Raw genomic sequence first — 144,179 nt, 5'->3', positions numbered from 1 at the left:
AAGAGGCGCTGACGGATGTAATCCGACCCTATCCCCGTAACAAAAGCGTCGTAACAAAAGCGTCTCTCATGAGCAAGTTCGAGTGTTCCGTGGCCGTGACGGCCTGACAGTCACAGTTTCTGACTAGGAGAATTAGAGCACGACAGAAATCTTCCACTGACAGACCAGCAAGTTGACTACAAGTGGAGAGGATGTGTCTGGCGTAGAGCGTGTTAGTCCGCTGAGCGTAGTTTTCCTTCAGTAGTGCCATGGCGTCTTCGTAGGTCGGCGCGTCCTGGATAAGTAGAAAGACGTTGGAGCTCAGCCGCGTGTAGAGGATCTGAATCTTCTGAGCTTCCGGGATTGGGTCTGGTGCTGACCTGATGTAAGCTTCGAAACAAGCTAGCCAATGTTCAAAGTCCTTTTTGACGTTGCCTGATTGCGGATCCAGCTGCAGGCGATCCGGCTTGATGCGGAGGTCCATCTTCTGAAAACTTTAGTGTATTAAATTGATGCACGATCAATTACACAAAGACGAGAGTTGGATGCAATCGAGGCTTTATTACACTAAGGTGTGGCCTCCTACAGCAGCTGGCGAAATGGCTGCTGTACGAGGAGCACGCATATTTATACTCCGCCTACTGGGCGGAGCAAGCAGGCAGGGAACTTCCCCCGCACCTCTAGTACAGGGCCTTAGCACAAAGCACTTAATATATACATTAGTGTTGCCTACCACAACCACATCCACTCAGCTCTCTTTGTCAAAGATGCTCAAAATCCCGTATGAAAACTGGTCTGTGGAGCTGGACATTTCCACGGCAGCTGTCTGTGTGAGCCTGAAGCTGTGACAAATCCTGGTCAGATTCCACCCTAAGTTTGGTTTAACAAAGTTTAACAGTTTAATATAACTTGTCTGTTGTTCAATTCTGTTCCTCTAGAAATTAACCCCGGAGAGTTTAGTTTGATTTTATTAATGGACTTAATAAACTGTGGCAGTTAATTTAATGAAATGTGTATCAGTACTCTTCAGTCCCATTTAGATTCTTAACTTTTAAAGGAGTGTGCGTTCTCCTTATCCCTAATAGCAATGGGCAGCACCTCACACTTATCTACATTGGCTTATCTAGGTCAACTGCAATCCGATATTTTAATTCTGTCTGATTTACACCCTCTGAAGAACCGTGAGGTATTTCCCGACGTTATATTAATGCAGGGTGTTCATGTTGTCTCTTGTTGACCAGAGTTCCTGGCAATGGATGGCTGTGAAACCAAAATTAAACTGGGTGAGGTAGAAATAGAATCAAGAAGTCAAGGTTTAATAACTTAAAAAGAATACCTTTGGGGAGTGGATGACAGTGGCTGTGTGCAGAGGGCGAGAAAAGACTGAGAATAAACGGAGTGAGAAGGAAATGAAAGGTAGCAACAACAACAACAAGTGAAATGCCGGAACACACCGCCTGAACGATGTTGGTACATTGTTGCTGTGATTGACTCTATCCGGTTAATAAATTCCCCAAATCATTGAATCTTATAATACAAAACAAGGGCCTTTGTGTCTGCGTGGGCCCATTGAAGAATGGAAAGGTAGATGTGCATTTCTATAGCACCTTTCATGGCCGCAGGATGTCCCAAAGCATTTTGCGGCCAATTAGTGGTTTTGCAGTTTGTAATGTAGGAGGCAGAGCAATCAATCTGCACACAGCATGTTTCCGCAACCAATAATGTGATAGTGACCAGATAGTCTGTTTAAGAACAAACAAAGAACAAAGTACAGCACAGGAACAGGCCATTCGGCCCTCCAAGCCTGTGCCGACCATACTGCCCGTCTAAACTAAAATCTTCTACATTTCCAGGGTCCGTATCCTTCTATTCTCATCCTATTCATGTATTTGTCAAGATGCCCCTTAAATGTCACTATCGTCCCTGCTTCCACCACCCCCTCCGGCAGCGAGTTCCAGGCACCCACTACCCTCTGTGTAAAAAACTTGCCTCGTACATCTACTCTAAACCTTGCCCCTCTCACCTTAAACCTATGCCCCCTAGTAATTGACCCCTCCACCCCGGGGAAAAGCCTCTGACTATCCACTCTGTCTATGCCCCTCATAATTTTGTAGACCTCTATCAGGTCGCCCCGCAACCTCCTTCGTTCCAGTGAGAACAAACCGAGTTTATTCAACCTTTAAGCGGTGTTGCTTGTGGGACTGACGTGAGCAGATCACCTTTACAATAGTGCCATGGGGATTTTAGGCATCCACCTGATCAGGCGTACGAGGCTTTGGTTTAAACTCTCAGCCGGGACTGTCTGTTCCCACTGGCAGCGCAACCCCCTGTTGTGTTTGGTCCCTTGTACTTTAAGATGAACTCACCAAACACTGCAATCTGTCCAAACCAAGAACCTTTTATTGAGTCTCGTGCGGTAGGACGACCAACTGATACGGAGCACGTTATCATGGAGTCTTGCTACTCCCCTGGAACGTACACCTTCTGCTGGTCTGTTGCACGTCCGCCTCATTACCCTTGTGTACCTGTGGAGATGGCCAGATGAGCCTCCCTTTATATAAGTCACAGGACCTTTATTGAGGCCGCATAGTGTGTCTGTACCGCCACCTGCTGGTTGGAGGACTCACACCATCCAATTATGATGTGGCCCATAGGCATATCACCACACCCGCCAACCGGTGGCACGGGCCGGCTTCAATGGGAAATCTCATTGACAAGCGACGGACGTAGCAAATCCCGCCGCCAGCAGATGGCGCGCCGCCGAGAAACACGCAGCCAACCCCTCATCTGAAAGAGTCGCTCCGACAGTGCAGCATTCCCTCTGTACGGAACTGGAGGGTCAGTCTACATTCTTTCTTTGATACTTAATTCCTGGAATGGAAATTGAACCCATAACCTCCTGGCCTGGAGGTGGGTGTGCTGCCTATTGTGTAATGGCTGGAGTGGCCAATTCCTGCAACTTATCCAATTCCTGTTTGGAAGTTGCCATTGAATCTGTTTCCGTCGCCCTTTCAGGCAGCGTGTCCTGGATCACAACAACTCGCTGCGTTCTCAAAACAAACGGTCCTCGCCTCCCACCTGGTTCTTTCGGGTTTGACCTTTGGTTCCCGACCTTCCTGCCAAGTGTAACAAGTTCACCTTATTTGTTCTGTGAAAACAGTTCTGATGAGGAGTTTCCAAAGTGAGCTGCAAAAACAGGGCATTTCTCTGAGTGGGAGGGTCTGCTACATCTACCCTTCAGCCAAGTATAACGGTCAAGTGGCTCGTTCTGACTTTCCTTATTACGGGGCAAGTCTATGCCGCTTGCACCAGCAGAGACAGCTTGCAGAGCTGGCAAAGTATAATAACACGGCGACGAAAACGTCAATGACAGCTAACTGTGTTTCTGTCCGGACTTCAGGTCCACTCTGTTTGATTACGAGCAGCGCACAACTTGTCACCCAGCACCTAAATAGTTAGGGACGATTACCATCAGAGCTGGTTGAAAGAGTGTGCTGTTGTCATTTCCACTTGAATACCCGCTGCTCTACCTCACAACCGTCACAGAATTCAGAGGACCGCCTTTTCTGAAAAATGGACACTTCCCCAGGGAAGGGCAGGGAATGTGAGCGGGGGGGGGGGTGTACATTAATCAGGAGGTGAGGAGGGGGCGTGGGGGGGGGGGTGGCAGGGGGTGTATATTCATCGGGAGGGGGTGCGGGGGTGGGGCAGGGGGTGTATATTCGTCGGGAGGGGGTGCGGGGGGTGGTATCTTCCTCAGGAGTGAGGAGGGGAGCTGGGGGTTGTATATTCCTCAGGAAGCGGGGAGCGGGTCCGGGGGTTGTACATTTCTCAGGAGGTGGGGAGAGGGAGTGGGGGGGTACAGTCTCCAGGAGGTGGGGAGAGGGAGTGGGGGGTGGGGTACAGCCCCCAGGAGGTGGGGAGAGGGAGTGGGGGGTACAGCCCCCAGGAGATGGGGAGAGGGTGTAGGGGAGGGTACAGTCCCCAGGAGATGGGGAGAGGTAGTGGGGGGGGGGTACAGTCCCCATTTGGTGGGGAGAGGGAGTGGGGGGGTACAGTCCCCAGGAGGTGGGGAGAGGTAGTGGGGGGGATACAGTCCCCAGGAGGTGGGGAGAGGGAGTGGGGGGGGGGGGAGGCAGTCCCCAGGAGGTGGGGAGGGGAGGGGGGAGGGGGGGGGACAGTCCCCAGGAGGTGGGGAGAGGGAGTGGGGGGGGGGGGGGTTACAGTCTCCAGGAGGTGGGGAGAGGGAGTGGGGGGGGGGTACAGTCTCCAGGAGGTGGGGAGAGGGAGTGGGGGGGTTGATGCACTAAGCGTCAAGAACCACAAAGACATGTGAGACTTTAACCAAGGCCTTAACACACTACATAGGAAGCTTACCCGACACAGGCGACCCCAGACAAAATGGGTCAGGTCTCAGAAGCTGGGTCTTATACCTAACTCCCGGGGGAGTGGCCAAGGCGGAGCTCTCCGTGGCCAGGTCAGGTTACATACAGGTGACTGAACCTCTACAGAGCTACAGTACAATGCACAGTACCATACACAGGATTACAGGGCCACGTTACACACAACTATTATATAACTATGTACAATGCTAGGGAAGTACAGTGGTGTGTCACCACAGGGGTACAGTCCCCAGGAGGTGGGGAGAGGGAGTGGGGGGTGGGGTACAGCCCCCAGGAGATGGGGAGAGGTAGTGGGGGGGGGGTACAGTCCCCATTTGGTGGGGAGAGGGAGTGGGGGGGTACAGACCCCAGGAGGGGGGAGAGGTAGTGGGGGGGTGTACTGTCCCCAGGAGGTGGGGAGAGGGAGTGGGGGGGGGGAGGCAGTCCCCAGGAGGTGGGGAGGGGAGGGGGGAGGGGGGGGGACAGTCCCCAGGAGGTGGGGAGAGGGAGTGGGGGGTGGGGTACAGCCCCCAGGAGATGGGGAGAGGTAGTGGGGGGGGGGGGGTACAGTCCCCATTTGGTGGGGAGAGGGAGTGGGGGGTTACAGTCCCCAGGAGGTGGGGAGAGGTAGTGGGGGGGTGGGGGGTGTACTGTCCCCAGGAGGTGGGGAGAGGGAGTGGGGGGGGGAGGCAGTCACCAGGAGGTGGGGAGGGGAGGGGGAGGGGGACAGACCCCAGGAGGTGGGGAGGGGGAGGGAGGGGGGGGAGTTTACTGTCCCCAGGAGGTGAGGATGTGGAGAAGAGATATACGTTCCTGGTGGAAACTAGCCACCGTATCTCTCAAAATGAAGCATGTGTGCTGCATCAAATCTCTTCTCTTTCATTGTCTTTTCAACTTTGTTTCATTCATCCATCAAGACCCCTGGTGCCAACCCTAGATATCTTTAAAATGTCACTTCTTAATTGCACAGAAGGAAAAATCATTGTGGCCTAAGTAGCTTCTCTTGTTCTATCCAGAAACAGTAGAAGTTGATTGCATTGAATATTGGCTAGATTGATGAAAGGACTGTGGGCGGGATTCTCCACTCCCGCGCCCAAGTGCCCACGCCGTCGTGAACGCCGTCGAGGTTCATGACGGCGCGAAACGGCCCCGATCCCGATCGATTCAGGCCCCGACAATGGGCTAGGATCGGGGCCGCGTCATCTACACGCGCCAGGCCTTGTCGCTGCGTAAAGGCGGCGCCGCATAGATGACGCGGCCGGCGCCGCATAACTGGCATCACCTGCGCATGCGCGGTTGCCGTCCTCTTTATGTCCGCCCCGCAAGAAGGTGGCGGACGGATCTTGCGGGGCCACGGAAGGAAGGAGGTCCTCCTTCAGAGAGGACGGCCCGACGATCGGTGGGCACCGATTGCGGGCCACCCCACATTTGAGGTACCCCCGGATCCCCCCTCGCCCCCCCACGCAGGATGCCCCCTCAGCGTTCACGCGCTGTTCCCGATGGCAGGGACCAGGTGTGGACGGCGCCGGGGGGAACCCGCCGTTTTGGCCTGGCCGCTCGGCCCATCCGGGCCTGAGAATAGCGGGGGTGCCGGAGAATCGCCATTTTGGGTGTCTCCGGCCTGCGGCCCGTGGAACTCGACCGGGCCGTTCCCGCTGCTTGGGAGAATTGCGGGAGGGTGTCGGACCGGCGTCCCGGGAAATTTTGGCGGCCCAGGTGATTCTCCCAACTGGCGCGGGAGTGGAGAATCGCGCCCACTTGAGTAGGGTCCAATATCTGATCCACACAGTCCTGCAATCAAAATGAAGCCAACGTTAACCTGTGTTCATTATTTCTTGGTTTGAGTAAAGAGAGCCTGGAAATTAGCTGAGTTAATCAATCATTGCCCTATTGCTGGACACACACACACGTGGCCTGTGAAGATGGAAGATTAGACCTTGTCCATTCCTTTCTTGATCAATTGAGTATTTTCTCTGTTTGTTAATGGTAGAGTGCGATCATTTACATTGAAAAGGGATTTTCAAAATGAGATTGAAGCAATTTAGCATTAATAATCAGCAATTGGTCCTTCCCTTGATGTGTGTTCATGATCACACGCGTGTCAGACACATGGGACTGGAATTCCTGGGCTCCGCAGTGTTGGATTTGGGGGTTACCCCATAGACGCGCTGGGAAACCCTTCTCAGACCGTCCCAGGAAAGCACTTGCATGGCAATTGTCCAGAAACACTAACTTCCCCTTGACAATTAGACAGGAAACCATCGAAGAAAGTGACTTAAATCGTTAACTTTGGATGGTTCTGCCAGTAATAGTTCCTCCGAAAAGGTTAGAAGAAATAAAACGTTTGTTAACTTTAGGGTAACTATTTTGAACAGCGAGACCGATCCCCACATAGGATTCCCCACACACCCCACCCCGCCCAAAGGATGCCCCCACCCCCTCCTACTAACCACTCCCAGATGGTATTCTCCAAAACTGGACCCTTGAGGGGTTTCCCCACCCCCTGACCACACACCTGCACCCACATGGGACTATTCCCCACACCCATGGGCTTGACTCTAATCCCGACCTGCCTCGACCCCTCTGACCCGGATGGCCCACCCCTCGCCAACCCATTCCGTCCCCCGACCTGAATGGACAATACACCTCCAATGTGACACAACCCAGCAACCCAGATGGATCACTCCCTGATAGCCATCGTGCCCCCCCCCACTTCCTCCAATTCCTCCCACCGACCTGACCCCCTCTGACCTGGCACGGCCACCCACACCCGCACCCGCGACCTGCCCCAACCCTCCCGACCTGACTGGATCACTCCCTGGCAGCCAACCCGCCCCACCCAATTCCCCCCCACCAATCTGGTACCCCCTGACGTGGCTCGACCACCCGTACCCCCACCCTGGCATGACCTAAACCCTCTCGACCTGGCTGGATCGCTACCCCGTTGCCCACCCCACCCTCCAAATCCCCTCCACCGACCTGACCCAGCTGCCCTACCTGGCTGGACCACCCAGACACCCATCCCCCGAGCTGATCCAACCCCCCCCCCCTTTCTCCTCCCTCCCCCATCCTGGCTGTACCGCCCCCCCCCCACCGGCCCGGAACCCCGACCTGGCTGGATCCCCCACCCCGTCAACCCAACCCCCTGACTCATCTGAATCCCCGCTCCCCAAACCTCACACCCACCTTCCCAATGTTCAATGTGGAATCTTGCAGCGTGCAAAATAGGCGGCTATATTTCCTACATTTCAACACATGACCCCACTTCAAAAGTACCTGATTGGTGGTAAAACAATTTGAGACAACCAAATTGTTGCGAAAGGAGCTTCAGAAATATGAATCTTTCTTACTTTAGTGAAAAAGCTTTGCGTGGCTGCTTAACAGCTGGCTACATGTTAAAATCCTATCTTTCTCCTTTAATCTCTCATAGACAGTGCATTGTGGATAATAATCCAATTTACTTATGTTGATCACAGTGTGCACAAATTGGATTTTAGCTGATTTTGTGGTCCTGGATTCGGATTATGCACATCCCATTTGTCGTTAAATTACAATCCAAGATTTTCCACCTTGTCTTCTGAACTTTAATGTTTTTAACATTCCTTGCTTGGGAATCCCTGGGTGTCGCAGTTAAGACATTGCTTTGTGGCGTTGTAATTGTGGCATTAGACTGCAATGCTGGCAGATAGTTTTACTCTGTGAGGCACAGATAAGGGTTACCAGGGATGAACAAACTCACTGGGTTTTAAACGTTCTGAACAGTCAGACTCCAAATGACAGAAACCTATTGAATATCGAAGATTAAAGAGGAGATAATAGAGGTGTATAAGATGATGAACGAATTTTTTTTTTTTTAAATTTTTATTCTCCTTTTTCACATTTTCTCCCACATTTACATCCATCAACAATAAACAATAATCAGCAAGATAGGTCAGTCCCCATAATAACAACGATCCCATCTACCCACCAACCCCCAAACCTCAACCCGCATGTTTACATAAACAAATGACAAAAAGGAATCAGGGATTACCCGTAGTCACCCTTAATCTTACACAGCTCCCCCCCCCCTCCCCCCCCCCCCCCTCCCCCAGGTCTCCAGCTCCTCCCGTCCACTGCCTCTTGTAAAACTCCTCCTCCCAACCTCGGTTCCTTCCCCCCCAACTTTCCACCCCGGCAAGACCACTCGGACCCTGTTCTGCCAGGCTCCGATGGCCGCAGCCCCTCCCCCCACCTCATTCCCGTTCACTGGCCGGCTTAAACCGGCCAGCATGGAGGCCCCCGCCCGGGTCCCTTTCCCACTTGCCCGGCCCTAGGAAAGCCCAAAGATCCCCTTTTAGCACACAAACCCCGCATATCCACCTACACCCCAAAGAACTCTCATTTCGAGTGAAAGTCCCGTCCCTTCCCTCGTCCAAATATATACCACATTGGCTCCTTTAATCTCTACACCCGCGCGCAGTGATGCAAAAAAGAAGAAAATACAGTCATGAGGTTACATCGGCACATGGTAATTTCTCAATTTGTCAGTTCTGCCACAGTCCTTCTACTTTTGCAAACTCCTCCGCTGCTTCCGCCGTTCCAAAATAAAATTCCCTGAGCTTGTAAGTCACCCTCAGCTTCGCTGGATATACAATGCCGCACCGCACCTTGCTAATGTACAGTGCCCTCTTCACCCGGTTGAAGGCAGCCCGCCTCCTTGCCAGCTCCACCGTAAAGTCCTGGTATACACGTATACCAGCTCCAGCCCACTGCACCACCCGCTTCTGTTTGGCCCAGCTCAGGACCTTCTCCTTCACCCTGTACCTACGGAAGCACAGAGTCACTGCCCTTGGCGGCTCACTCGCCTTTGGTACAGGCCTCCACGACCGATGAGCCCGATCCAGTTCATATCGGGAGGGATCCTCCCCCTCCCCCAATAGTTTTGCCAGCATCGCGGCAAAATACTCAGTCGGCTTCGGTCCTTCAACTCCTTCGGGCAGCCCCACAATCCTCAAATTCTGTCGCCTGGATCTGTTTTCCAGGTCTTCCATTTTCCCTCGCAGATCCTTGTTAGTATCCATCACCTTCCGCATCTCTTTCCCCATCGAGGCAAGTTGATCACCGTGCTGCAATAACGTCTCCTCCACTTCCTTCAGCGCCTCCCCTTGCTCTCGCACCTCCGCCACTGCGCCCGCCACCTCCGTCCTCACCGGGGAAACCGCCTCCTCCACCAGCACACTCAAAACCTCCCTCATCTCCTTCCTCACCGTCTCCATGCATTTCGCAATCTGCGCCAACTGCTTTTCAAATTCCGCAGCCATCACCTTAGTTATTTCTTCAGCCGTAAGCAGTGCGGCCTTCCCTGGTGCTCCAGCCTCCATTTTTCCTGGTGACCCCGCGGTGACCTTTCCACTCCCCGACGGACCTCCAGCTGTTTTTTTTCCGGCCGTTTTCTTGCTCACCCTCGACATTTTCTTTTTTTTCTCCTGTGTCTTCACTGTGCCTCCTTCGTGCCTTCTCCCTGCTTCTGCCGCCTCCGCGGACCCTGGGACCGGGCTTAAAGCCCCGAAAATGCCGTTGCCAAACGGGAGCCCTCCATTGTGCGATTAATCTATAATCGGGTTTTTATTAATCCCCAGTAATAAACGTCATTGAACCCGAGAAGGCAATCACCAGCTCACCCCAGTTACCCATCGTGAGATACTTTTTTTTATCATCGCCTAAGAATCTCCCCTCAGCGGCAAATGTAGTGACTGATATTTTCAAGGTATGCTGGTTCTCGCTCAGCACTTCCAAGGAGCTGATCCCCAAATTAGCCTAATCTTTCAGCACATCTCTCTGCTGATCTGTGACACAGGAGACCCCTGCACAGAGGTGGGCTGAGAAAACCTGAGGGAAAGATCAACTCTTTTGTCTAGAATCACACCTTGGCCAGTTAAATGAAGAACAGCAAGCGTCTAGAGCCATGAAAGAGTCCTCGATGTCCTTGTGCCTGAAAGTGAAGGGACCAGTGTAAATATCAGGGTTAAAGTTTGGGGGAAAGGCAACAACTTCAATAAAACATCGAAGCAGTTTCTATATGTTACTGGGACAATTGTTATTCAGATGTCAATCCCATGTCCACATGAACCCTTGTCCTCCAGGTTCCATGCCCCTAAGAAGGCATTGGCAATCATGGACTTCCATTGCATTGGTCCATTATTATGCTTGGCAAGAATTGCTTTGGTTTGCCTCAGAAACCCTACAGTGCAGAATCAGGCCATTTGGCCCATCGGGTCCCCACCGACCCTCCAAAAGACCACCCCAGCCATGCCCACTACTCCGCCCTATCCTTGTAACTCCGTAACCCCACCTAACCTAATCTTCGGACACCAGGGGGCAATTTAACATGGCCAATCCACGTAACCTGCATATCTTTGGACTGTGGGAGGAAACCGGAACACCCGAAGGAAACCCACACAGACAGCACGGTAGCATAGTGGTTAGCACAATTGCTTCACAGCTCCAGGGTCCCAGGTTCGATTCCCGGCTTGGGTCACTATCTGTGCGGAGTCTGCACATCCTCCCCGTGTGTCTGTGGGTTTCCTCCAGGTGCTCCGGTTTCCTCCCACAGTCCAAAGATGTGCAGGTTAGGTGGATTGGCCATGCTAAATTGCCCTTAGTGTCCAAAATGTCCCTTAGTGTTGGGTGGGGTTATGGGGATAGGGTGGAGGTGTGGGCTTGGGTAGGGTGCTCTTTCCAAGAGTCGGTGCAGACTCGATGGGCCGAATGGCCTCCTTCTGCACTGTAAGTTCTGTGATTCAGACCCGGGGAGAATGTTCAAACTCCACACAGTCACCCAAGGCCGGAATTGAATCCGGGTCCCTGGCTCTGTGAGGCAGCAGTGCTAACCACTGTGCCACCTTGCCACCATTTGCAATATGGCTGTCCCGGAAACTTGCCCACCTATCACCAAGCGTACTGGGATGAGTTACAGGCTGAGAAACAATACATTATGAACACCACCTCCTTGGCCACCAAGACCTGCAGAAGAGGGAATTGAGCCCAGAGATAGAGACGTTATCGCGGCCCACAAGACTTTTCTACCTGAATGGTGGCTTGTTTTTCACTTTGTCTGAGACCCTTTCCATACTATTGGGTCAGTCACAATCCAATTAATGACTGGAGTTTAACAAAATGCACGTTAATCTCCAAATGATATATGATTTAGTGTCCACCAAAATGACAAATGATTTGCAAACTTTGTTTACTCTTTCTGGCGTTAATGTCTTCTTTTTATTTTGAAGTGTGTCAGACGTTTTGATATTTTGTGTATTTCTGTTACACTGAAAAGCATTTTTAAAGTGTCTTGTTTTTCTGATTGTGAGTGTGGTGTGGACCAGTGTGCAGAGCTCAGCACTGGCTGGTAGGAACATGGAGTGCAGAGGACACCAGGGAGAAGTCTGACTGGAGATATCATCGCCAAGACTGAAACTGAATTTATTAAAATAGAAAGACAGGGACATACACACACATGCTGGGACATGTCACTCGGCAGTGGCTAACCACCAGACACCCAGTCTACAGAAACTGATCGAGAAAATGGCTTATCGGGTATGTGTGAATGGCTTACTAACTGCAGTCACCAAGATACAGAAACTACGCTATTGCTGACATGTCCTTGCCTTGTGCAGGAAATGGCCATGTGCAGGTGGTCTTTGAACGGCCAGGGTGGGATTGACAACCCAATCGAACGACTCGATTTTAAGACATTGACATACATGCCGATGGACCAAGATCAGAAAGAGTATAAAAGAAACCGCTCTTTCTGCAGCCAGGAAGCGGGACTTTCTCCATCACTGGAGGCTGCGCGGAGGAATTGGTTCAGTAGACTGCCCAGCTGGGAACGAGCTGCTGCACGCGGGCATTACTATGAATCCAGTGTTGTGAGTGTACCCTATTGTTAAGGGGGTTAATCAAGGTCCTCCATATGAAGAGGAAATTGTATCCAAAGTTGTTTTGTTTCATTGATATTTAGTACAGGGTCCAGACCTTGGAGGGTAGTAAGACCCCCTGTTTAAGAGTCTTGTAATTGCCAGATGTATCCATTACTGTTAAGAGGGCACAACCTCAGGTCATTTCAAAGTGCTTTTACAGCCAAGGAAGAACTTTTTGAAGTGCAGTTACTGTTATTCAATAGGAAATGTAACTGTTACTTTGCCCATAACAAGCTCCCAAAAACAGCACAAGATAATGACCTGATTTCTAAGTGATGTTTGTTGCAGGATAAATATTGCTCTTACCACAAAGGAGAACTTCCCTTCCCATTCTTCCAAAAGTACCATGGGCTCTTTTACATTTACCTGTGACTGGAAGCAGTGTCCATTACCACAGGAATCTTTGCTGTACCCCGTATGATTTGTCATTTATATAAATGACACAGGTGACTATGTGGGAGGTTGAATCAGTAAGTTTGCAGACAACACAAAGATTGGCCAGGTAGTTTACAGTGAGATTGAGTGTCTTGGGTTACAAGAAGATACAGACGGGATGGCATATGGGCAGAAAGGAGGACGGTGGAATTTCACCCTGAAAAGTGTGAGGTGATACTCTTTGGAAGGAGTAATGTGACAAGGAAGTGTTCAATAAACGGCATGACACTGGGAAGTTCCAAGGAACAAAGGGACCTTGGAGTGTTTGTCCACAGATCACTGAAGGCAGAAGAGCAGGTTAATCGGGTGGTGAAAAAGGCTCATGGGACACTTGCCTTTATTAATCGATGTGGAGATGCCGGCGTTGGACTGGGGTGAGCACAGTAAGTTTATCAATCGAGGCATAGATTACAAAACCGGGAGGGCATGTTGAAGTTGTATAGAACTTTGGAGAGGCTACAGCTGGAGTACTGTGTGTAATTCTGGTCGCCACATTATAGGAAAGATGTGATTGCACTGGAGGGGGTGCAGAGGCGATTCACCTGGATGTTGCCTGGGATGGAACATTTAACTTACGAAGAGAGGTTGGGTAGGCTTGGGTTGTTGTCTCTGGAGCAGAGAAGACAGAGGGGTGATCTGATTGAGGTGTGTAAGATTTTGAGGGGCATGGACAAAGTGGATAGGGAGCAGCTGTTCCCCTCAGCTGTAGGGTCAGTTTTGAAGGGACTCAAGGTGAGGGGCGGGAGGTTTGGGGGGGAGTTGGGGCAAAACATTTTTACCCAGAAGATGGTGACGGTCTGGAATGCACTGCCTGGGAGGGTGGTAGAGGCCGGTTGCCTCACATCCTTCAAAAAGTACCTGGATGAGTACTTGGCGCACCGTAACATTCAAGGCTCGGGGCCAAGTGCTGGCAAAAGGGTTTAGGTAGTAGGTCAGATGTCTTTCATGCACTGGTACAGACTTGATGAGCCGAAAGGTCTCTTCAGCATTGTATTATTCTGTGATTCTGTGAGGTGGTTTAACATCATCCGAAAGAAACAGCACCTCCATCAGTGTAGTATTCACTCAGCATCATATTGGCAGTGTCCACCTGGATTACATGTTTGCATCTCTGAAGAGGTGTTTGAACCAATAATCTTCTACCTCATAGACTGCTACCATGTGTCATAATATACACCAGTATATCATGGTGCAGACACACACACTGATGGGCACACAGTGGGACCAATCAACACACACAACACCGCAGCCAATCACCAGTTAGAGCACACGCACTATAAAGACAGGGGGCATCAGAGTTCCCGCTCATTCGAGCTGCAGCTTCCTAGTAGGACAGAGCTCACAGCCTGCAGCACAGACATTCACCATGTGCTGAGTGCATCGACTGGTTAGGACAAGGCAAAGGTCTTTATTTAAAGCTAATATCGTGTTAACCCACAGTGAGAGTATGTTAAGCAGTTAATGGCTCAATAAAATAGTGTTGCACTATTTCAAGTGTTGGTGACCTGTATGTGTTCCATGGATCCAGAGCGCCCAACACAACACCATAGATAATGCTAGGGGCCCGATTTTTATGTTGGAGGTGGGAATTGGGATTGGAATTAATTCCGCCGTCATAATCCTACCTCCAGAGCTGGCAGGTTTAAAGGCCCTCCTCCATTCCCAAGAAGCCTTGGCCTGGTTTTCTGAGGCAGCATTGGCTCCTCAGCCCCACCCCCTCCTCACCTCCTCCCCTCACCCCACCTTCCTCACCCTCCCTCACCCATTATCCACTCTATCAACAGAACTCATCAAAGTTGGAAGCCATTGAAAATTGCTGAGTTGACAAATAGAATCTTCAAAGCAGTGATCTAAAAATTTAAAGCTCTTGTAAAATGATTTTGTTAGCCAGGAGCCCATAAAACTCCCTGACTAAACACAGAGACTTCAGAACTCAACAGATGTCTAAAATCAAAGAGAAAAGATGATACATTTATTCTTGATTATCACACTACGCTATCCTTTCAACAGCATGAAATATATTCTACCTATTTTCATCCAGGAGATGAACTTTGTAAACTCATCTGAAGACCTTTCCACATTCGCAATGTCGATTTTTACTTGACAGCTTGCCAGTTGGCAGAAATTACCTTCTGGCAAACACAATCTTCCAGTCACAGCAATGTCATAATTCACTTTAGTGAAGACAGATATGACTCAGACTATAGCATTTAATGATGAATTCCATAAAGAATCGAATAATGATTTCCACTATCCTTTGTGTGCAGAAGTGCTTTCTGACATTAACCCTGAATGGTCTGGTTTTAATTTGAATGTTGTCCCCTTCAACACCTCTCCCCCAACCCCCCGTTCTGCACTCCCTTCACTCAAGGAAGCAGTTTCTTGCCTTCTGCTCGATCAGATTGTGGAATCATTTCAAACACCTCAATTATATAATCCCTTAATCTTCACTGCTTGGCAAAACATTTCCCGAGAGAGACGGATGACTAAATGGCGGAGGGAAAACATTCAGTGAGTCTTTCTTTTGCACATAACGTCTGTGGGGAGAGAGAAGGACCAGTGTGAACTAGGAGGGGGAGGAATGCTGAGGTCAGTTGAGAGAGCAAATGGAGGAAGGTGATGAAGAGAACTGGGGGCGAGAGCAAAGTTTCTCCATGTGCCTGTGACAACTGCGTAAACAATTTGAAAAGTAATCAACAATCCGTTTTCGCGACATGTCCATAAAATAACAGACAGAAATGAGGGCAAAACCCCTGCAATTTTTGACAGAATTTTGTACGGTGGGTCAGAAGGTATGTCTGCTACTTAAGTCAGGACAAGCCTTAGGTCCACTGCATTTACAATGTCGCTGTATTTCCTCGGCCTATTTTTAGGGTTGCTTATGAGACATCAGCTTTTTTTAAGCTCCTGGCCTCCTGTTTTCTATGCCGTTGAGCGTGCCCACAAGGGAATGAGGGAATGTGTAGCTCAAACAACCAGAACCCTACTTTCACTGTGACAGCAATTCAACTGTGTCTTTAAAATGGTCCCAGGATTTCTGACAGCCACTCCCCTACCCTGGAAGTCCATTCTGTACACCGGTTACCACTAGCAGAAGGGGAACATCAGTCCGAAATTCGCCTTTTGCTAATTTGAGTCGATGCTCCTTTATTCCACAGGTTGTAGTTGAATTTGAAGAGAACACTGGTTTGCGATACCTGCAAATATATGAGGGCAGCGATTTAAAATGCCAGCTTGGCTCCGGGCTATGCTCTTTGACGCGAGCACGTCTCAGTTACCTCCCTCAAAACTGGAGAAGTCCGAGCTTCTGCAACCATTCTGAGTTAAGCCAAAATGTTACCCTCAAGGGCTGAATTTAATTAGCTCAGCAGGGGCCAGGAGTCTTTTCTGGAAGTCAGTGGATGCGCAATTCCCGCCCACGCTTTTGAAAGACGTCCAATTTTCCAATTGACAGCCGTTTGGCGGGAATCCGACCAAGAGCTTCGAGAGATAGTGGGTGGGCGCATCCAAATTAGCAAATGAAGGCAAAATGTCCGGGCACAGGGAGGGCAGGCCATGACCTGGATGGAGGTAAAAGGACCCCGAGCATGGGACTGTATCAGGTGCACCAGGAAAAATAGATTTTGCAACTTAGAGTGTTGCATTCGTGAATCTGAATTTGTGCAAAGCATTGCAGAAGGTAAGTGATCATTTATAAATGAGTGTGACTGTTCTTATAGCTGGGAAGCATTCAGTACCTTTGCCAGGGAAGAAATAGCATTGGAATGCAGCTGAACCATCACCCCTGAGGAATAACAAGTGTTTCAGGAGATGTTTAGCAGCAGGCTGTTATCTCTCTGTGTCTCTCTGCAGATGGCCCGGAGAAGAGAGCCTGGAGATGGGGAGAATTAAAGGCTGAGCGCCGCCCCAGGCTTTGCCGTGGCACCCTCCGAGTCCTCCTCCAAAGTGATGGACAGATTGTCCTCATGCCTGCTGATGGGACGAGGAGTCCTCCCAACCTGTCAAAAGTAGCCTGGGAGGAGATCACAGCCTCGGGGTTGTCCAGCAATCCAGGGTCCAGTGCTTCAGCGACTTTATGAGATCTGCGAGGTTGACTGTGCCACCCAAAATGCCCCCAAACGGATTTGTGAATCTTTGGAATTGCCCACTCCAGAGGATTGGGGATGTTTCATCGTTGAATACTTTTGAGGCTGGGATAGAAAGATTTTTGGGGATCCCTTGAGGAATGAAATGATATGGGGAACAGGCAGGAAGTTGAAGCCCAGTATCAACCATGATGGTATTGAATTGAGGAGCAGGCTTGATGGGCCATGTGGTCTATTGTTGCTCCTGTTTCTTGTGTTCTGGAGATGGACATACATGGAAGGATGTGTCCTGGCTCTGTTATGATACTGTCTTGCATGTTGTCCAAGGGCGCAGATTCCACTCAGCTTGACATTGGGGGTTACAAATGGGTGGCGAGGGAGGGGGAATTGCCACACCAGTTAATTGGCAGGGAACATTGAGAAATGTGTACTGCCAATAGAGGTCATTTTGGATATATATGTGAAGGAATGATTGTGACACATAACAATGTCCCTCTTTACTTGCAGGAGAAGAGCTTGCACATTTCCAAAGATGAGAAACAACCGGAAGTAGCTCTCCAAACCTGGCCCACATTAACTCCCATCAGGGAAGAGGTGATGCAGTTAGCTGCCAATGAGGGGAGCCTGGCATTGGGCAAAGTGAAGTAAGAGGAAGGCCCCTTGGTGGTGGGGTTGTATGGGAGCATTTTTATATTATGAACAAGCATGCATTAAGAGGGCTAGGGAGGGGAGGGCGCAAGATGCTTGGAAGTTTGTCAGTAATGAATAATTGATGGTGAATGACTTTAAAGGATTTCACTCAATGGCGAGGAAGGTGTGCATGCATGGTCAAAGATGCAAAGTTCAAACACTGAGTCACATCTCACAGTGGATCCAGTAGTTTTAATGAGGAAGCATGTCTCAGTCCACTCACCCCGAAGGTTGAAGATGCCCCAACCCGCCTTACTTTTATTTCCTACACATGTGTAACACTTGTTGCTGCTGCTGTTAGCTCACAGGGTTCCACATTAACCTCTGAGGAGGAAGGGAATGACTGGTGGGCTCTGAAATATCTCACCTGCGCACCCGAGCCGATATGGGCTTTGGCTTCAGCTACCTTTATTTTCCCCAATCCAGGGTAAAAGACAGCAGGGTACTTTCCCAGTACCTCGCACAGGCCCCTGGATTGCATCTGGAAGACATGCTGCCAATTGAGACATAGGCGGCTCAACAAGCTGGGGCCATGTCCCTTAATCACAATTAGTGGGAGGCGCATCAACTGGTATCCTTAAACCGGCAATTTCCAACGGTTCGGCGGCATAAGTGGCCAATCGAGCCTCAGTGTCCCTTACCCCCTACTTTATGCAGTTGAAAGGTTTCTGTCCCTCAATGGAAACGGTAGTTCCATTATTAAGCTCCATAAGCAATAAAAGCCCGTTTACCTGCACCACAATTTTTATGGCAGAAATTCAAGGTGTCGGCACAAGATCTTGCGGCATGCAGTCGTCTTCCTCCAGTTCACCCAGACGGAAGATGTGGCCCGAGGCGAACACCTTTCTCTACTGGGACGACTGGATCTCCGGCTGACCTGCCGTTAGCACCCCCGCCGGGGCCTACAATCACATACCCCACTACGGCCAGGTACCCCCCTCTGTGGATTCCGGGGAGGTATCCCATCGGAATGTCCTAGTTTTCAACCAATGGGTCGGGCCTGCACAGCGCTTGTTCCAGGGTGGGGTACTGGACGTGGGAGGGGTCGCACCCCTGGATTTCCTGCACCCCGCGCTCAGCGCGTTCACAGGATAGCGAGATGTGAACCGCTTGCTGCAGGTTTAAGGACAATTCGACCCGCAGTCTTTTCTGGGTGGCCACATTATTGATGCCGCAGACCAAATGGCCGTGCAGAATTTTGGACAGGGAGATGTCATACTTGCAGAACTTTGCCAACTTCCCCAATCACGACAAAAACCCATTGATGGACTCACTCGGGGTCCTTTCTGCTGTATTAAAGCAACAACTCTGCACAATTACGGACGGAGGCGGGTTGAATTGTGGCCACAGCAGTGTCACTAGTTGTTTGAAAGTATGAGCGCCAGGAGCCGGTGGATATGTGAGACTGCGTTTCACACTGTAGGTATCTGCATCACAGGCTGTTAGCAAAATTACTACCTGCTGTTTATTATCCGTGATACTATTTGCCCGGAAAAAGTAGCACATTCTCTCCGCACCCTGAGTCCAATCTTCCACGCTGACGTCAAACACATCTAACTTTCCGAACAGAGGCACGGTTCAAATAAAAATAGAATTCCAAACTTTTCCCAGCAGGGTCAGGGAGGCGGCTTCAGCAACAGTGTCGCAGCATTGACAGCAGACAAGTTGAACCCTCGTCGCCAGTTTAGTGGACCGTGAAGCAGTCCACAGCAAGCAGTTTGAACTAAACAAAGTTTTATTCCAATGAACTATTATTTACACAACATGGAAGATCCCTGCTGGGTCTCTTCCCCAAACCAGATGACTATATACAGGATATAGTTACACATGGTTTAGAGTTCTCCGCACCCTTAACGGTGGAGCTCGAATTTGGCGAGGTTACCGGGGATTCGAATTGTTGCCACCCTGTAAGCCCCATGCTGGTTATAACAGTTCCTCTCTCTGAATGAATTGCGCAATACCCAGCAGATTCCCATCATGAAGGAGGGTTTGGCTGGTGCATATTGTAGAGATCTAGCTGATCTGTCGAGGCACCTGAATCTCACCTTGAGCAGACCAATGGCCTTCTCAGTGACAGGCCTGGCCATGAAGTGGCTCTCATTATATGGGCAGTCAGGCTTCATGCTCAGCCAAGAGCCATCAGCTGCTTCAATCACCGAGCAATCATCCATCCAATATGTCCGGGTCCATGAACACCCCTGTCACCGGGGAGTGCCTGAGGATATATGAGTGATGGTTGATCCCCAGGTATCTTGCACAAACCTGCTAGATCTGTGCCCATGGTTGCACACAATCTGTACATTGATGGAGTGGTGCTCCATTGTGGTTTACAAATGCCCCTGGGTGTCTTGCTGCTGCCTTGATGATGACGTGGGTACAATCAGTGACCCCATGAACCCTTGGGAATCCAACCATGGGCTGTTTTTTCCACATGACTTTTGTTGTCGGTGATGAAGGAAATGGATCGACGGGCATGGAGAAGACCGGCCGCGGTAAAAACATTTATGCGGTGACGAGCTGCAGGTTGACTGATCCCACCTGAAGTGGCCGTGAGGTGAAGACGTTCAGCATTACCGTGACTTTATGGCCACGGTCATAGGGTCGCTTCCCACACTACTGGACAAGCATGTCACCTTAAGAATGTGGAAGTGGCTCACAAAATCTGTGCGGACACTCACGCTGCAAAGGCTGAAGATATTTCATTTGCACCCTGTCAACACGTTTGGCTGGTATGGCCTCCGTCCATGTCTGAATGTCTGCTGCTGTCTCTGCTCTGCTGCCCCTCACTCCTCCACAGCTGAGCCACTTCCCTCCAAATCAGGTATCTCCTGCCCCTGAACAGCTGGCCTGCTCCCTCTCCTGCTCCCCATCCTCCTCACTGGAGGAGGTATCTCCCACACAGTACGCCATGCCCATGGTGAACACCCTCTCTCAGCACCAATGGCGCAGTGATGAAAGACGACAAGCTCAACAAGACATTGGACACTCCACTGAGGGATAACCCTGGTAATAATGAGAGATTTATGAGCAGCAGAGGCGTCCAAAAGAAATAACTGTCAGCAGTCTCTTCTGATAAAGTCATGCCTAGACTCCTCCTCCAGTCTTTGTATCTTCCCTTTCAGCAGAATATGAAAACAATTGAGCTTCCCACCAGCTGTGATTCAAGTGCACCCACCTCATTATCACTTTGGGAACATAGTATTGTAGTCAATTAGACTGCTAAGTATCTAAAACGGTCCTTAATCATAAATTTCAAAATAGCAGGCAGGCTGCGGATTTCGGAGCCTGCCTACCCACGGTATTATAGCGAATTATCGGGGCTCACCGTCATAACTCCAGATGTTATCTTCCTTGGGACTATGCGGCAGTCCTGGTTTCACTACAGAAAATTCACTTGCTTCGTCTCTGAGACTTGAGTACTTCAGTGACTGGAACATTACGTTCTGTTGTCTGTACATTTTCCGACATTTCGACCAGTTTATGAGCAAAATGTTTTACCCAGGTGCCTTTACTGATGAGACGAACAAAGGACAAAATAGGTTCACAGTTCAGCCCAAGTTTATTCACAATTCTCTCACTCACACAATATGCGACTCAGACTTACAGCTGAGCTCTAGGTATTTACACCCTTAGTGAAGGAGGCTGGCCAGGCTACGATCACTCGATGTGGTTATCTTCCCTCGGTTCAGAGCCTGGGGTGCCTTCTTCTTGCGATGGCTGCGCCTGGGAGACTCCCATGTCATTGCTGTTCCGCTGTGCCTTCTTTTATACCAATTCTGATAGCACCGAGATCTACACCCACATCTGGCCTGAGTTCTATTGTCCATCCAGACTCAAACTCATTAACAGAATAAACAGGATACCTCTGTTCAGCCATAGTGATTCAATCAAGATCCATTGTCCTCTGAAAAACTCTTGTCAGACCAGCAATAAGTCCATTACGGAGTTTGTCGTTTGTCCTGCTATAAAGTTGATCACCTATGTCTCCAAGTTACATATTCGTAACATGGTCTTGTTCCTTTGTGTGAATGTGAGTGGGTAATCACAACGTCCATGTAGCGATAATGAGCTTATGTGCTAACTTGAGTGCTCCTGCAGACGGCCAGTGTCGATTCCAGTCAGGGCCTCATTTGGCAGTTTCTGTTCCTGGCCTATGGCTCTTGTCAGCCTGTTCCCAGTACGACACCTGACACCCAAAGATCACCTCTGAGGATGTCCCAAAGCATGTCACAGCCAATGAAGTCCTTTCGTAACGTGGGGTGGTATTTTCCAGCTCCACCCACCACTGGGACCATCGGGTCCTGCCAAACATTGACGGGTTTCACCGGGCTGCATCCTGTCACGGCGAGGTCAGAAAATCTGTCCGTAGCCACTTTTTAAAGTCGGAAACACAGCTGCCAAATTGCGCACAGGACATTTCCAGAAACAGCAAAGAAATAATTGAACAAATAATCTTTTTTTTAAATCAATTTTGGTTAAGGGGCAAATGTTGGCCAGGACATTGGGGAAAATTCCCCAACGCTTCTTGTCAATAGTGACAGAAGATATTTATGTTCTGCTGAGAAAGGGTTTAGTGCCTCATCAGAAAGTGCAGCATTGCGGGAGTGCTGACAGTGCAGCACTCCCGCAATACGCTACCAAACCGGACATGAGAGAGAGAAAGTGGGGGAGAGGCTCAGGAAAGGTAATCTGAAATGTCTTCATGTGCCTAACTGAAAAGATAACTCTGGCTAAATATACAGGTACCAGATATATAACGGATAATAATGAATTAATTTCCACTGACGTGTCTCGAGATACAAGCCTATCTACTGCCTAAACAGCTGTTGCTACTGCTCGGAGCCTCAGGAGATGTGATTTTCAATAGAGGTTTGCTCTACGGCAAATAAATTATTCTGCCCTTTATTAAGCTCTGGCAATGTTACTTATTGAAGAGGGATGATTAATTACTGTATCAGTTTGCTGATCAATAAGACTGATGTGTATCGTTAACTGGCTTTGCAACATATCAGTATGCCCAGTGGCACTAGATTGATTATATATAATCTCACCAGTACATTGTGCTGGCACAGTCTCTCTGGAGGAGTTGCATTTCTTTGCAACTGTTTTTTTGTTACATCTGAAGTTGATGTCAGCGGAGGAAAGGAATTTCATTACCTGAGTTCTTATTTAAATTTTGATCGTTCTCCCTTGTCAAAGACAAATCCTTAAATTTCAACAGCGACAACTTGCATTTATAGAGCATCGTTAACAATGTAAAGCATCCCACAGTGATTCACAGACGTGATTCTCAGACAAAGGTTGACATCAAGCCACATAAGGAGATATTAGGGAGTCACGGTGGCACAGTGGTTAGCACTGCTGCCTCACAGCGGCAGCGGCCCGTGTTCAATTCCGGCCTTGGGTGACTATCTGTGTGGAGTCAGCATGTTCTCCCCTGGCAGCGTGGGTTTCCTCCGGGTACTCTGGTTTCCTCCCACAGTCCAAAAATGTGGGGCCGCGGTGATATGATGGGGAAGTGGGCCTAGGTGAGGTGCTCTTTCGGAGGATGGGTGCTGATTTGATGGGCCGAATGGCCGCCCTCTGCACTGTAGGGACTCTATGGATAAGATAGTATCGGTTTTGTGGCGTGTCTTAAAGGAGGAGGCCGAGTGGCCAAGGGGAGGAATCCAAGGACTTAGGGCTGACCAACTGCAGAGCGATTAAACCCAGGGATTGGCAAGGGGCCAGAATGGGAGGAGTGTAGATATCTCAGTGCCATGAATTTCGAGGTGGTCTATGAAGTTAATTGGGAAGTCCAACAGCTTTCATTATAACAGCTCACTCACTGAATTCCATTGTAAAAAGCGATGCCATTTTTAATACACTGCAATCTCCTCAGTCCGGAATGCTTGGGAATTCGGAATTTTCTGTACTGCAGAATGACTTTAGAATGCCTAACCACAAGTGAAGGAACTGGAAATCGCAATAGATACAAATATGTATCTGAAAATATATAACTAATAAAACATTATTAACTTGCAATAAATATTGCTTTACTTTTCAAATCTAGGGCGCAATTGTCCCATTCTGACTCTAGGCGCGCCGGTCAGTGTGAATCGGGGCATTTCGCGCTGGTGCTAAGAAGTGCATTCAATGGCACTTAGAAACTTTTTTCAGAGGATTGGGTTTTACGTTGGATTTGAGAGGGACGGGGCATAAACAACCTGACAGATCCGCTCCTTGGAGATCAGGGAGCACCCGTCCTCTCAAAATCGCTGGTAAGGCCACCTCTCCAGGTGTGGGGGCAGAATTTAGGCACCTGGCCTTTCTAGGAAACTCTTCAGAACAAAAAGACGTCGGGCGGGATTCTCCATCCCGCTGCACCAGATTTCTGGTGAGGCTCGCCCCCGGGATTCTCTGTCTCACCAGCCGGCCAATGGGTTTTCCCATTGTGGGCAACCCCGTGCGGTCGGGAAACCCCCGGTCTGCCAGAGCAACAGAGAATCCCGACAGCGGAGAATCCAGCCCATCATCTTTAAAAGACCTGCGGTTAGAAAGAACACTTGCTCAAAAGGGGAACGCTTCAGCGTTAATGGACCCTGTAGAGCTATCTGTCCAAACAATGGTAATGCTTCCTTTGAAGTAGCCTGGGCCTGCCAATCAAGAGGCTTGTAAAAGGCAATGGACCATGAAATTCATTGTGGTTCAAAGCTTTAGGCTCTAAGCTCTAAGCGTGCCCAGAGGCTTGGAAAAGTTAAGGGCAATGACATTTCCACCACATTAAAGGGATGATTTTTGCTTTCTTCTGCCAGATAATTGATATTGACATGCTGGGAGAAACAGCAAAGAGTTCCGACACATCAGAGGGAAGACTGTAAACTGAAACTTGACATGTTGAAAGACAGTTTAATGATTTTCAAGGCTGTAGATGGGAAGACTTGCCTAATGGCCCCCCATCCAGGGAAGAGTCCTGACCTGAGCCCCTCCACTCCAGCTCTAGCCCACCTATCCCCCACCTCCCCGGAAGGAGCCCCCCCCCCCCCCCCCCCGGCACCCTTGAGGCAGATGAAGAGAGAGTACTCACTTCCTTCCCCCCCCCCCTTGGATTTCAAGTCTCCATGCCCCACTTGTCTGCACTTGCACCAAATCATACCAGCATAGCTCCCGGCTGGGGGCACCTGGGGCATCCGATGAGGCCAGTGAATCAGGTGTCCTGCTGATAATGATGTTGAAATGAAGTTTAATTAGGTGTTTGTATGTTTCTGTCCTGAGGGCGGGAATCTCATCGGGGTCAGCAGGTCGAGCTGAGAGACTCATAGCGGGTTCAGGCGCAGGAAGAATCCTGTTTTTGCCCTCATGCCCAACTCAGCGGGCCATCACAATTCCCACCTTGGCTAGCGACCCCGGAAAGTTCTTCCACTCCCAAAGTACTGCACTAAAGTGATGCTGTGAGCTGCTTGAATCCATGCAAAATATTTCTGGACAACTGGTGTTTCTGAACAATGGATTTCTGGACTGGAGAATGAACAGGGTATTAACTTTCTACCCACCTGCCAGCAGATATCTGATTGGTTATGTTAATATAATTTCTGGAAGTCTCATACTATGTTCCATCCTCTTTTTCCCATTTCATGGAGGCTTCACATTGATTGTTCTTTGTAAACCCTCTGGTCCATGAATTGGAGGCAATCTGTCCCTGCTAGTTACAGGGAGGTCGTGGATTAGTGGCATTGTCACTGGATGAGTAATCCAGAGACCCAGTGTAATACTCTGGGGGCTCAGGTTCGAATCCCACAAGGGCAGATGGTGAAAATTGAACTCAATTGAAAATAAAAATCCGGAATCAAAAGTCTAATGATGACCATGAAACCATTGTCGATTGTTGTAAAAACCCATCTGGTTCACTAATGTCCTTCAGGGAAGGGAATCTGCCACTCTTACCCGGTCTGGCCTACATGTGACTTCAGACCCACAGCAATGTGATTGATTCTTAAAAGCCACTCAGTTCAGGGGAAGTTAGGGATGGCCAATAAGGGCAGCAGGGTGGCGCAGTGGGTTAGCCCTGTTGCCTCACGGCGCCGAGGTCCCAGGTTCGATCCCGGCTCTGGGTCACTGTCCATGTGGAGTTTGCGCATTCTCCCCGTGTTTGCGTGGGTTTCGCCCCCACAACCCAAAGACGTGCAGGGTAGGTGGATGGGCCACGCTAAATTGCCCCTTAATTGGAAAAAGTGAATTGGGTACTCTAAATTTAAAAAAAAAAGGGATGGCCAATAAATGCTGTCCCAGTTAACGATGCCCTAATTCCACGTGAATAAGAAAAAGAAACCCCTCATTGAGTGCAGCACATCACAGGCAATCTCACCACTTGCATTTGCCAGACCACTCTGCAAGCAGGTATCAGCATTATGAGAATCTGGGGTTGTTCTCCTTAGAGCAGGCAAGGCCAAGGAGAGGTTTAATAAAGGTATTCAAAATCGGGAAGGGTTTTCGATTTTTGAAAGGGAAAGGCGCGAGGACTCATATTCCAGGTAATTGGGTAAAAGAAGCAAAGGCCACGACCGGAGAATTTGTTTTCATTAACGAGTTGTTGTGGTGCTCAGCCTCAAGCAGATTCCACATTAGCTTCCAAAAGGAAATTGGCTGAATACTTGAGGGGGGAAATTCGCAAGACTACGGGGAGGTAGTCCTAATTAGATCATTTCAGAAGAGGCCGCATGGGTACAATGTGTAAAATGATCTTGTGCGTGGTATCAACCTATGATATCCTTGGAAGGAAAATCCTCTCAAGTTCTTCCCCTATCTTTACTTTTTTTTCCAACTGAGAAATGCCATTTCTACCTGCACCGTGCATGATCATCTTTTAGTCTTCTTACGTCAATATTTGTTTTCTCAATTAAGGGAACTGCAACTGCTTTGAAAACACAGAGCCCATGAACTAAATCCTTCCGACAGACCCATCGCCCATTTTTAGACTCTTTGCTTGTTTCTGATCAGAACTGACAACGCACAGCTCCTTTCCAAGTTTGGAGTCTCATTGATAGGAATGCCAATCAGGGAATTCAATATGGAAATAAGTTTTCCTGAGTTAAAGTGCTCATGAGTTTTCTGTGGTTTCAAGAAACCATCAGAAAGTGGAAAGTGCAAGAATTTTGATTCATGCACTTGGTTCTAGGCCCAATTTTATTCTATGAAGATAGGTTCTTTGGGTAGAATTTTAAGCATGGCGAGCGATTGACCCCTTCCCGTCTGAGATTTAAATGTTGCTTTCCCACCCTACTCAGACCCACTCCCGGCAGCCTAAAATTCAAGACTGGGCAGGATAAGGCCCTTGAGTAGCCATTAAGTGGCCACTTAAGAGCCTTAATACATAAATAGGCAGGGTTCCTGCCCGATGCCCTGCCCACCCAAGCGTGAAATTGAATTTGGGTTTGGGTAGGTGGGTTCCCATATGGAACCCCATTCATTCAATTTTAACACCCCCCCCCTCCCCTCATCTCCCACCTCAGAACCCGCCTTGGGGTAAAAGTCTGCATTTTAAGTGTTAAAATCAGACCCATTGTCTCCCCACCCAAGCGCATTCTCTCTCTTTCCTCTTCTCATGCTGTCCTCCCTCCCTCCCTTCCTTCCTTCCTTCCTTCCTCCCTTCATTCATTCCTTCCTTCCTTCCTCCCTTCCTCCCTCCCTCCCTCCCTCCCTTCCTTCCTTCCTCCCTTCCATCCTTCCTTCCTTCCTCCCTCCCTCCCTTCCCTCCTTCCTTCCTTCCTCTCTTCCATCCTTCCTCCCTTCCTTCCTCCCTTCCATCCTTCCTTCCTTCCTTCCTCCCTTCCTTCCTTCCTCCCTTCCTTCCTCCCTCCCCTCTCCCTCCCTTCCTTCCTCCCTTCCATCCTTCCTTCATTCCACCCTTCGTTCATTCCTTCCTTCCTTCCTTCCTTCCTTCCTCCCTTCCTTCCTTCCTTCCTCCCTTCCTCCCTCCCTCTCTTCCTTCCTTCCTCCCTTCCATCCTTCCTCCCTTCCTTCCTACCTCCCTCCCTCCCTTCCTCCCTTCCATCCTTCCTTCCTCCCTTCCATCCTTCCTTCCTTCCTCCCTCCCTCCCTTCCTTCCTTCCTTCCTCCCTTCCTTCCTCCCTCCCCCCTCCCTCCCTTCCTTCCTTCCTCCCTTCCATCCTTCCTTCCTTCCTCCATTCCATCCTTCCTTCCTTCCTTTGTGATGCCGACCCTTGCTTTGAAACACACACCAGCAAAGTTGTGCACGTTGCTTTGAGTCAGAAACGTGCGATTGAAAATACATTTTGGGAGAAATCTGGTGGTTCAAAGAAGAATAATGGACTTTACGAGGTTGTCTGAATGGTATCTAGGTTTGACTGCTCTGCCTGTAGGTTGTGTTTTCATTCCTTCTGTCTCAACTTGCATATTTTCTTTTGTTTTATTTTAAGATCCTGTCTTGTAATATTTATCATAAAAGCCTAGATTTTAAAATATTAATGCATTTAAGTTCAATATTCTTTTCACTTGAGAGACTAAGACATCAGTCAGTTCAACCATTATTGTCAGAAGAGATTTTTAATGGCTGGTTCGAGGACAACATCAGAAGCAAGGCCCGCTTGAATGGATACATGTGATAATTCTTCTTCCAAAGTGTCTAGGAGCCATTGTATTGCAGTCAGTTCTGATTATTTCCACTTATTGAACTCAGTCTCATCTCCCAAGTGAGTTATATAAGCAGCAGCATCACCTTCGCAATCAGTAAAAATGGCCAATTTCCAGAGGTCACATCTCAAGTTCAAAATTCTCATCCTGGTTTTCAAATCCCTCCCTGGCTTTAGTCCCTTCATCTGTTTGTAACGTCCTCTATCCTTACAACCCTCTGGCATCTCTGCACTCCTCCAGGTCTGGTCCCTTACTCTCCCTGCTTTTAATTGCTCCATTATTGGTGGTCGTGCCTTAAGCTGTGGAATTCCCTCCCTGGCCCTTCCCATATCTCTCCTTCTCTTTCTGCTGTCAAGATGCCCCTTGAAACTTAGGTTTTGCTCAAGCCTTTGGTCACCTTTATTAGTATCTCCGAACACGACTTGGTGGGAAATCTTGTTAAGTAACACACCTGTGAATTGCCTTGTGGTATTTGCCAAGGTAAGGATGCTATATAATCCCAAGTTGTTGTTGGTGTGTTCCAGCATTATGTATTTTCCATCTATTGACGTCAATAAATAGAATATCACTCTGGGGCTAAAAGAGTTAACCGATGAGAACAGGTTGCATGGACTAGGCTTATATTTAAGATTAATGGCGTGATCTGACTGATGTGTTCCAGTGATTTGTGGTGATTGTCCCTTTAAGGACAACACAACAGAAAAGGGTCACCTGGCTTGGGGACCAATTGGGACGCAGAGTGGGCAATCACCCCAAGGGGTTGAGGGTAGCCGGGCTGGCTGCTGTACGTACGGTTTTTCTCATTAATAAATGCCTATCGTATTTCTAATGAAGTCTCTGAAAGTGCATCAGTACATCTGGCGATGAGGATGGATTATCATAGGACATTTACAGTGCAGAAGGAGGCCATTCAGCCCATTGAGTCTGCACCGGCTCTTGGAAAGAGTACCCCACTTAAACTCACACCTCCACCCTATCCCCATAACCCAGTAACCCCACCCAACACTAAGGGCAATTTTGGACACTAAGGGCAATTTATCATGGCCAATCCACCTAACCTGCACATCTTTGGACTGTGGGAGGAAACCGGAGCACCCGGAGGAAACCCACGCACACACGGGGAGGATGTGCAGACTCCGCACAGGCAGTGACCCAAGCCGGAATCGAACCTGGGACCCCTGGAGCTGTGAAGCGATTGTGCTATCCACAATGCTACCGTGCTGCTCATGACACAGCTCTGGCCCAACTCAGTGAGTGTCCTGTTTAATCGAAGACTGAAAAAGAAAATATTCACCCGAATGCCTCTCTTTGGACGAATAGACACATTTGAAATGTTGAAATATTGCCAGACCCTAACTAATGAAGTATCAAAATAGATGGACACTTCCAAGCTGTGATGGCAACTGTGAGAACACAGTGCGATCCCTGGGTCAGAATCCACAAGAAGGGTGAGCAAAATGCAGAAACGTACCTCTACTTACATTATAGACTAGGACGCAAGGCGGTGCGTGCGGCTCAGTGCATTGGAGAATCTGAGGAACAGACACAGAACAAACTTGAATTGACTGGTGTAGTCGAAGGTTTAGAAAGGCATAGAGAAAAAACATCAAAAGAAAATAACCCTGAGAAGCAAGAGCTGTGGCTTTAAGTTTTTTAAAAAAGGAGCTTACGTTAAAAAAAAATTGCTGCAAATTTAAAAAAAAATAAAGCCGCCACGAACAAACAAGGATTTTTACTATTTACCTCGGCTTTTCATTGCAAGAACACCAATCAGGAACCTCCAGGGACATAGCGTAAGCCATGCAACCCAAGAGAAAGCTGACATGAAATGCGAACCTGGACAAAATAAAGAATCAAAGGGTGAGCAGAGCCGGAGCTCGGGAAACGCAACTGTTCCCGTGCTCACAGCACGTGACCCCCCTCTTCTGGTGAGGAGCTGTCAATTATAGTGGGCTTTTGAGGAAACCGCCGATACTTGTAGCAGCTGCTGCTTTAAAGTCTTTTGTCTGAGGCAGAAGATGTTAGGGGAGGGTAAGTGAAGATGCAGTGATTTTTCACTGTACTGCCTGGACGGCTCTTCAGAATTTAGGCAGGGCTGACTGATCGGAATCTGATGAGGCATCTGATGGGGTGCTGGGGGATGGACTACCCAGGACCATTGGGAGGCAACCCCCCCCCAGCAGCCTCCCCCCCTCCCATCTGCAGCCTGGCCGTGACCGAGGGCCACTTCACAGTGCCCTGACACCGTTGACCCCCCCCCCATTCGGGCTCCATCGTGGCAGGACTGCACTTGGCGAACGTCGCACCAGAGCCCACTTGGTGGATTTCCCGATGGGGGGGGTCGGAGCATCATGGTGGGGTGTTGGGAGGGGGCGGGGCATGGGAGAGACTCTGGCTTCAAGCCCATTACTTGCATGCATATTCATGCTTAACATTGATTTGTATGTTCCGCACCAGCACGGGGGTGGGTAGCGCACCGCTGTCCCCGGTGGGGGATCAGAACATGTATTTTTGGGGGATGCTCCAGTCTTTACCTGATCGGGATTCCCAATTGGAATGGAGGTTAATGGAAAATCCTGGCCTTTACTCCCTTTTTGTTATTATGCTTTAGAATCCTTGTGGCTGTGGTAGGGGAATGTTTTGTTTTTATAACCCTGTTATAACCTGCCTGCTTACCATTGGCTGGGGACTAATGACAATCCCACAATCCTGTGGGAGTATGAGCTTCTCCAATGAGGCGGGCGGAGAAAGCATTCGCAGACTCCCTGTATAAATAAAGCTGGCCAGTTTGGAACCAGCAGGAAAGAGTGAGCAGCAAGCGAGGTTGCTGCTGTTCTGCATATATATGTTATTGTAAATAAATGTTATTTCTTTGTAGCCTTGAAACCCGTGCTGGATTCTTCGTGGCCCTCACAAAACTGGCGACGAGGGTTAAAGTGAATAGCTGTCTACACTGCTGAAGCCACCTCCCTGGATTTTTGTTGCATACAGGTTGGAAGTTGTTTTCTATTACACAGTGGGCAGGATCCTCCACTCCCGCGCCGAAGTGGCCGCGCCGGCGTGAACGCCGTCGAGGTTCACGACGGGGCGAAACGGCCCCGATCCCGACCGATTCAGGCCCTGACAATGGGCCAGGATCGGGGCCTTGTCATCTACACGTGCCAGGCCTTGTCGCCTGCGTAAAGGCGGCGCCGCATAGATGGCGCGGCCGGCGCCGCATTACTGGCGTCATCCGCGCATGCGCGGGTTGGCCGGCGCCAACCCACGCATGCGTGGTTGCCTTCCTCTCTAAGTCCGCCCCGCAAGAAGTTGGCGGACGGATCTTGTGGGGCTGTGGAAGGAAGGAGGTCCTCCTTCAGAGAGGACGTCCCGACGATCGGTGGGCACCGATCGCGGGCCACCCCACATTTCAGGTACCCCCCAGTGCAGGAACCCCCCTCGCCCCCCCCGCAGGCCGCCCCCCCAGCATTCACGCACCGTTCACAACGGCAGCGACCAGGTGTGGACGGCGCCGGGGGGAACCCGCCGTTTTGGCCTGGCTGCTCGGCCCATCCGGGCCTGAGACTAGCGGGTGTGCCGGAGAATCGCCATTTTGAGTGTCTCCGGCGATTCTCCGGCCTGCGGCCCGCGAAACCCGACCGGGCCGTTCCCGCCGCTTGGGAGAATCGCGGGAGGGCGTCGGACCGGCGTCCCGGGAAATTTTGGGGGCCCAGGCGATTCTCCCAACCGGCGCGGGAGTGGAGAATCTCGCCCCATGCCTCTGTACGGTCGTTTGGATGTTTTTGATGGTGCATTGGAAAGCTGGAACCAGTATGCACAACGGATGCGTTACTTTATCCGGGCAAACAATATCACCGAAAACGAGCGCCAGGTGGTCATATTGCTCACCGCCTGCGGCCCACATATGTTTGGGGTGATTAGGAGCCTTACGTACCCAACTGCGCCGGACACCAAAACGTTTGATGAACTTGTGAATTTAGTGGGGCAACATTTTAACCCAACCCCGTCCACGATAGTCCAGTGTTACCGGTTTAATACCGCTGAGAGGACCCCTGGAGAATCCCTTGCCGACTTTCTATCCAGGCTACGCAGGATTGCGGAGTACTGTGACTATGGTGAGACATTGTCAGAAATGTTACGCGACCGTTTGGTTTGCAGTATTAACAATGCGGCCACCCAGAGAAAGTTGTTAGCTCAGCCAACATTAACTTTTCAACAGGCCATTCAAATAGTATTGTCCCGAGAGAACGCAGAACGAGGAGTGCAGGAGATACAGGGAATGGAAGTGCATGCCTTGGGGCGCAACCCTTTCCGTCCGAAAACGTCCCCCCGCACTCCTGCGGTACCTTGGGCGAGACGACTTCCGGATCGACGCCAGTGGCCGTCGGACATTCCTCCCCGAAGGGAGCCTTCTCCAGAACCAATGGATGAGGAGCCATGTCCGTGTCAGACTTGTAGGCGACGACCCCGTCGCGGACGCCTGTCCTGGGGACGCTAGAGGCGCCGTCATTCTGACCGAAACTGGGACCAGCCCAGGGGCCGTACCTTCCATGTGGATGAACCTGCGGCGACTACTCCTGAGGACGTGGAGACGGAGGACGACTGCCTGCAGCTGCATTGTGTGGCAGCTCCCCTTGTGGCCCCCATTAATGTGACAGTACGGGTCAATGGTCACCCGCTTGAGATGTAGTTGGACACTGGCGTAGCGGTCTCCGTGATCGCCCAGAGGACATTCGACCACATCAAGCAGGGTATACAGACCCTTACATTAACCAACGTACAGGCCAGGTTGGCCACCTACACGGGGGAACCATTGGACATTGCAGGAACTACAATGACCCCTGTTGTCTATGGACGCCAGGAGGGGCGTTTCCCACTTATCGTGGTGCGCGGCCATGGGCCCAGCCTGTTGGGTCGGGACTGGTTGCGCCATTTGCGGTTGCAATGGCAGCACATCCTCCAAACAGTTTCTGAAGGGTTGACTGAGGTGCTAGGACGATACCCAGAAGTATTCCAGCCCGGTTTGGGGAAAATAAAAGGGGCCGTAGCCCATATCCAAGTCGAACTAGGAGCCACGCCGCGCTATTTCCGGGCGCGCCCGGTGCCTTATGCCTTGCTCGAGGTAGAAGGGGTATCACTTGTTTGGAAACTTTGGGTATTATCAGGCCCGTCCGTTTCGCTGACAGGGCAGCACCAATTGTACCTGTAATGAAGCCAGATGCCACAGTTCGATTGTGCGGCGACTATAAACTTACAGTGAATACAGCTTCCCGACTCGAACGATATCCAATGCCTCGCATAGAGGATCTCCACGCAAAGCTTGCAGGTGGACTCTCGTTCACAAAATTAGATATGAGTCACGCCTACTTACAGTTGGAGCTGGACCCTGCCTCCCGACCATATGTAACGATTAATACACACTTATTTCCTGTATGAATATACACGTTTGCCCTTTGGAGTACCCTCTGCCTGCGCTATTTTTCAACGCATTATGGAGGGCATTTTGAGAGGTTTACCGCGTGTCGCTGTCTACTTAGATGATGTTTTGATCACAGGGATGTCGGAGCAGGAACATTTGGAAAATCTGGAGGCTGTCCTTAGATGCTTTTCGGAGGCTGGAGTCCATTTACGTCGCACAAAGTGCGTCTTTCAGGCGAAGGAAGTAGTCTACCTGGGTTATCGGGTGGACCACAAAGGTTTGCACCCCGTCGCAGAGAAGGTGCGCGCAATTCAACAGGCCCCCGCCCCGACTGACACTTCGCATCTTCGTTCTTTTCTCGGCCTCGTAAACTATTACGGGAAGTTCCTCCCCAATCTGGCAACTACGCTGGCCCCGTTGCATCTTCTGCTCAAGAAAAATCATACCTGGGTTTGGGGTCAGCCGCAAGAAACCGCTTTCCGGCGGGTAAAACAACAATTGTCGTCGTCTGGGTTACTAACCCACTATGATCCTGGGAAGCCTTTGCTCGTCACATGTGATGCATCCCCGTATGGTATTGGGGCCGTCCTGTCCCACAAGATGGAGAACGGGGCCGAGCGGCCGATAGCTTTCGCCTCCCGCGCATTGACTGCAGCGGGACAAAAGTACGCGCAGATCGAGATGGAGGGCCTGGCAGTGGTCTTTGCGGTGAAACGTTTCCACCAGTACGTGTATGGCCGCCACTTCACTATCGTGACTGATCATAAGCCTCTGCTGGGATTTTTCAGAGAGGATAAGCCAATACCGCCATTGCTTCCGCACGGATCCAGCGCTGGGCTTTGTTGCTCGCTGCATACGAGTATTCTCTGGAGCACAAACCAGGAACGCAGATAGCGAATGCCGACGCACTGAGCCGATTGCCTTTATCGACCCGCCCCATGTCGACCCACACGACCGGTGAGGTGGTTGCAACCCTAAATTTTATGGACACCTTGCCTGTCACGGCATCACAGATCCATGAGTGGACCCAGACGGAGCCAGTCCTGTCAAAGGTTCGACACATAGTCCTGTATGGTGGGCAGCATAGACAGCTCCCAGGCAAGTTGCGGGCATTTTCCTCCAAGTTGTCAGAATCCAGCGTGGAAGACGGCATCCTCTTGTGGGGGACGCGTGTGATTATACCGGAAAAGGGGCAGGAGCTGATACTAAGAGACTTGCAAAATGGGCATCCATGTGTGACCAAAATGAAAATGTTGGCCCGGAGTTATGTTTGGTGGCCAGGCCTCGACGCCAACATTGAGAAGGTGGCATCAAAACTGCTCCATTTGTCAGGAGCATCAGAAGCTTCCGCCGGCCACGCCTCTACATCACTGGGAATGGCCAGGGCGGCCTTGGGCAAGCTTACATGCGGATTTCGCAGGCCCTTTTCAAGGATCCATGTTCCTTTTATTAATCGACGCCCAGTCTAAATGGCTAGAGGTGCATAAGATTCTAGGCACAACGTCCTGCGCAACAATTGAGAAGATGCGTTTGTCTTTTTGGACACATGGCCTCCCCGAGGTGCTGGTCACAGATAACGGCACTCCATTCACCAGTGAGGAGTTTGCAAGGTTCATGAAGATGAACGGCATACGCCATATCCGCACTGCCCCTTACCACCCGGCTTCAAATGGGTTGGCGGAGCGCGCAGTGCAGACATTCAAACGAGGCCTAAAGACGCAGTCTTCCGGGTCAATGGACACGAGACTGGCTCGCTTTTTGTTTTCGTCTAGTACCACCCCCCATGCGGTGACTGGGGTAGCTCCCGCAGAACTCCTAATGGGCCGGAGACTTTGCACCCGCCTTAGTATGGTTTTCCCGGACATTGGCGCAAATGTACGCTGCACACAAGAACGGCAGGGACAGGGTTTTTCTCGGCATCGGCCGATTCGGCAGTTTGCGCCCGGTGACCCAGTGTTCGTTCGCAATTTTGCTGGTGGTGCCCAGTGGGTCCCTGGTGTAATCTTTCGCCAAACGGGCCATATATCTTACCAGGTGCAAGCCCAGGGTCGTCTCTAGTGCAAACATGTAGACCACGTTCGGTCCAGAAGACTATCCCTTCCAAAGATTCCCCGCCCCCGGAGCACATTTCTACAGCCGCAGAGACCAGAGACAATGGAAAGTAGTCCTCACAATCTTCCACTGGTGCCTCACTCGAAGCCTGCGCAGGTCGTTACAGAACCACGCGGAGATAGAGACGCCGAGATGACAGAGGCAGCAGACTCTGACTCCGAGATGGAGACACAGGACGCATCAGAAGGGGAAATCCTCGGGCCCATGGGCCGTGGATGTACAACCGTTACACCGTTCATCACGGAAGCGCCAGCCTCCGTCTCGTTACACGCCGCCCGATTCAGCGCCTCGTGCAAATGGTGTCCGGCCTGCGGCAAAACGAGTCCGACGCCCTCCTTCGCCAGGGTCTTCGGTGGATTCCTTGGTCTTTGGTGGGGGAGGGATGTTATAACCTGCCTGTTTACCATTGGCTGGGGACTAATGACAATCCCTCAATCCTGTGGGAGTATGAGCTTCCCCAATGAGGCGGGCGGAGAAATCATTAGCAGACTCCCTGCATAACTAAAGCTGGCCAGTTTGAAACCAGCAGGAAGGAGTAAGCAGCAAGCGAGGTTGCTGCTGTTCTGTATATATATGTTATTGTAAATAAATGTTATTTCTTTGTATCCTTGAAACTCATGCTGGATTCTTCGTGGCCCTCACAAAAAAAACGTACCTTGTTTATAAGAAGGATGGGTGGAGCCGGTGCAGGTTGAAGGGTGGATGGTTGGGGTTGGATGGGTTAGTTCAGTCCTCACTGAGATTGAGGATTGCTCGCCCTGGTGGAGCTAATCCATCTCGGGTTTTTATTGGATCTATATATATCTATATATATATATTAATTTGGGGGTATTTGAATTTAAGAATCCATGCCTTTATCCTTCAAGGACCTGGGCAGATTTTGTATCCTGGGGAGGACTAGATTTCTTCTGACTCCTGAGGTTGTACCTTCTTTTGTTTGGGTCTCTCTCTGTGGTCCTCCTGTGAGCTGTTAGAAGGTTTAATACTGGGGCACACTGAGGTGAGGTTGGGTAGTTACGAGGAGAGGAATAGCACTCAGTATCCTTTCTGTGATGGTGGACACTTCTGAGTTCTTTGGGGCGCCTTTCCCTTGGGGCGTTTCCTTCTTTTTCTCTTCATCCAGATGAGCAAAGTGCTATTTATAATCCTGGTCTGGTTCCTTGGTCTAGGGGAGGTTCCCCTAGTTGTACTGGGGAGAAGGGAATCGGCGTTCCCTCACAGAGGGTCTTTATGGTTCATGTTCTTCTCTGTTTGGGTTCCCCCTCAGCTGGGGCACGAGTGATTCATCCTTTTCTTCTCAGTATTAGTAGGGATGGTGCATTGCCCTGGAAGGGGTGGGAGGGAGAGGTATGGGTTCAGCTGGGGTGCAGGTTTTGGGGTGTGCGGGAGGTCTTGGGGGTACAGATTCCTGTATGCCGGGATGTGCTCAGCTCAGCCAGGTCCAGTGCTGGGGCTAGTATTCTGTTGCCTCTGAGGGCTTGGGATTTCTCCTTTTCTTTATTTTCTTTAGTTTTGTATCGGTGGGCATGAAGAATCTGTGCTTGGCTCCTACATGGATGCTGATGGGTCTGGTAACCAAAGAAAAGAGACTTTGGTGGGCCATTGGTGTTTTTTGTGCTGCTGGCATGGGGAAGATATATGCCGGTGCGCATCCGAACATGAGGCGGACAATTTGTCCTGATTTCCTGCAGTAATTGTTGGACTGAATAACTTTGTTATTGAAGATTCTGTAAAGGAGTTAAAGGGGGACAGATGTGCGATCGTCCCTTTAAGGGCAACACAGCAGAAAAGGGTCGCCTGGCTTGTTGGACCAATTGGGACGCAGAGTGGGTAATCACCCCAAGGGGTAACGTCCTCTCTTGGGCAGAAAGCAAGTAAGGGACTCGGGCAACTGGCGGCTGCAGTTCTATTTTTCTTGTCAATAAATACCTTTTGCGTTTCTCATGAAGTCTGTGAAAGTGTATCATTACTGGTGTATAAGCTGATTAAGATGGGGGAAATAAACCATTTTCTCTACAGGGGGAGTCCAGAACAATTGGGCACAAACATAACATTAGAGTTAGGTTCTTCAGTGCCAAGAGACATTTCACACACATCTGTAGTGGCTATCAGGAAATGGCACGTGACATATCTGTAACTTTCTGACGTGCATTGATTAGGAAGCAAGGATTCCCATAGCCAACGTATAATGATGTGGAGATGCCAGCGTTGGACTGGGGTGAGCACAGTAAGAAGTCTAACAACACCAGTTTAAAGTCCACCAGGTTTGTTTCAAACAGTAGCTTTCGGAGCACTGCTCCTTCCTCAGGTGAATCCTGCTCTGGTCTGGTTCATTGGTCAACGTATAATGGGAATATGACTCCCAAAATTAGATTAGGAAAATCCTTTGTTGCTTTCAAATCTTAAATTACTCTCAGATTGGATCACAGGAAATGTTAATAACTCCATTTTGCTGCCTACATCAGGGGTGTCAGACATGGGATAGTAACCAAATATTGGCCTAAAACTGCAGCTGATATTGAACATTGGGCAGCACGGTAGCATTGTGGATAGCACAATTGCTTCACAGCTCCAGGGTCCCAGGTTCGATTCCGGCTTGGGTCACTGTCTGTGCGGAGTCTGCACATCCTCCCCGTGTGTGCGTGGGTTTCCTCCGGGTGCTCCGGTTTCCTCCCACAGTCCAAAGATGTGCAGGTTAGGTGGATTGGCCATGATACATTGCCCTTAGTGTCCAAAATTGCCCTTAGTGTAGGGTGGGGTTGCTGGGTTATGGGGATAGGGCGGAAGTGTTGACCTTGGGTAGGGTGCTCTTTCCAAGAGCTGGTGCAGACATGACGGGCTGAATGGCCTCCTTCTGCACTGTAAATTCTGTAAATTCTATGAACTACTTTTTCCAAGTATGCCACATATTTTATGCATGAGAAACGGCAGTTTAGCTCATTTTAATAGGCCTCACCCTGCAACAGTTGGCTTAATTAGTAGCTCAGTCATTCTTCCCCTGATGAAAGATGGATTTAATTTCATGTGGAAAATTCAGATGCTAAGATATACTGTTGTTGTTACTGGAACTATACAATCACAAATAGGAATCACGTGGGTAATACTGCTGCAAACCACTTTGGTTCCAACCATAAAAACTTAAAATCCTACTGCGCTATTTTAAGAATCAGGGTACAGTTTGACTGGTTCTGAATTAACACTGCAGAGAGTTCAGATCCCAGTGCGAAGGCAATGAATTTGGTCACTGCTGCCAGGGGAAAGATGTTGGGTTGGCGCTTTTTTTTTGAAGAAAAGCAAACTATTGTCCTTCAGGGAAGGGAAGCTTCAACTCCCCCATGCCCAAACAGGTTTGTGAACGATTCCGGTCCAGCAATACACATGTTGCTGAAATAAAAAGGCCCACCATCATTACCTGAGGCAAACTGGAGATTGGCAATGAATGTGTAGATCACCTCACGAGACCAAATACATCGAAAACAATGGAAGCCATGATGTGGAGATCCCAGCATTGGACTGGGGTGGGCACAGTAAGAAGTCTTACTGCACCAGGTTAAAGTCCAACAGGTTTGTTTGGAGTCACTAGCTTTCGGAGCGTTTCATGATGAAGGAGCCAGGCTCCGAAAACTAGTGATTCCAAATAAACCTGTTGGACTTTAACCTGGTGTTGTAAAAATTAATGGAGGAATTGATAAAAGCACCTCGTGGATTTAATAATTAAAAAAGAAATTGTGCCTTTATTTAATGCCTTTCATGTCTTCAGGACAGGATCATTATTAGACAGGGCACGGGGGAGAAAGAAACCAGGTGAACGTTTTGAGTCCAATATGGACTCTTCTTGGGAATGCGGGAGAGGGCCCCGGCTCCGGATTAACATCTCATTTGAAAGATGGCACCTCCAGGCTGTTCTGCGCTGGTGGAATTGGCTTAGATCATGTGCTCAAGTTGCTGGTGCGGTGCTCAAACTCACGACCTACTGACCCTGAGGAGATACTGGCACCAACAGAGCCATGGCTAACGCAAAATGTTTGAGAAGAGTATTTCTGCGTTGTTTGAAGGTAGCATTCAGCTGCATTCAATACCCAGTCAGAATTGACACTGGCTGCTCACGCAGGAGCACAAAAAGTATTTATTTATTTTGAAACAATCGGCAAATGTCAGGTCATGGCATTCATTTCTCCCAGCAGTGTACACTGCTGTCTTTTTTTTTAACCTATTCCTCCTTTGGGAGTTACCCTCATCTCCAACACTGAAAAATACATGTTTTATGTGAGAGCTTATTCACTGGGTTGGATTAGGCCGGGCCTTTTAAGCAGCAAATGCTGGAATTGTGCAGTGAGAGTTGTCAGTATTTGAAGATGTGAAATGATTGATTTCCAATGAAGGATTGCTATCCAAAAAAAGTTAAGTAATCTTCTTTCGCCGCCCGCTGACAGAGCCATTGCGTCGCCAAAGCATCTGAGGCTTTTACTTCACATTTGCAGTGTTTGCATTATTTTTTTTTATTGTGTACTTAAGAAATTGGATTTAGAAGTAAATGCAGGGGCTGGAAATGGGTTCCAGTTTTGAGAGTCAGGGTCCCCGTGCGTCGCAGATTATTCCCCTCATCTCCTGAAGACTTCAGCTGAGGGGCAGTGCATACGTTGCTGACAGGGTGAGGTGGGGTATGTGACATAGGGTGGGCTGGTGCAGGGTAGGGTGGGATACAGGATGCTGACAGATCTTCAGTACATCAACCGAATGGTTATTCTTTAACTGAGCTCGGTGAGCTTTGGCAACCAACTGGATTGTCGGAGGTTGATGGCTGACCTGGTTGAGTTTCAAGGTTGCTGAAATAGAAATTATCATTATCTGAGGCAACCTGAAGATTGACAATTAATGTAGCTCACCTCCGTAGATCATATATGTCAAAAACAAAATTAATGGAGGAATTGATAAAAGCACCCTGTTGATTTAATAATTAAGAAAAATTGTGCTTCCAAACAAAAAATTAAATTCTGGGGGGGAAAAACTTGTCTTTACTTAATACCTTTCATGACTTAAGGACAGGATCAATATTAAGCAGGACACCGGGGAGATCTCCCTCACTCTTGGGCGGCACGGTAGCACAGTGGTTAGCACAGTTGCTTCACAACTCCAGGGTCTCAGGTTCGATTCCCGGCTTGGACCACTGTCTGTGCGGAGTCTGCACGTTCTCCCCGTGTCTGCGTGGGTTTCCTCCGGGTGCTCCGGTTTCCTCCCACATTCCAAAGATGTGCAGGTTCGGTGGATTGGCCGGGCTAAATTGTCCTTAGTGTCCAAAAAGGTTACGTGGGGGTCACTGGGTTATGGTGTGGGCTTAACTGGTGTGCTGAGGGATCCATTACCTTCACAGTGATAAAATAAAAACAAAAAGTGCCGGGAAAACTCAGCAGGTCTGGCAGCATCTACGGAGAGAGAAACAGAGGTAATGTTTTGAGTCCAATATGGGCTCTTCCTGAGAATGCAGGGCATTCATGGAAACCAAGAGGCAGCGTCTCAGTGATTTCCCTCCAACTCACTACACGGAGTCACAGAGTAGAGTTCTTTCAATCACCCCACCTGGAGACCAGGAACCTCAACAAAGAACAGCGATTGGACAAGAAACCCTTCACGGCAAGGAGGTGAAAATCTTTAGAGAAGCAGCAGAAAAGATTTCCGACGGTTCCAGGATGAGGAATTTAATTGCCTGCACGAACCGGACAGGTTGGCCCTCTGCTCCTTGGGGAAGAGAAGATTGAGAGGAGACACGGAGAGGTGCTCAACATCATGAGGGGTCTGAACAGAATAGAAAGGGGGGAAACTGTTCGCATTGATAGAAGGATCGAGAACCAGAGGACGCTGATTTAAACTGACTGTCAATGGTGATCTGAGGAAAATGGTTTCCGTCCAGTGAGTGGTTAGGGTGTGGGATGCACTGCCTGGGAATGTGGTGGAGGGAGATTCATTGCGGCCTCGGAAGGAAATTGGATGAACACCTGAAGGGGAAAAGAAAACACAGGGCTCCAGGGAAAGGGACTGGGAGGGAGAGTAGCTAAATTGTAGAGAGCTGGTACGAATAGCCTCATTCCTTGTTGCAACCACTCTGTGACTCAGATCAAACTGCCCAGTGCATCAGATACGTTCTTTTATACAGCACGGCCTCTCTTGAAAGCACATCTTCGTCCTATGAAGGACATTCAAATTTGTTTGAAGTAAGATATTAGGAAACTGCACTAGGGTACTTCAAAAACCAATGATAATCACAAGCATTTATATAGCGCCTTTAAGCACTCCATGTAAAAAAAAAATCCCACATTTCCTCTCAGCGGTATTATCAGACGGATGTTTACACCGAGTTACACGAGGACAGGTGGACACATGTTTGATCAAAAGGTGGCCATTGAACAACTGCTTAAAGGAAGAGTAGAAAAACAAAAAAAAAGGTTTAGGGAGAGGTGCCAGAGGTTACGGCCTGAAGCTGAAGACATAGCTGCCAATGGTGGAATGATGGGAGTGTGGAAAGAACAAAAGGCTGGAATTGGAGGAGGACAGAGATCTCGGAGGGTTACGGTGTTAACCGATATCATAGAGATAGGGAAATGGCGTTTCCTTGTCCCATTAGAGCAATGTACAATGCCTGGAGGGTATTCCCATGCAATCTGGGCGATTTAACCCGTGGGATTTGAAACACTGAAGGGAAATCCAGCACATAAATAAATGACATTCACTCAACTGGAACGTGTTATTGCGTTATGGAGAGATATCCTTGGAGAAAGCTTCATGCATTGTAATGGCTTCAGAATATTTGCCCACTAATAAAGAAAAACAAATGTATATTTTGACATTTTCAGTGGTGATGCAGGTTCTCATTAACACTGCAATTGTTGTTATTTGATTAATGATGAGACTTCATGGTTAGGAGAGATTTTTTTTCTAAATGAGGTGCATCCTAAAACCTCCTGATTGTGTGTGCGACAATTACTTAAATTGCTGGTGCTGACTACAATGCGTCGTGCTGGCATTTTGAAGCAGTTTCCTATTTAAAGGTCAATTGTCATCCTTTTTTTTGTTCCATTTATCAGGTTTCCAGCGGAGCCCGGTGATTTAATGTTTCCTTATTCCTGCCTGAAACTATGCCGTGCGCCGTCCGGAGTGTCCATGTTGATAATGAAAAGCTCTCCCCGTGTGTGCGTGGGTTTCCTCCAGGTGCTCTGGTTTCCTCCCACAGCCCAAAGATGTGCAGGTTAGGTGGGTTGGCCATGCTAAATTGCCCTTAGTGTCCAAAATTGCCCTTAGTGTTGGGTGGGGTTACTGGATTATGGGGATAGGGTGGAGGTGTGCGCTTGGATAGGCTCTTTCAGAGAGCCGGTGCAGACTCGATGGGCCGAATGGCCTCCTTCTGGACTGTAAATTCTATGATAATAGAAAATCCAGTTTCCCTCCATCGGTTAGACTCACCATGGTTCCTGCTGTCTCAGTAACTTTCTCCAGCCCGACAACGCTTCATTTCTGGCCCCTTGCACGTCCCCGATTTCCATCATTCCGTCATTGGTGACTGTGCCTTCAGTTGCCTGGTCCCGAAACTCTGGAATGAGCCTCCCTAAACTCCTTTGTATTAAGATGCTTCTTAGAACCGACCTCGCTGGGCAATCAAATATCTCCTTATGAGGCCTGGCGTCAAATCTTGTCTGGAAATTCCTCCTGGACAGGGTAGACAGGGAGCAAACTGTCCCCTTTGGGTCAAAGGATCGTGATCCAGAGGGCGCTAATTTAAAAAAATTGGCAAAGGTGACATGAAGAAAAACCTATTTGCAGAGTGAGTGGTTAGGATGTGGACTGCACAGCCTGAGGATGTGGAGGAAGCAGATTCATTGTGGCCTCAAAAGGGAATCGGATAAGCACCTGATGGGAAAAATATGTAGGGCTTCAGAGGACAGGCTGAGGAGTGAGAGTAGCTAAATTGCTCTTGCAGAAGCACCCCAAACGTTACCACATTAAAAGTGCTATATAAATGCCAGTTGTTATTGTTCAATGACTCACATGACTCAAAGAATATAGTTTCCCTGCCTTTTAAGGACATCAAATGGGTGCTCATTCCTTTCCTTATAATCATAGAATCCCTACAGTGCAGAAGGAGGCCATTCAGCCCATCAAGTCTATACCGACCATCTGAAAGAGCACTCTACTTAGGCCCACTCCCCCGTCCTTGCCCTGTAACCCCATAAACCCCACCTAACCTTTGGACACTAAGCGACAATTTAAAATGGTCAATCTACATAACCTGCACATCTTTGGACTGTGGGAGGAAACTGGAGCACCCGGAGAAAACCCACGCAAACACGGGGTGAAAGCGCAAACTCCACACAGGCAGTCACTCAAGGTTGGAATTGAACCCGGGTCCCTGGCGCTGTGAGGCAGCAGTGCTAACCACTGTGCCACCGTGCCGTTCTCTTTTAATTTTCTTTTGGCAAGCTCTGCAAATTGATTTTCTTCTGTTAAAGGTAAATGAGAAACAAGGCAAGATTTCCCCAAAGAACTAGCTAACTGAGGGGGAGGAGGAGACAAGGTTGTGCAAAGGTTGCCCTGAACAGAAGGAGCCACATTACGTCTGGCCCGCTACATGCGTCCATTAAATTGCCAGTTTACAACAGCAATGACAAGTTTACGGAAATGAAACAATTGCTCCTAAAGCTGGGAAAATGATCCAGCCAGGCCTTTTGGGATGGTCGAATGGGAGAGGCAATTGCTTTATGCAGTTTGTAATGCAGCATTTACCCTTTTTTGGTGTGTATTATGTGCACTCCCTTGAGCAATGGTTCGAAGGGCAGATCAAGACCGCCATTTCAGATCACATAGGAAGGAGCAAAAGTGTGCTTTTCAAATCATGCTAAGAGCAGATTGATGGAAAAGTCTGCACTGTATTAAGGCAAAACAAGACAATGGAAGGTCATGAACCTTGAGGATATTCCTTCAATCAATCAACTTGTCTACCGTCCTCAGGAGTAGTGTATCATTTTCAATTAGTTCTTAATTGCATCTCTACTGTACAGTGAAGAGCGGGGTGGGGGGGGAGACAGCTCTTTAGCAATCTATAGGCACAAGAATAGTCTGAGAGGGAATGAGCGTCACCCATTCATTAGGAAGACGAGAGGTGAATTAAGACAAACAGTCAATACCACCACTGGGAAGGGAAGGCTTTGAATGGCCCTATGGAAATGATTACGGATGAATTTTTCTTCAGTTGTTTCCAAAGCAAGGGCTTTTCCGAGCAGGCTGAGGAAGGATTTGTGGTTCATTTCCTGAATTAGTAGCAGACTCCCTGTTGACACAGCTGTTGGAGACGTTGTCCTCAAGAACCAAAACTGCTGAGGTAATTAAATATTAACTTTTGAGCCTAAAGCAGACTCTAAATCCAATTCAGTCCCATATTGACCAACATTTTGACAGGCTGGAAAACCCCATTTGTCTCATTGCCCTAGTTTGGGACATTCAAGATTGGGGATAGGCATTTTGTTCACAAACTAAATACTGTGAGCATCATGATAGCCGTGACCGATGGCAGAGCACTTTCAACTCATGTCCCATTGAAGAGTGTAGCCATCTGAGATGGCCACCTGCAAAGGACCATGGGAATTATGGCCAACCCAGGACTCAGACAGATACAGAGCTTCTGTGTATTTGAAACGCAGGTAGCTAGACCTGATCGAATCCCCCGCTCGTTTGCATTTTAATGGCCCGTTCCCCAGAACAATAGGACTTCAATCAAGCCACAGACTGATCGGCTCCACTCCCTTTACTCAGAGAGCCCAACTGCCAAGGTCAATGACCGCTAAGGACCCGCACAGTCACCAAGGCACCCGCCCCTTTATTGGCCGAAATCGAAGGCAGTGATCAGAACCCTGTCGAACTATTAGGTCCAAGATCAAGGACCGCCCCAAAGAGCGCAAAATCCCAGTGGGATAAAAGGGGACACAGCCATGTGTTCAGTCCCTCTTTGATCCGGCCTGTGCCACCCAATTGCAGCAGGAACAGCCAGCCAAGTTCAAGACCAACGATCGCTACCTGACGGATGAGTCCAGCAGAGACAGAGCCACTTTCTTCAAACCAGCGAAGTGAAATCCAGATAAAGGCCTTATCCATTTGCACAGTACCGGTCGCCCTGAAGTTAAGTATAGGTTATTGTAGCTGATAGGTGTAGTTTAACTCGTAGTAGATATTGTGTTTGCATGTCGAGGTAACTCTTGTGTATGTAAATAAACCATCTTTTGAACTAACTTACTGGTTGTGTGGTCATTTGATCGATCTAAGGGAAGGCTTGTGGTTCGCCAACATCATTAATATTAGTAATAGTATTGGCGACGCTGTTGGGATCAAAAACGAGCAACAAGAACATAGACTCAAAGTATCTCAATACCTTACTGAAGACCAGCAGAGCTCAGGAGGGGCAGGGGTGATAGGTGCGTGCTTATGTCCAACGAATGGAAATCTATTGCAATAAATTATTTCACAGCAATATTACTCCAAATTCATTTTGGAGAAAGAACATCGCTGGCAGGCCCAGCATTTATTGCTCTTCTTTATGCTTGAGAAGATGACGGTGAGCTGCCTTATTGAAACGCTGCAGTACCTGTGGTGTAGGTGCACCCATGGTGCTGTTAGGGAAGGAGTTCCAGGATTTTGACCCAGTGACAATAAAGGAACGCCGATTTAGTTCTAATTCAGGATAGTGTGCGGCTTGGAGGTGGTGGTGTTCATATGCATTTGCTGCTCTTGCAGTATCTTTTAGGTGGTAGAGGTCGTGCCCTTGGTCAATTGCTGTGGTGGAAGTTATAGATGTTCTACAAGATCTGTTTGTAGTCTGAAATACAAAAGGACTAATCTTCTGAATATAGGTCACTGGCCAGTAAGCTCATTTTATCCAGCCAGTGGGTGAAGCTCCTTGACTGAGTGCTGGAAAATGGGATTAGAATAGATAAGTTCTTGATGGCCTGCACATACATGATGGGCCAAAGAGCCTCTTTCTGTGCTGTAAAGCTCTGTGACTCTATGGATTTGGATCCAAAGCTTGTCCTGATGTAGCAGCAAAGGTGAGAAGGCTGCCTAGAAGACACCATCCTGCAAGGCCTCAGCTGTGGGTTAATGGGTAGCCCTCTCACCTTTAAATCTAAAAATTGGAAATTGAAATCTCATTCCAGATACTTGAGCGTGGCATCCAGGACGACACCACCAGTGCAGTACAAGGGGAGCTTGCTGCACCGCCAGAGGTGCTTCAGGATAACATGCCTTTCTGCCCTCATCCTGTGAACAGAAACTATCTTCTGGTTATTGCAAAGAAGATTGGACGCGTTCTCCCGGGAGTTGCAAAAAAACGATTGTCTGATAGTTATCGTGTTTCTGTTTGTGGGAGTTTTCTGTGTGAAAATTAATTGTTGCATTACAACCGTGACTCCACTTTGAAAGAACCTCATTGGCTGCAGAGTATTTTGGGATGTTCTGACCTGGTAAAAGAAGCTATTTAGATGCAAGTTTGCTGTTCTTCCTTCACACTACATCTGCTGTTGGCTCTGGCTTCTATACCCAATTCACACTCCAGACTTAACTTTTCAGTGTAAAGCTGAAAGTGCTTCATGTGGACATTAAGCCCATAGTGTGAAAGCGTCCTTAATCTATCAGGGTTTCATTGCAGGCAATTTCTCAAGCTTCTGTGAAAATAAATCGTTATATGAAGTTCTTTTGTCTTGTCTTTATATCGAATTCCTGGCTGATTATTGTGCTTGGATACGGACTGGCTATTTTTATCTGTGTGTTGATAAGAATCTTGATCCTATAATCCAGATTCATGCACAACATTCTTTAGCAAACCTGTCACGTGATACGCCTTGATTGGGGAGAAGTTAAATTAGGCTCAATTCAGATCATTTTGGATTGAGATGCACCTGTTCTTTTTGTGTTTCCTATCTTTCTTTCCAAGAGAGAGTGACGAGCAGCCCAGGTGCTTTCAGTGAACAAAATGTTGAAGCACTTGTACGTTTGCAACTTGCCGTCGTTTAATCTTTTCATTTGGCCGCGCCCTCCCCCTCCCCAGCATTGTTAAAGCCAGCTCCTTTTGCTAGATCCATCCTCCCAACGTTAGGGCAAGTCTGCCAGCTTTGGTAATGAAAACACTCGGGAAATTATGATTCCAATCTACAGGAACGTTTAAATGTCAAAGCATCTTGGGCTGGATTCTCATGGGCGGTCGATGTCAAGAGCAGGATTTGCAATGACCAGACTGACCCTGCCGTTGAGCCCATATGGAAGAGAGACTTGTATTGCTATAGCGCCTTTCACAACCACAGGATGTCCCGAAGCACTTTACAGCCAATGAGGTACTTTTTGAAATGTAGTAATTGTTGAAATGTAGGAAACACGGCAGTCAATTTGTGCACAGCAAGCTCCCACAAACAGCAATGAGATAATGACTTGATAGTCTCTGCTTTCAGTGATACTGTTTGAGGAATAAACATTGGTCAGGGCACTGGGGAGAACTCCCCCTGCTCGTCTTCAAAATAGTGGCCGCGTTTTTCTGGCTGTTCCCACTGGTGGGATTTTCCAGTCCCTCCGATGCTGACCCCTAGAGTGCGGTCAATTCCAGCCCTACTAGACATGGGGTCCCCACTCAGGTGAAATTAAATTAAATTTAAATACCCGATAATCTATAGTCACCAGGTTTGTAATTTTAAAACACACGTAACCTTTAATTATGCGCAGTATTATAATGAAATGGACAGAAAATGTAACTGACTGTCCAATACCCATTTCTCAATCTCCACTTTCTAACCCGCCCCACACTCTGTACACACACACACACACAAACAACAAAGAGGGAAAAGGATGGTGGAAAGGAAAAATATATACAAATAAAAATAAAAGGATAAATATAGGGGGATGTTTAGCACAGGGCTAAATCGCTGGCTTTGAAAGCAGACCAAGGCAGGCCAGCAGCACAGTTCAATTCCTGTACCAGCCTCCCTGAACAGGTGCAGGAATGTGGTGACTAGGGGCTTTTCACAGCAACTTCATTTGAAGCCTACTTGTGACAATAAGCAATTTTCATTTCATTTAATCTTTGATGCACTGGGGTGACTTCCAGTCAACGTCCTTCCGAAATTCAGGCTTTCGTTTTGGTACCTCTTCCTTCTGTGGCTTGAGATGGTTTTCTCTGGCAAGGTTGTCTATTTTCCCTGCGGACTCAGTGTCATTCCAGGTTCACAGCAAAGGATGTGCCAGGCACTCACTGCTTTCAGAATAATACAGCAGTTCTTTCACTTCAGCAAGCAGGAGAGCGAGAGAGACAGGGTTCCTTTGACTTCCAAGGCTTAAACACTTCTGCTAAGTTCTCTCAGAAAGCATCATGAGGGACCCAATCACTGATTGTTGTCAGGTAGAACACTGTCCTCGGCCAACCCACTAGTTACCAGTTAACTAATCGAACCAAGTACTTCCGAATCTGGTTCCTAGGATTCACTCAGTGCTGAGGAGTCTGGTTTCTCCTCTCCAAAATACAAAGCCTAGGAACATAGTGTCCTGACAAGCATGCTCGTTGTCTGCTTCAAGGCACACCCTGATTATGGGTCCAGGGATCTCAAATGATAAAATAAAAAGAAATGGGAACAAATGAAATACCAGGAAGGACCCTTACACGTTGGATGTGGGTGCCATTGTCTAGCCGAGCATTTGATGCCACCTCTAATTGTTCTTGAGAAGGTGATGATGTGCTGCCTTCCTGAGCAGTTGCAGTCCATGTGGTGCAGGTACACACACAATGCTGTCTGGATGAGGGTTCTTGGTTTTGACCCAGCGATGGTGAAGCAACGCCAATATAGTTCCAACTCAGGATTGTGTGTGACTTGGAGTGAAACTTGCAGGTGCTGGTGTTCCTAGGCATCTGCTGCCCTTGTCCTTCTAGGTGGAAGAGGTCATGGGTTTGGAAGGTGCTGCCGAAGGAGCCTTGGTGAGGTGTTGAAGTGCATCTTGTAGTTGGTACACCCGGCTGTCACTGTGTGCTAGTGGCGGAGGGAGTGGATGTTTGTGGATGGGATGCTGACCAAGTGGGGCTGCTTTGTCCTGGAAAATGTTGAGTTTCTTGAGTATTGTTGGAACTGCACTCATCCAGGCAATTGGGGAGTATTCCATCACACTCCTGACTTGTGCCTTGTAGATGATGGACAGATTTAAAGGAGTCAGGAGGAAATTATTGACTGCAGACTCCCCAGTCTTTGACCTGCTCTTGTAGTCTTGTGGTGGGATTTTGCACTCTGGAGACTAAGTAGCAGCGGGGATGAAAAGCCTTGTGGCCCGCGGGGTGGATTTCCGCACCAGATTGTTTGCTTTTCAGCTTATTATATATGCAAGAATCTGAAGCACATATTATCTCGTGGCAGGGAGGGCGGGATTTGTCTGCCCTGCGTTGGCCTCGTTGGATCATCTTTCCACCGCCATATTTAAACCACACGTGTACATCGTGCATTCTGTGCATCCCAGGATTGATCTTGGCACAAAATGGCCCCAAAAGGTAAGAAGGCTTCTGCCGCCAAGTTTAGCGACAATGCACTGGGGTCCCCTCTGGACGTTGTGGAGGTGCGCCGGGAAATCCTTTAACCCCCATGAAGCCAGAAGGAGGCCCACCAACCTGACCACAACAGCTTGGCAGCAGATTTCCAGGGCGGTCAGCGCCAACGCTCCTCAGAGGGGGAACCGCCATTCGCTCCGTCGGCTATGTCAACTTTCACTCTCAACTCACTCTCACAAGACCATCAGGCATCTGCAGGGTTATATCTGCCTACAGGAATCTCACACACTACCAGCACAAGGGACATCACCACTCATTCTCTCACTTTGACATCTTTATCGCTTCTCACATCATGTGCCGCTCACGTCTTCAGCACTTACAGAGGTCCATTCAGCAGCCAAAGAAGTCAGGCATTCTGAACATCTGCCTTGACATCCATCTTGCACTCAATCTGTCCATTTGTCTTTATGCAGAAGTTTGCCCACAATGAAAGAGAGAGATCCCAGGTAGAAGGGGGAATGCCTGATCTCAGACCATGACCGTCACAATCCGTCCCATTGTGCTAGAGCAGCGTCATATTTAGGTTTCCCTCCCTCCAAGCACTCCCCGTCTTCCCTTTTAATCCTTAATTCCATCCTTATAGTTTTTGATACCCTTGTCCTCCCCATAAATACAGGGTGATAGGAGATATTATATAACCACAGGACAACAAGAATGCCAACAGCAGCATGCCCCCTGTTCAACCATTAGGTGTTTGTTTGTTTTTTTCCCATTAAGGGGCAATTTAACGTGGCCAATCCACCTACCCTGCACATCTTTTGGGTTGTGGGGTTGAGACCCATTCAGAAACGGGGAGAATGTGTAAAACTCCACATGGACAGTGACCCGGGGCCGGGATCGAAACCGAGTCCTCAGCGCCATGAGGCAACAGTGCTAAACACTGCGCCACCGTGCCGCCCGAGTTTGGTGCATTTACACCCACAGAAATGAGCAAGAATAGGAAAAGTAGAACTGGTTGAAATATACAAGAGAGAGAGACAGCAGATATACAAATTACAGACAACATAAAAAACAGCCAAACACAATACTTGAACCACTTCTCTTGTACAATCCCACCACAACCAAGAGCACCTGATCGGAATCCGGACACAAACTCAGCGAGTGTACGGGTCATGCTACATTCTAACAACGAATCAAGGCTTTTGCAAATGGTATTGAACAAATAGGCTCCTCTACATCATGGGAGGATCGGTGGAATTGGGCCATGTGTATGTGCGTGTGTGTGTGCTTCTGTATATGTGTCTGTGTGCGTGTTTATATGTATGTATAAAGTGTGTGTGTGCGTATTTATATATATGTGTGCATGTTTGATTGTGTTGGTGGGGAGGGGTTGCTGCACGGGGAGGGGCCAGCCTTTGGTATGCAGCCACTGCGAGTAATAAGATAAATTAAATGTTGGTCTTTATTGCAAGGAGATGGAGTAGAAAAGTAGGGAAGTGTTGCTGGAACTGTGCAGGGCACTCGTGAGATTGCACCCAGAGTGCTGTGAGCAGATTTGGTCTCCCTATTTAAGGAGGTATGGTCTTGGAGGGAGTTCAAGCGGGTTCACTCACTTGATTCCTGGGAGGAATGGGTTGTCTACTGAGGAAATATTGAATAAGTTGGACCTATGCTAATAGATTGTGAGTGGTCGGCGGTAGGGTTGGGGGTGGGAGTTGCTTGACAGGGTACATGCTGAGAAGATGTTTTCTTTCATGGGGGAATCTCAAACTAGAGGGCACAGGTTCAAGACAAGGGGGCTTTCAGACTCAGATGACAAGGAATTTCTCCTCCACGGAAAGATCATTAATCTATGCAATTCTCTTCTCCAATCAGCAATGGGGATTGGGTCACTGAATATATTCAAGGCTGAATTGGACATGGGAGTCAGGGAGGAAAGGGGAGTTGTGGCCACACTCCATCAGCCATGATATTAGTAAATGGTGCAGCAGGTTCGAGGGGCCGAATGGCCTACTCCCGTTCCTATTTTCTAAGTTCTATGCACTTTTACCCAGGCAGCCAGGGTGGATCTGTCGGCCTATCTAAACCACTGACCGTCCAGCTTGATGCTGACTGCCCACCATCGGTCAGTTAAACTGCCCTCCCCATGTGTTGGTAAACTGGAAACTCCCAGTCAGCTCCCTTTAACTGAGTAACTGAGTAACCAGGCTCGTAATGAGCTTAATTGGCAGCTCGTCAATTGGTAACTGGTAAAAATGGCTGGTGTTGGGAATGAGGTTGGGAAACTGGCACCGGCCCTGTCCAGCCCTGCTCCTGACCTCAGCAGAGTCCAGATATTCTCTCCATGGGTGGTTGCAGCATTTTCGGTCTTGCTGGGAATGATGCTGCAAAGTTAGGAGTAAGGTGCATTGCTGCCCAGAATGAATAGGTTTTTCCTGTCTGATACAGCACACTGTGAGCATTTGTATCATCTGCAAATTTGGAGATAATACATTTAGTTCCCTCATCCAAATCATTAATATATAACATGAACAGTTGGGATCCCTGCAGTACCCCACTAGTCACTACCTGCCAATTGTAAAAACAGCCATTTATTCCAACTTTTTGCTTTCCGTCTGCTCACCTGTTTTCTATCCATCTCAAGACATTACCCGCAATCTCATGTGCTTTACTTTTACATAGACATTTAGTTGAATGTTTGAACATGCGCAATCTTAAATCGGGGAGGATTGTCATTTTACCACCCATGAGGACAGAACAACATCACCATTGTGACCTCAGGTGTGTGTCTGTGTGTATGTGTGTTGGCTTCCCACCCCCAAAGCCAGCCCTCGCTGGGTAATTTTTCACAAAATGTGATCAACTCAACGAAGAATATCTCGCGCAGCGCGCCAAAAATAATTTGAGATCGCATGCGTGTCTCTAATTTCCCCTGTGACTCTCCATTATTCTGTTTATTTGATCTTACTGGATTTACGTTCTGTTATGGTTCATTAGTCTAGTCTATTGATTGTTCTTGTGACACTTTAGATTAAGATTAGTGAATTGCTGCCAAGGCACGACCACACTTTCTTTGTACTGCAGGCCTGTTATTCACCAGGGACAGGACTGCTGCCCGATTTATGGCTGTTGCCCGTAGTGACACTTTGATGATATAAATGAGGAACATGGGCGTTATGTATCTGGGAATGCATTGTTGCTGGTTCTGCGTCACATGATGTGTCGTGACGTCAGGGGAAATTGCTCGGACTTTGAGCAGATCACCACATTGCTTGTATTGAGCAACACCCTTAATAAACCTCTCATCGTGTTTTGCAAGCATCCAAAGTGCGGGCACCTCCATCCACACCTTTTCTCTTTGCGGCAACAAAGAAATATAACAGGAGCGAAAACTGGCGATGAGGATTGAGGCAGAAAAATCGCTGGAAAGAAAACTTTCGGCGACTAATTGTGGGGCGGCTTCAGGAGCAATGAAGGACTCTCACGACTGGACTCGAATGCTGCTGATGTGAAGGTTTAACAGGAGTTTTCAACAGCAGTTGTGAGTAAGAAGATCGACAGTCGGGGAAGACTTGCTTGCGTTGAAGTGGGCTGCAGGGTCCGCCCACCTGGCGAAGCTACATGGGCTCCAGGAAATGGGGATTTACAAGTCCGCTGACTCCACACAAGATAATACTCAGTAGAAAACTCGCAATACTCAGGTATAAAGGGGAAAGATTTTCCAGTATCTTGTTCAAGGAATTTTTGTGCCAGACTCTCCAACACAGTCAGAAGGGAGGGAGGGTAGACCCTAGGAGCCAGGATCCAAAAATGCTGGGAACAACGGGTGCCATGGACACATTTGATGAGGATTATGAAACATGGAATAAATATGAAGAAATATTCCAATTGTTTTTAATGTCTAATCAGATACCGGAGGACCTGAAGGTCACAACATTTCGCAGCTTAGTGGGCCGTCAAACGTTTATGCTCCGATAGAACATTGTTCACGCAGCAAAACCAAGAGACAAGGCCTTCAGTAAATTAATGAAAATTTTAGAGAGACAATTCTCTCCGAAACCGTGATTGATTTCAGAAATTTTCTGATTCCACCGCTGTAGTAAGGAAGAAGGCGAAATTATTTTCCAGTTCGCAGCGTCTTTATGAAAAGAAACTAGATATTGTAAATTTGGTACAACACTTGATGATACTCTTTGATATAGACTGCTTTGTGGGTTATGCATTGAAGCAATTCATGAGGAACGGTAGCACAGTGGTTAGCACCGTTGCTTCACAGCGCCAGGATCCCAGGTTCGATTCCCGGCTTGGGTCACTGTCTGTGTGCAGTCTGCATGTTCTCCCCATGTCTGCGTGGATTTCCTCTGGGTGCTCCGGTTTCCTCCCATAAGTCCCGAAAGACGTGCTGTTTGGTGAATTGGACATTCTAAATTCTCCCTCCGTGTGTACCTGAACAGGCGCAAGAATGTGGTGACTAGGGGCTTTTCACAGTAACTTCATTGCAGTGTTAATGTAAGCCTACTTGTGACAATAAAGATTATTATTATAGGATGCTGCTTACTGTAGGTGATATATCCCTAAAAGCCACGTGTATGGAACTTACTGCAAGAGACGCTTTGCAGATAGGAGTTGGAGCGAAGATCCACAAAATGGATCAGTTGCAACCATGTTACCATTGTAAACATGTTGGACAGACAGCAGGGGAACGCTGGCGTAAATGAAATACATGCAAGAACTGTGCTAAGCAGGGCCATATTGCCATGGCGTGTTGGACTCAGAAAACCTCTATACCAAGGAAGTGCAAGAATCATACACAGATGTATACATAGAAAAAATAAGCAGGAATAGGCCATTCGGCCCTTTGAGCCTGCTTCACCATTCATTATGATCATGGCTGATCATCAAGTTTAATACCCTGATCCATACCTTCCCCCAAAATCCCGTTATCCCTTTAGCCCAAAAAGCTATTTCTTCTTCCTTCTTGAAATCACACAACGTTTTAGCCTCAACTACTTTCTGTGGTAGTGAATTCCACAGATTCACCACTCTCTGGGTGAAGAAATATCTTCTCACCTCAGTCCGAAAAGGTTTACATCTTATCCTTAAACTATGACCCCTAGTTCTGGGCTCCCCACCATCGGAAGATTCTTTTTGAATCTACCCTGTCTAATCCTGTTAGAATTTTACAAGTTTCTATGAGATCCCCTCTCGCTCTTCTAAACTCCAATGAATATAATCCTAACTGACTTAGTCTCTCCTCATATGACAGTCCCGCCATCCCAGGAATCAGCCTGGTAAACCTTTGCTGCACTCCTTCTACAGCAAGAACATCCTTCCTCAGATAAGGACATGAAAACTGCACACAATACTCCAAGTGTAGCCTCACCAATGCCCTATACAATTGCAGTAAAACATCCCTATTCCTATACTTAAATCCTCTCACTATGAAGGCCAACATACCATTTGTCTTCTTTACTGCCTGCTGTACCCGCATGCTTACTTTTAGTGACTGATGCACGAGGACAGCAAGGTCTTTCTGAGTATCCACCTCTCAATTTACACCCATTCAAATAATAATCTGCCTTCCTATTTTTGCTACCAAATGGATGACCTCACGTTTATCCACATTATACCGCATCTGCCCTGCATGTGCCCACTCACTCAGCCTGTCCAAATCACACTGAACCACCTCTGCATCCTCCTCACAGCTCACCCTCTCACCCGACTTTGTATCATCTGCAAATTTGGAGATAATACATTTAGTTCCCTCATCCAAATCATTAATGTATAACATGAACAGTTGGGATCCCTGCAGTACCCCACTAGTCACTGCCTGCCAATTGTAAATAGAGCCATTTATTCCAACTTTTTGCTTTCCGTCTGCAAGACATTACCGTTCTATCCATCTCAAGACATTACCCGCAATCTCATGTGCTTTACTTTTACATAGTAATCGGCTTTGTGAGACCTTATCGAAAACCTTCAGAAAGTCTAAATAAACCACATCCACCAGTGCTCCCTGGTCAACTCTACTCGTTATATTTTCAAAGAATTCCAGCAGATTTGTCAAGCATGATTTCCCTTTCGTAAATCCAGCGACACAAGGAAACAATCCTGTCAAGTTTACAAATTAGCGGATGAAGCTCATGGACATTTAAAGGACAGTGAAACCGAGCTTCTGCAAGAGCTAAAGCTAGGTGCCTTATCAATGCAGGGCAATCAACAGCGTTTTTGGGCATATCCAAAACTTGATTGTCATGAAATTAAAATGGAAGTGTTTACAGCCGCAGTGAGACAATTTATCATCAAAAGCTGAGGCATCTGTCTTTAAAACTGTGAAATGTGATCCTAAGGGCATACACTGAAGAGGTCCTACCATTAAAAGGATTCATTATGGTGAAAGTAGAAGTAAATGGACAGATGTCGAAGATGCCTCTTCACGTTATCCGTGAAGATTTTCCTGCTCTATTTTGCAGAGCATGATTGGCTAGGATTTGGTTTAACTTGGAAACAGTCAAGGAACAACTTTCAACAACTTCTTAGAAAGTACGAGAAGGTGTTCGAAGATTCACTAGCCTCTATGACTAGAGTTGAGCTACCCCTAAAAATCACCCCAGACAGCACACCCAAATGTCTCAAAAGCTAGAACTGTATCACACACTGTTGTTGCTAATTTTAGCCTTAGTTTAATTGCTCTGTTCTATCACCTTTGCTCTTGAGTCGCCAGATATCTTTCTGATACCGCCATGTGGTTCAAGTCCGAGTAATGATCAATAATCCAACACACCGCTTAGTAAGAGTTAAATCAACGCACATTTATTATATACAGTAATCAATACTCATGCATAAATTCTACTTCTAAGCTACTTCCTACAACTAACAGGCCAATACTTAACTTTGGAAATGGCCCACCAGGTCAGGGAAACGAATGGCCTTTCGTATGGGTTCTGAGCCTGCGGGATTCAAAGCTGGTACAGATCGATAGCTAGGAACTCCTATCTCATAGTGAGCGTTGAAGTAAGACTTACGATTTGAGAAGCTGTTGCAGATGGTCAGCAGAAGGGGTTGCAGAAGGGTGTCGAAGGGTGGCAGAAGGGTGCGGAAGGGTCGATTTGAACTTGGACTCTATTCTTATAGTCCCCAGGGGCTTCCCGCCTTTCGGGGCGGACCCTGTACCTGGTTCCAGGTGATTGGACTTTGTCCCAATCACTTGGTTCGATATTCTCCAATGCTGGAGTGATTCCTTGATCGATGGGCGGTTTTGGGGTGGTCGTTCACCTCTCTTTGTGTAGGCTCCTGTTGGCGCCGAAAAGTCTGGGTTGGCTTTGTGTGTCTAATTTGTTGCATTGTTCCCGGGGATTGCTACTTAATATTCAGATGGCTGGTGTTTTGTTATGCTGATGGTTGCAGGTATCGATTCTGTCTGGCCGCCCCAGAGGCGAATACACAATTTTACCTGCAGCTGCTTGTTTTAGTCCTGTTGGCTGATTTTCCCATCAGCCTTTTCCGTTTGCCATTTTTATTCGGGGTTAGCCATTCTAAATCGGGAGTTAGCCATTTTAACTGGCTACAACACCATCAAGCCTTTGCCTGCGGAATCACAGCCACTACATACCATCGTAATGCACAAAGGTCTGTTTTGTTACAGAACACTTCCTTTTGGAATAACATGTGTCTACTCTTTTTCAAAGATCCATGGATCGAATTCTAAGTGGATTGAATGGAGTGCAGTTTTTATATTATTTTCATGTACTAAGTGATCATGGGCAGCACAGTAGCATAGTGGTTAGCACAGCTGTTTCAGAGCTCCAGGGTCCCAGGTTTGATTCCCCGCTTGGGTCACTGTCTGTCCGGAGTCTGCACGTTCTCCCCGTGTCTGCATGGGTTCCTCCAGGTAGTCCGGTTTCCTCCCACAGTCCAAAGATGTGCATGGGTAGGTGGATTAGCCATGATAAATTGCCCTTAGTGTCCAAAAAAAAGGTAAGGTGGGGTTACGGGGATAGGTTGGAAGTGTGGGGATAGGGTGGAAGTGTGGGCTTAGGTAGGGTGCTCTGTCCAAAGGCCGGTGCAGACTCGATGGACCGAATGGCCTCCTTCTGCGCTGTAAATTCTGCGATTCTGTGATCTGTTTGAGCTGCTCGCAGAAAAATACTTTTCACTGTACCTCGGTACACGTGACAATAAACAAACCCAATCCAATCCAATACTCACCACCGGTTCGAGTGAACAGGAACACTTGGAGAATTTGGAAGCTACCTGAAGTGGTTCCGGAGCCACAACCTGAGAGTTAAGAAGGAAAAGCCTGAATTTTTCACGTCATCCATATATTACCTTTCACTGGAACGACAGAGATTGAGGGCGACCCGATAGAAGCTAACAAAATGAAGAGTTGCATGGACAGAGTGGATAGTCAGAAGCTTTTTCCCAGAGTGGAACAGTCAATTACTAGGGAACATAGGTTTACGGTACGATGGGCAAAAAGGAGACGTGCGAGGCGAGTTTTTTACACGAGGATGGTGAGTGCCTGGAATTCGCTGCCGGGGGAGGTGGTGGAAACAGGTACGATAGTGGTGTTTAAGAGACCCCGGAAGTGCAGAAGGTTTTAGTTCAAACAGGCATCATGAGCGACTCAGGTTCAGAGGGCCGAAAGGCCTGTTTCTGTGCTGTTCTATTCTTTGTTCTTGTCACATCATCGACAAAGATGGCTTACAAAAAGAACCTTAGGAGCACCACATTCTCAAAATGTGGTGCAATTAATGTCATTTTTAGGATCAATCACTTATTATGGTAAATACATGCTGAATTTGGCAACATGATTAAAACCTTGACACACATTGCTATGTGTCAAACAGGCCTAGCACTGATCAGAAGAATGTAAAAATACATACAATGAAGTGAAAGAAGCTTTACTGATGTCGGGGCTGTTGGCTTATTACAGTCCAAAAATGAAGTTGCAGTTAGCCTTCGGTGCCTCACCCTATGGGGTTGGTGCAGTCGTCTTGCACATTATGCCTACCGGAGAGGTACAACCAACAGCACTTGATTCACACATCCTTACTAGCACAGAAATGAATTACACTCAGCTAGACAAAGAAGCTTTAAGCACCATTTTCGGTGGAAGAAGGTTCCACCATCACCTTTGTGGGCAGTCTTTTACCCTTTTGATAGGCCATCGACTCTTGACTACAATCTTTGGGCCTTATAAAGCTGGTAGATTGCAAAGATGGTTGTTGATATTGTTGCCGCCCACTTCCGATACCCAGTATCCCAAGCTAGAGCAGCGTGCCAACGCTGATGCTTATTCACGATTGTTGTTACGAGTCCACGTGACCTAGAAGAAAATTTTGTCAACATTTTGTATTTCTCACTCATGGATAGTGTACTTGTGACTTCACCTCAAGTTCACAGATATGCAAGAACCGATCCAGTGCTGGGGAAGGTGATGGATCTGATCCATAAAGGAACGATGTCAACATTCATTGGAAAAATCCTGACCTCAAACCCTATATCACACAAAGACTAGGGGTGACAATACAGAAATAAGTTTTTATTATGGAGAATCCATGTGATTATTCCTCCGTACGTACGTAGTAGAGTCCGTGATCAACTGCAGGAGTGTCATCCTGGTGTGGTGAGATGAAGGAATCGGCAAGCAGTTATTTTTGGTGGCCAGGATTAGGAGCCCAAATTGAAGAGAAAGTTGGGCTGTGCTAATCTCGGGCAAAACTGAGGACCATTCCACCATAACATCTGTGGGAATGGCTGACTCAGCCATGGCAGAGAATACACAATGATTTATGCTGGTCCACTGGAGGTCATGTGTTCATAGTGATCGTGGGCATACTCATAAAATGGCCAGAAGTCGCAAGAATTAAGTCAACGACGAATGAGCAGACCATTGAGAAACAGGACAAAATATTCACAAGATTTGAAACACCGGAGCAGATTGTCAGTGATAATGGTGCACCATTTACTTTAAAGGAGCTTGGGGATTACTTGAACGGTATACACCGTATCAAGTCAGATCCATATCATCCAGTAATGAATGGATTGGCTGAACATTTTTTGCAATCGTGAAAGCATTCTGTCAAAGTATTATTATTAAGAAGAGTAAACAAATCTTAGCGGAACACTGTGCATGCTACCACACAAAGTTCACCAGCAATGCTGTTGTTTAAAAGGAAACTACAAACACAGTTATATTTGTTAACTCCACCTGATACTGTCAAACGACAGCAACAAATTGCTATGAGGGAAAAATCTCTAAAAGGTGAGTATTTAACTAGGGAGAGAGAGAGTGCTATCTAGGAGTTGCACCACCAAAATAGTACCAACTACTTTCCTAGCAGAGACAGGTCCAATGTCAGACACCATACAGACGGATGATGAAAGAGTTTGGCGACGTCATGCTGATCAGTTACTTGCTTCATGAAGTGAGTTTGCAGAAACTTCTCAAGAGGTTTTACCTTTAGAAGATCTCGAGAGCTATACTTTGGAACAGAGACCAGAGACAGTGACAAGTTCAGATTCTGTTTCTGAGGACTTTTCAATGCCTATAGTGACAAATACTGCAATAACTATTCAAAAAGTACCATCTACAGAAAGGAATGAGGACACTTCTGAGGTCACAAGTAGCCTAGTTCGTGAACGTCCGAGTTTAACAAAAAGGAATAGAGATTGGCCACAGAGACTATCTTATTGAATTGTATATATGTATAGAATTAACATATCAGGGGGTCTGTTGTATAAATGTTAATTGTTGTCATTGCACGAATGAGGTAAAGAGGGAGGGGTGCTATGTATCTAGGAATACATTCTTGCTGGTTCTGGTAAGTGGTGGAGGGGATGGGGGCAGGGTGTGTGAAACAAGGCCCAATATTGTCCTTGTTTCTCAGTTGGAATTGGAGCGCACATTTCAGAGATGCCAAGATGCTAATGTCACAAATGTCACTTTGGTCCCTCACTCCACTCCATTTTAGCAAATCAGGATCCTTTTAAAAATATAAATCTACCGTGCAGCCAAAATTCCCTGCCCTTTGAGCACCTACCATCTAATTTTCACCAACTCAGTGTCCATTAGCAATGAATAACTTCCTCAAACTTGTAAAGCCCTGTTGCACTGAAAGACAGGAATGGACGATGTGATGCACTATCTCATGTGATGCGCTTGCTTAATGAGGCGTAAAATTAAATGGCAGATGATTTGCTTCCTCCATAGCAGAGCAGTGCTTAAACAAGAGACAGCGCTGGTGAAAATACACCATAAATCCCGCTACCTAGACAACACATCTATTGATTTTGCTAATCACAATCGATTAGATTATAAAGAGTTCCAGCTCCTCTCTTTGCAAAATCCCATTGCTAATTGTCATTTCCCGTTTTTTTTGGTGTCCTCAACGTTAAAATGATTAATAGGCTCTCAAGATGGGATCCAATTTAATTAGCAGAAAGGGTTTGTCTCTTAAAATTATTTAAAAGAGACAACTGCAATCTTGCAGGCCCACTTAAACAGACCGTACGTCAAGGGAACAGAGGGCAGGTTCGAGGTGAGTTTGGCAGCTTTGTTATCGAGTTCCCTCAGGAGAGGATTCTCAGGGGATTGGGTGGATCCAATTCTAACTCGAAGCATTGGTCAGCAAACTGAGGGAATGAGGAGGACACAGGTTTTATACCCTGTCCAGTCTTATTCTACTCTCCACTGAAGTAGATGGGGTATAAAACCAGTGACCTTCCCATAGTTTCCTGCAAGACTAAACTTAGGAGGAAACTGCCCATCCCTATTACCCCTACCCTACCTGCTGCTGGACATGATGGGCTAAAAAGCACAGCCTTGCATCAGAGATGCATCCATCCATCCTTTGCCTTAGCTCCTGAGCTGAGCGATGTCGACCATGGAAGGGTTGAGAAGCCTTGGCCACTCCCGGCGGAAGTGGTGACAACAGCCAGGACTGTCTGCTCAGCTCCGCGGTGTCGGTACAGTTGCCAACTCTCCAGGGTTCCTCCTGAGTCTCCACCAACTGGAGAGCAACCTCCAGGACACTGAAACAAGAAACAACCAGGAATAAAATCGAAGGGGCTTTGGTTTTTTTAAAAATTAGATTATTTTCTCACAAAAACGTCTGTTCATTAGTTGGATACAGGGCAGGTAGAAGGCTGCTTGACTGGGTGGGATACTTGTTGGCAGCGTGTCATGCAATGGAGCCTCCAGGAATAAATCCAACCACGGTTGGTAACCATAGACATCAGGCTGCAGAGGTGAAGCGAAACATGGAGGAAGATGCTGGCAATCAGTTCAGATGTGAATGGGGCATGATCCCTAGATGGCTATTGTTAGCAAATAGAGATCATTTAAGCAAGATATGTTTGTATTTGTGCGTGTTGGACATAACCTATAGCTTCAAGAAGAGTTGGAGTCAGTATAAAGAATGTAACTAAGAAACAATAATAAAAATAATCTTTAATAGTGTCACAAGTAGGCTTACATTAACACTGCAATATAGATACTATGAAAATCCCCGAGTCGCCACACTCCGGCGCCTGTTCGGGTACATAGAGGGAGAATTCAGAATGTCCAATTCACCTAACAGCACGTCTTTTGGGACTTGTGGGAGAAACCGGAGCACCCGGAGGAAACTCACGCAGACACGGGAGAACGTGCAGACTTCATACAGACAGTGACCCAAGCCAGGAATCGAACCTGGGACCCTGGCGCTGTGAAGCAACAGTGCTAACCACTGTGCTACCGTGCCACCTGTGAAAAGCATAATATAATAATCGCTTATTGACACAAGTAGGCTTCAATTAAGTTACTGTGAAAAGCCCCTAGTCACCACATTCCGGCACCTGTTCGGGGAGACCGGTACGGGAATTGAACCCGCCTTGTTCTGCATTCCAAGCCAGCTGTTTAGCCCATTGGGCTAAACCAGCAAGGAGCTTTCCACAGAATTGCTGGAACAGGAACATGAGGTGAGACTGCAGAGAGCAGATCCCAAACTAAAGAACTGAAAAGTACCAGAAACCACGGAATGGGACAGACAAAAGTTTCAGAAATACTGTGAAGTCAAGGAACAAAGAACAGGAATCAGGGAAAAATAAAAGTTCTGTTCCGTAAAATTGACAGTGAGGTGCAGCATCAGAGGGGTGGAACTCGGAGGAGCTGGTGGCAACCATCGCCACTGCATGGGACGGGTTTAGGTTGTGCCATGTGAGAGTACCTTTAAGAAATGGGTGTTTATAAATGGGTGTGTATATAAATATCTGTAGTGAGAGTACCTTTAAGAAATGGGTGTTTACTACTGCAGCGATGTCAGAGAGTGGGTGGAAAGGGCTGTCTGTCAGCTTTTTACTTTTGTTTTAGGCTGTTTGCTGCATGGTGTGTTTTAGTTTCGTTTTCAGTGTTGGAGCTGAAGACAGACAGAACAGGTGTACTGTTGATCTCTCTGCCATGAAAAGACTATCTCTTGATCATTTGGTGAATTCAGAATTGTAAATGTTTTCAGTAGTGACTTTGACCTGATGTGCTTCTTTTAAAGGTTATATTTTTTGTAAGTCTTCTGGATGTTAAAAGGACAGTGTACGCATTACTTAGTGTTGTACTCTTTGGGGGTTGTATTTGAATTGATGGTTGCGAGGATGTTCACTGTATGTTTTAAAAAGGTTGACTTGAGTTCATAGAATATACATTGTTTTTTTTTTTAAAATACTTTTCCATTTCTGCTGTACCACACCTGTAGAGTGGGCCGTGTGCTCCCCATACCACAATCTATTAAAAGTTGTGGGTCAGGTGAACTCCGTGATACACTTTGGGGTTCTTTAATCCTTGGCCCATAACAGTTGGCAGCCCAGTATCCCCTTCTCCCAGTTGGTGGCCATAGGGCCCTGGGGCTCACCATGGGACGGAGGAGCAGCTGGTTCGAGCCCCGACTGTCCCTGCATCATCTGGCTCTGCCAGCACTGGCGGTTCCCCATGGTCTGCACCATACCGTCAAAATCCTCAGTGATGCTCCTCAGTTACTGTGCCATGCTCTGCAGCACCTCGGCAATGCCCATATGGGACAATATCCGTTGCGCCTCAGCCATGCTCATCTGAGAGGCGGGCATATCCCGCAGAACCTCATCAAGGTCAGCCTGGTACTGGATGGCATACTCCAGTGAATCGGACATTCTGCCGAGACCCTCAGCCATGGCCGCCATCCAGTGTGCAATGCCTTGGGCACCTTCACTCATGGTGCCTAAGTTGTGCATCAGGCGTTCCATTGTGGTCACCACCCTAGCTGTTTTGGTTTCGGTGCCATACATTGCCACCGACTTCTCCTGCGGCCGTTGCCTCTGGGACTCCTCTGTTGCTAATGTTTGGTTGGCTCTTAATTTGGCTCTGTTTAATCACGTTTGCTCAGGAGTCGCCAGGTATGTTTCGACACCGCCACAAGGTTCAGAACCGAATACTGATCAATGACTCGATACACCAGTTAGTAAGTTCAAAAGCAATGCTCATTTATTTACACACAGTCAAATCTACTCATGCATAAACTCTACAAACTAAACTACCACTATTACTAAAACCTATACTTAGCTTTGGGCGCCCACTCAGTCAGAGGAACAATGGCCGTTGCTCGGTTCTGAGGCTGCTGGGTTGAGCTGTTTACAGGGTAGCAACTAGGAGCGTCTATCTCGTAGCGTGCGTTGACTTGGGACTTACTTGGTCTGATGCAGCTGCTAGGCTGGTCTCTCTCTTCGGTGAGAGCCAAAGCCAAAGAAGGAAGATTCTCCCTTGGGGAATATCTTTTATACTGAAAAAGGCTTTCCGCGCTTTTGGGCGGGCCTTGAACTTGGCCTCAACTAATTGGGTCTTTCTCAATCAGTCGTATCGATTTTCCTCCAATAGAGGGTGGTTCCCTGATCGCTGGGCCTGTCCTGGTGACTGTCAATCTGCTCTGTCTTAGTCTCTTCTGGAGCCGGGGAGTCTGTCCTAACATTGTGTATCTAAATGTTTCCCTTTTGTCCCCGGAGATGGCTCATTAGTATGTAGATTGCTCGGTAGTTTCTGTCCTGTCTGAGAGTTTAAGGTTCTAATCAACAGACCGAGCTTGCACCTGCTTGTTTGTTAGCATTGTCCAATTTTCCCTGCATTCTTTGCGGGTGTCCATTTTGTAATCGGGACGTGGCCATCCCAGATGGCTACACCTCCAATCGGCAATGGACCTGCTGGAGTGTCACTAGCATCTCCCTCTGAATGTCCCGGCCGCTCCCTATCATTTCCATCAGCTCTGAGTGTACCTCTTCCACAGGCTCACCATCAGGCTGGGACCCAGCTGGGTCCTGGGATCCTGCAGATCTCCGACTGCTGTCTCTCCTGGGGGTTCCTGCATCCACTTGATGTACACCAGCAGCAGTGTGGAGGTCACCAGGTTGTGCCCCAGAAGCCTGACCACTAACATTTCCCACCGAGGTGCGTGTGTCTGCGCTGGTGGTGGAGGGTGGGGATGTCAGCTGTGCCGTGACTATAATGGTTGCTTCGTTGAAGCTTGAAGTGGTGGGAAGGAGTGTGTGATGGAAGGGTTTGGGGGGGGTTTGAAGGGGGAGGGGGATCAGGGAAGGTTGGGGTTCGCATGGGGAGTTGGATGCTCCCCTGGGGGGCGGGGGGGGGGGGGGGCGGGGGGGGGGGGAGAGCGTTGGTGTCTACTCACTCGTGCTGCCCGGTATAGGTCATTGACCTTCTTCCTGCACTGAAGGCCAGACCTCCTGGTCACAATCCCGGCGCTCACAGCCACCTCATCCCAGGCAGCATGGCTGCCCTGTGGCTGACCCTCTGGGACTCTCGGGGGAACAGGTCATCCCTCCCGGCCTCCACCGCATCCAGGAGCCTCCCCAGGTTAGCGACCCCGAATCTTGGGGCTGGCCTCCTGGGTGCCATTGTTGTGAGCTGGCTGAGGTTGGCTGAGCAAGCGCAGGTTCAGTGCGGCTCAACCTCGTTAGCGGGGGGCTGGCGAGTGTGGTCTCGGTGAATCAGCTGGTGAGCCTTCATTTGCAGTGAGGCGCCAGTGAGGCCTCATTAAGTGGAGCAATTAATGTTGAATTGTGTTGCTGGCCTCGCTGGGCTGAGGGCCGGGAAGCTCGTGGCAATTCCTGCTCGCTACCACACTTAGAAATCTTTTCAGAGAATCACGCCTATATTCTGATTTGCGCAGGCACTGGGATCGGCAATCCAGAGGTGGCTCAGTATCCCTTGTCATGCAAATTTTTGGATGGCGGGGATTGCCAGGGATTTTGTCGCGAATCCCACTATCAGACCGCCCGCTCAAATGGCGGCCCGATAGCCAGATCAGGCAGATGGCCCCCCCTCTCCCACACAATGCAATACCATCACCCCACTATGGCATGGGTTTTGGAGAGTCCCCCCCCCCCTACGAGGGGGACCCCCCCCCGCCACCAACACCCACCAGAGACCTCCGTAAGAGAGAGTCCCCATTACAAATACCCCGACCAGGGACCCCCCCATTACAGAGACTCCCACCAAGGTTCCTGGTGGGGGGTCTCTATTATGGGGGGCTCTGGTGGGGGATCTTGTCGGGGTTCTGTAATGGGGGGTCTCTGGTCAGGGTCTCTGTAATGGAAGGATCTCTGGCGGGCTCTCTTATGGGGGTCTTTGTTGGACCCTCACCAAAGATCCCACAAAAGAGAGCCAGCCACCAGAGACTCCCCATTACAGAAACATCCACTGTAAGAGAGATCCCACCATTACAGAGACTCCTGCCCGGACGCTAGAGAACAAACCAGGTAGAGACAGTGAAAAAAATTACTGCTTTAAAATTCACTTGTGTTCTACACCTCCTGACTCAGGCAGAGGAAGCAGCTCCTGTAAATTCGTGGAAAGCGAAAACCACATCAGCTGGGTTTTAACCCCCTCAGATCTTTGATCTGCAAGGCTTTCATTCACATCAGTGGAAATTGGTTTAATGAGGTTGTGATTGACAGTTTGCACAAAGCCAGCAGTCTGGATTGTTTAATTTAATTTCCCTTCACACTTGAATCGATCTTAAGTACTCAGCTGTGAAACTAACCTTAATGTTTATCAACATCTAGCTATGGTTGTCAGTTCTTGGTCACATCAGGAGCACTTAAGTGCTTTCTATAAGGATCTCTGTAATCGGGGAGTCTCTAGTAGTGGACCCTCTTATGGGGGTGCCTTGTGCGGGTCTCTCTTACGGCAGGGTCTCTAGTGGGGGTCTCTGTAACGGGGTTCTCAGGTGGGGTCTCTCTGATGGGAAGTCTCTGGTGGGGGGAGCCTGGTGGGGGTGGGAGGAGGGCGCCGATGAACTTTGGGGGGGATTCTCTTTAAGAGTTACCCCCTTGGCCCACCGCGAGGCCCAGCAGGTCAGGACCACGCTGGCAAATACCTGCACCAACTCGGACCCACATGAATCGCGGCCCAGAGGACCGGCGAGTCAGGCAGGCTCGGAGAATCCCGGCCCAACCTGTTAATTGGATGGAAATGGATCATTCTGGCAGGGGACGCGAACCTCGACAGCGCCAGCAGCAAGGGACCGGAGCATTGGAACAGGATGGGCACCCTTTGGATGATGCTGGATTCTCCGGAAAATCGGGAAAATTGGCAGAGAATCCAGTGCATCGCGGGATGAAGGAGCAATGTGCTGTCGTTCATCTTTTCTTCTTTAATAAATGTTTTATTCTTCTGTTCAAAGGTCATCAGCTGACTCCTGTGACTCGGTCAAGTAGCCTCCTTCTCCGTATGTGAACAAAAAATAAAAGCCAGGATCCATCAAGCCGGGTTCCACTCTGGGATCTGACCTTTCCGGCAGTAACATCAGCTGGGATCGTAACACCTCGACTGGAATTCTCCAGCCTGATTCCTGCCGTCATCGCACTCCCTCCCGCGGGTTTCCCGGCGGTGTGGGGTGGCTTTACCGGGAAATCCCGTTGACAAGTGGCGGGAGTTGCGTATCCCGCTGCCGGCGAACAGTGCGCCGCTGAGAAACACACTCAGGGGGTGCGGAGGCTCCAGCCCAATGGATACAAATATTGGGTGGGATTCTCCAATTGCCAATGCCAAAATCGCATTCTCGGGCGGCACTACCTGGCAGGCCGGCTGGCGCCATGTTGTACGGCACGCCCGCTGCAGGTCGCCACCATGCGCAGCCACGGACCCAGCAATTCTCTGGCCATATCTGCAGGGAACACCGGGGGCTTTTACGGGGAGCGGCTGCTAGCCCCCCACCGGGCGGGGCATCGATGTGGGGGCGCCGCCGACATTTTGGTGGTAATACTAGACACATGCTTCGGACGTAGCCTCAAAATCGGAGAATCCAGCCCATTGTACCTCTCACAAAATCTTCTAATTTTTCTTTGTTGGGCATGGTCTGTTTGTTACATTGGGGGGGGGGCGTTGCAGATTGCCCTGAGGATGCTTATGGGGAACATTGATCTTCAAGTACTTTTCACATTGAGAGGCAGTTGAAGTGTTTTAATGCAGCAAATGGGAAAATAGAAGTTTGCATCAGCTGGAAGGTTCGAGACACAGATTTAACAGAACTGGCAGAAGAATGAGGAGTGGGGCGGGAGGGAGGGGGGGGCGGGGTTTGGAGACATGTGACCGATTTATTTTGCGCAGCGAGTTGCTCTGATGTGGAAAGCAGGTTCGACAGTAACTTACAAAAGGAAGTTGGAGATGTACTTGAAAAGCAGAAAGTTGCAGGGTTACGGGGAAAGCGTGGAAGGAGTAAGACTAATTGGATAGTTCCTTCAAAGAGTTGGCACAGGCACATTTGAACCAAATGGCCTCTTTGGGTGCTGTAAGATTAGACGATTCTCGGTCTAGTGCTCATATTACTGCACGTCTGTCACCAGCTGCATTAAACAAGACATTTATTTCATGAATTTTGAGATGGAGAGTTGAATAGAAATGTGGAGCACATAAACTGCAGCAGTGTTGCCTGCAAACAAACATTTCCTTGCCCTGGAAACATGTGCACCAGAAATGCGCCCTACAGAGAATGATCCGGCAGAAAAGGAGGCCATTTGGTTCATTGTGCAAGCAGTGGCTATCCAATTAATCCAACTCCCCTGCCCCTTCCCTCTCGCCCTCTAACATTTTCCCTCAAGTATTTATCCAATTTCTTCCCTCTAGACTCGACTATTCCAATGTATTCCTGGGTGGTCCGTGACTTGAGGTCATCCAAAATCCTGCTGCCCATGTCTCTTTCCCGCATCACCCCTGTGAAAAAAGTGCCTTGGGCGGGATTTTCTGCGCAATCCGCCGCGCGCTTCATGGTGGCGAAGGTGGTCCACCAGTGGCCGGAGGTGGGATCTTCTGCCGGTGTCACCGGAGCTTCCCATTGAATGCATCCCTCACCATTGGGAAACAGGGGGTCCATTAGGTGCATTTAAATATGGCGACGCCAGATTCTCCTGAGGCCCAGGAACTCACGGCCTCACCTGGGAGACCTCGCCATGACGCCGTTTAGCACTGGTCCATACAAATGTGGACCAGGCATAACGGCACCTGGGTGTGTCCCCCAGGCCATCGGAGACCTCCGGGTGGTCGAGCTCTGGGTAGAGTGGCACCTTGGCTCTCCCGTTGGCACCAGCACCTTGGCACTGCCAGCCTGGCACCTTGACAGTGCCACGCTGACAGTACCAAGGTGCTTGTGTGGCACTGCCAGGCTGGTGTGGGCACTGCCAGGGTGCCAGGCTGGCAGTGCAAAGGTGCCCAGGTGCCAGGTTGCCTGTGCCAGAGGATGTCTGCCCTTAAGAGGTGGGGGGAGGGAGGGCCTCGAGAACCCCCTAAGATGTATGTTGGGACGGTGGGAGGTCCAGCGACCGCAGGAACTGAGGTAAGTGTGGCCTCAGCCAGGCATTCCCCGCAGAGACCAGAAAAAAACCACAGAGTCCCTTTGGATAACAGGGTCGTTCTTTGTGCTGGAGGTGCCGAGAATCACCTCCTATACACGCCCAAAACTGGACCCTACTTTTTTTCCATTAGTTCGTGCCCTGATTTTATCGTGAACTGTTAGACATATTTATTCTTGATGGTCCCTTGTAAATAGATTAACTTTTTATAGTATGCTGTTGTAAGGAACTTAAGGGGGAAGAGATGTAATGGTGGGCCCCTTGAAGGGGCGAGGCTTCGAGGGGTCATGTGACATGATTGCATTCCTCACCATTGGGAAACAGGCGGTCCATTAGGGCCCATTTAAATATGGCCAGTCGGGTCATCGAGCGCGGATCCCGGGGGGGCTGAGTGTGGGCGTTCCCGGGTATAATCGATCCCGGAGCTGTAAAAGTCGGTCGCACACCCTAGCACGCTGCATACAGATATATTTATTCTAATAAATTGAATTTATAAATATAATAAATACTAATGTGATAAATCTAATAATAAATCTAATAAATAATAAATTTGTTGTTGTGATCGCTAATCATATAAATGCTATACCGTGCGAACCTGTTTGGGTACCCAATCGCGGCTCGCGCCCCCAAAAGTTTACTCATCGCGATTTAGCATCGACCAGTGCAGGAGACCGGACAACAAATTGCTTAACTTGAGCTACACGCAGAAGTGTTAGGTACACCAACAACTCTCACTTTGCTGGACATGTTCGAGAATTAGCAGGCTGCAGGTGTAACTCTCACCTGTCCCATGTCCTTCCAAGTAAAAAGTGCGCGCTGCGCATGCGCTGTCTCTACATGTGTGTCAGTTCACCACTCGCGGTTTCCCCCTTCGCGCGGTTTGGCGGGAGCGAAACCCCCACGAACGATGCGAGTTGACTGTATCTGGAACATTGCAATGAAATGTGTTCCTGTGATGCCTCTGCTGCAATGTGTGTGAATTAACAATTTTAAATGAAGTGTTTACTTGATTTAAAACTATTCACATTAGCCGAAAGCAAGTCGAGAAATCCACCTTCAGCCACCAGCTGACGTCACTGCAATTTCCACAGGGAATAGTTTATTTATTTTTTGCTCCAGCCATCAGCTGATCTATTTTTGTACAGATTTAAAAATAGTGATAGAATTTTGTATTTTGAAGGCTGTTTTGGTGCTGGGTGGAAGCCTGTTGCTTATTTTAACTCTGCCAAATCGGCCATGCCTTCGGCGGCCTGGCATCCTGGGCGCGCCCATGCCGCGCCGTAGGGGAGAATCGGTGTTCGGGCCATTTTTTCCCGCGGCGCCAGTCCGTCGCCTTTCCGCAATTCTCCCAGACGGCGGGAACGGCGTCATCGAAGACGGCGCCACGCCTGCCGGAGTATCGCCCGAGGTACCAAGTGCGGCGATTCTCCGGGCCCCCCGCTATTCAGCGGCCCGGATGGGCCAAAGTCCCGACGGTGTGACCCCAGGTCGCCGTTCACATCTGGTAAATAAATGTGGAGGAAGGAGGTGAGTGGCCGGCATCACCATCGGCAGCAGGAGGTGGCGTCCACGGCCGGTGCTGGGGGGGGGGGGGGGGGGGGGGTGGGAGGGCTCTTGCAGTAGGATGCCACAGTGGGGGGGGGGGGGTTTGGAGGAGGATGCCGCAATGCCCGGGGTGAGGGGGGGGGGGGGTTGGAGGAGGGGCTGGAGGGAGGAGGAGGGGGTGAATGAAGGAGGAGGGGGTGGAGGTAGGAGGATGGGGTGGAGTAAGGAGGAGGGGGTGGAGGAAGGAGGAGGGAGTGGAGGAAGGAGGAGGGGGTGGAGGAAGGAGGAGGGGGTGGAGGAAGGAGGAGGGGGTGGAGGGAGGTGGAGGGGGTGGAGGAAGGAGGATGGGGTGGAGTAAGGAGGAGGGGGTGGAGGAAGGAGGAGGGAGTGGAGGTAGGAGGAGGGGGTGGAGGAAGGAGGAGGGGGTGGAGGAAGGAGGAGGGGGTGGAGGAAGGAGGAGGGGGTGGAGGGAGGTGGAGGGGGTGGAGGAAGGAGGAGGGAGTGGAGGTAGGAGGAGGGGGTGGAGGAAGGAGGATGGGGTGGAGTAAGGAGGAGGGGGTGGAGGAAGGAGGAGGGAGTGGAGGTAGGAGGAGGGGGTATGAGGAAGGAGGAGGGGGTGGAGGAAGGAGGAGGGGGTGGAGGAAGGAGGAGGGGGTGGAGGGAGGTGGAGGGGGTGGAGGAAGGAGGATGGGGTGGAGTAAGGAGGAGGGGGTGGAGGAAGGAGGAGGGGGTGGAGGAAGGAGGAGGGGGTGGAGGAAGGAGGAGGGGGTGGAGGAAGGAGGAGGGGGTGGAGGGAGGTGGAGGGGTGGAGGTAGGAGGAGGGGGTGGAGGAAGGAGGAGGGGGTGGAGGAAGGAGGAGGGGGTGGAGGAAGGAGGAGGGGGTGGAGGGAGGTGGAGGGGGTGGAGGAAGGAGGAGGGGGTGGAGGTAGGAGGAGGGGGTGGAGGAAGGAGGAGGGGGTGGAGGAAGGAGGAGGGGGTGGAGGAAGGAGGAGGGGGTGGAGGGAGGAGGAGGGGGTGGAGGAAGGAGGAGGGGGTGGAGGAAGGAGGAGGGGGTGGAGGAAGGAGGAGGGGGTGGAGGGAGGTGGAGGTAGGAGGAGGGAGTGGAGGAAGGAGGAGGGGGTGGAGGAAGGAGGAGGGGGTGGAGGAAGGAGGAGGGGGTGGAGGAAGGAGGAGGGGGTGGAGGAAGGAGGAGGGGGTGGAGGAAGGAGGAGGGGGTGGAGGAAGGAGGAGGGGGTGGAGGGAGGTGGAGGGGGTGGAGGTAGGAGGAGGGGGTGGAGGAAGGAGGAGGGGGTGGAGGAAGGAGGAGGGGGTGGAGGAAGGAGGAGGGGGTGGAGGAAGGAGGAGGGGGTGGAGGAAGGAGGAGGGGGTGGAGGAAGGAGGAGGGGGTGGAGGAAGGAGGATGGGGTGGAGGTGGAGGAGATTATGCCGCCATGCTGTTGGGGGGAGGGGGTGCGGTCGGGCACGGTTACCCACGGGAGCGACATGCCAGCCGCCCTTTCATGACAGGACGGTGGTGAAGACACGCCTCCAAGTGCAGGTCACGCTGATGGGCCGAGTCAAGTGGCGCCTCAATGAGGAGGGACGGAGTTAAGTGCGATGGGGACTGTGGGCAGGGCGAAGGTTGCATGTGTGTCTGCAGCGGTACAAGGCAGCCCTGCGCCCATTTATCCCAGGTCGAGGTATCAAAGTGCCATCGTTGAACATGTTGTTGTCGTCTCTCCTTCCCAACAACCCCCCCCTCCATTCGTGTAGGTCGTTATGTTCGTGCACCATCCAGCAATGTTTGCCGCAGTGGCAGGAGCGGCTGCCCTGCAGCTAGCCATTCGGGGCCAGCTCCAAAGGCGGCTCCGAGCAGTTGCTGCAGCGGCGGGTGCAGCAGAGGGACTGGCTGCAGAGGGCCCAGTGCCAGCCGCTCATGCTGCAGGGCCTCCTGCCCGACAGGTGCATAAGGAGGCGGAGGGTGACAATGACCACCACATCGTCGGACATGCGGAGGACGCTGAATCGGATCCCGATGGGGCGCAAGGGGAGGAGCAAGAGCAGGTGGCGGAGCTTCCGGATACGACATGCAAGAGGAGGCTCCGATTGAGTCGGGAGACCGTGGCACATATATGCCATCTCGTGGCACACCTGGCACCACGTGGAACGGGGGGAGGACATGCTATCCCGGTGGCCATCAAGGTGACGGTTGCCCTTAATTTCTTCGCAACGGGGTCCTTCCAGGCGCCGAGTGGGGACCTGCGGGAATCTTGCAGGCATCGGTGCACCGGTGCATCCGGGCCGTAACCGACGCCCTGTATGACATCGCAGACAGATACATTAATTTTCCGGAGGACCTCGCACACCAGGCTGACTGGGCAGCGGGATTCGCCTCCGTGGCCGGGATGCCGATGGTCCAGGGGGTGATTGATGGGGTGCACGTCGGCATGCGTCCACCCTCGGGTAACAGGGACATTTTCCTGAACAGAAAGGGGAACTACTCGCGTGAAGATAATGCACGTGTGTGCCCAATACCCTGGCAGCATGCATGATGCTTTCATACTCGCTCATTCGTTCATCCCCGCTATTTTTGAGGGACCCCATCCCGGCTGATGGGCTGGTTGCTGGGCGACAGGGGTTACCCGTTGCGGTTGTGGCTGATGACGCCTGTACGGAGGCGACAGTCCGACGCGGAGAGCCGCTATAATGAGGCCCATGCTGCAACCAGGGGTGTTGTGGAAAGGTGCTTTGACCTCCTGAAGATGAGGTTTGGTGCCTGGAGCGCTCTGGAGGGGTCCTGCAGTACCACCCCGACAGGGTCGGGCGCAAAGCTGTGGTCTGTGTGTGTTGCACGACATTGCCCAGCAGAGGGGCGAGGTCCTGGAGGAGGATGCACAGGGGGAGGCCGATGAGGGTGACGCCTCTGAACATGGCAGGGAGGAGGAGGAGGATGGGGAGGTGGGGGGGCACAGATACAACCTGGGGGCAGAATATGGCCGGGAGGCTGCACGACGACACCGGCTAGAAGAGCGAGCACGCGACACGTTGATCGCCGCACGTTTCACAAACTAGGGGGAAGGAATCGCTGAGCAAGGCACTTGCACCACGGATCACGCACAACCGCACCTCCCAGCACCCCCCACTTCTCGCACCATCGCACAACCGCACCTCCCAGCACCCCCCACTTCCCGCACCATCGCACAACCGCACCTCCCAGCACCCCCCACTTCCCGCACCATCGCACAACCGCACCTCCCAGCACCCCCCACTTCTCGCACCATCGCACAACCGCACCTCCCAGCACCCCCCACTTCCCGCACCATCGCACAACCGCACCACACAGCACCCCCAACTTCCCGCACCATCGCACCACCCAGCACCCCCCACTTCCCGCAACATCGCACAACCGCACCTCCCAGCACCCCCCACTTCTCGCACCATCGCACAACCGCACCACACAGCACCCCCAACTTCCCGCACCATCGCACCACCCAGCACCCCCCACTTCCCGCAACATCGCACAACCGCACCTCCCAGCACCCCCCACTTCCCGCACCATCGCACAGCCGTACCTCCCAGCACCGCCCACTTCTCGCACCAACGCACAACCGCACCTCCCAGCACCCCCCACTTCTCGCACCATCGCACAACCGCACCTCCCAGCACCCCCCACTTCTCGCACCATCGCACAACCGCACCTCCCAGCACCCCCCACTTCTCGCACCAACGCACAACCGCACCTCCCAGCACCCCCCACTTCTCGCACCATCGCACAACCGCACCTCCCAGCACCCCCCACTTCTCGCACCATCGCACAACCGCACCTCCCAGCACCCCCCACTTCCCGCACCATCGCACAACCGCACCACCCAGCACCCCCCACTTCCCGCACCATCGCACCACCCAGCACCCCCCACTTCCCGCACCATCACAAAACACCAACGCCCATTACGCCACTTTCACAGCACCTTACACCTGCGGCACATCGGGAGTGTTTTAACACAGTTGCTTGTGTCAGCGGGTGTGATCAGTGCCATGTTGAATGTTGACAACCCGCTCTGCGATGACCTGTGAGTTCCAGATCGCGAGACAATGTCTGACTCATGGCCACAGCTACAGCCTCCACCTCGGTGGTCCCTGTATGTGTCACGGACAATCCACCACATAGCCATGTGGGACATCTGGCGTTGGTGTGCAGAGGGCGACGGGGTGTTTGGGGGGGGGGGGGCGGACACACACCCGGCCTCACCGTTGCACAAAATTTCGACCCCCAGCGTCACTAGGCCCCCCTCACGACCCCTCAGGCACCGGACATAGCACAGAAGCACCTAGGTTTGGTGTTACAGTGAATTTAATTGTGACATCCGCATACAAATGCCCTAGCCCCTACAACTAAGCTGTGCCCTGCGCCCGTGCCAACTTACTACATGTCTAACTTCTTAGCCTTACAGGCCCTACATTACGTCTTGGTGTTTCCCCAGACGGTACAGCAGGAGTGGAGGCGGACTGCTGAGACTCCTGCCCTGCGACGTTGGTCCACTTCAGCGCGCGTTTCCTGGAGCGACCCGGCTTGGATGGGCCAGGCTGCTCGGTGGGCGTGCTGGATGGCGTGGTGCCACCCTGCTCTGCCCACCAGATGCACCAGGGACGGAACGGGGGGAGTCCGAGTGTTCAGGGACCCCCCTTGCTGGTGTCACCACGACGGGCACCAGAACCTCCTCCTCCCTCGGGGAGCCCGGTGGCCCCCGGGCCTCACTATGGGACGGTGGTACCCGTGGAGACAGGCGCCGTGGCACCACCGACACCTGGTGCTGCCAGTCCTGGAGGCCCGCTGTGGAATCTACCAAGGTCTGAACGTTCCCAGCGATGGAGCTCAGGGAGTGCGCCATCCCTGTCAGGCACTGCGCAACCTCCCACTGGGATTCTGCGACGCCACCCAGCATATGGCCAAGGCCGCCGATGCTCTCAGCGATGGCCTACTGGGACAGGGCCGTGGCCTGCTGGGACAGGGCCAGACCCCGGAGCGCGGCGGCAGTGTCCAGTTGGCTCTGGTGCATGGCTGCCTGTGAGAGGGCAGCCCTGTCCTGGGCCACGGATGACGCGTGCACATCAAGCCCCACGCCTTGCAGAACCTGACCCATGGCCAAAATCGTTGCACCCATTGCCTCCACCGCGGACGCCACCCGCGCGGTGTCGGCCTGGGTGGCAGCCATGACCGGCACCAGTCCCTGCTCCTGGACGCGGATGGACTCCTCCAACGTGTCTGCAGATGCTGGAAGACGGCCGTCATCCCGTTGTCCACTCCCAGGGTTTCCAAATGCATCTGGTCTGTGGGTGGGTCTAGTAAATCCAGGAACCCGGGAACTGTCTGGGTGGCAGCTGTGTGCTGGGCCTGGGCTGCCCTCCGACCGTCCAGCCCCTCGGCTGCTCCTACCTCCACCTGCTGTACCGGTTTGGCTGTGTGGTGAGCACCAGTCAGTGAGCCCGAAGTCTCATCACTTATGTGCCCAACCAAGGTGAGTGTATCTGCGATGGTGGACATTGTGGGTGACAGCAGTGCCGCAAACCCGAGCTCACCATCTGTCCCCAGGTCTGGGGGCTCCTGGGTCGATCTTTGGACCGACACTACTAGTCCGCGGCCCACGTTAGGTGCCGTGTCGGGTATGTGCGTCGACTGTCTGGCCTAGTCCTCTCTCCGTCACTGTCCCGGCTCGCAGCCCCCTCCTCGTCCGACTCACGGCCATCAGTGTCCTCAATGTCCGTCGTCTCTTCTTCCCTGTCATGTCTCACAGGGTGGGTTGAAAGGGGGGGGCTTGGGGGCAGTGGTAGGGGGTGCAGTGTGAGGGGGGGGAGGAGGTGATGGGCTGAGGGGGTGTAGCCAGGCAGGGGAGTCTCACTTGGTACTGTTCCTCCGATCTGGCATGGCGCTACCCCCTGGGTGGCGGCTCCCCCAGCGAGGTCCAGGGCCCTCTGCTCATGGACGGTAAGGGGGTGCAGCACAGGTGATCCCCCTCCTGTTCTTGAACGCTCACGAAGGTTGTGAGCAGTCTTGTCCTGCTGCGGGGGTTAGGCGGTCACCATCAAGACGTGCAGACGTTGTCACCATTATGACTGGGTGGGGGCCCTTGGCACCATGCCATGGAAGCTCTCAGGGGGGGTGTTGCCCATGTGGGTCGAGTACAATGTGGTATCCCCAACCCCCCCACCCCCTGCATGGGCAGAGGGGCAGGGGGCCACGATACTTGATGGGGGGGGCATTGGGGGGGGGAAGCAGGGGTTGTGGCCCGGGGGAACCCTCGTGAGGTCGTGGAGCTTCTTGCGGTACTGTTCTTCAGAGCGGGGGGTTTGCCCCACAGCGCTTACACCCCACGCGGTGCCCACCTCACACCAGCCAAGCCTCACAGTGCTCGCTGGTTGCCGGTGCTCACGTCTTGGACCCAAGATGGCCCTGCGTTCTTCTACGGTGCCCAGCATCGTGTCCAGATCGCTGTCCCTGAACCTGGGAGCGGCCCGGCGGGGCTCAGCCATCTCCATCGGCCGGGTCCTCTGTGTGTGGATCGCGCACTTTAAATGACACGGCGCGGCGGCAGCCGGTCGTCACGCGATGACGGCGCCGCTCTGGCACCACGCCCACCGCGTTTCTCGCGGCCCTGATGCTGGCCCCTTATCGGGACCTGAATTGATCGTGCCCGAGGCCGTTTCGCGCCGTCGTGAAACGCGACGGAGAATCGCGCCCCCTATTCTCTGAAATTCCCTCTCTGCATCCTTCCAGGCACTCCTACAAACCCACGCTTTTCACCAAACGTTTGGCCACTTGTTCATTTTAAGTTTTCACGTGCCGCAGTGTCAAACGTGAACGGTGGCGCCGAGACTCCCGTGAAGCCTGGCAACACTGAAGGTGCTACATAAATGCAAGATGTTGTTATTGAGTGTGTGAAAGTGGGTGCGAATGAAACAGGAAGCTGACCATTGCACTGGGAAGGCTTGGGCGGGATTCTGTGATCCTGAGGCTAAGTGTTGACGCCGTCGGAAACGCCATCGCCTTTCTCGACGGCGTCAACGTGGCCTCGGGATTAACAATTCTGGCCCCTACAGGGGGGCAGCACGGGGCTGGAGCGGTTCACGCCTCTCCAGCTGCTGATGCAGGCATCAACTCGGCGCCGCGGGATCCGCACATGCGCAGTGGCACCGGCGCCAACGTGCACATGCGCAGTGGCTTCCTTCAACGCGCCGGCCCCAACATGGCGCAGGGCTACAGGGACTGGCGCGGAGGACAGGAGGCCGCCAGACAGAGAGACCGACCCGCCGATAGGTGGGCCCCGATCACGGGCCAGGCCACATCGGAGGCGCCCCCCCGCGGGGTCGAACCCCCCCTGCCCCCCCCCACAGGCCACGCCACGACCCTTCCACTCCAAGTTCCCGCCGGCTGAGAGCAGGCGGGGACGGCGCTGGCGGGACACGGCGTTTTTACGACGGCCGCGGGCTGAGAGAATCCCGCCCCTTGAGTCCAAAGAGATTGTGGTCAGGTTGGGATTGGTGAATGTGCAAATCTGTGTATGTGTTGGGAAGGAGAGGTTAGGACAGGAAGTTTGGCACTGAGGTAGGGAGCATTAAGGCCTCCAGCGATCAACGATGAGGCCTTGGGAAGCCTGGCGAGTGTGAAGCAGGATGGACAGATGGGCAAATTCGATTGATCGGCTCTGGTGAAAGGATTAAGAAGGAGGAAAGCTTGGAGCAAAGCTGGTAGTGTAGAGATTATAGGATGGATTCTCTGGTCCAGCAGCCGTGTGTTTCCCGGTGCCGTGCCCTTCACTGGCAGCGGGATTCTCTACTCTCGCTGCTTGTCAATGGGATTTCTCATTGAAGCCACCCCACCCTGTTGGGAAACCCGTAGGCGGGGGTGAACTGCCAGCGGGAACAGAGAATCCCAAAGGTGTGAAGAACTCCGCCCTATATCATCGGAAACATAATTAAGCGGTCAGCACAAATGACCTGGAGACATAAATTCAATTCTGGCCATGGTATTTAAATTCAGTTTAACATAGAAAATACAGCACAGAACAGGCCTTTCGGCCCACGATGTTGTGCCGAACCTTTGTCCTAGATTAATCATAGATTATCATTGAATTTACAGTGCAGAAGGAGGCCATTCGGCCCTTTGAGTCTGCACCGGCTCTTGGAAAGAGCACCCTACCCAAACTCAACACCTTCACCCAACACCAAGGTCAATTTGGACATTAAGGGCAATTTATCATTGGCCAATTCACCTAACCTGCACATCTTTGGATTGTGGGAGGAAACCGGAGCACCCGGAGGAAACCCACGCAGACACGGGGAGGACGTGCAGACTCCGCACAGTCAGTGACCCAAGCCGGAATCGAACCTGGGACCCTGGAGCTGTGAAGCAATTGTGCTATCCACAATGCTACCGTGCTGCCCTTGAGAACAAATAAATCTACACTATATCATTTAACCGTAATCCATGTACCTATCCAATAGCTGCTTGAAGGTCCCTAATGTTTCCGACTCAACTACTTCCACAGGCAGTGCATTCCATGCCCCCACTACTCTCTGGGTAAAGAACCTACCTCTGATATCCCTCCTATATCTTCCACCTTTCACCTTAAATTTATGTCCCCTTGTAATGGTTTGTTCCACCCGGGGAAAAAGTCTCTGACTGTCTACTCTATCTATTCCCCTGATCATCTTATAAACCTCTATCAAGTCGCCCCTCATCCTTCTCCGTTCTAATGAGAAAAGGCCTAGCACCCTCAACCTTTCCTCGTAAGACCTACTCTCCATTCCAGGCAACATCCTGGTAAATCTTCTTTGCACCTTTTCCAAAGCTTCCACATCCTTCCTAAAATGAGGCGACCAGAACTGTACACAGTACTCCAAATGTGGCCTTACCAAAGTTTTGTACAGCTGCATCATCACCTCACGGCTCTTAAATTCAATCCCTCTGTTAATGAACGCGAGCACACCATAGGCCTTCTTCACAGCTCTATCCACTTGAGTGGCAACTTTCAAAGATGTATGAACATAGACCCCAAGATCTCTCTGCTCCTCCACATTGCCAAGAACTCTACCGTTAACCCTGTATTCCGCATTCATATTTGTCCTTCCAAAATGGACAACCTCACACTTTTCAGGGTTAAACTCCATCTGCCACTTCTCAGCCCAGCTCTGCATCCTATCTATGTCTCTTTGCAGCCGACAACAGCCCTCCTTACTATCCACAACTCCACCAATCTTCGTATCATCTGCAAATTTACTGACCCACCCTTCAACTCCCTCATCCAAGTCATTAATGAAAATCACAAACAGCAGAGGACCCAGAACTGATCCCTGCGGTACGCCACTGGTAACTGGGATCCAGGCTGAATATTTGCCATCCACCACCACTCTCTGACTTCTATCGGTTAGCCAGTTCGTTATCCAACTGGCCAAATTTCCCACTATCCCATGCCTCCTTACTTTCTGCAGCAGCGTACCATGGGGAACCTTATCAAATGCCTTACTAAAATCCATGTACACTACATCCACTGCTTTACCTTCATCCACATGCTTGGTCACCTCCTCAAAGAATTCAATAAGATTTGTAAGGCAAGACCTACCCCTCACAAATCCGTGCTGACTATCCCTAATCAAGCAGTGTCTTTCCAGATGCTCAGAAATCCTATCCTTCAGTACCCTTTCCATTACTTTGCCTACCACCGAAGTAAGACTAACTGGCCTGTAATTCCCAGGGTTATCCCTAGTCCCTTTTTTGAACAGGGGCACGACATTCGCCACTCTCCAATCCCCTGGTACCACCCCTGTTGACAGTGAGGACGAAAAGATCATTGCCAACGGCTCTGCAATTTCATCTCTTGCTTCCCATAGAATCCTTGGATATATCCCGTCAGGCCCGGGGGACTTGTCTATCCTCAAGTTTTTCAAAATGCCCAACACATCTTCCTTCCTAACAAGTATTTCCTCGAGCTTACCAATCTGTTTCACACTGTCCTCTCCAACAATATCGCCCCTCTCATTTGTAAATACAGAAGAAAAGTACTCGTTCAAGACCTCTCCTATCTCTTCAGACTCAATACACAATCTCCCGCTACTGTCCTTGATCGGACCTACCCTCGCTCTAGTCATTCTCATATTTCTCACATATGTGTAAAAGGCCTTGGGGTTTTCCTTGATCCTACCCGCCAAAGATTGTTCATGCCCTCTCTTAGCTCTCCTAATCCCTTTCTTCAGTTCCCTCCTGGCTATCTTGTATCCCTCCAATGCCTTGTCTGAACCTTGTTTCCTCAGCCTTACATAAGTCACCTTTTTCCTCTTAACAAGACATTCAACCTCTCTTGTCAACCATGGTTCCCTCACTCGACCATCTCTTCTCTGCCTGACAGGGACATACATATCAAGGACACGTAGCACCTGTTCCTTGAACAAGTTCCACATTTCATTTGTGTCCTTCCCTGCCAGCCTATGTTCCCAACTTATGCACTTCAATTCTTGTCTGACAACATCGTATTTACCCTTCCCCCAATTGTAAACCTTGCCCTGTTGCACGTACCTATCCCTCTCCATTACTAAAGTGAAAGTCACAGAATTGTGGTCACTATCTCCAAAATGCTCCCCCACTAACAAATCTATCACTTGCCCTGGCTCATTACCCAGTACTAAATCCAATATTGCCCCTCCTCTGGTCGGACAATCTACATACTGCGTTAGAAAAGCTTCCTGGACACACTGCACAAACACCACCCCATCCAAACTATTTGATCTAAAGAGTTTCCACTCAATATTTGGGAAGTTAAAGTCGCCCATGACTACTACCCTATGACTTCTGCACCTTTCCAAAATCTGTTTCCCAATCTGTTCCTCCACATCTCTGCTACTATTGGGGGGCCTATAGAAAACTCCTAACAAGGTGACTGCTCCTTTCCTATTTCTGACTTCAACCCATACTACCTCAGTAGGCTGATACTCCTCGAACTGCCTTTCTGCAGCTGTTATACTATCTCTAATTAATAATGCCACCCCCCCACCTCTTTTACCACCCTCCCTAATCTTATTGAAACATCTATAACCAGGGACCTCCAACAACCATTTCTGCCCCTCTTCTATCCAAGTTTCCGTGATGGCCACCACATCGTAGTCCCAAGTACCGATCCATGCCTTAAGTTCACCCACCTTATTCCTGATGCTTCTTGCGTTGAAGTATACACACTTCAACCCCTCTCCGTGCCTGCAAGTACTCTCCTTTGTCAGTGTTCCCTTCCCCACTGCCTCATTACACGCTTTGGCGTCCTGAATATCGGCTACCTTAGTTGCTGGACTACAAATCCGGTTCCCATTCCCCTGCCAAATTAGTTTAAACCCGCCCGAAGAGTACTAGAAAACCTCCCTCCCAGGATATTGGTGCCCCTCTGGTTCAGATGCAACCCGTCCTGCTTGTACAGGTCCCACCTTCCCCAGAATGCGCTCCAATTATCCAAATACCTGAAGCCCTCCCTCCTACACCATTCCTGCAGCCACGTGTTCAACTGCACTCTCTCCCTATTCCTAGCCTCGCTATCACGTGGCACCGGCAACAAACCAGAGATGACAACTCTGTCTGTCCTGGCTTTTAACTTCCAGCCTAACTCCCTAAACTTGTTAACCCAAGTCTCAGTTTATGGATTTAAAAGCTAAAGGAATGGTAACTATAAAGATACATTATATAAACTATACAATATAAAACTATAAAGATTGTCATAAAAATCGACCTGCTTCGCTAATGTCCTTTAAGGAAGGAAATCTGCTCTCTTTATTCGGCCTGATCCTTGACCCCCAGCAAAGTGGTTGACTCTTACCTGCCCACTCAAATGGCTAGGCAAGTCACTCAGGTATGAGCTCACCACCACCATCCCAAGGGCCGTAAAAGGTGGACAATAAATGTGGTGACATTTCTCTCCAGGTGCTGCCCTCTCTCTTTTAAATCTGCTCTCATCGCCCCGCCCTCACAACCCACCCATGACACCACCAGCCTTACAACCAACCCCACTATCTCCAAACGCCCTTTCCTTTCCAAAGTCCTTGAATGTGTTGCCATTTGTTATGTTCTGTGTTGTGGCCATGGTAAAGATGCACACAGAACATCTAGTTTGTTGACTAGTAAGGTAGTTTATTAACGAAATGAACATGTGGAAAGATAACTAATGAACTATGATACAAATGGTAACGAATAAGTGAATTCTCTTGGAGGTACTTCTAATGCGACTGTCCTCTAATACGACTTACTACCAAGTATCATTCTGTGGAGTCACATGGTGGATCTCTATTGCCACCTGCTGGTTGGAGATCATATTAATAACTATATACATTAATATGTCACTATATACATTAATAGATAACTATATACATTACTGTGCATATGCATATCACCACATCATCAAGTTACTTAAATCTGTTTCCATCTTTCGCAGAACTTCGTATTTGGATTTCCCTAATCAGGCTTCCACCCTTGCCAATGTACCAAAACAGCTCCTACCAAAGACACAAATGAGATCCCACGTAAAAGTGACAAAGCTAAACACACCCTCCTCAGCTTTCTCGGCCTGTCTGGATATGGTTGGTTCACCCACCAGCCTCCTCCAATACCTGTGTCAACCAGCTGCGGTTTTTTTCATTCATGGAATGTGGGCATCGTTGGCAAGGCCAGCATTTGTTGCGCATCCCTAATTACTTGAGAAGGTGGTGGTGAGCTGCCTTCTTGATCTGCTGCAGTCCATGTGGTGTGTCATGTGAGAGTACCTTTAAGAAATGGATGTTTAATCAATGTACCTTTAAGGAATGGAGATGATCATATTACTGAAGTCATGTCACGGGGAGGGGGGGGAGCTGAGCTCACTTCTGCTTTTGGTTTCAGTTTGAAAAAGCAGTTTGTGTGTGTCTCCAGAGAGCTGCAGGAAGAAAAGCAAGGTGCTGGAGCTGAAGTCAACCAAGCTGATATATCTCTGCCATCGAACAGAAAATATATATATTCTGTGACCTGGTGTGTTACTGTTTTGAAGGTTTGAAGCCTTTTGGATGTTTGAAGGAACATTTTGAGGGATTATTTAGTGTTGTATTATTTTCAGGGTTATCTTTGAAGTAAGGGGTGTTAAAGGATCCAATGTTTATTCGACAGGTTAAGTTGAGTTCATGGAATAAACATTGTTTTGTGTTAAAAACCACGTGTCCATAATTGTAATACCACACCTGGGGAACAAGCCGTGTGCTTCAAAAGCAACAATCCATTAACGGGGGAGGTTGGTTGAACTCCATGACACATTTTGGGGTTCTGAAAACACCTCGCCCATAACAGGTGTAGGTACATCCACAGTGCTGTTAGGAAGGCAGTTCCAGGATTTTGACTCATCGGCAGTGAAGGAACAACAATATATTTCCAAGTCAAGATGGTGTGTGACTTGGAGGAGAACTTCCAGATGATGGTGTTTCCATGCGCCTGCCACGGTTCCCGTTTTTGGCCTATCCCGCTATTCACCAGCCTTGTTTCGCTCGACCAGAGAATCACGCCCAAACAGATAAACATGAATCGAATTGGCGAATATATCCTTTTCAAAAAAAACTGTTGCAGGCAAACAAGGAAAGGGTAGAGAGGGGAGCTGTCCTACCCCAAATCCCCTGACTGTAACAATAAATAAGAACAAATGTACATGATGTTTACGAAAAAGTTTTTGATTGGCAAATGATAAGTTTAACACCAATTCCATATTAAAGCGTCTTCAATTGAGCTGTGAATTGGCACTGCCAAAGAGTGAAGATGGCTTTTAGTCGAGCAGGTTTTAACAGTGCAACTTTGGTGTGATTAAAACTCTTTACCCAGCTTGTTTGTGTACACAATGAGCTTTCTCAACATCACAGCAACCTGTGCATTTGGAATAAGTTTTTTTTCCCCCTTGCGAGCTAAATGAGATTCCAGTCGAGTGGTAATTCTAAATTGTGGTGCTTTTGATTCAGGCAGCGGCTGAGTGGCCCTGGCGGATAAATTGTTGACAGCGCAAATGAGAGTCAGTTGGCCTCATTTGCACCGTGACTTTTCAGCCAAACTTAATTGAGTTTGCTCCAGCTTGAACCCTCTTAACGAGAAATGGCTTTTGGAGCAGAAATTCAGTCACGTGGCAGGATGACAGTTTCACCGGCTCCCTGAAATGAACTGAATTGAATTATTCCAGTTTACGAGATCAATAGCCGGCGCTCGTTAGTGATGGGTCGGCATTATTCTGACAGATGCAGGTTTGACCATGATCGCAGCTAAACTGTACATTCCATTCATTCCTCTTTCAGCAGCCTCTCAGCTCTTGCCAGACGTATGAGCCAAATTCATCAAAGGCACTAATGCAAAATTCATGCATGAGGGCATCAATTTTCATTGAAACAGCAGTAGTCAGGTCAGCCCCTCAAGTCTGTACAACCATTCAATTAGCTGGAGTCTGATCTGTGTATCTCGGCTTCATCCATGATCCCGCCTGTGATCCATTTGCCGTCTGCTCCATTTTTGCTGTCGGCTGTGGATCAGTGGGTAGCACTCGCCTCTGAATCGCAGGGTTTGGGGTTCAATTCCCACTCAAGGCAGATGCTCCGGAGTGCTGTGCTGAGGGAGCGTCTGCACTGTCAGACATTGCGTCTTGTGAATGGGACATCAAAACAAGTGTGCTTGATCGGGTGGATGTAACAGATCCGCACTTTTTCGAAGAAGAAGAGGGGAGTGTTCGGCTGGGTGACTTGATCAATATTTGTCCCTCAATCAACAGGGTAATAAAAACAGATGATCTGGTCATGATCATTTTGCCGTGCCCAGATTGGCTGCTGTGTTTCCCACATTACAACAGTGATACACCTCTAAAAGCACCTCATGGGCTGTAAAGCACTTAGAGACATCCAGTGGCTGTGAATGTTTTGCGTCATCATTGTGAGGGGCCGGGCCTGAAGACATCAGCAAGCACAGTTCCACAGAGATCTAAAAGTGAGCCCTGATCTCAAACAGACATCGGGACCTCCTCATCATTGATCGCTGCCATTGGGGTCCTTGCAATGGGTCTCCTTAAAAGAACAAAGAAAAGTACAGCACAGGAACAGGCCCTTCAGCCCTCCAAGCTATGCTGCCCATCTAGCCCAAAACTTTCTACACTTCCAGGGGCCATTTCCCTCTATTCCCATCCTATTCGTGTATTTGTCAAGCCGCCCCTTGAACATATCTATCGTATCTGCTTCCACCACCTCCTTCAGTAGCGAGTTCCAGGCACCCACTACCCTCTGTGTAAAAAACTTCCCTCGCACCTCTCCTCTAAACTTTGCCCCTCGCACGTTAAACCTATACCCCCTAGCAATTGGCTCTTCCACCCTGGGAAAAAGCTCCTCACTATCCACTCTGTCATGCCCCTCAAATTTTGTAGACTTCTATCTGGTCGCCCCTCAACCCCCGTCGTTCCAGTGAGAACAAATTGAGTTTATCCAACCGCTTCTCATAGCTAATGCCCTCCATACCAGGCAGCATCCTGGTAAATCTCTTCTGCACCCTCTCCAAAGGCTCCACATCCTTCTGGTAGTGTGGTGACCAGAATTGAATACTCCAAGTGTGGCCTAACTAAGGTTCTATACAGCTGCAACATGAACAAAGAACAAAGAACAAAGAAATGTACAGCACAGGAACAGGCCCTTCGGCCCTCCAAGCCCGTGCCGACCATACTGCCCGACTAAACTACAATCTTCTACACTTCCTGGGTCCGTATCCTTCTATTCCCATCCTATTCATATATTTGTCAAGATGCCCCTTAAATGTCCCTATCGTCCCTGCTTCCACTACCTCCTCCGGTAGTGAGTTCCAGGCACCCACTACCCTCTGCGTAAAAAACTTGCCTCGTACATCTACTCTAAACTTTGCCCCTCTCACCTTAAACCTATGCCCCCTAGTAATTGACCCCTCTACCCTGGGGAAAAGCCTCTGACTATCCACTCTGTCTATGCCCCTCATAATTTTGTATACCTCTATCAGGTCGCCCCTCAACCTCCTTCGTTCCAGTGAGAACAAACCGAGTTTATTCAATCGCTCCTCATAGCTTATGCCCTCCATACCAGGCAACATTCTGGTAAATCTCTTCTGCACCCTCTCCAAAGCCTCCACATCCTTCTGGTAGTGTGGCGACCAGAATTGAACACTATACTCCAAGTGTGGCCTAACTAAGGTTCTATACAGCTGCAACATGACTTGCCAATTCTTATACTCAATGCCCCGGCCAATGAAGGCAAGCATGCCGTATGCCTTCTTGACTACCTTCTCCACCTGTATTGCCACTTTCAGTGGCCTGTGGATCTGTACACCCAGATACCTCTGCCTGTCAATATTCTTAAGGGTTCTGCCATTTATTGTATACTTCCCATCTGTATTAGATTTACCTCACATTTGTCCGGATTAAACGCATCTGCCATCTCTCCGCCCAAGTCTCTAACCGTTCTATATCCTTCTGACTCCTCTGAAGATCTTCATCACTTTCCGCAATTCCAGCAACTTTGTGTCACCTGCAAGTTTACTAATCAGACCAGTTACATTTTCCTTCAAATCATTTCTATATGCTACAAACAGCAAAGTCCCAGCACTGATCCCTGCGGAATAGGAAGGTCACCCTGGCAATGGAAAGCTGCTACCTAGCAGTGCAGGAATTGAAGATTAATCTCCAAGACACTGCTGTGAGCAAAACCGCGAGAAAAATCACAAGAGCCAATGATAAATTAATGCGTTTCTTTTCAGTTTTTGTGAACACCTATTTATCAATGATAACAATGTCAAAGCTGGTGAAAAGGCTACAGTGAAGAGTCACCCAACGGGGGCCAATTGGTGAGTGAAAGCGACTTTCTCTGAGGATTGGCATACGGCACGGTCAATGTGATAACCGTGGGCGCGATTTACCGGCTGCGACCCTCCGGAATCCGAATGGGACGCAGCCGGTAGATCCCGCGAAAGGCCTCTTCCGGGATTCCCGGCGGTCGTTACCCCTCGCGGGATCTAACAAGATCTCAGGAGGCGTCACAATCTGGATCCTGTCCACAACGGGCAGGGCCCAGACTTGCAGAGTTAACTCTGCTGACTCCAGATCGAACCAGTGCCTGGGATCTATCGGCCTCGCCGAGGACACCCTAACTGGACGCCATTTAGGGCTGGTCCCCTTAAACAGGGATCATGTGGAAGGACACTTGGGGGAGGGGGGTCTCCCAGGCTATCATAGACCCCCCGGGTGGTTGGTATCTTTGCAGGGTGGCACCCTGCCACTGCTGATGCTACCCAGGCAATCTGACACTACTAGCCTGGCACCCTAGCAGTGTCACCTGGGCACCCCAACAGTGCCATTCCGGTGCCAGCCTGGCACTTCCAGGGTGCCCACATGGCACTGCCAGGCTTGCAGAAGCACTGCCGGGACCCCTCTAATCCTGCCCAGAATGGGCTCTACTTCTTTTCCATTAGATTGTCCCCCCTGTCTCAGTGGATAGCTCTCTCACCTCTGAGTCATACCTGAAACCTGAGCACAGAAATCAAGGTTGGCAGTCCAGTGCAGTACTGAGGGAGTGCTGCACCATCTTTCAGCTGAGACATTAAACCAAGGTCCGCTCTGCCCTCTCAGGGGGATGGAATAGATCCCATACTATGTTAAAGAATAGCAGGGGAGATCCCCCACCCCACCCCACCCCGAGAAACAACTAGGTATCCTGGCCAGTGATAATCCATCAACCCACATCACAAAATCACACCTGGTCACTAGTACGTTGCTGCTTATGGGAGATTTCTCTGCTCAAATTGGCTACTGCGTTTTCCCGCATTGCAACATTGGGTACACCTCGAAAGATACTTCTTTTGCCACAAATGTCTTTGGGACGTCCTATGACCAGGAAAGACAGGATGCAAATGCAAGCCTTTCTTTCTTAATTTCAATCCTGGGAGGAGGTCACGTGATGAAACCTCCAAGAATAAATTCAACCAAAGACAGCTGCCCTAAAGCATAGAATCATAGCATCCTTACGGTGCAGAAGGAGGCCATTCGACCCACTGAGTCTGCACCAACCTTCCAAAAGAGCATTCTACACAAACCCACATTCCCCCCCTATCCCTGTAACCCCGCACATTGCTCATGGCCAGTCCACCTAACCTGCACATCTTTGGACTGTGGCAGTAAACCGGAGCACCCGGAGGAAACCCACGCGCACACGGGGAGAACGTGCAGACTCCACACAGACATTCATCCGAGGCCGGAATCGAACCCGGGTCCCTGGCGCTGCGAGGCGGCAGTGTTAACCACTGTGCTACCGTGCCGATAAGGTAAAGGTAAGTATAATTACAAGTATAATTATTTTGTTGTCCATCTGCCAACCGTTTAAGAAAAAGTTTTCTGCGACAAAAAATTGCCTGTCATGTGTTGTTTGTCATGATAATCAACTGCCCTCTGCCCTTGTGGGACTCTGCTGAAAACCAGTGCAAAACGAAACTGAACTCATTCTCGCAAAGTGACTGAGTTCTGACTGCCAAATGTGCCTTGGACCCTGAATTCGAGAACAGTGCAGTTGATTGAAAGGAATGCTGAACCATAACAGCAAAGAAGATGAGTAATAAGTAAGTACGTTTATTATTTCAAGAATAGTTGAAGTAAGTGAATGTTGAGAATGATAGTGGCTGCTTAGTGTGCTGGAAGAGGAGTAATATTTGTCTGGATTTGTAGCTGCATTTGGTCATTTATTTTCTGGCAAAGATGTGCAGATTGTTCATATGTACTCCTGACCCGCATTCGCTTGTGGTTGGTTAAGTCCCAGGGGCAGCCAAGTTCCATTGAATCAGACAAGCAGAGCTATTTAACAGCAGAAATAAACAACATGCCACCAACCAGTGGCTGTAAATCTAATGTCCTCCGTGTTCTGTACCCTGGAGTCAGATGGCCAACCCTGGTTCTGGAGGACTGAGAAGACCAGACATACCTGACACCAAGGCAGCACTGGATTGAAAGTGGCACCGAGGAGCCCTGGAGAAACTGAAGCAAATAGAAATTAGAGGGAAATCCAGATCTAGCACAAAGGAAGATGCTTGCGATTGTTGAAGGCCAATTATCTTAGCCCCGGGACATTGCTGCAAGTGTTCTTCAAGACAAGGTGGTAATCCTAGTGTTTAAAATGATTAATGGGGTAGAGAGAGTGACATTATATCCTCTGGTGGTGGAATCCAGGACAGGATGACAAAATATTAAAATGATGCAGGCCGTTTAGGAGGGAAATTAGAAAGTATGGTGGCCCAGGGGCACAATTGTTAGCACTGCGGCATCACAGTGCCAGGGAACCGAGTTCAATTCCGGCCTTGGGTGACTGTGTGGAGTTTGCTTATTCTCCCCGTGTCTGCGTGGGTTTCCTCCGGGTGCTCCGGTTTCCTCCCACAGTCCAAAGATGTGCATGTTCAATGTGGATGGTTTACGGGGATAGGGTGGTGCAGTGGACAGGGACAGAGTGCTCTTTCGGAGGGTCGGTGCAGACCCAATGGGCCAAAGGGCCTCCTCCTGCACTGTCAAAATTTTATGGACTCAAATCTGGAATTCCCGTCCCTAAAAGTTTGTGGATGCTGGATCAAATGGAATTTTCCAGACGGACATTGACAAAGGACCTCTAACAAATGTGGGTCAATGGAGTTCACTTACAGATTACCCTGACCAAGTTAAACTGAGGAACAGGCTTGAGTGGCTGAATGTTTCCTTCCATCTCTCTCTCTCTCATTGATTCTAGGCCCTGTTGTGTTAATGATCTGCGACAGGAAATGCTCCAATCTAAGCATTGACCATTCCTGCTCCAGTACCATCAAATTCCTAATCCACATCTTGATAATTTCCTGACTCAACTTTCCAAATCCACCTTTGGCAACTCACCTGCTTCCATCGTCCACAAACTGCAACTATCCAAAAGTCCACAGACTAGAAGAGGTCTTTGTCGCTATTACTCCTGTCCTTACAAAGCACTACTGATTCCCTCTGCATAAAGAAATGAGCTTGAATCTCTTTTCCTTATCTTTCAATCGCTCTGCTGTTCCACAAGCCTCTACCACTTCATCCACTATACCTCTATCCTCTCAACCTCCTACTGCCATCTTTTGGTCAAGGGGTGTGATCGTCTTTGGCAAGGACAGCATTTATTACCCATTCTTAATTGCTCTTGAAAAGATGGTGCTGAACCACCTTCTTGAATCACGGCAGTCCGTGTGGTGTAGGTAGGCCCATAAAGCCAAAGTAAGTAAAGACGCCATAGTCCCAGTTGGCCATTGGCTACTTTCCCCTTTAAGGTGGTGATTTAACCTGAGGATCACCACACCTCAGGGGGGCAAGGGTGACAGGGCGGGGCTTTCATGAATAACCTCAGCCGGTACGGGAATTGAACCCATGCCATTGACCTCACTTTGTGCCCCAAACCAGCTGTCCAGCCAACTGAGCTAAACTAATTCCATAAGTAGACCCACAGTGTTGTTAGGAAGGGAGTTCCAGGGCTTTGACCCAGTCACAGTGAAGGAACAGCGATATAGTTCCATGTCTGGATAGTGTGGGACTCAGAGGGAAACCTGCAGGTGGTAACGTTCCCATATGCCTGCTGCCCTTGTCTTTCTGGGCAACAGAGGTCGCGGGTTTGGAAGGTGCTGTTGAAGGAGCCTTGGGGAGATGCTACAGTGGGCCACGACCATCGCTGCTTTGAAAATGCTCCTGAAAATAGAGCAAAGAACAAGAACAAAGAAAATTACAGCACCGGAACAGGCCCTTCGGCCCTCCCAGCCTGCGCCGATCCAGATCCTTTATCTAAACCTGTCTTCTATTTTCCAAGGATCTACTTCCCTCTGTTCCCCGCCCGTTCACATATCTGTCTAGATGCATCTTAAATGATGCTATCGTGCCCGCCTGTACCACCTCCGCTGGCAAAGCGTTCCAGGCACCCATCACCCTCTGCGTAAAAAACTTTCCACGCACATCTCCCTTAAACTTTCCCCCTCTCACCTTGAAATCGTGACCCCTTGTAATTGACACCCCCACTCTTGGAAAAAGCTTGTTGCTATCCACCCTGTCCATACCTCTCATAATTGTATAGACCTCAATCAGGTCCCCCCTCAACCTCCGTCTTTCCAACGAAAACAATCCTAATCTACTCAACCTTTCTTCATAGCTAGTGTTTCATAGGTGTTTCTCTTTCCCTGTGCTTTCAGCCCATCAGTACTTTTTCCTCCAGGTCTTCAGTTATGTAAAATGCTCTTACCAAAGGTTCCCGTTCCCCCGCATGTGAGGAACGCTTTAGAAAAGCACATTTCAGGGAAACGTAGAAAGTGATGTGCAAACCAAAAATGACTCACACTTGGAAAGAATCGCTGATTGGAGTTGGAATAACAATACTTGATCTCAATTCTCTGAAACATGCTCGCTTCAAGTGTGGCTCCCTGTTGACTCACCTCCTTTAACAATGAGGGCTCAACCTTTTGATCACCAAAAAGGTTCAAAATACCTCAGAGAATCACGCCTCATTTCACACCGCTCTGACGGCGAGCGAGGTAGCTCACGTCGCCATGTCTGAGGTAGGCTTAAAAGATCGCATGGCATTATTTGGATGAAATTTAGGTAAGTTCCTCCCAGGATCCTGGTCAATATTCATTTTTTCATTCAACATCACTTTAAAAAAGCAGGTTAGCGGACCATAGTGACATTGCAATTCTGGAACTTGTTCTGCAAGGCTGGCTCCTGCACTTAAAACAACAAAGAACAAACTTCAGCAGCTGTCGAGTGCATTGGCATGTCCTGAGGTTCTGAAAGATGCTGTATAAATGCAATTTTGTTAGCCATCGTACTTGGGTTAATCGCTCATGAATGTGTGTAGCACTGACATTGTTGTGAGATTACACTCACCTCTCATTTTCAACCTGCCTTCCAAAAACCTTTAAAAGCAAAGAGAAAACTCAAAATATGACGTGGTTGTCTTAGTGACTCTTCTGTAAACATTTGGGCTCATAACTCCCACATTTACGTTGCGAATGATTCACCTTCTTCTGAAACCACGGCTGAATCATTATTGAAACACCTGCTGTGGTTTGAGGAATCGGAGGAGGGATGAAGGTCAATTCTATGATTCAGCGGAAGATGGGAGGACGGATGCTTCCTGTATTGGAGATCCAACAACCGGAGCCAAGGAAAGCACTTGGGAACATTGCCTCGATCGTGAAATTCCCCTTAGTTTAGCCATTCAAGGAGATTCCTAAAGGTGTTTGATGATATATCTCCTAAGCAGGAGTTAAGGCTCTCTCATTCAGCCTCGAACTAGGCAGCTTCAACAACGACTTATCTTTATAATGCCACCGTTAAAGTAATACAATGCTCCGACATCTGAAACTTTCTCTGCAACGAGATGACAAACTATCCAAGGGCCCCGAGGGACACAATGTTGGAGGAGTTACTGAATATGGACAGTCTGGGGAAGGGGATCTGCGGGATCATATACGACGACTATTAGAAAGGACGCTTTCCCCACTGGACAAAACAAGGGAAAAATGGGAGGAAGAGCTAGGGACGGAAATAGGATGGGGACTCTGGAGTGAAGCACTGAACAGGGCCAACTCCACTTCCTCCTGCGCAAGGCTCAGCCTCATGCAGCTAAAAGTGGTGCACTGAGTTCACCCGACCAGAACCCGAATGAGCAGGTTCTTCCCAGAGGTGGAGGATAAATGTTAACGGGGCCAATCACGCCTACATGTTTGGGCATGCCCCAGCCTTGTCAGGTCCTGGACAGCCTTCCTCGCGGCAATGTCCAAGGTTGTGGAGGTGAGGGTGGAGCCGTGCCGTGAGTGGCAGTCTTTGGGGTAATTAACCAGCCGGAACGTTTGAAAAAATCTTTATTGTCACAAGTAGGCTTACATTAACACTGCAATGAAGTTACTAAGAAAAGCCCCTAGTCGCCACATTCCGAAGCCTGTTCGGGTACATAGAGGGAGAATTCAGAATGGCCAATTCACCTAACAAGCACGTCTTTCGGGACTTGTGGGAGGAAACCGCAGCACCCGGAGGAAACCCACGCAGACACAGGGAGAATGTGCAGACTTCGCACAGACAGTGACCCATGCCGGGAATCGAACCTGGTGCTGTGAAGCAATAGTGCTAACCACTGTGCTGCCGTGCCGCCCATTCATATAGGGCTAATGTCGATGCCTTTGCTTTCCTTATCGTCCACCGGAGAATCCTGCTCGGCAGCACCACCACAGCTGCAGACTGGCTGGCAGACCTGTCGGAATTCCTCCACCTGGAGAAGATCAAATACCCCACCCGAGGATCTGAAGATGGCTTCCACAAAGTGTGAGGGCTGTAATGATATATAGAATATCGTTTGTGTATATAACATAATAACCAAACTGTATATAAACATTAGTGCCTGCATGCATAGCTTACAATTCTAGCATCCGACGACAGGTGGCGTGGTGACAGGAGACCGTCACTGGAAGAGACCCACATGGGAGACAGAACGTATTCTAGCATCCGACCACAGGTGGCGTGGCGACAGGAGACCGTCACTGGAAGAGACCCACATGCGAGAGACAGACTTGGAAAGCAGAGAGAGACACAAGCTGGACAGCAAGCACAGACTTCAGTCACAGATCGAGCAACTCCTGAGTCAACAGTAATTAATCATAGTTGTTTGTATTTAGCCGTCGTATCCACCTGTAATCTTAGTAAACATCATAGAAACTCTTCAGTGTTAGTTAAATAATAAACAGTTTTGTTCATTTACAAAGCCGCATGTTTTCTGATCACTTTAACTACAAAGACCTCGCAATCCGAGCATACAGAGAACAATACAGTGCCCATTCACCAACCTGTTACAAGACCTGTTTGAAGCCAACAACTGATAGAGCCGGGGGGGTGGGGTGCATTGGAGCCACTGGGACCACAGAAAACAGACAGAAAAGAGAGGGGGTAGATGGGGAGGTGGGGGGAGAGACTGGAGGAAACACCAAGGGGAGGCTGAAGTGGAAAAACATGTAAACTGTAACCATCTCATCTATCTTTATGTACAGTGTAAAAATGTAAACCCTTAATAAGAAAACCTTTTCAAAAATAAAGTAATAAAATGCCCCAAAGCACCTCAGAGAAGCATAATAAAAGAAAATGTGATGCCAAGCCACAAAGAGAGGTATTGGGGCAGGTGACCAAAAGCTTGGTCGAAGTGGTGGTTTTTAAGCAACATTTCACAGAAATAAGAGGGAGGTGATGGGAGAATTCTCGAGCTTAGGGCCGAGGCAGCTGAAGGTCCAGTTACCAATAAAGGGGCGATTAAAATCGTGGACGTTAAAGAAACTAAAATTAGAGAAGCACAGGTATCTCAGAGGATTCCAGGCGGCAGGAGGTTACAGGGATAGAGAAGGGTGAGGCCAAAGAGTTAATTGAAATCTTCAGCTAAATGGGGTGAGAGAGTGCCTCCAAGACATGTCAAGGATGTCATGTTGGTTGGCTGAGCTAACTGGATTGGTTTGATCTTTATTCAGACTGCACTGCTCTGTAACTAGTGTCCCTGGTTTCAACATTACTAGTCTATGTGTCATAACCACCATGAGGACCATGGGGAAGCCAAGATTGATCTTCCTGTGGGACCCGTGGAGTACGAACTTCCCAGATAGGGGGTGGAAGCCACCTTCCTGAGGCTCATTATGTACTGATATAAAAGCCGGCCCAAAGCAGGGCCGAGACATCAAGGATTGGACTGGGGGCGAGATGCTGCTTTACGCAGAACTTTGTACATAGTTTAAATAAATTAATGTTCAAGTTTCGCCTGCTTCGTGAAGTTACTAAACTACTGAATCCTGCAACGAGCAGACAAGTTGGAATGTGAAGGCAGCATTTCGAGTCACTAAACTATTGTAATGCTTTACTTGCAGGCTACCCTCTATGCAATCTTCCAGTAAATGTAATTACAGACCTATGCTTCCAGCTGCTAATGCATTGTGTCAAACTGAATTAGCAGTGATGGTAATTACTTTTTTTAACATTTTAAAATGCAATATTATCTATTGCTTTGATTGAACACTCATTGAACCTGCATTATATCTGCTTTATATCTCTAATACTTTAATGTTGGATGACTGATGACCATTTCATAGTTAAAACAAACACACCTTGTACTTTCTGCAGTGTTCAAATGTGTGTAGAAATCTCTTAAAGACTCATCCCCTTCATAGAGTGCACAAGAACAGCTCAGAAATATATGGTCCATGGGGGTATTTCTGCTCCATGCAAGTTTCCAGCCACCCTCATCTCACATTATCGACATATCCCAGCAACATAGGGCTTAGAAGCAGCCTGCTTTACCTTTCAATAAAATCACGGCTGATCTATCTCTGTCTCCCGAGCATTGCCCCTAAGTGCATCAGTGCTATTTGCCTGTGCCACTCGCGATAGTGGATTCCACATTCTCACCATAGGTCTGGGTGAAGAAATTTCTCCTGTTGGTAATATTCCGTACAAAGCACGCGGGACAGGGTTGCTGATAGTATCCGTGTGGACCGAGGAGTATGCGCTCCCCTGTTAACCATGGGGCGGGGACTGTTGTATATAAGGTCGGGCTGGCTGGAACAGGCCTCCAGAGAGAAAGGGCCGGTGAAGCCTAACCGGGCCTTCTGTGTGAAAATACGTTTCTGTTGTGAATAAACCAGTACTTTATTGTTACTCGACTGACTCTGTTGTCTTTGCTCAAAAAATTATCTCATATTTATGGCCTCAATTTTCAGAAGTGGAAACATTTCCTCTACATTTACTCAGCAAAGTCCCCCCCTTAATTTTAAGGACTTCAATTAGGCCATCCTCAAGACTTCCCTTATCAAGAGAAGAAAGAAGAGTGTCAGTCCGCTGAACCTTTCCTGATAGGAACAACCTCTCCATTCTAATCATCTTGAAAAAATGTTTTACCCCTTCCCCAGAGCTCTCTGGCGTGATGTTTTAATTGGTGGACATGGATGGATGGGGAAGGATATAGGGGGCGGAGTGAGAGATGGGAAGAAGCAAATGGGGGGATGGGAGCGGGTGGAGGAGTGGAAATGGGGACAGAAGGGGGCTGGGACTATACAGCAAATGTAATTTTGGTCTGTATTTGTTAGCACTTGAAATCAAGGGCATAATGTAATCAAAATTCCTTCTCAAAATTGCAGATGTGAATTATATCATCATTAATGGTAATTAATCCCTGCAGCTGTGTGACTCATATTTAGCAGAGAATGTGGAATAGTGGAACTGAGTGGCAGATATTAAGCAATTGCTTGAAGCCTGACTTATAATGTACATGTTTACCAATCTCATCCTGCACCTCCCCCACTCTCCAAAAATGCACAAGGCGCCCATCCCCAGTAATTGACTTAATCAGTGTTTTATTCAGAATGCTAATCCATCACAACTATGGTTAATTACATATGGAAAATGTGAACTTAATGAGTGAGTAATACATTGTATAGAGCCATGGAGCGCTACATGTGCCGAGTGTGATATGGAAATGGCAAAACTGCCATTTCCCTCAAAGATGACAACAGCATCAACTTGCCCAATGAGCATGTGTTCAGCATGGTTCAGTGTCCCAAAGAACTTTGCAGTCAGGGATTGGAGTCAAGGAAGAATGAAAGAGGAGTTAAGGAGAGTGAGCTAAGATGCTGTCAAAGAGGTAAGCTGCAAGCAGGCTTTTGAAGATGGAGAGATCTGCAGGAAGGTAGAGGCACAATTCTATTCTTCTTTCACCCAACTAAATTGGCAAGATGGCTTGTAGCCATCTGGGATGGCCACATCCCGATTACAAAATGGACACTTGCAAAGAATGCAGGGAAAATTGGACAATACCGAAAAAGCAAGCAGGTGCAAGGTCTGTCTGTTGATTAGAGCTGTAGCTCTCAGACAGGACCGGTACTGCAGAACCATCTACATGCGAATGAGCCATCCCTGGGAACAAAAGGCAACATTTAGGTAAACAATGCTAAGACAGACACCCCTGCGCCAGAGGAGACTAAAACAAAGCAGACCAATGGCCACCTAGGACACGCCCAGCAATCAGGGAACCCACCCCTCTATTGGAGGAAAATCGATAAGAACGATTGGTAAACGGCCCAATTAATTGGGGCCAAGGCCCGCCCAAAAGTGCGCAAAGCCCTTTCGAGTATAAAAAGGACTCCCCAAGACAGGATCGCTCTCTTGGCCTTGGTTCTCAGCAAGGAGAGACCCGCCAAAGCTGCTCCCGACCAAGTAAGTTCCAAGTCAACGCACGCTACGAGATAGACGCTCCTAGTTGCTACCCTGTAAACAGCTCAACCCAGCAGCCTCAGAACCGAGCAACGGCCATTGTTCCTCTGACTGATTGGGCACCCGAAGCTAAGTATAGGCTTTTAGTAATAGTGATAGTTTAGGTTGTAGAGTTATATGCATGAGTAGATTTGACTGTGTGTAAATAAATGAGCATTGCTTTTGAACTTACTGACTGGTGTATCGAGTCTTTGATCAGTATTGGGTTTTGAACCTTGTGGCGGTATTGAAAGATACCTGGCGACTCCTGAGCAAATGTAATTAAACAGAACCAAATTAAGAGACAACAGCAAGTTAGCAACATTTACTGGTGACATCTGACGGGCCTCGACTTAGAAGTGGCCTAACTACTCCGAGAGAACCCAAATTTGAATTCAGAATCCAATTGGAAACAGAAAAACCACAAGTGTAAGAACAATACTGATCAAGCCTCCGAGATTCGGAAGTGTGTTAATGCATGCGTACTAACAGGGATATAAGGTAAACCTGAGAGATTTTGTTGCGTAAAACTGTTGGGAGTTTTGTAGGTCGGAAATTAGCGTAAACCATACCCGTGTTTACATCACTACTTTATCACCCCCTGTTCCAAATACAGTAGAAGACCTAGATAGAGAAAATGGCAATGAACGCAATGGAATGCCTTATGAACCCCCAGGAATTCGAGGTCGCAGCGACCAGTAGAGTAGGAGACTGTCCCGTTTGGGAAGATGAGATCAGGAAATATCTCAAAGGGAAAGGATGGCCCCTTTGGAGTGAATTCTGTGCCAATGATGAAACAGATCCCGGGAGTATAGGACATACTTGGTGGGAAAACCTGTCAGAGATTCACGAGAAGAGCTTGGGGAAAGCTCGCAAGCTGATGGCAATCGTGTCCTGTTTGGCACAATTGCGAGGCACAGAGGAGGTCGTTAGGACGCTCCGTAGAGAGGTAGAGGAGAGAGACAGAAGTAGTTAGGTAGACGTGAGCGAAGTAGAGAAGGAGAATAGAGATTTGAAAGAGCAGTTAGCAGCAAGGGACAGAGAGGTGGATGATGCCAAGAGTGCACACCAGTCTTGTCTCGCGCATTTGAGTAGATTCCAAACGCAATACGATAAGGCTTACCAGGACACGCAACGTGCGGTCTTGGTAAGACAAGAGACCGAGCAACAAGTTGAGAAATTGCTGAAACAGTGCAATGATTTGAAAGCAGCCCTACGAGCACTCCATACTTCCACGACAGAACAAAGGCAGAGCTCCATAGACCACGCAAAGTGCCGGAAGCAAATTGCAGAATTGCAATCTCTGCTTTCCATTCAAAATGGGTTTCAAAGCACATTTGGACCACAATTAGATCAGGAAAACGGCCCCGATTGGCAGGAATTGAACGAGACTGCCCATAGGTACGTACATGGGACATGTACGCAAGAAAACCCCCAGAAAAGGAAAGCGCCCCAACCCCCAACGAACAGGCAGAACACACCCCCATGAATCCTGTGACCACACACCACAGGGCCGCAGGAGAAGGAGAAGCAGATTTCCTTTATACAACCACGTTAACCGTGACCCAATTACGGGACGCATGTGGAGAAATTACATCGTTCCTTCCCACATCAGACCCCCACCAATTTTTCGCGAAAGTCAAACTACAGGCTACCATCCACGGCCTGGACGAGAAGGAGCAAGTGAAGCTCACAGTTTTAAGCCTCGACCCTTCAGCCGTGGCAGCCCTTCCCGACCCACAGAATGTAGGAGGAGGCACACTCCAAGAGATGCACACAGCGATCCTTGATGCGATCGGCTACAACAGAGGAGACCTCGTAGATGGCCTAAATAAGTGTAGGTAAAAGAAGACAGAGCACCCCACAGCATTTGCTGGACGCTTGTGGATACACTTCACAGCAGCTTTCGGAGAGTTAGCCCGCGCCCATTTGTCCCCAGATAATATGGCCAAATGGACTTGAATCCTAGTCTCTCACGCGACAGACGCAGGACAGAAACCTTGCGCAAATTATGACCCCTCAGATGAGACCCACAACGAGAAATGGGTTTTGAAAAGGTTGTCCCGCGCTTGGGCGCAATCAGTCCAAAGCAAAACCGCATTTATAAAACCCGATGAAGAGCAGGCAGATATGAATCCAGTTAAAGCGCACCAGAACCCCGCATGGGTAAATGAGGGCCCAAAGCTCAAGAATGTTACAATTGTGGACAGTTAGGACACTTTGCACGAGAGTGCAACGCGCCCCAAAGGCAGAAGAGAAACCAACAGACAGGCACCCTAAACAGGAATAGGGCAAAGCCGATCCATAACGTTAGCGCCCGTTCAGAGAATGCAGACACGAACGGCACCAACTGACGGTGTTCGGGCTCCTCAACTTGGGTCTGCGACACCCTTTGGGACAAGTCCGGTAGACCGGTAGTAGCAGGCAAAGTCCGGGGACAACCCGTAGAATTTCTTTGGGGCACAGGAGGGTCCCGCACCACACTCAATTCCTCCATGATGTTCCAGCGAGACACGTGGCCCACAACAGACACCATCACACTCAGCGGCTTTACAGGCCATTTACAACAGGGACACATCACAGCCCCTGTAGCAATGCAAATAGGGAACATCACAACTCAGCACCCCGTAGTTTTGGTTGATCTGCTCCAGACAGCAGAACATATCCTTGGGATCGATTTCATGAGCTTCCATAATCTTTCTTTTGACCCAGTTAACAAGTGTGTTTGGAAAATGGCAAAGGCAGCACGAGCCCCCACCACGCTCACAGTAGGAGAGTATATAAACAGGATTAGCTCAGTAGGAGACTTCTGGTTCAACCCACGAGCCATTAGTGCAGACAAACAGGTTAGGGCAGTCCTGCAGGAACATAAAGCAGCATTTGCACAGCACAAGCACGACTGTGGAAAACTGGCTGGCTTTGTGAACATTACAGGTCCCGACCCTAAACCCCAGAAGCAGTACAGATTTCCCCATGAAACAGAGGGAGAAATCTCCAAAGTAATAGAGAGTTTGTTGGATCAAGGCGTACTTAGATCAGTAGCCTCCACAAACAACGCACCGATTTGGCCCGTCAGGAAACGGATGGATCATGGCGACTGACCATTGATTACCAGGAACTGAACAAAGTGACCCCAGCAGTAGCCCCCACCGTAGCCACGAGTCCCGAGACCATGCTCAAACAGGGACTCCAGTCACAATTTTTTTCGGTTTTGGACATTAGTAACGGCTTTTGGTCCATTCCATTGGCTAAAGCGGCCAGTACAAATTTGCCTTCACATTCTAGGGACAACAATACACGTGGACGTGCCTTCCACAAGGCTTCCACAACTCCTCTTCCATTTTCCACCGACAGCTGGCAAATGGATTAGCAACATTTTCCCGCCCCGATTATCTGGTCCAGTATGTAGACGACTTGTTACTACAGACAGACACAAAGGGAGAGCACATTTTGCTTCTCGCCAAACTCCTAGGACTCCGAAAAGAAATTGGTTGTAAAGTCAACCCCAAGAAGGCCGGTCATTTTAGGGCTGGTTGGCTACTGCCAAAACCATATTGACGGTTTTGCCACTAAAGCAGCGCCCCTTTCCGAACTTCTCAAGAAGCAGGCATCTTGGGAATGGCTTCCACAGCATACGGATGCCGTGGATGCTTTAAAAAGAGCACTCAGCACAGCCCCGCACTACAGGTCCCAGATCCACTTTCCCCGTATGTTCTCGAAGTAGCAAGCACCGACCGAACCCTTTCGGCTGTGCTCCTCCAGGAACACCATGACCAATTACGCCCCATAGCATACGCCTCACGCATGTTAGACCCTGTAGAGCAAGGATTATCTGCCTGTGAAAGGCACCTGCTTGCAGTTTTTTGGGCAGTACAATACTTTGCCTACATTACAGAACTCAACCCCATCACCATCCTCAAAGAACACACCCCAACACAGCTACTGTTAGGCGGCTGACTTAAAGATGGCAGTCAGCAAATCCACGCAGCCCGTTGGACCCTTCTTTTACGGGGACGGGACATTACAGTAAAAAGAACCAAGACCCACACCTTCCTTGCCGATAATTTGCAGTATGCAGGCACCCCTCATGAGTGTGAGATCATCACCACTAAACAGAACACAGGCCCATTTATTCCCAAAACACCCCCCAGGAAAACAGGCAGTACACCCTAGAGACCCCAGCCCACAGACATGTGCGCACCCCTAAGGATTTATGTGGGATGGCTCCTCCACAGTGTTAAATGGAAAGAGAATTACTGGTTGCGGTATTTCCGTAGAGGACGCGCAGGGACGCATCCTAGATGAGATTGCATTAAAGTTGTCAGGACACTTAGGCTTGCAGGCAGCAGAACTGGCAGCGATCGCTTACATTATAGACCACCCCGACTCGTTCCCGACCCCAGCAGATATCTATTCGGACAGCTTGTATGTATGCAACAGTTTGACGGAATTCCTACCCCTGTGGGAAATGAGAGGATTTGTTTCCGCGGACGGTAAACCCCTACCCTCAGCCCCATTACGCCGCCATATCTTAGAGACAGCGAAGGATAGGAAATATGGAATAATTAAGGTTCGCAGTCATCACCGTTCTTCCCCCCTGGTAACGTTAAAGCAGACGCCCTAGCGAAGGCAGGCTCCAGGCATGGTTATTTTTGGAACCCCCCGAAAGCACCCCAGTACACGCAGTTCAGGTCTCACAGACCAATATTCAGGATCTATCGAAGGCACAGAAAGAGGACGAGAAACTCAGGGAAGTTTTAAAAGGAACCTTCCCAGCCCCATACGACAAGTTTAAAAACGCAATCACCACACACGACGGTATGATTTTAAAGGATGGCGTTTATATAGTTCCCAGCCAGGACAGGAACCAGATCATTTGTCAGTTCCATGACAATCATGGATACCAAGGTATTGAACTCACCCTAGCCCACCTCAGACTGCTCTGCTGGTGGCCTGATTTAAAAACCGATGTCACACACTACGTCGAGAATTGTTTAATCTGTGCCCAGAACAATCCGGACAGATATGCGAAAAAGGCTCAACTTAGTCATACCCGCCCCGCTAATGGACCCTGGACAAATCTCCAGATAGACTAGAGAGGACCCCTACCCCCGTGCAGAAATGGTTATAAGTATGTGTTGGTGGTCATAAACACCTTCACAAAATGGGTGGAAGCTTTTCCATCGTCAACTAATACGGCCAAGACAACAGTTAAAATACTAACACAGCACATCTTTACAAGATGGGGACTCCCACGCAGTATAGAATCCGATCAAGGCTCCCATTTCACAGGACGTGTAATGAAAAACGTCCTCACGATTTTCGGCATTCAACAAAAGTTTCATATTGCATACCTCCAGTCAAGTGGTATTGTCGAGAGGATGAAAAGGACATTAAAAGCCACCCTCAGGAAAATGGTTCAACAGAATAACAGCACCTGGGATTCAGTTCTCCCATTTGCTTTAATGTTTATAAGAAACACGGTATCCACATCCACAGGATACACCCACCACACCCTCATGATCGGACACTCCATGAAAGGGCCGTGAAATACCCAGAACTGGATTTGGCCAGCCCCGCAGTTACAGCCCTCACGCATGAAAATGCAGTTCAACAATTGTTAGAGAACACAAAAGCAGCCCAACTCGCAGCAGCTGTGAGACTTGGAACCAGGAAGAAACAGAGTAAGGCTTGTTTCGACAAATCAGTATACGTCACTGAGTTTACAGTAGGGCAGCAAGTGATGCTTTCCCTATACAACCCCAGCTCATTCCTTTCCCCTAAATTTTCCGGACCGTACTCCATTTCGGACAAAGTCAGCCCCTCGGTATACAAGATTACATATCCCAATGGTAAGTCTGCGTGGTTTCATATAAACCAGCTCAAGGCTTATGGCTCGCAGAATAACCACACACACCACATCCTGTTCGCAGCAGCAGATGATCACACACCACCCACAGATGACGTATTCCTACCCTCCCCCACCCAGTCCAGCCCGCCCTCAGACACGACTTCAACTCCACCCCAGAGGCACGACTCCGCCTCTCCCTTCCTTCAACCAGCAGCGACAGCGACAGTGATAGCGATCACGATGATGATAGCCACAGCACACCACGTTATGACTATACCCCTGTACCAGGCCCCACTCCCAGCGAATCCGAGCATGATTCCACTGACCCCTTTGAGATTACATATATCAAAGCCCCTGACCCAGACCCACCGCCCAACGATTACGGATTGAAACCTAGTAGCTCCAACCTCGACACACGATTCTGGCACTGAGACAATTCGTTCAGGCTCATCCGGAATGATGAGATGGATCCCAATTCGCCCCAAGCAACTTTAGCACGGTTACTACAGACAAGCGTTTGGCAACCGGGAGAAGATGATGACATAGAGTCTGACTCCCACCAAACAAATCCCTTTGTGACCCTGTTCGCTATTGAGCAGTGAAGTATCCAGATGATGGCGAAAAAGGAACCGATGGAGAAATACGGTGTCCTTTCTGATGGAACCTGCACCATGTTTGTTGTATGTTTGTTCTTTAGTGTTAATGTTAAGTGTTGTTCGTAAACTCGAAAGTTTTTCACGGCCCCACGTCACCACTCCTTTGACGCCTAATGCCTGTTAGAGGAACAGGTTTGTCCCCAGACAACAGTTCAGAGGAACTAGTTTGTCAACAGAAACCAGTTTAATGGAACAAGTTTGTCCCCAGACAACCGTTCAGAGGAACTAGTTTGTCGACAGACACTACTCATAGCTACTCTCCTGATTCGATCATGAGAGGCAGCCCCACGACAACCACATTCTTACCCGTTCTTGCTGGTTGCTCAGGCAGTGGCGAAACGGCACTGGTCCCCGCCCTGCCTGAGGAGCCCCCTCTGGTCAGCTACGCTCGGGTAGAGCACAAACGGCATTGATCACCGTCCTACCCGGGGATTCCACCCATTTCTTACCCGTCGTGGCCCATACGCACCCCATTTTCACACTTTCAGTTCGGAATTCTTTTGTTTGGTTTTGGCAACCCATAGGTTGCTTCCGTATGCTATTTACATCCTAAAACACTAGGATGGTAGATTGCACAGGCTGCGAGACAGCTCGCACTATGTCAGTATTTTTCGCGGATGTCTTGTCCCAAATATTTGGTTTAAAAAAAAAATGAGGGAGTCACAGATGGTGACCAATTATAAAGGGAAATTGGCAACAAAGGACAGACAGGCAGACATACGAGATCTTAAGCAAGATAATAAGATATTATGTTTGTGTTCACAGAATTCCAGAACCTCAGGAATCCCAGAGGAAGACAAAGAAGAAGACAGAAAGACGAAAAGATAAAGACGACCTCCATCTTTTTCACCTGGGTCTTAGCGGGATCCCTTCAGTTGCACGTGGACGCTACCCCCCTGACCCCTACCACACAAGCCATGAATGATTCCCACCCCCGCAATACACAGAACCCCGAGACAGCGAGTCCCGCGACATCTAACAATACCCCGACCTGGTGTGATAAGTCTATCACCTGGTACTCACTATCGTATGTAGTAGAAGCCCTCTTAGTACTGGCGATACTTTGCAGTGTCGTGCAGACACTTAGAGTCAGGAAATGGTGAAAGAGAGCCTACCGCTCTCGCACCCGGGTATACAGGATTAGGTTCCCTATTTTCGGATTTCACCAAACCCCCGAACCCCTTGACATGAATTAAAGTGCATCCGTTTTTCTTTATGTATTCGGTTAAATAAAGAAATGTAAACCTCTGTGCCTGACCGCCAGGCCAGAGAAATTTGTGTGCTGCTATTTTGTACAGTTTAAGATGTTATAGATTATTTTTGGGATTGTTTGAGTGAGGATAGTTTATTGGGGATAGTTAGAGGTTACAGTTTTTTTTATTTTTCTGTAATGCATGCATTAATGTCATAGCGCCCCGTAGAGTTTTATAATAATGTATGTATTTAAAATGATTTAGGTAAAATTGTGTTTCATAGAATAGGGCAGATTATGGGTGCCCCGTTTGGTCAGAGGACGAAGACGATGCAGTAATGTGATCCTTCACGCTTCGCGTTGAGGATCATAGGGAGGGTGTGTAGCCATCTGGGATGGCCACGTCCCGATTACAAAATGGACACTTGCAAAGAATGCAGGGAAAATTGGACAATACCGAAAAAGCAAGCAGGTGCAAGGTCTGTCTGTTGATTAGAGCTGCAGCTCTCAGACAGGACCGGTACTGCAGAACCATCTACATACTAATGAGCCATCCCCGGGAACAAAAGGCAACATTTAGGTAAACAATGCTAAGACAGACACCCCAACGCCAGAGGATACTAAAACAAAGCAGACCAACGGCCACCTAGGACACGCCCAGCAACCAGGGAACCCACCCCTCTATTGGAGGAAAATCGATAAGAACGATTGGGAAACGGCCCAATTCATTGGGGCCAAGTTCAAGGCCCGTCCAAAAGCGCGCGAACCCCTTTTGAGTATAAAGAGGACTCCCCAAGAGAGAATCGCTCTCTTGGCCTTGGCTCTCAGCGAGGAGAGACCCGCCAAAGCTGCTCCAGACCAAGTAAGTTCCAAGTCAACGCACGCAACGAGATAGACGCTCCTAGTTGCTACCCTGTAAACAGCGCAACCCAGCAGCCTCAGAACCGAGCAACGGCCATGGTTCCTCTGACTGAGTGGGCGCCTGAAGCTAAGTATAGGCTTTTAGTAATAGTGATAGTTTAGGTTGTAGAGTTATATGCATGAGTAGATTTGACTGTGTGTAAATAAATGAGATTTGCTTGTGAACTTACTGACTGGTGTATCGAGTCTTTGATCAGTATTCGGTTTTGAACCTTGTGGCGGTATTGAAAGACACCTGGCGACTCTTGAGCAAACGTAATTAAACAGAGCCAAATTAAGAGACAACAACAAGTTAGCAACAGGCTCATGATCTCACACTTGTACCATTCACTCCTGGACCAACAATGCTTCAATTTAAAAATTCTGGGCCTAGATTCTCCACTCCCTTATGCCAAAATCACGTTCAGTGACGGGGCGGAGAATCCATTTGGCACCAAAGCCGGGAGCGGCGCCAGTTTTTGAATTCCCCTCCCCCTGAAAAGCGGTGTGCTCTAGGAGTACGCCGCGTCAGTTATCCACCATCTCAGGGCACTGCCTGAGGCCCACCCCGCGATGCTGCCTCCCCGACCAGCCGATTTCCCATCGGCGTGGGTTACGTGTGCTCACACTGTATGGGAAGCTCGCTTGGCGGCTGCGGACGCAGTCCAGGGCCGCCACAGTTGGGGGAGCGCTGATCGGTGGGCAGGAGGTCCTCATTCGGGGCTAGGGGCAAGGTGGGCGGGCGGTCCAGGGGCGCGCGAGCGGATGATGGGGGGCACTACTTTGGCGATCCAGGTCCGCGGGCTGAGTCCGCCATTGCCCTGCGCATGCGCGGCGTCTGAACGGGAAGTGCTGGGGGCCGTATCGGCAGCTAGAGCTGCGAGCTCTATGCTGCCTCCCTGCTAGCCCCCAGCAAAACGGGGAATCGGTGGCCTTTTGACGCCAGTTTTCCTGGCGTAAAAGATCACCGTTTTCACACCGGCGTGGGGCTTATTTATTTTCAAATCCCTCCATGGTTTCAGACCTCTGTAACCTTCTTCAGCCTCAAAACCCTTTAAGATTTCTGTGTTCCCCCAATTCTGGCTTGTCCTGCATTCCAGGTTTTAATTGCTCCGCCATTGCACGTGCCGAGGTCCCACCCTTAAGAGTTCTGCCCCTAAACCTCTCCATACCTCTTTATCTCTTTCCTCCTTTAGGGCGCTGCTTAAACGCTATCGTTATAATAACACTTTTGGTCACTTGTCCTAATATCTCCTCATATGGCTTTCTGTTAAATTCTACTCAATAATTAACATTCCTGACATGCGTCCTGGGACACTTTCCGATGTTAAAGGTGCTATAGAAATGCACATTGCTCTTGTTGTCTTCAGACTGACTGCCTATTTGATTTTGAGAAATCCCCGCGCCCCAAAAGCTAAATCAGAACACCTATGTGATCTTACAAGCAACATTATCCAACTCTGAGTGATTGTGTTCCTTGCCAATTCACTGGTCCCAGCAGCTGAAGAACAATCAAGATCTACGCAGTCTTCAATCACCCTCTTCCTCTCTCGATTCCATTTGGCCTTTCAGTCTGCCTCACACCAAGGTATTCCTCAAAGGTATTAAATGACACACCATTCATTGCTCTGCATGGTCACCTATTCCATTTAATCGCAAGTCTGTTGAGAAGGGGAAAGATCCTTCTAATCTTGAGCCTTGCTGACATGCTATGAATTCAGGTCTCACAGTCCATGTTAAATAATCGGTTTACACCTTCATCGTTCTTGTCCTTAGAATGCGGTGATTGACTGAACTGAAAACAGAAATGATACTTAGGTATGCATGTAAGAAGCAGGAGCTGGCTTCCTTGATGTGTACTGGCTTTATTTTCCCCATTATGTCTCTCGAGGCATATTTTTCACACCGGTAAAAGGATTTTGACACCGACTGTTACCATATGTCACATAATGTGGATTAGATGCGACAACAAGTGCATTTTTAGTTCTGCTTCTAGTCTGTTTATATCGTATTCCCAGGGAACTGGACTATTATTGACATAAGCAAATGACGTTGATGCAACTCACAAAAAAATGACTTCTCTTATTACACCAGAGCCTGCCCCTACTGCCTATCTATCTCTCTCACCTCCTTCAACAGGTTTCAACTCCCTCAGGGCCCTGTGTCCCAACAAACTTGGCTTCTTGTCCGTTATGTTCTTATATCTGATGTAAACACACCAATTATATGGCAAGGATAGTCTTACCTTCTTTATTAGAAGATAAGACTAGGTAATGAGTGGGATTCTCCGTTGCCCCACGCCAAAATCGTAATCGGCCGAGAATCAATTCCGACGCCAGAATTGGGGCCGCCGCCGGTTTGATGGCAGTTTGTGACTCTCCACCCCCTCCAAACCGGCGCCATCGTGCCTCGCGCCGCGCGCAGTCGCAAGGCCATTGGTGCTTCATCAGCCGGCCCACCTGCGATGCTCCGCCCCCGATGGGCCGAGTTCCCGACGGCGCGAGACACGTGTCGTATGAGCCGGTGTGCCAGCCGTGGACTGTGTCCAGCGCCGCCACACTCGGCCGGGATCAGGGCCGCTGGACGGGGAGGCGTCTGCTAGGGGTTGGGGGTAGCCAGGGGGTGGGCTGTGAGGTCATGGTTTGCAGATTAGGTTGTTGTACGGCGCGACCGCTGCAGGTCATCAGCAGTGCGCATGCGCAGACCGGGACCCGGCCATTCTCCGGCCGTTTTCGCCGCGATCCGCGGGCGTTTCAAAACAAAAACGATAAAAAGCAAGAACAAATCAAAAACCAAAGAGAGAGAAAAAGATACACGTGATAGAAGCAGGACGTGAGAAAGGACCAGAGTCACAATCAGATGACGAACCGTTGTTGAACGTAATGGGCATTGCGGGTTTTACAAACTATTACTAGGTCACTCCTTTACTGGACTGAGAGCTGGTGAAAATGGAAACGGACACAGGAGCAGCAGTTTCATTGGTACCATAAATTGTTTCTGAAGAGAAACCATGACATATCGTCTTCAAACTCTCAAATATAATACTAAAAACCTATGCTGGGGAAGTGGTCCCATTGAGGGGCCCTATCAATGTAAATGTGCAGCAAAACGGACAGACTGCAGACTTATCCTGCACATCGTCAAAGGTAACTATCCAGCCAGAATGGGGAGAACCTAGCTGGTGGGAATCGAGCTAAACTGGGCCGAGGTGAATCTCATGTCGGACTTCGAAGCAGGGCCATTGAAGATTTTAAAGAACCATGCCATTGTCTTAATGGACAGCTGAAGCTGGAGAGATCTCAGTCAAGCTAAGGATTAAGGACGGAAGCCAAGCAAGATGCTTAAAGGCTAGGTCAGTGCTGTATGCCATCAGGTCTAAGATCGAGGCAGAATTAAAGAAGGTGGTCAAGACGGAGGGTGGGGGGGGGGGGGGGGTGTTCTTGAACCCATTAATGTAAGTAATTGGGCCATGCTGATAGTACCCGTGATGAAGAAAGATGGTTCGGCACGCATATGTGCCGATTTTAAAGTCACTATCAACCCGGTTACTGTACCCTCTGACATTAGTTGATGATTCCTGGGTTGGCTGGAGGCCAGCATTTCACTAAAGCTGACCTTCGTCAAACCTATCTCCAGATAAATTGGATCCTGACTCACAACACTATTTGACAATTTACTAACAGATTATCAGCCAATGACAGCGATACTTGAGCCGCACACCGGAATTCCATCTCTAGCAGCCAGCCGGATGCAGAGAAGGACATTGCTGTTGTCAGCACGCGCATATACAATAAAATATTGTCAATCAAATCTCCATGGGAACACTGATGGACTGTCTGGATTACCTTTACCGAACGAGTCATCAATGAATAGTTTGAGTGATAACATTTTCTATTTCGAAGATGTCAATAACACTCCTGCTATTGTCAAGTTAAGAAGTGCACAAGGAATAATCCACCACTGTCAGATGTTGTGGACATGGTATTTCATGGCAAGACTGTGGGACTAAAGCTGGGGTTGAAGGCACACGTTACCCAAAGATCTATCCGTACAGACTGGTTGGCACGGCTGGGGAATGAGGGTCGTCATTCCGCCATTGTTATGAAACGTGTCATGAAGGCCATTGTGGGATAGTCAAGGTGAAGGAGATAGTCAGAAGCTATTTTTAGTGGTCAGGGCTCGATCGCGAAATCAAAGTGAAGGTGGGCTTGTGTTCGGCTTGTGTAAAGGTTGGAAACCTGACGTTATTAGTGCCATTGCACCCATGGAATGGCCAGAAGGACCATGGAAAAGAGTCCATGTAGACAGTGTTTGATCTGCGAAGCCATGTAAGACGAGAGAGATTGTTGAGAGGAAACAACAAAGTCAGGTTTTGCGACATGAGAACAGGGCTAAACTCCATGTTTTTTGGAAAGGTCAGGAAGTATTGACAAGGAACTATACCACCAGTGAGAAGTGGACACTTGCTATTGTCTTAGCACAGACAGGACTGGTCTCCTACACCATTCAAACCCGGGACGATGTAGTGTGGAGGAGACATTGGATTGGGTTGGATTTGTTTATTGTCATGTGGACCAAGGTACAGTCAAAAGTATTTTTCTGCGAGCAGCTCAACAGATCATTAAGCACATGAAATGAAAAGGAAATAAAAGAAAATACATAATAGGGCAACACAAGGTATACAATGTAACTACATAACACCGGCATCGGGTGACGCATACAGGGTGTAGTGTTAATGAGGTCAGTCCATAAGAGGGTGGTTTAGGAGTCTGGTAACTGCGGGGAAGAAGCTGTTTTTGAGTCTGTTCGTGCGTGTTCTCAGACTTCTGTATCTCCTGCCCGATGGAAGAAGTTGGAAGAATGAGTAAGACGGGTGGGAGGGATCTTTGATTATGCTGCTCGCTTTCCCCAGGCAGCGGGAGGTGTAGATGGAGCCAATGGATGGGAGGCAGGTTTGAGTGATGGACTGGGCTGTGTTGACCACTCTCTGAAGTTTCTTGCGGTCTTGGGCCGAGCAGTTGCCATACCAGGCTGTGATGCAGCCAGATAGGATGCTTTCTATGGTGCATCTGTAAAAGTTGGTAAGGGTTAATGTGGACATGCCGAATTTCCTTAGTTTCCTGAGGAAGTATAGGCGCTGTTGTGCTTTCTTAGTGGTAGCGTCAACGTGGGCGGACCAGGACAGATTTTTGGAGATGTGCATCCCTAGGAATTTGAAACTGCTAACTGCTAAGGAATTTGATACTGATTAACTTTTAGCAACCAGAACTAGTTTGCCAGAGACAGAGTCAACTGAGAGTCCGTAACAAACTGTGTCAAGTGAAGATCTAGACATTCCTGAGAACCTGACAATACCGGAAACAACCGTAGAAGACAGTACCAAATTGAGGACATGTCAACTCTGAGTCCCCCTCCGAACACCACATCGACTCCGGTTGACACAACTACAGCCAAAGTCCAAATGTAACCTAAAACACCAGAGGTTGCAGTCAACACGAATAAGCAGATGCCTGAGGTTCACCGACACAGAAATCAACAAATCCAAAATGTCTAACATATTGACTGTTGTGTTTAATAATTGTTGATATTGTAAATTGTGATTGTTAATGTGTTTCAGTGCAGGAACCTGTAATGTAAAGGGGGAGGAAAGCGATGTGTATTCAAGTTTGTTCCTAGTTGGAACAAGGTCACTTTAAGAGTCCGATCACAAGACATATTGATGGCATCACTGAAGGTTTGAACGTGCAAACGGGCAGTCTGTCCTGACAGCCTGTAGAGTAAACACCTTTCCAATAAAGCTCCTGTTTGTTTGTACCTTCATGGTCTGCAAACCTATCCTTTAAAAATACCACAAATAGTTTTTATTGCCCTTAAACCAGTCCAAGTAAAATATGTATTTTAAATGTGCCAACTTTCTCACACACACACAAATTGATTACAGAAAGGGGCAGATAGATTCAGTAATTTACAGACCCATAAAATGAAAGAGATATACGAATCTTGAAGGTTGGTGATCTGGGTGGTTTTTAAGACTGAATTTGGTGATCCTCCTGTTTTCGGTATTGAGGTGGTTTGAATTTACCAATGGACGATTTATCTGTTCTTCTGAAGACAATAGGGGTTGATTGAGTTATTTTTTAAAATCTCTGTGTGTGGCACCTGGATGGTCAAAATCAGCAGATTGTGTTCAAAAATGTGCTAGCCGGTTGGAGAGAGAGGATTTTGTTCCTTCAGCATCCCAGTTGCCTAGTTCTGCAGAGTAAGCAGGTGCTTAAAACATACAAAGGGTTAGCTTACCACCAACTTCCCAGTGATCCGAATAAGGCCGTGACTACTGTATTCCAATTGTAACTCAATTAGATCATGCCTGGGAATTCCTCACTCAGCCAGGGTCCAATGATGTGTCTTCATCCAGTTGAGAACCCATGTGATTGTCTGGAAACTTTGATAGTGAATGACCCCTTTTCATCATCGATAAAGACTATTGTTCTTGGTGCGGCTTTTCAGAGGGGCTGTCTCCATTTCAATGTTTTTGGGGGAATGTAGAAGGTATAGCGATGCAAATGTGCAGCCATCTCTGACGAGGAGCCCAGGTCCCTGGATTGTGGCTTTAGTCTTTAAAAAAACAATCAATTAGGAGTTTCTGCTCAATAAATTCAAAAATCACTGTTTTGATGCAAAACATGGTTTCACCACTAAAGTCATACATATTACTTGCCTCTCGAGGTGAGTAATGATTGACAACAGCTTAAGATACCCATCCTTGCAGGTACATGTACATTATATCACAACATTGTCCATTGAAGGCTATGTACTGTCAAGCCTGTGCACTCTCAATTTTTTTCCCTCAATCTCTTCCCCTTCTTAACCTCGCTCTCCACCAACAACACACTCCTTTAAATCCACCTCTTTGAAGCATCTTAATATCTCTTCAGGATGCAGTTTTCCCATGTAAAAGACACTGGGCCGGATTCTCCGTTTTGGAGACTATGTCCCCCCCGCCGGCGTGAAACGGTGGTCTTTTACGCCAGGAAAACTGGCCCAAAGCAGCCAACCTTTCCTTGTTTTGCAGGGGGCGAGCAGGGAGGCAGCATAGAGCTCTCAGCTCCAACTGCTGACACGGCCCTGAGCATTTCCGGTTCCGTGGCCGCGCATGCGCATGGCAGCGGCCGCGCCATGCTTCATGGTGGACCCAGCCCGCGGACCTGGACCGCATATGTAGTGCCCTCCTTCGGCTGCTCGCGTGCTCTGGACTGCCTGCCCACAGTGCCCCAGCCCCAAATGAAATGAAATGAAATGAATGAAAATGAAAATTGCTTATTGTCACAAGTAGGCTTCAATGAAGTTACTATGAAAAGCCCCTAGTCGCCACATTCCGGCGCCTGTTCGGGGAGGCTTTTACGGGAATGAAGCCCCGCCTGCTCACGGATTGGCCTTCCCCGACTGTGCCAGCGCCGGACACGCGCAGTTCCCGGACGGCGTGAGCATACGTAACCCACGCCATCGGGAACCTGGCCGGTCAGGGACGGAACATGCGGGGCGGGTCTCAGGCAATGGCCTGAGGCCGTGGATACTTGGCGCGGCATACTCTAGGAGTACACTGCTTTTCAAGGGGCAGAGAATACAAAAACCGGCGCCGCTCCCAATATTGGTGTCAAAACGGATTCTCTGCCCCATTGCCGGACGCAATTTCGGAGTAGGGGAGCGAAGAATCCAGCCCACTATATGAATGCAAGCTTCATTTGTTGATAGTTTATTAGAGGAAAAATGGACCGAGTGGCCTAATTCTGCTCCAATGTCTTATGGTCTAAAGGATGATACCTTAAGACCATAAGGATAGTAGCAAGTGGACAATGTAGACAAATAATGGGCGGGATTCTCTCAGCCCGGGGTCGGGCCGGAGAATCCCCGCGACTGGCGTGAATCGCGCCACACCGCCCCGACGCCGGCACACGATTCTCTACGCGGCTGGCTTGCCGATTCTCACCACGGAATGAGCCAAGCGGCCGTCGTAAAAACGCCATGTCCCGCCGGCGGCATCCACACCTGCTCTCAGCCGGCGGGAACTCTGCATGGAAGGGTCGGGGGACGGCCTGTGGGGAGGGGAGAGGCGATTCGACCCCGGGGGGGTCCTCCGATGTGGCCTGGCCCGCAATCAGGGCCCACCAATTGGCGGGCCGGCCTCTCTGGCTGGCGGCCTCCTTTCATCCGCGCCGGGCCCTGTAGCCCTGCGCCATGCTGCGTCGGAGCCGGCGCGTTGAAGGAAGCCACTGTGCATGTGCGTGTTGGCGCCGGTGCCACTGCGCATGCGCGGATCCCGCGGCGCCCAGTTCACGCCGGGATCAGCTGTAGGGGCCAGAATTGCTGATCCTGATGCCGTGTACTTAGCCTCGGGATCACAGAATCCTGGGTCTTTTCCTCTTTATTGAGTGGTTTACAGAATTAGTTGCCTTTCTGTGGGGCTGTTCCCTCAAGAAGTGGAAGGACAGTGGATCCATTAAAATGTTAACTGTTGCTCAAATAATACGCTATAAATAAGATGGAGGTGTACGAATGGGTTGTGAGACATTACCTTTCTGACACACTGGTTGAATGGACTCTAGTGGTCTTTTCTGATAATGCGTTCCAGTGGATTGGATTTCTCTCCCTCCGATTTGACACAAACTTTGTCATCAATGTTTAGTTGCGTGAAAAGATAAAAGGAAATAGGATTCAAGGTCTTTGTGAAGGATGCTGAATGTAAAAATCCCTGACTTACATCGAGTTACATGGTCCACAGTACAGAAACAGGCCATTAAACCCAGCTTGCAATGCCATTGTTTATTGCCCACACCATTCTCTGAGCAGCCCATTTCATCTCACCCTATCGTTCTCTGTCTCATCTGTTTATACATCTTCTCCTTAAAGACAACAATGTCATTCGCCTCCTTCACTCCTTGAAGTAGTCAGCAATGGTTACATCCTAGAAATACACAGTTAGTCTGCCAAGAAGCCTTCTTGTGCGTTGGTCATGATTATGCATGGATCGGGGATCTTAGAAACAAGATAAAAATAGCCAATTGGGAAATCCTTGTGGTGCTGATTACTTCATCAACCCAAAGCAAAAACAATATAAAATATTTATCATGGAAGTACGTTTTATGCAAATCTGCTGAGCGGGTGCAACATGGCCTGGTGTTCTGCATGGCCTCGTGAACTTAATGCATTAAATATCAAAACAGAATTACTGCTCGGAAATATGGGCCGTAATTCTCCGGTTGTTGCGATTTACTTTTCCCATCGGCAGCACACGTCCGCCAACGGGTTTCGCGGAGGGGTGGGGTGGTTATCAATGGGATAGCCCATTGACAAGCGGCGGAAAGATAGAATCCCACCACCAGCGAACGGCGCGCGACCGAGATACACGTGGCTGGGGAACCGGAAAATCCCGCCCTCAATAAGTCCCTCATTAAAGCCAACTAAATACGTTGAAGTATCAAGCCACTCAGCCATTATGTGATATGATTTGGCGCGTTTCCTTACTTGCTGAGGGTCCGATTGCAACCGTGTAACTCAGAGGTTGCTGAGCGGAGAGAAAGCATTGGCCGAAGGGTTATTCACAGGTGAATTTGCTGGTACACATGGCATTTTAGGAAATTAACGGTGTGCGGTAGTATAGCGGCGATGTTACTGGGTTACTAACCCGTAAACCTTGAAGCACGAGTTCCAAATCCCACCTTGGCAGTTAGAGAACTTGGTTCTGGTTGGAGAATCCTAAACACGAGGGCGCAGTCTCAGGATAAGGTGGCTGATCATTCAGGACTGAGATGCAGAAACATTTCTTCACTCTAAGGGTTGTGACCCTTTGGAATTCTCTACCCCAGAGAGTTGTGGACGCTCTGTCATTAAGTGCATCTCAGGTTGGTAGAGACAGATGGTCTCTCAGAGAATTAAGGGTTCTGGGGAGAGGGCGGGAAAATGGTTCTGAAGCCCAAGATCAGCCACGATAGTATGGAATGACGGAGCTGACTCGCTGGGCCACATGGTCGACTCCTGCACAGGATGTGATGTGTAATCCCATGACTTTTTGTGTGAAACCGTGCTCCCAAAATAATTTTTGAACTTGTGTTCAGTTTTTAAAAAGCTGATGTTAGTAAAGGTGACTATGAAGTGATTGTTGTTTGCAAAGAAACAACTATTTTGTTCATGTCCTTTTTGGAAGAAAACTCACCATCGTTACTCAGTCTGGTCTATCTGTGACTCCGGGCCCACACCCAATATGGTTGTCTCTCACATCGACTCTGAAGCAGTTGAACAAAGTATCTGCGGTTCGTGAGGAGGGCCCACTGTGACAGGTGGATAGGTTCAGGCCTTGCCATTGACACCCAAGCCCTGAAAATCATAAAGGTGAAAAAAAAAAATCTAATTTAAAGTCCGGCTGCTATAGTTTAATTCAGCAAGTACCACCTCGCCCTTTCTTGCTTAAATGGAAGATTTTACTGATACGGGGCCTCTCGTGAGGTTTGCAATGCTCGAAACGCCTCACCAGATTTAACTCGTGAGACATCAAAATCTGGATCTTGCCCTCACTGGGCGTGGTCCAGATCAGCATATTAAAATCATCCATCAGGCTCATTTAATTATGCGTTCGTGGAATTCCCCTGGTGACCTCGACCTAAAGGCCACGCCTGGAAGACGTCACCAGGGTGCCGTTTAGTATTGCTTTCCACAAACGTGGGCCAGTCGTAACAGTACCTCGGGAGGTCTCCCAGGCCATTAGAGACCGCTGGGTGGTTGGGGACAGGGCAGAGTGGCACCCTGGTGTGCCCTCTGGCACCCGGGCACCGTGGCATTGTCAGCCTGCCCCATGGCAGTGCCAGGGTGCCCAGGCAGCACTGCCAGGAATAAGGGGGTGTTCTCGGGGAGAGGATGGGGGGGGGGGGAGAGAAGTGTTAAAAACAGGGGGGGGGCGGGTGAGATCGGAGCAACCAGACAAAATGTCACCCCAATCTGTGAGGAGCCTTTCGTGCTGGGCTTCCCAACAGGAAATGGTTCTGAGTGAGACCTCGGTGGAGAGAAACTCCCCAAGGCCAATAAAAAGGGGAAAATGCCGTTGGACGGCGATGTGTTTTCCCGCGCAGCTGCCATCGAGAAACATTCCACTGAAGGCGCCCAAAACCAGACTGCCCCAGATGTGCCGGCTGGTGTGCATTCTTGGGTTTTTTACATATCCGTTCATGTGATGTGGGCGCTGCTGGCTCGGCCACCATTTATTGTCCATCCTTAATTTCCGTTGAGAATTGGTGATGGTGAGCTGCCCACTTGAACTGCCGCAGTCCACGGACTGAATTTCACGCTTGACATGTGCGCCAAGCCAGTGGCCTGGAAGCAGATGTCGAACCCACTCCCGGGCAAGATCACGTTTTTAACACAATCAAACACTGGGTAGCCAATTAAGTCCCACCTAGAGTGAGACGCGTCTTCCAGTTGTCCTGACAGTGTGGGCGAGGATAGCAACAAATGGTTTGATGATTGCAATAGGTTCCAGATTCAGCACAGGCTTGTAACTGTACTGCACAGGCTGCAGATGGAGTTTGGGGTTGGTCTAGCGAATCACGATTGTTTGTAAAGGAGACAGTGCCATTGCCATGGGGTAGCATTGATGGCTTGGAGGCCTAGCTGAAGGAGCACAAGGTCAAGGCATCCCTGGTGGCCCGAGGTGCCCCTGAGGGTTCCTCTCATCTGCTTCCACGTCCACATCCCCAGGCTCCTCATTAGGCCCCTCTCTGGAGTCATCCTCCGTGGCGTGTGGAGCTGCCTCACTATCCTCAGCCTCCAGTAGGTTCCACCCTCCCACCGCCCCCCCATCCACCCCTACCCCTTGCCAATGTCAGATTGTGCAAAATGCAACATTCAATGAAGATAAGCGAGATGCGCTCTGGAGGATATCGCAATGCTGCGCCTGACCAGACCAGGCATCTAAAGCACATCTTGAGAAGCCCAATGGTCCTCTCCTTGTGGAGGCATGGCTTCTGGTTGTACCTCTTCTCTGCTTCTGTTCTTTGGGTGCCAGAGTGGGGCCATGAGCCACCTGTTCAAAGGATAGCCTTGTCACAGGAACCATCAATCCAGTTCTGGATACAGAACTGGCTAGGTCATGGAAGGCAGAGAGTAGCAATGGAAGGATGCTTTTCTAATTGGAGCGTTGTGACTAGTGGTGTTCCGCAGGGATCAGTGCTGGGACCGTTGCTGTTTGTAGTCTATATAAATGATTTGGAGGAAAATGTAACTGGTCTGATTAGTAAGATTGCGGACGACACAAAGGTTGGTGGAATTGCGGATAGCGATGAGAACTGACAGAGGATACAGCAGGATTTAGATCGTTTGGAGACTTGGGCAGAGAGATGGCAGATGGAGATTAATACGGACAAATGTGTGGTAATGCATTTTGGAAGGTCTAATGCAGGTAGGGAATACACAGTGAATGGTAGAACCCTCAAGTGTATTGAAAGTCAGAGAGATCTAGGAGTACAGGTCCACAGGTCACTGAAAGGGGCAATACAGGTGGAGAAGGTAGTCAAGAAGGCATACAGCATGCTTGCCTTCATTGGCCGGGGCATTGAGTATAAGAATTGGCAAGTCATGTTGCAGCTGTATAGAACCTTAGTTAGGCCACACTTGGAGGAGAGTGTTCAATTCTGGTTGCCACACTACCAGAAGGATGTGGAGGCTTTGGAGAGGGTGCAGAAGAGGATGTTGCCTGGTTATGGAGGGCATTAGCTATGAGGAGAGGTTGAATAAACTCGCTTTGTTCTCACTGGAACGTCGGAGGTTGATAGAGGTCTACAAAATTATGAGGGGCATGTCATGATATTCAGGTAAACATCATGGTGCAAACATACATACATACTGAGGAACAGATGAACGGACCAATCAATACACACACAACACCACAGCCAATCACAGGCAAGAGCATACACACTATAAAACGGGGAACACGACACTTCCTGCTCAATCCAGCAGGAGACAGCTCAGGGCCCAGAGCTCACAGCAAGCCACTCAGACATCCACCATGTGCTGAGTGCCACTCCAAGATAGTGTTAGGGATAGGTCCACAGAGTCAAGGGTAATGAACAAACCACAGTAACCAGTTTACCATTGTAAATATTGTTAGTAATAAAACTGAGTTGTACCATCCGCAATGGTTTGTCTGTGTAGCAGAGCACCCAACACGACAGGGCATAGACAGAGTGGATAGTCGGAGACTTTTTCCCAGGGTAGAGGGGTCAATTACTAGGGGGCATAGGTTTACGGTGCGAGGGGCAAGGTTTAGAGGAGATGTATGAGGCAAGTTTTTTTACACAGAGGGTAGTGGGTGCCTGGAACTCTCTACCGGAGGAGGTGGTGGAAGCAGGGACGATAGTGACATTTAAGGGGCATCTTGACAAATACATGAATAGGATGGGAATAGAGGGATACGGACCCCGGAAGTGTAGAAGATTTTAGTTTAGGCGGGCAGCCCTTTTATTGTCGGCCGGCATGGTTCGGACTCCCGTACGTCCCTGCCGACCTCAATGGTGCACGCGTGTTCAATGACTTCGGGATGCACGACCAATGTCGTTCAGTGCAATTTTACTTGCATCCAGGACCGGCTGTACCCCACCTCTGAATGTAAAATTCAGCACATGTGTTGTAGAAACATGCACAGGGCTGTTCGGAGGGGAGTTCCAGGATTTTGACTGAGCGATAGTGAAAGAACGACGATACAGTTCGAACTCAGGATGTTGTGAGCCCTGTGGGGGAATCTGAAGGTGGTGATGTTCCCATACATCTGCTGCTATTGTCCTGCTAGGTGGGTTTGTTGGTCACGGGGTTTGAAAGGAGGTTTGTTGTAGCTAAGATGACTGTGGTAAATGTGCCCGCCACAGGGAACAAGCCCAAATACCAGGAATGTAACTACGGTCTAGACTTGATACATCCTAAGTATATCATTAGGAGCTCATTAGCAGACAGACTCCTCCGAAACAAACAATACACCCGCCTGACACCAAGGACAGTGAGATCTACAAGGCTTTGAGGGTGCATTATATTCTGGTCTCCATGCAGCGGAAGAGTTGAAGAAAACATTAATTGCAGGAGGACGCTATTAACCATTTTAAAATGGTTCTTTGAAACTTTGAACACTGAATGAGTAAAGGTATAACAGGGAAAGTATTATAATGAAAATGTGGGGGAAAGAACATTCTGTCCAGTCCTAGCTTTATGTTGAATGCTTCCTGCACACAGCAACAGCTACTAATGGTTAATAAGTACTGTACTGTTAAATGTACCTGGCTATACTTGAAAGAAAATGCTTTATCTAAAAAAGCTCGCCATAACTTTAGACTTCCCACAGTGATAGGTATGGCACACTCCCCTCCCTCGCTATCCCACCTGACTTTATGCCGCTCCATCCTGCCAGTGGGTGTGGAGTTCTGGCAATCCTTTTACATGTTTCCATAGAGCTTATGTGGAGAATGAGGAGAAGGTTGGGTTTAACTTGGCGTTTCTAGATATTTTGATTGGTGCCTTTTTGAACCAAACTCCAATGATTTGTTTGTTTGTTATCCCTGAGGTTTAACCTCACACCTCCTCCAAAATGATGGTCTCTCCAAACTCCTTCCCCCGGGTGAAGAACCGTCAGCTGCAGTGAGGGATGGGCTGGGTAATCTGCTCCCGGTTCACCACCAATGCTACCCTCTCTGTTGGATGCTCAGAATTAGTGTGCAGGAGTGTAGCTCGGATATAGTCCATCAGTGTTCCCTTCCCTGTCCTCCTGTTTCTCCGATAGGGTCTCTGATTTCTGTACATGCCCCAGAAATCTTGAGATGTTCTGGGTGGTAGTGGGGGATGGTGGTGGTGGGGGGGGAGGGAAAGAATTTCTCAAGAAGTTGACACCTGTTGTGTGTGCCCGGGGCAGGGCCATCCCAAATGTTGAAGATGAAGCATGCCCATTGGAGGATCCGGCAGTGCCATTTGGCAGCTCAATACAGATTGGTTTTGAGTGTAAGTTACTCAGTGAACAACTCCCCGTCAATCATTTGCAACTCTGCTCCTGTCATTGAGCATGACAGTCTTCAACATTGAAACAAAGGCACATTGCAGTTTTGTATTGGTGAAAGTTACATAGTGATAGTGAACATTGTGATGTTCACTACTGTTCACTAACACTATACAGTCTATTAGCGAACACCACAGCCAGTAAGACTATGGGTGGAATTGCTGCCTCCCACCCTAAGGGTGAGATTTTCTGGCCCTCCCCTGGCCTATTCACTGGCGGTGGAGGCCCATGGAAAGCCTAACTACACGAGCCCTAACTACTGTTTCCCGGGAAGATGTAGATTTGCAGTCAAGACTTGGCTGTCATTCATCTGCAGCCTCCTGATGGGTATTCCATTCCACCCCCACCTCCCCCCCGCCCCTCTTCCCCATTCCTTTGTGCTTCCCCAGCTCTGCCTGGAACTGATGGCCAATGTCTCAGTAGCTTGACACCTTGCTAGGATCTCGCTGCAACCCTCTGGGCCAGACCTGCTGCCCCGTGAGCTGCCTCTGTCTCAGAAAGATGCATGTTTCATTTCAAACCTTTCACCCTCCTGCTGTCACCCACCAACTTCGGCCCATCACCAACGGCCCCTCTCCACCCACAATGTCACATTCACTCTCCCCTCAATAACACTTGAGCCTACAGTCAAATTGGCCATGCTGAACTCACTCACCCCAGTCATCGTTCCTATGTCCACCCTGATTCTACCCTCTCCCATAGACCTGGAAATCATCCTTGTCTCCCTTAATGATCCTCCAGATGAAAACTACGCCCACCATACCCAAACTCTGGCCCTACCAACCTGCCACATCCCACTTACTCTTCTCATTGACACCCTTCTCTCCTATCCGACAGCATCTTCCCTTCTACTCCCAGGATTCAACGTTGACTCAAGCGACCCCTCCTCTGAAACACTTTGCGCCCCCCCCCCAAAAAAAACATCCACTCATCCCCCTTCTCCTTCATTCCTTCCTTCCTTCTTACTCTACCCAATCCCCACCTTCCATGGAACAATAGAATTGCAACAGCGCAGAAGGAGGCTATTCGGCTCATCGGTTCGGCACCGACTCTCTGAAAGAGCAACTAACCCAGGCCCACTTCCCTGCCATATCCCCGTGACCCCACCATCTTTGGATACTAAGGGGCAATTTAGCATGAGCAATTCACCTAACCTGCACATCTTTGGACCGTGGGAGAAAACCGGAGCACCTGGAGGAACCCCACACAGACACGGGGAGAAAGTGCAAACTCCACACAGTCACCCCAAGGCCAAAATTGAATCTGGGTCCCTGGCGCCGTGAGGCAGCAGTGCTAACCACTGTGCCATCTCCTCCGGAACCACACCCTTTTCCTTCTCGGGTCCTCACCCCATCTTTGCCTCATCTGGGCCTCCCCACCTTGTGGCCTTACATGCACCATTATTGAGGTCAGCTCCAACGGTGCAACCAGCTTTGACTGTGAGGTAAATGCTCTTAAATCCTCCCTGGCTGGGTGCAGTTGGATAACGGAATGGTGTAAATCCCCTCTGGCGGGGTGAAAGATTGATGGGGGTGCACGGTTCCTGCCTGTTGGGGTTTTAATGAGCATGCATGAGGTGCACCGAGCTTCGGCAGGAAAGTCAATCCACCATGAACGTCAGGAGAGGAAGATCCTGACCTCATTTCCCAATGTCGGGAAACATTTTTTGTATTTCACCATATCTGCCGCCCTCTCATAATGGGAGGGGACGATTCCACCGTAGAACTATGAGGTGTGTTGCCTAATATGCCTTCAGAATTAACATTTCCCAATCCTTTATATTGCTTAATAATGCAGATGTAGTCTTTTCAGTCTTGAGCTTATCCACTACCAATTACCCTCGAATCTTGAAACAATATAGTGCAGAAGGAGGCCATTTGGCCTATCCACCTGTGCCTTACTCCTTGGTAGTATTGTACAATTAACCTCATTCTCCTGCTCTTACTCATAACCCTGTAATTATTTCCCCGTCAAGTATTTCTCTGATTTTCTGTTTGCTACAAGCTCAGGCAGCGTGTTCCAGATCACACCAACTCGCTGCGGTAATAAAATATTTGTTCACCTTTCCTCCTCAGAGCGCCTTCCTACATCTATGTTATAAATGTGGTTAGTTTTAAACTGCCCTCTGAAGAGGCCCAGCAAGCTACTCTTTTGCATCAAACCATGGCACGGCATAGCATGAATCCCGGTGGGAGTGTCTTCATCATATGGACTATGGTACTGTTCGTGAAGAACCACCACCTTTTCTCAATGGCCTGGAATGGGCATTAAATACTAACCTTGCCAAAAATGCCTCATCTCCCAAAAAGGAACTTAAAAAACATGAATTTAAGACAGTTGGGGATCAACATTTAAGCCTTGGCTCAGCAGGTAATGCCATCACCTGTGGAGGGTCGAGGATTCAAATCCAACTCGAGATACTTGTACACAGAATCGGGGTTGATCACCCCAGTGCAGTACTGAGGGAGTGCTGCACTGTGGGGGGTGCCGTCTTGGATGAGATATTAAACCAAACTTCTGAGGGGGAATAAAAGATGCCACGACATTGCTTTGAAGACGAGCAGAGGAGTTCTTCTTGATGTCCTGGTCAATACTTATTCTTCAACCGACGTCACAAATACAGCTTCTTTAGTCATTATCATGTTGCTGTCTGTGGGAGCTTGCTGGGCACAAATTGGCTCCCACTTTTGCTACATTACAAACGGTGATCGCACTACAAAACCTACTTCAGTGGTTTAAATCGCTTTAGTGCGTTAGGTTCTACTGCGTATCTGAAACCTCTCTCCGTTTTATTTTCCTTGGGATATAAAAACGGTCCATTTGTATTCACACACTGTACATCGTCAAGGATCGAATCTTATTGAGGTTGGCAACGACTGTAGAAAGTGAAGCGGGTTTTTTTTCTCAAAACTGCTGAATAAAACTTCGCTGCCCACCAATCCAAGAGTGCGTGAAGCCTGGGCATTTGAGTCTGTAAATATTTATCCTGGACAAATGTTTGTCACCCAGAAAACCAATTTAATACTTTTTAATCAGTGGACAACATTGTGTAGTCAGCATTGGACAAACAAGAGTGAAGGAAGAAAACATTCTCCTATTGACCCAGTGGGTTTGTCTGAGATAGGGGGAACAGAATCATAGCGTTAGCATTTGTACGAAGTCGGGCAGTGGCACGGAGCACTGACTTCCGACGGACAATCCGTAATTGAGTTCTGATTTCAGTGGGCGTTGGTAAATGCGGCAGATATTGATTCTGCGTCTACTGGTGCCGGGTTAAACAGCAGCTGCTGTTTACTCGGAATCCAAGGTTTTATCTCAAAGAGGATCCTGGCACTAATGCATTTTCAAAAGATAAACACTGTCCTCCCAATGACCTGCGGCAAACAACAGGCTGTGCCTGCTCTAATGAGGCTCACTCAGAAAACGTGCTGTGTTCCAGTCCGAGATACCGTTCAGTGTTTTGTGTGCTACAAAATGTTTTGAATTCAAGCTTCGTTTAATGGTGGACCCATGTGGGAAGCAGGATTACCACCATTATTGGGGAAGTTTGATTCATATTTGGACTGGAATTGTGCTTCAGTTTGCCAATAGTCACCAATTTGTGCACAGCAAGATCTAACAAACAGTAAATGAGATAGAAGTCCAGCTATTAGGGTTGTGTTCATGTTGTCTGAGGAAAGCCGAGGCCTTGGGAGAACACTACTTTTAATTGATTTATGCCATGGATCTTCTCATATCCATATATGGGTTAATCACCATTCAAAAGACAGCTCCTCCAACAATGCTGCTTTCCCTCAGTAGAACACTGTACTCCTCAGTCACCTGAGAACTCAACATTAGTGCGGAAGCAAGTCATCCTCGACTCTGAGGAACTGCCCGAGAAGGAGATGATGAAGGAGCAGTGTTCCGAAAGCTAGTGATTCGTAACAAACCTGTTGGACTTTAACTTGGTGTTGTGAGGTAACTTACTAAGAAGGAGAAGACAGAAGAACAGCGTGAGCTATCCGTTCAATTCCTGTAGGAGGCCAGAAACTCACCAGTATCTGGCACAGGGTTGGGGATCCTGCCAAGCAAGCCAAATTGACATTTCGCACTAAACACTGCATTCAACAGCAGAACCCGGGGATTTGTCGGTCTGTCGATACGGCAGGCGGATTGATTGTACTATTAAATCTACAACCGTCGCCCAAATCTTTACAGCATGCCAAAGCAAATATGATTGAGTTATTGTTTTACTGAGGGTGGTTGAAATATTCTCAGTTAGTAAGACTCGGTGATTAAAAAGGCATCAGAATCTGAGCAATCAGTTTGGTCATTTCATTCCCGAACATTGGATCTCAGGCTCACTTGGTGTGCCTCCTTGTAACTTGCCTCTCAATTTCAACGGGATTAAAGAGAGCGAGTACACGTGGACATGGTTTTATTGTCAACATAATTCACTTAGAATGTAAGGTTTGTAGATAAAACCCTGACTTATCATCGCGGAGGTGCACTTGTAATTACTTTAATTGTCTAAACAGTGGCTTCTGAGGCTGTGTCAAGGCCTAAATTAAATATTTCCTTGGTGAGTGCGGAGACTCATGCAAGGTTTCCTGTTTCCAGCGTGAGCCAGCTTTTCTCAATCTCCTTTCCAAACGCATGCCCGACTGTGACGAGGGCTGTACCAGAAATTACTTTCACATTCATTATTTTCTTCAGCGCCCCAATAGTTTGAGTTGATCTTCTTCTTTGACTATGCCACCCAAAAAATGGAATACCTTCAATTCGGGATTGGAGGAGCGTGGGAAAGGTTCAACATTTGTAAACCTCCTTTTGACAGCACCTTGCAAATCTGCGGCCTCGGCCACCTGGAAAGACAGGGTAGCAGGTGCATGAGAACAACACCAGCAGCAAATCCGCCCCCCCCCCCCCTCTCAATCAGTAGCAACAAAAAGGATTAACTGCTCACTACCAATCCCTTCGCTCTTGTTTTCAAACCCCCCCCCCCTGCACCCCTTTCCCCGTGACCAACCCCCCCCCGCTTGCCAGGTCCCTCCCCCAGCATCATTTACGTTTGTCCTGGGCCGCTCCATGATCCTAGGACTCTGGGAGTTGTTCTTCTGGCAGCAGCTACGACCTCCTCCACGGTGCAGCCGAGTGCAAGGGTCTCGCTAGACGAGCCCCCCCTACCAGGGACCTGCTCATCCCTGGCAATACCGCTGCCAGGTTGATATGTGGTTCAGGGGGCCTCCCGGAAAAGAGGCAACACATGCCTCTCGCTGGCTTGCCAGTCGGCAGGCAAGACCCCCACACCTGAGCAAGATCTATCATGGCCGTCAAGCCCAGGAGTAGGACTTGAATCCAGGGCTCCTGGCACAGAGGCAGGGATGCTACCCGCTGTACCTCACGGCCTCCCACTTGGATAAGTAAATGTAAATGTCGCCACCATCCCAGAGGACCATAGGCTGCTCTCCCCTTTTTTTTGAGAGAGAGCTGACTGGTGGTAATTTAACCTGAGGGTCACCGCACCTCAGGCGAGGGGCAAGGTTGAGAAGGTGGGAGAACGTCATGAATAACCTCAGCCAGTACAGGAATTGAACCGGTCACTTCGCATCACGAAACAGTTGTACAAACTAACCCACCCCCCACTGCTTGGAAAAGTACCTGAAGCTCAGGAGCAAAATTGCAAGGCTACAGAGGAAAGGTGAGGAAACGAGCCGGGTTGAGTCGCCGTTACAGCATGGCCACGATGGGCTGAATGGTCTCCTTCTGTGCTGTGACCATTCTATAAAGCTGACTGCTTTCAAAAACATTGGCCGCACAGCAGCAGCCAGCCAAGTCTGATGAGGTATTTACAGAATATGTGCAAGGTTGGGACATGCATATTTTCTGAGCTGTCTCAGGTTTACAGGCCGCTGTGTGTTTCTGTTGAAGCTGGGATGTCTGTGGAAAATGTGCCCACCACAGGAAGCAAGAGCAAATGCCTGGAATTTAACATACAGTCTAGGCCAGCGGACTCTGAGTATATCGTTCGGAGCTCATTAGCAGTGAGAATCCTCCTCTACACACAAAGTACCAGTCTGGCACCAGGACATTGTGGTGCTTCGAAACATCGATCAAGAACAGTCGAGAGACATTTAATACACACATTTTGGCATAAAATTTAAAAAGCATCACTAAACCTACTTGAAAATCTTTACTATTCCGAGTGCTGGGCATGTGTATGTCAAAAGAAAAATGAATCTTTTCTTTTCCCTTTCTGGCAGTCATGGATTAGTGGCAGCCCTCCCACATCAGAGTCAGAAGGTGTTAGATTCACTGGAGTTAAGTTGGTGCTTGTGGTAATCACCACTGTTGTACATATTAGAAGATGTGTGGTAAGGCCCTGTACTACAGGTACGGGGATAGTCCCTGCCTGCTGGCTCCGCCCAGTAGGCGGAGTATGAATATGTGTGCTCCCTACACAGCAGCCATTTTGCCAGCTGCTGTAGGAGGCCACGCATCTTAGAGTAATAAAGCCACAGTTGTATTCAACTCTCGTCTCTGTGCAATTGATCGTGCATCAATTTATTACTCTAAGATTTTCAGAAGGTGGACCTCCACATCAAGCCGGATCGCCTGCAGCTGGATCCGTAACAAGCAACGTCAAAAAGGACTTTCAACACTGGCAAGCTTGTTTCGAAGCTTACATCAGGTCTGCACCAGACCCAATCCCGGAAGGTCAGAAGATCCAGATACTCTACTCGCGGCTGAGCTCCAACGTCTTTCCTCTTATCCAGGACACGCCGAACTACGCCAAAGCCATGGCGCTACTGAAAGAGAATTACGCCCAGCAGACGAACACGCTCTTCGCCAGACACTTATTCTCTACTCGCAGTCAACTCCCTGGTGAGTCCGTAGAAGATTTCTGGCGTGCTTTAATTCCCCTGGTCAGAGACTGTGACTATCAGGCCGTCACGGCCACAGAACATTCGAACCTCCTCATGCGGGACGCGTTCGTTACGGGGATAGGGTCAGACCTCATATGCCAGCGACTTTTAGAGGGGGCCACGCTCGACCTCGCAGCAACAAAAAAACTGGCGCTATCGATGACGGTCGCCTCGCGCAATATTCAGGCCTACACCCCCAGCCACGCGGCCCACCCCTCCTACACATCGTGGACTCCGCAGGCGGCCGCCCCACCGGGGACCTCATCCAGCCACTATGCCTGTACCACGCGCCAGCCAGCCAACCCCGGGGGCCCCCGAATTTACTTCTGCGGGCAACAGAAACACCCCCGCCAACGCTGCCCGGCCCGCACCACCCTTTGCAAGGCCTGTGGCAAGAAGGGGCACTTCGCTGCGGTGTGCCAGGCCCGCTCAGTCGCCGCTATTGCCCCAACCCCCCTCGCGTACAGACAATGGGCATCACCATCTTCACCTCCCTGGACCACGCGTGGCCAGTGGGTGCCGCCATCTTCTCCATCTCAGACCACGCGTGGCCAGTGAGCGCCGCCATCTTCTCCTCCTCAGACCACGCGTGGCCAGTGAGCGCCGCCATCTTCTCCTCCTCAGACCACGCGCGGCCAGTGGGCGCCGCCATCTTCCCCTTCTCGGACCACGTGCGGCCCATGGACGCCACTATCTTTTTCAATTCCCGCCACGTGTGGCCCATGGGCGCCGCCATCTTGTCCACCCCAAGATCATCAGGCGACACCATCTTGTCTTCCCCCACGGCACATGGGCACCACCATTGTTCCAGGAACTGTGCCCCCTGGGCACCCCATCGTTCGACACCAGCGACGACCAGCCACGACCCGCCTTGGTCACGATCGACCAGTCTTGCCTGCACAATCTAGCCACCGCCTCGACAAGCGTGACGATCGATGGGCACGAGACCTCTTGCCTGCTGGACTCCGGGAGCACCGAAAGCTTCATCCATCCAGATACGGTAAGGCGCTGCTCCCTTGCTGTACACCCCGCCAATTAAAGAATCTCCCTGGCCTCCGGTTCCCACTCCGTGGCGATCCGGGGGTACTGTATAGTCACACTCAGGGTCCAGGACGTAGAATTCAGCGGCTTCCGCCTCTACATCCTCCCCAACCTCTGCGCTGCCCTGCTATTCGGCCTGGACGTCCAGTGCAACCTCCAGAGCCTAACCTTGAAATTCGGCGGGCCCCTACCACCCCTTACTGTGTGCAGCCTCGCGACCCTAAAGGTCGACCCACCTTCCCTATTCGCAAACCTAACCCCGGATTGCAAACCCGTCACCACTAGGAGCAGACGGTACAGCGCCCAGGACAGGACCTTCATCAGGTCCAAAGTCCAGCGACTGCTTCGGGAAGGCATCATCGAGGCCAGCAACAGCCCCTGGAGAGCCCAAGTGGTAGTGGTGAAAACTGGGGAGAAACACAGAATGGTCGTGGACTACAGCCAGACCATCAATAGGTACACGCAGCTCGACGCGTACCCCCTCCCACGCATATCTGATATGGTCAATCAGATTGCGCAGTACCGGGTCTTCTCAACTGTAGACTTCAAATCCGCCTACCACTAGCTCCCCATCCGTAAGACGGACCGTCCATACACTGCCTTCGAGGCAGATGGCCACCTCTACCATTTTCTCAGGGTTCCCTTCGGCGTCACCAACGGGGTCTCAGTCTTCCAAAGGGAGATGGACCGAATGGTCGACCGGTACGGGTTGTGGGCCACCTTCCCATACCTAGACAATGTCACCATCTGCGGCCACGATCAGCAGGACCACGATGCCAACCTTGCCAAATTTCTCCACACCGCCACTCTCCTAAACCTCACCGAGAACAAGGAGAAGTGCGTATTCAGCACAAACCGCTTAGCCATCCTCGGCTGTGTGGTCATAAATGGAGTTCTGGGGCCCGATCCCGACCGCATGCGCCCCCTCATGGAGCTCCCACTTCCCCACTGCCCCAAGGCCCTCAAACGCTGCCTGGGGTTCTTTTCATACTCCGCCCAGTGGGTCCCAAACTATGCGGACAAGGCCCGCCCGTTCATCCAGTCCACCCTTTTCCCCCTGATGGCCGAGGCTCAACATGCCTTCAACCGTATTAGAGCCGATATCGCCAAGGCCGTAATGCACGCAGTAGGCGAGACGCTGCCCTTTGAAGTGGCGAGCGACGCATCAGATGTCGCCCTAGCCGCCACGCTCAATCAGGCAGGCAGACCCGTGGCATTCTTTTCACGAACCCTTCATGCCTCCGAAATTCGGCACTCTGTCATAATGTACACCAGTATATCATGGTGCAGACACACACTGATGGACACACAGTGTGCGACCAATCAACACACACAACACCGCAGCCAATCACCAGTGAGAGCACACGCACTATAAAGACAGGGGGAATCAGAGTTCCCGCTCATTCGAGTTGCAGCTAGTTAGGAGGACAGAGCTCACAGCCTGCAACACAGACATTCACCATGTGCTGAGTGCATCGACTGGTTTGGACAAGGCAAAGGTCTTTAGTTAAAGCTGGTATCGTATTAACCCACAGTTTGAGTATGTTAAACAGTTAATGATTCAATAAAATAGTGTTGCACTATTTCAAGTGTTGGTGACCTGTATGTGATCCAGAACACCCAGCACATCATGATACCAGGAGTGGTGGGATATTAGCACTTCCTAGACCTACCTGCAAGTGATCTGCCTTCCGCCAGCATTCCATCATCCTGCAACATGGACAACATGAGCCCGCCGCCGCTCCGCCTCGCCAGCAACCTCGGGGCCAACTGGAAGATTTTCAAACAGCGCTTCCAGCTCTTCCTCAAAGCCACAGACAGGGAGGGCGCCTCGGATACCAGAAAGATTGCTCTTCTCCTCTCCACGGCCGGGGACCATGCCATCCACATTTTTCAATCTCTCACCTTTGCGGATGATGAAGAGAAGACGAAGTTCAAGACGGTCCTCCTCAAGTTTGACACTCACTGCAGCGTAGAGGTGAATGAAAGTTTCGAACGCTACGTGTTCCAGCAGCGTTTGCAGGGTAAGGATGAACCTTTCCAATCCTTTCTCACACACCTCCACATCCTTGCGCAATCTTGCAGCTACGGGCCCACCTCCGACTCCATGATACGCGACCAGATCATTTTCGGTGTTCAGTCGGACCCCCTACGTCAGCAGCTCCTCAAAGTAAAGCAGCTCACCCTAGTGACCGCCATCGAGACCTGTGTCTTACATGAAAACGCCACAAGTCGGTATTCCCATATACAAGCGGCTGAAACGGCACGGCAAGGTCCCCACGAGGCGGAACGGGTGATTGAGCACCTCCAGGGCCTCAGCCTGGATGAGGGCAGCCATTTTGCGTGTTTTTCGCGGACTCCCACGCTTGTACGCACCAAACGAGGGGACGGCGATGTTGAGCAACGTAATGACCGCACGCACGACCGCACCACGCATGCGCGGTGGCACAGCGAATGTGCTGACGTCACGACGTGCGGCAATGTGGCTCCGCCCATTTAAAGCGGCAATGCCCCGCAAAATCTCGACAATGCCTACGATGTGGCAGACTTGGCCACTATGCTGCCTTCTGTCGAGCAGCTCAGCCTGCCAATTCATATCGCTTCAGCCAGCCTCGCAGGAATGTTCAGGCAATTCAACCCACAGTCACCGAGTCCGATGCAGACCTCCCACACAGCAGTGACACCGAGGACCCGAAGGCGCCTTTTCGAGTCGGTGTCGTAACGAAAAACAGGCTGTTCCCGAAGCAAAGACACCAGCCGCTGTCGGTATACAGCATCGATCCAGACGATGAGTGGTGTGCCACCCTGACGGTCAACCAGAATTCGCCACCCATCTCAGAGACTTAATTTGTGAACTTTGTGGACTTCCATTTAATCGTTCAAGTGGTTTGTATATACTGTTCATCTCATTATTCTTGTGACATACTGTTTTTCTGCACCAGGCACCTTCCCATGTAAATAGCTTAGTTTTCATGTACATAGTCCTGTAAATATTTTGCACACACGTAGTCAGGAACATTCACCATACACTATTTACTGTCACGCAGGTACATTTTTTATAAAAGGGGCGATGTCATAATATACACCAGTATATCATGGTGCAGACACACACTGATGCACACACAGTGGGACCAATCAACACACAAAACACCGCAGCCAATCACCAGTGAGAGCACACGCACTATAAAGACAGGGGGCATCAGAGTTCCCACTCATTCGAGTTGCAGCTCGCTAGGAGGACAGAGCTCACAGCCTGTAACACAGACATTTACCATGTGCTGAGTGCATCGACTGGTTAGGACAAGGTAAAGGTCTTTAGTTAAAGCTAGTATCGTATTAACCCACAGTCTGAGTATGTTTAAACAGTTAATGATTCAATAAAATAGTGTTGCACTATTTCAAGTGTTGATGACCTGTATGTGATCCAGAACACCCAACACATCACACTCCTCTGTCGAAAAAGAGGCCCAAGCCATCGTTGAAGCTGTGCGGCATTGGAGGCATTAACCTGCCAGCAGGAGAGTCACTGTCCTCACTGACCAATGGTCGGTAGCCTTCATGTTCAATAACACACAGCGGGATAAGATCAAAAAGATAAAATCTTGAGGTGGAGGATCGAACTCTCCACCTACAACTACGAGATTTTGTATCGCCCCGGCAAGCTCAATGAGCCCCCAGATGCTCTATCCCAAGGTACATGTGCCAGCGTACAAGTAGACCAACTCCGGACCCTGCACGACAACCTTTGTCACCCGGAGGTCACATTTCATAAAGGCCCGCAATCTGCCCTACTCAGTCGAGGAAGTCAGGGCAATCACCAGGGACTGCCAGGTCTGTGCGGAGTGCAAACCGCACTTCTACCAGCCGGACCACGCACGCCTGGTGAAGGCCTCCCGCCCCTTTGAACGCCTCAGCGTGGATATCAAAGGGCCCCTCCCCTCCACCGACCGTAACACGTATTTCCTCAGTGTGGTCGATGAATACGCCAGATTCCCCCTCGCCATCCCATACCCCGACATGACGTCTGCCACCGTGATTAAAGTCCTCAATACAATCTTCGCTCTGTTCGGCTTCCCCGCCTACATCCATAGTGACAGGGGATCCTCATTCATGAGTGATGAGCTGCGTCAGTTCCTGCTCAGCAGGGGTATCGCCTCCAGCAGGATGACCAGCTATAACCCTCGGGGAAACGGGCAGGTGGAGAGGGAGAACGGGACGTTCTGGCTGGACGTCCAAGTGGCCCTACGGTCCAGAAATCTCCCGGCCTCCCGCTGCGAGGAGGTCCTCCCCGATGCTCTGCACTCCATTCGGTCACTACTATGCACTGCGACAAACGACACACCCCATGAACGTCTCTTTGCCTTCCCCAGGAAGTCCACATCCGGGATGTGGCTCCCGACTTGGCTCGCAGCTCCACGACCCGTACTCCTCCGTAGGCACGTCCGACTCCACAAGGCGGACCCATTGGTTGAAAGGGTGCAGTTACTCCACGCTAACCCCCAGTATGCCTACGTAGCATACCCCGACGGCTGCCAGGATACTGTCTCCCTCAGGGACCTGGCACCAGCAGGTTCCACACACACACACACACCCCTCCGGCCCGGCTCCACCCCCCTCCCCCGGCGCATCCAGCAGCAACCACCCCAGGACCATCCATCCTCCCCCTGCCCACGCCCGAGAATGAAGAGGATTTCGGCACGCTTCTGGAGTCACCGAGGACCAGACCAACACCGGAATCGCCGCCACCACTGCGTCGCTCCCAATGCCACATCAAGGCCCTGGGCCGGCTAAATCTATAATTGGTTCGGGACTATCAATCCACCTTGAACTGGACTTCAGAAAGAAATAATTTTTTTTCGCTTCTGTGTATTAAACTTGCTCTGTATATAGTTCTCCACCACCCCCGCCAGACTCAATTTTAACTGGGGGTGAATGTGGTAATCACCACTGTTGTACATATCAGACGATGTGTGGTAAGACCCTATACTACAGGTACGGGGGAAGTTCCCTGCCTGCTGGCTCCACCCAGTGGGCGGAGTATAAATATGTGTGCTCCCTATACAGCAGCCATTTCGCCAGCTGCTGTAGGAGGCAACACATCTTAGAGTAATAAAGCCTCAGTTGTATTCAACTCTTGTCTCTGTGCAATTGATCGTGCATCAGTGCTAATGCTTCCAGCGCCAATGCTGAGGAAGTGCCACACTAATCGTGCCGTCTGTTCTGGGAGATGTTAAACTGAGGGTCCTTTAGACCTCTCTGGTGGATCTAAAAGATCCCACCTTTCAAAGGAGTGCAAGGGAGTTCTTCTCAGTGCCCTGCTCAGCGTTCATCCCTCATCACTCAAACAGGTGAGCTTGTCTTGAATCACTGCTATCTGTGGGAGCTTGCTGTGCAGATTGGCTGCCATGCTTCCTACATTAACAATAGTAACCACACGGTTACCGCGGGCAGCACAGTAGCATAGTGATTAGCACTGTGGCTTCACTGCTCCAGGGTCCCAGGTTCGATTCCCGGCTTGGGTCACTGTCTGTGCGGAGTCTGCACGTTCTCCCCGTGTCTGTGTGGGTTTCTCCGGGTGCTCCGGTTTCCTCCCACAGTCCAAAGACGTGCAGGTTAGGTGGATTGGCCATGCTAAATTGCCCTCAGTGACCAAAAAGGTTAGGAGGGGATATTGGGTTACGGGGATAGGGTGGAAGTGAGGGCTTAAGTGGGTCGGTGCAGACCCGATGGGCCGAATGGCCTCCTTCTGCCTGTATGTTCTATGTTGAGACATTGAAAGTAATTCATTGGCTTCATTTGGATGAGCTTTGTGAAAGGCGCTATAGAAATGCTAATCAATCTTGCTGTCCATAAGGCTAGAAGACATTGGAGCAGAAGTAGGCCATTTGGCCCATCGAGTCTGCTCCGCCATCCAATGAGATCATGGCTGATCTGATGTAATAATCCTCAATTTCCGCCTCATCCCCATGACGCTCGATTCCCTGACTAAAAGTCTTGTCGATCTCAGCCTTGAACATACTTGACGACCCAGCCTCTAGAATCCACTGTGGTAACGAATTCCACAGATTCACCACCCTCGAAGAGAACAGATCTGTCTTAAATTGGGTGAGCTTACTCTGAGATGATGCCCTCTGGTCCTCGACGCTCCCACACAGGGAAACAACCTCTCAGCATCGACCCTGTCAAGCCTCTCTTTCCTCTAAACTCTCCTCAGAAAACATTTGCTCTGCAGAAACGGTGGCCATTTTGTGATGGGTCATTTCCTGCAGCCCTGCTGATTAAACGCCTCACTTGATACCCTCCTCCCATTATTCCCTTAACCATCTCCTGACACTCTCTACAGTATGCACAGAATCCAGTCGGCTTATTCAGGTGAGTTCTGAAGAACAGAGCTGGCAAATGAAGAAGTGAAAGCCTAATTGCTGTTCCCCTGGGCCTTCCTTTATATTTTACTTCAGGAGCTCAGCAGCGGGAGGTGTGATCTTAATTAACATGTGTTAATTAGGTAAAATATTTTTGAGAATTCTTCAAAGTGCAATGAAAACTGTTGGCAGCCGATTCTGAAGGCTGATATTAATTACGTTGATGGTACCAATCATTATCTCAGTGTCCTTGCAGCCGTCTAACATAGTTCAAGGTGGATGCTTTGCTGGGATTGAAATAATATTCACCCGTATCCACGGCAACTTGCCTTTAATACCCTGGACTAGATCTCCTACTTCTGACCCCGATCAGAGAAAATTAAAAGTACCCATTCTTACCTCTGATTTTTCTGGGCAATCAGTCGAAGGAGGATCCTCGCAAACTGCATTGGTGCAGGAGACCTCGGAACGAGCAGCAGAGATAATCCGTGAAGAAGACATAGAATTTACAGTGCAGAAGGAGGCCATTCGGCCCATCGAGTCTGCAGCGGCCCTTGGAAAGAGCACCCCACTTAAGCCCACGCCTCCACCCTATCCCCGTAATTCATTAACCCAGTAACCCCACCCAAATCTTTGGACACTAAGGGGCAATTTAGCATGGCCAATCCACCTAACCTGCACATCTTTGGACTGCGGGAGAAAACCGGAGCACCCGGAGGAAACCCACGCAGACACGGGGAGAACGTGCAGACTCCGCACAGACAGTGACCCAAGCCGGGAATCGAACCTAGGACCCTGGAGCTGTGATGCAACTGTGCTAACCACTGTGCTACCGTGCTGCCCTCTTTTTACCACACGAGTTGCCCTACTTTGGTAAGTTGAGTTTAAATTCCCCCAAAGCATTCGAAAAACTATGGAGAGAATGTAAGTTGGTCAGGGGTAGAGTGGGGGAGGTAGGTAAGTAGGGCGGGTGGGTAAGGACGTAACTGGGGAGGGTGGACGAAGTAAGTGGGTAAGGGGGTAGGGTGGGGCGTAAAGGAGGGTGGGTGAGTGAGGTAAATGACAAGCAAGTAGGGTGGGTAAGGTAAGTGGGAAAGATAGTAGGGTGCTTGAGATAAGAGGGGGTTTGGTGGCAGCTGGGTAAGGTGGTTTTGTCAGGTCGGGGAGTCAGGGGATAGTCGGGGGGAGTTAGGTGGTGGGGGGGGGGGGGGTTGGGTCGGGTTGGGGGGATTTGGGCATTGGGAGGAGTCGAGGGGTCAGGATGTTTTGTATCCAATGCGGCTCTTCATCGGAATCATTCCAAAGGAGTCACATTGGGCTCCAAATGTTAACTCTCTTTTCTCTCTCTACAGAAACTGTCAGACTTGCTGAGACTTCCAACACTTTCTGTTTGTACAGAAAGAGGCCATCCAGCCCATTATGCGTGTTCCAGCTCTTTGAAGGAACTATCCAATTAATCCCATTCCTCCTGCTCTTTCACATACTCCTGCAATTTCCCCCCTCGCACACATTGTCCAGTTTCCTTTTGAAAGGTCCTATTGAATGTGCTTCCACCAACCTTCCAGGCGACAGGTTCCCAAGGTTATTTTTAAAAAAATTCTCCTCATCCCACCTCTATAGTTCTTTCGCCAACTTTCTTATCAAAACAGCAGCATACAGCCTGTTCACATTATTTGCAAAGTCAAATCCGGGGTTAGGGTTCAGGGTCTCAACATATCTTCATCTCGAGACGTTTCTTCATTCTTACAAGTGTCCCTTACTCTTGAAGAAAGGAAAAGGAGGCGGTCTGAGGAACTATACACATCACAACAACCAGGAAGAGCTCGACTTTGTGGTTATGCCCAACCCCAAGGACAACAGAAAAAAGCTTGTCGTCTAAAACTGTTAGCAACAGAAAAAAAGGAATATCAATCAGGTGTCGAGCCATTTTACAGACTCACCACATATCACAGTAATGCATTTACAATCTCGCGTCTGTTGTGTCCAGTATAAAACTTGGACAGGGATTTCAATTCACTTAGGACTGTAGCAGGCACCATCTGGTTTGTTTACTGATCAAACCGAGGGCGCGGAGTTGCATGGTTTCCGCGTGCAATAATTTGCTTTACGCCCACACTATCGAGTTACGCCGCACTCTTCCCATTTCACAAATGTGGTTTGAGTCTGTGTTAGTGAATCCCTGATGTTACACTTTCAATATAGAGAGCCAACGCAACTTAATATTTTATGCGCAGGCTTTGACACATGGGAAGCATGAGAAGGTGGGGGCACGGTAGCACAGTGGTTAGCATAGTTGCTTAACAGCTCCAGGATCCTAGGTTCGATTCCCGGCTTGGGTCACTGTCTGTGCGGAGTCTGCACGTCCTCCCCGTGTGTGCGTGGGGTTTCCTCCGGGTGCTCCGGTTTCCTCCCACGGTCCAAAAATGTGCAGGTTAGGTGGATTGGCCATGCTAAATTGCTCTTCGTATCCAAAAAAACGGTTAGGTGGTGTTACTGGGTTGCGGGGATAGGGTGGAGGCGTGGGCTAAGGTCGGGTGCTCTTCCCAAGGACCGATGCAGACTCGATGGGCCGAATGGCCTCCGTCTCCACTGTAAATTCTATGATTCTATGTGAAGGTCATTATCAACAGCAAATCTCTGGCAACATCGGCGATTGTGCTCGCACCAGCAATGTTAGGCAAGGAAGGTGACTGCGGCCTGAATGTCACGCACTGGTGAGTGTGACATTCTAATGCAAAAGGGACATGAGAAAGAAGCAAAGAAACACAAGCTGCTGAAGTGATTTCTTGTCAATACTGTTCTGGTGCTTCCTTTACCTTAGGGTTGCCAACTCTCCAGGATTGCCCTGGAGTGTCTTCAGGAATTAATCTCCGTCATGGCTGAAAGAAAACACAAAGAGAAACATCAACAGGGACACCAAAATAAAATGGCGCTTTAAAAAATATAATAACTTGATTGAACACTTTTGTTTAGTTGTTGGAGGTGGGAATGAATTTAAGAAAATGCTGCCCGATTGACAGTTAAGGATCATCCAATCCGATGGTGTTAACTCTCCAATTGGTGATGTGGCTTGAGCATGGGCCTGTTAACCATCCAATGGCGGGCGTGGTTGGAGAGTGGTGGGCGGAGGAGGGCAGTCAATGATGAAACCACTGGTAACCCAGAGCTGCCAACACATCTCTGCCTTACCAATGGCAACGGGTTGCACGTTAGGTGATGCACAATCAATACGCTTGAGTCCACGTGGAGTCATATCGATTCAGCTTTAATCAGATAGAACTGTACCCAGCAGCGACGTTACAGAAGTGAAGGCTGCTGGGGACGGCACTGGTTCTTATACCCCGCCTCTCAGGGCGGGGCTATGTACATTTCCCAATGGTAGACCCCGCGGTTTAGCCAATGGTTATTCCTCTCTCTGGTACCGCAATACCTGGTATTACCACATTAGGCCAGTCAATTTTGAACAGGACAGGTGGGGCAGGGCATAGAAGTAGCCATTTGGTCCATTTGTGCGTGTGCCAGCTCGTTGAAAAAGCTCGCCAATTGGTGCCACTCATTTCCCCCATAGAGTGCTACCTTCATTCCCTTTACAAGTGTATACCCAATTCCGTTTTCAAAATTACAATTAAATCTGCTTCCACCCAGCCTTCCAGGCAGAACATTCCAGATCATCACAACTCGCTGGTTGAAATTGAAATTTTCCTGCTGTTCCAGCCAGCGGGATATCTGTTCCCAGCGACTGGCAATCCAACTACCCACCCTACCCACCCATCGGGGGGGGGGGGGGGGACACGCTGCCCGGGGGGGGGGGGGGAACACGCTACACGCTGCCCGGGGTGGGGGGGGGGAACACGCTGCCCGGGGGGGGGGGGAACACGCTGCCCGGGGGGGGGGAACACGCTGCCCGGGGGGGGGGGGGGGGGACACGCTGCCCGGGGGGGAGAATCTCACCCACTGTGCTAAAACAAAAACCTGCTGTTCCTTCTAACCTGCACAATCTTTGGACTGTGAGGAGAAACCAGAGGAAACCCACGCAAACACGGGGAGAACGTGCAAACTCCACACGCAAACTCCACACGCACAGTCGCCCGAGGCGGGAATTGAACCCGGGTCCCTGGTGCTGTGAGGCAGCAGTGCTAACCACTGTGCCACCGCGCCGCTCTTGTTGGATAGGTGACAGTGGAACATATCCCTCAGTATCGCTTTGGGGGTGCTGGCCTGGAACACTGTACTTGTAAAAATATGCTGCTCGGGACTTACGGGGTGGAAATGATTATCTTCACCGCAGTCCTCACCAGCTCCCTCACTAAGGGGCGGGGGACTATATTATCCATTGTAAAAGGTCGGCCAGTAAATCACCGACCTTAACAAGAACCTGGTAGAGATCTACCATCAGTGTATATACCGTATTGTATTTAAATCTAAGTTCCTTATTTTTCTTGGTGTGGACTCCCCGTGTCTTTATTAAAACACTCAAAACTCAGGAGTGGAGCTTAAACCTACAACCAGTAGCTCCACAGTAAGAGTGTCACTTACCGAACCACAGCTGAGATATGCCAGAAGGCAACTTAATTTAGTTAAAGTACCCTGTATATTTAATTGGATTTTATTTTCGACCCAAAAGTACACGCAGTGTTGAAGAGTTAACCTTTAATTTAAAGCAGTTAGCGAATGGTCTGCCGTTACTTGATGTAATGATCACTTTGATAGATTAGTGCTTGGCAGGAAGGTGAGCAGTCAGCTGAACTGACTGCCTCAATGTGGATTACATGTTTGGGCTGCAGAATGAATAGATATTTTAATTATTCACAGAAAATTCAAAACAACAAGTAACTTCTGTGAGTATTTTCCATCTCCTGTCCCCAACCATGTTACATATTCATCGGAGTAACCTCTCTGCCTTTCAGCTGTTCCTGTTTGCTCAACCCTTGCATAGATATGTATTTTTGTGCTTGTACTAAGCTTTGCTTTGTCCAACTGTTTAACAGAGGATGGCTTTCAATCCTAATACCACCAATATGTCAGATTGCTGTTTACAATGGGCCCACTTACTCGAATGGCCAACCAGTCCTGATGCACACAAGAGTAAGGACAATATCAGGCATATGGCAATCTTCTCAAAGGCAAATCTCCTGAGTATGTTGCCACCCATCCAGCAGAGGTGACTTCACTGGCCCGGGCACATTGGCAGATAAAGAAGGATGCATACCCCATGAATTTTCTGTCTGGCAAGGCAACTGGAGCCAGACGACCAGAAGGTCACGCAAAGTTCTGTTTCAAGGAAGCTCCCAGGTTTGACATGAAGGCCATGGACATCGCCTTCCGCGGAAACACCAGACGGCGATGACAGCGGGAGATGGTGACAGGGCCTGCGGGCCGGCATGTGCCACCATGACCATCAGCGGCTACAGCTGCTTGGCAACAGGGCACCAACACCAAAACCACAACCCCCAATAACACCTGATGACCACTTCACACAAGGCACTTTGCAGCTGAATCCTCCTCTCTCAGATTAGCCGTTTAGCCACCAGCAAAATGCGCCCCAGGATGAAACCACCTCAACCCTCATGGATTTGATTTGTGGATGTCCATCATCTGACGTAGATGGAAGGCTGCCAACCTGTGTCAAAGTGAAACAAAATGATCAATAAAGATGCACACTTTCATCATCCTCAATCAATATTTGTTCTTTCCTATTTTTGGGTGAATATTTTGCTGATCAGGGTAATTGCAGCAAAAAAGGAGTCCATTTGGCCCATCATATCAATGCTGGCTCTTTGAAATAGTTCTCAATTGGTCTCATTCCCCTCCTCTTTCCTCATCGCCCTGCAATTTTCTCCCTCCAAGTATTTATCCAATTCCTTTTTGGAAGTTACTATTGAATCAACGTACACCTTTTCAGCTAGCTGCATTCTGATTACAACTCACTCCACAAGAGAAAATCCTCCTCTCTCCGCTGCTTTTTATGGCAATATCTGAAATCCTCTGGCAAGAGGTCAGAGGAAACAGTTTCCCCCTATTTACTCTATCAAAGGACATTGGTGGAAGGAGTTTAATGCTCTCATTATCTCAGCAAAAAAGCATCCCCATATCGGGTGCGGGCAGACCAGATCCAGCCTGAAACGCCCTTGATCTAACCCCTGCACCCCCATTAATGTTCCGTAGATCCATCTTCCAGAATGATGTCTTCCAACTGGTAACACCAGGTTTATCTGTATGTAATTAGCCAATCTGTATCCATTAGGGGAAGTTTTATTCGGTGCTAAAAGACCGTTTAGGAGCTGATTTTGAGGACTGTTTGTGTAGTAGCGTGGCCCCTTTAAGGGGGCGGGCTCCGCGGATCACTTGACCGACCCTGGGCCAATTGTGCGGGAGCATGCGAACCCCGGGCCAATGGGGAAAGACCCCGCGCAGTGTGGCCCAGGGAGCTAAAGTGTAAAGAGTTGTGTCGTGTTCTGTGCCTGTTCTAAATGCCTTTGCGTTTCATCAATAATCCCCTTTTGTTTGCTCCTGAAAGACTCCCGTGTGTGTCTCGTGTCACCACATTGGTGACGAGGTAAACGTTTTCGATAGCAATTGTTATTAATCGAGGGGGCAAAGGAACAACTGAGAAAGTTGTCCATAACCTTAATATCCAGCTTCTGGCAGAGACCACAATTAAGTTGGAAAAAGTGATCAAGATAGTTCAGGCGACGGAGTGTGCTGAAAAAGGCGGCACTGAGCTTCAAAGCGTGGCCGAAGGAGAGGTTAACCTAGCATGGGGCAGTACTGCTGCAATGTTTCTGGCAGGATCAACCGGCACAGCTCAGAGCCAGACACGGTCCTCGGTACGCGACCGGAACCCAAAGAATGGGAAGGAACCGGGGTGTCAAACCGAATCCGAGGTGGACTGCTATTGTTGCGGGAGGACCATCCCCAGGAGACCTGCCATCTTCAGTAGTTCATGTGCTTCCATTGCAACCGAAGGGGGCCGCACTCAAGCATGTTGCCATGTGAGGCAATGTGCGCCAATACAAAAGAAAACAACAGCAGCAGCAGTTCACGATGCCACTGAACGGGGTGGAGAAGAGCTCTGAAGGATGCAATGTATTGGTTTAATTCAGTCCAACTGAATATGATGGCTCCAATTTAAATTGTTTTAAGAGTAAATAGTAGACACCTTAAAATGGAAGGCTTCGGTGACCTTAGTGTCTGAGCAGACTTTCCAATATCTTTGTGCAGGAACAGTCTTTAAGCTTGAAGA

The 144,179-nt window shown here is 49.3% G+C and overlaps 2 long non-coding RNA genes across 3 annotated transcripts; one reads left to right on the top strand and one right to left on the bottom strand.

Annotated features, from left to right (window-relative positions):
* Nucleotides 1–90,227: 90,227 nt before the first annotated feature.
* LOC140394355 (uncharacterized) lies at nucleotides 90,228–106,702 on the top strand. Its single transcript, XR_011935856.1, has 2 exons — nucleotides 90,228–90,258; nucleotides 106,220–106,702. It is a non-coding gene; the product is annotated as an uncharacterized lncRNA (long non-coding RNA).
* LOC140394354 (uncharacterized) lies at nucleotides 94,524–139,816 on the bottom strand. Of its 2 annotated transcripts, XR_011935855.1 has the most exons (6): nucleotides 139,753–139,816; nucleotides 117,757–117,917; nucleotides 116,119–116,210; nucleotides 113,520–114,161; nucleotides 95,087–95,304; nucleotides 94,524–95,000 (listed from the first exon to the last, which is right to left on the bottom strand). It is a non-coding gene; the product is annotated as an uncharacterized lncRNA (long non-coding RNA). The 2 variants fall into 2 exon arrangements; XR_011935854.1 differs by lacking the exons at nucleotides 94,524–95,000; nucleotides 95,087–95,304 and having other exon boundaries at nucleotides 113,421–114,161.
* Nucleotides 139,817–144,179: the final 4,363 nt, after the last annotated feature.

This window comes from Scyliorhinus torazame, chromosome 17 (assembly GCF_047496885.1).
Source record: "Scyliorhinus torazame isolate Kashiwa2021f chromosome 17, sScyTor2.1, whole genome shotgun sequence".
NCBI lineage: Eukaryota > Metazoa > Chordata > Chondrichthyes > Carcharhiniformes > Scyliorhinidae > Scyliorhinus > Scyliorhinus torazame.
This window is presented reverse-complemented; position numbering and strand designations above follow the sequence as displayed.